Below are 144,179 nucleotides of genomic sequence, written 5' to 3'. Positions count from 1 at the left end.
TCCCCTCTTGTGATGCACACTCGACACATCTGGATGAGTTCATGTGACACTGAGGGGGCGTGAGCGTACTCCGGGTCCCATGGATTTCAAGACAATACCGATCTATGTGTGCTTGCCAGCAGAGCCACTCGGAGCCCATGGTGAGACACAGAGCCGCCTTTGTGGCCTCCACCCTCACATCCATATTGTCCTGAACTGAGCCCACTAAGTGAAGTGCTTGTTTCCATCACCTCCCTTAGAGCATCTCCGCCTTCAAGATCGAAAAGGAAAGAAGCACCGTTTCGTGCTGCCTTGCATAACCGAAATGCAGGAATTGGTCAACATGTTGTTAAAGTTGCAATAAAAACTAAACTACAATTATCAGCAGGAAGTAAATAACAGTTCTGACATCATAGATATATACTGTTAGCTAAATACTGTTAGCTAATGCTAATCAGATAGCCCTGACCCTTCCCGGTTAAAAACTTCTGTGCTAGTGTTGTAAACGCCAACACTCCCCCAGTTTTGTCTGAACACCCAGTATGGACCGCTAGCTTCATGGTTAACTGAGCTAATTAACAGCAGCTACAGTTAGCAGCTGTTAGCCGTTACACTTACAATACACTGCCCCCTATTTGTTTAAAGTATGAATTTAAAAAGTGGTCAGTTCTTAAAGCGAAACTCTCGCCAAAAAGCAACCAAGGCTTTATTTGGGATTGAATATGAGTCAAACCTTCATGTAAAAGCATAATTACGACGAAAGAGGCACTTTTAAGATTTACCGTAGTTTCGGTTTTGGGCACGTTAATTTTGAACGGGAGAGCTAGGGGCAAGACACGCTAGCATCAAAATCGCTATTTTTAGAACAGTAAGAAGGCTCGACACAACATGAAACTTTGCTTGTAGCATCACCACGGTCTCTACTCATGAACACAAGCATTGAGAACATTGTTTGTGTACACAGAGTTTATGAAAAAGAAGGTTTTTGAACTACTCACGTTAGCTGCTGCATCTCCTACGCATCCCGTCATGGCAGACAAAAAGTATTGATCCCTGAGTGCGACCTGACAGGCAGGAGAGTAATGGTGAACCGCTCCTCAAGCGTGCCTCTCCTGCCTGTCAGGAGTGCGACCTGACAGGCAGGAGAGTAATGGTGAACCGCTCCTCAAGCGTGCCTGTCAGGTCGCACTCTGGGATCGACACTTTTTGTCTGCCATGGCGGCGACGCGCAGGAGATGCAGCAGCTAACGTGAGTAGTTCAAAAACCTTCTTTTTCATAAACTCTGTGTACACAAACAATGTTCTCAATGCTTGTGTTCATGAGTAGAGACCTTAGTGATGCTACGAGCAAAGTTTCATGTTGTGTCGAGCCTTCTTTCTTTTCTAATGCTAGCGTGTCATGCCCCTAGCTCTCCCGTTCAAAATTAACGTGCCCAAAACCGAAACTACGGTAAATCTTAAAAGTGCCTCTTTCGTCGTAATTATGCTTTTACATGAAGGTTTGACTCATATTCAATCCCAAATAAAGCCTCAGTTGCTTTTTGGCGAGAGTTTCGCTTTAAATGTTGCACCTCTAAGGTATCAAACTTTAATGCCATCAAAATAGCATTGTTAGATGTGAAACTTAAAAATAGCCAAGTTCAAAGTTAAAGACACAAATCCAGTTAGCGCCAGTTAGCTGCTAGCTAATACTAACCCTAGCTGAGATAGATTTGGTAAGCATGAGAAATGGGCTCTTTGTGGAAACCGGACACATTTCTTAAATCATTAGAAAAATGTTGATGTTGTTACAAAGCTAGACAATGTGTTCTTACAATTGTCCTACATTCATTTTCTACAGATGAAGGTCTAACCACCAAATATGTGACTAATAATTAAGATTACACAATGTTGTTCTACCACACAGATATGTGAGGGCGGCTGTTGCTCAGGGGTAGAAGCAGCATCTTGTTACCAGAAGGTTGCTGGTATGACTCCCCTGGTCGGCATGTCGAAGTGTCCTTTGGCAAGATACTGAACCCCAAACTGCTCCTGATGCGCTGGTCGGCATCCTACATGGCAGCCACCGCCATCAGTGAATTAATTACTTAAAGTTGTTTTGGAGAAAAGCGTCCACTAAATGTAAATATGTGACGATATCAGATAATAACAAGCCATTTCCAAATGCTCAACATTAAAGGAGCAATATGTAAAATTCTGGCCCTCTATATGGTTGCTTAAAACATTAAAAAAAAAATGAACCAACATTTTTAATAGAGTGTGAAGAAAAAACAGTGTTGTCATTTTGTCAAAGACGTCCCCAAATAGTAATTATAAGATGTCTCCTGAAGTTAGCATGCTAACCAGCTAACCCTGTTCTCTCTTCAAGTCCCCTGAAGTGTTTCCGCAGGTAAATGATTTTGTGCTGTAATGCCGTGAAATTAAGGCATTACATCCTCTGCATTGGTTACAGGTTAGGGGTTAGCATGAAACTCGAAAAGTTTTAGCGGCATGAAAAGTTTGTTTTGTGTCACACCGTCTGCCTTCATGCCTGATATCTGATCGCCCTTGTCCTAGTGGCTCAGGGAAAAAAAACAAATAATAATGTCAGAAGTAGCTTCAAGTTGAGCGTGGCATTTTGAATGAGTCCCTCTCTGTAGGGCACCAGCGGCACAAGGCTTGTTTTCAGTCTTGTCTCCTCTCATTTCCGTCGCTCCTTTCTGATGCACAGATCCCCAATTTGTACTTACTGGAATACAGTGAGGCGGAGAAAAGAAAACACTCCAGTATTTCAGGAATTCGCCAGCCACCTACAAGTGACATCTGAAATTAATTGTGCATGGAGGAGCAGAGGGAGGAAAATGTTTTCCGTAGAAGCGAAACGCGTGGAGGTCGCAGACTACGCTGCATGAGCAATACAGCTGAGGGAAAACAATCTTTTATACTGAGGGGGAATGAAATACTGCGGCTTTGATTGGAAAAATAATAGAAAAAAAAAAGAGGAGCCCCCGGTTGCTGATTATAAAAACAGTCTCTGAATTGTATCTTTATGATTTTCCTGGAATGAATGCCATTATGTCTAAATGGATGGGAGCAAAGGAAACCCAAACACAGAAGAGAGTCTGGACGGGAAAAAAATGTTAAAGGGGTATGCTGCCAATTTTAACATATGCACATGCATTATTACTCTGCTAGTTCAGCGTTCTTGAATTTGCACTGAAATGTGTTCAAACGAGGAGTGAATCATTTAATGACCATCAGCAGGATATATCACTCCGACAGAATTGTTGCAGTCATAAGATGTTCAGATGAGGTGTCACACCATTTCACATTATTGTCTAGTTTTACTACTACACCCGTCTTTCAGTGCCAAGTCGTGCAAAAATCATCAATACCCACCGAGCTACAGAGAAAACACAGTGGAGACAGTCCTGTGACACACAGCGCCTGTTGTCCAGGCCGAGCGCTGCGTTGGCGAATCAGCGGCAGAAAAAGGAGAAACGGTGGGAAAAGTTAGAAGAGCAGGCAAAAGACAGAAGTCGAGTCATTTTTTTCATCGATCACGCAATATATGAATAGTTTCCAGTGATGTGGCCGCCTGGAACTTAACAAGTGTCGACCAGCAGATCAGTATGGTCCAGGAGAGAGCAGCCAGCTGTGTGTGGCAAACCGGCTGGCTAACCTACTAATCATGACATGACACAGACAACCAACAGTAAACAGGTTAGTATAATGTAAAATACAAAGTTTTGTTTTGGGATTTCACACAACAGCCATTAACAGTGGACAGTAAAGGCATACACATTAATCTGGACATACCATTTCATTCCATTTTTCATTAATTCCTGAAAGCTGCCCAGTGTTGCATGAAGCCCAAAACTCTCAACTTTACCTTGGAATTATCTAGATCTTGTCTGTTGGTGGCCCATAGAGCCTGCCTTTAGAGACTTCTGCTGGCTAACTTAATTTAACTTAATAATTATATTGGATTGAATTAACCGAATTCTGACCAAAGCCTGGTGCTCTCGCTGGAGCTTGGTGTGGGCTCTGGGACTGTACCCTTTTTTTTCATTTTTTTTTTAAAGCTAAATGCTAACATGCTCACAGAGAACATGCTTACATGTTACCATGTTCACCATCATAGTCTGGCAAGTTAGCAAGCTAACAGTGGTAGCCTAACAGTGAGCAATCCCTGGGCCCACAGGATAAACCTGGGTGAGGAAAAAGCAGCGTTGCCCTTCCCTCATTACCACCGCCGAGGTGCCCTTGAGCAAGGTCATCACCTCGACCGTTCCAGTGGAGCTTCCAGGTGTGGATGTGTGTAACTGGAGGGGATGTGATGTGAATTTTTTTTTTCTTATTAACATAAAACACAAAGCACAGCTGGGGCAGATGAGAATGCGATTAGTTCTGCAGATATTTGGTCACAAACCAGAGTACTGCACAAAGTGACATTATGATTATGAATGTCTGCACCGCATTTCATGGCAATCCATCCCACAAGTTGCTGAGATATTTGCGAAGCAGCAGACTAACAGAGCGGCGCTGTAAACTACTCAGTAACCTGATGCTGCTTTATATTCTGCAGCCTGAGCACCTATTCCCCCTCAAACACCGCCGCTGTCCTCTCGCAGCCGAGTGTGAACTTCAGCTGGCCTTGTGGCTGTGCACACGTGAGTCCGTACGAGTGAGTGTGTATCTCCTCGGTTCAGAGAGGGGAGCCAAGGCTGGAGCTGACGTGCCGGCTCTCACACAGCTGATAAGGCCCTCTCTGGCTGCAGTGCAGGCTGTAGATTAAGCTCTTATAGAAAAGGGAGGAGAAATCTGGCTCATGAGGAGGGAGAGGGGGATGTCAGTGATCAACCCCCCCCCGGCAACATTATTATCTCTGCAGCCCAACACTGTCCCTGGAATAGCCCGGTCTATACCCTCCTTTAGGGGACGCCAACAGACGGCCAAATGTCCTGGACACAGGCCTGCTGATCAGTTCAGGGTCCACAGCCTTCACACTGGGCCGCGCTGACAGAGGCTTATCGTACCAGTTCATTTTCATGAATACGGCTTTCAAATGTTTCGCAAAGAAAAGTGTGTGGATGAAAATCAAATGAGTAAAAATTCTGTAAGAATTCACAAGAGCCGTCTTCACGGAGCAATCCTAACTCAGAGTTGTGATGACACTAGACTCTCTACGACAGGCTGCGAATACAGCATAGTAGTGTTGCCACTCTTGGGATGAAAACGAGGAATACAATCGTAATTGAGTTCAAAGTTATGATACTGAGAGATTTTTTTTTTTTTTGTCCAAGGAGAGCTGGGACAGTCTTAAGCCCCCTCAACCCTGAATGACCCGTGGGTAGAGATGAAGGACGTCTTTGTCATGAGGAGCTTTATTCTGAAAATGTTTCTTTCTAACCCTATCCTTATGTGTGTTCTTCCACTGGCTCTGCTGCCGTGCACATGTCTGTTGCAGCTCCGGCAGTCTAGGACTCTTCCGTAGAAGATACGCAAGGCTTCTATTTCTGCCAGATGCCGGAGCACGACGCACCAAATCAGCCGAATTCAGCACAGAGCAGACAGGAAGTCACGCGCACACACCGAAACAACGGAATAAAACATTCCGCCAGTGCAAAAATCTCAAAAAATTGACAAATCCAAGCACTTCTTCTAATCCCTCGGTTGGAAGCCCATCCTCGCTGCTTGATGCTTGCACGAAAAGTTGTCGAACAATGTTGACCTGACGCCAGACTTTTTTGAAGATGCCGACCACTTTATTATCACCGTCTTGTTGCTTCTGTTCACATTCATCCGGACTCAATGCACATCGGTTATATTCACGTAAATAACTGCATATCCTCTCTTTGTGTAGCATGAAGTGAGTTTGCAGACCATTATTCCATGATGCAGCTCCGCGTTGTTTAACGATGAATAAATCACCTTGATCTTCGAAACCATCAAACTGCGAACCTGGAAAAATACATTCTCAGCCTGATTATGTTTAGATCAAGCAAGAACCGAACTGAACTCCCGCGCGAAGACAGTGCGCATCAAAGGGGTGTCAGCCTCTCCGTGGCGGCTCTGACACGACAACAAAGCGCATGTGATGGTATAAACGCAGCAGCCGGAGCTCTGGGACTGTGTCACATGTATATACGTGGCACCGCACATGCATCCTCCAAAGGCACCCGGGAGGGCTCGGAGGAGGGCTGCGGATGAGCGGGGTGCGTTTCCATGGATACAAACCCATGTCCCGATGGTCATGTGTGCTTATGTGTGGCGTATCCATGTGACAGCTCATACAGGGGGGGCTGATCTGGCCCGCGCTGAATGGGAGGTAGCCCCTCTACTGTCCAGCGCGAGGAAGAATGTGCAAGGCGCTGCGCCTGTTGACACTGGGACGCCTTGGTTGCCTTTAACGCGGTGCCAGGTTCCAATTAGGCAGCCATGCGTCCTCCACTGAAACAATGGCACTGTTGGTGGGTACAGTAAGTCCCAGGCATTCCCATAGCATAAACCCGCTGGCTCAACTCATCTAGTCGGTCGCCAATGGTTTACCTCATGCTTTCACTGTAGAAAGACATGGAGACACGTTGCGCAGTCTGCTGTTCACTGGGGTCTCTTTAATGACACCTCCGCAGTAGGTCTGCGACCAGAGATACACAAAGTGATAAGGTCAGGGGCCTCCAGCGCTCCCTGCTCCGCCCAAGCGAACCCCGGTGTTGGTGGGTGGGAAGCCTGGGAGAAAAGGGATGTTTGGGTTCCCCAGGGGACGCCAGGACGCTCGTCCCTCGACTATGGAAACCAGCGTAACTGCCTCTCACAGTGTTCTGGGGACAATTCATGGAACTGTGGGGGGGAAGTGCTTTGAGATTACGTTCTCCACACTGCTCTCAGGTCTTTGTGGAGGTAAGTAGAAGGAGTGGCGGGGCGATCGGATGGCTTGATAAAATAACTTCTGAAAGTGCTCCAACTGATAAGCACTTTCATCAAACACCACGTGCCCCAGAAGCTCTCGAGCCTTTTCCTGGAGCTCTAACAGCAGTCCCCTGCTCCAGACTTTTAACATTTTTCAGGGGCATTCAACCTAACACGCATGCCGAGGCCTTTTTCATTTCTTGTTGTTTTTTCCTACCTTTCCTCCCTCAACGCGTTTCCTCAAATCCCCCTCGTGTTTGTCAAACCCTCCGGCCACCTTTTTTACATTCTTTCAGGCTCTGAAGGCGCGTTAGGAGCCAGAAAAAAAAAGGCAGCAACATAAACTCTGGCCATCGGCCCGCTAAAACCTCTGGACTTCCTGAGAGAGGGCCAATCCATCTTGGACTTTTCAACAGTTTTCCTAATAAATCAGAGCCCACAGTGTGCCGCCTGCAAACACCCTGCAGAAAGGTCACCGTTGCGCAAGTTAACCAAACACAACCTCGGTGCCTTTGGAACTTTACTTGGAGATGGTCACATAAAATCCTAACACTGCAAAGGTTGGCATGAGCTGAAAAAAAAAAAAAATTGGATTAACCTTGACATTGACGTGTGGCACCTTTTGGCAAGTGGCCACAGTTTCTATCTATGCCTGTAATTACCCCCATAAAGTGCTCAATAAATGGAGAGTGCCATCAAACAGGGGGTCCATAAATTTTCGAAAAACAGCACAGCACATTCTAAACCACCAAATACAAATCAGAGGATCCACAGCGCTGACGTCGAGCTCCTTCAAAATGAACCCTTACAACGCTCAGCAGTCCTATTTCATGCAATTCTCCTGAGGTGTTGATTTCCCCACCCAGTGCTTCTCTAACCACCGCGTTTCATAACCACTCTGTGGCTCCACCAGAGCACATCCAGTCAGAAACTCACTCATGGAAATAAACAAACTCCGCAAACCTCAAAGAACGCTGCCACTCTGAGGGGAGAGGGAAGAGATGCCGGAGATAGAGAGGGAGAGAGAGAGAGAGAGAGAGGCAAGATGAATTTGAAAGAGAAATGGAAGCGAGAGGAGAGGAGGAAGGGACACTGAGTGAAGTTCAAAAGCAAGGGGGTCTGAGCCCCTCCTGCCTCAGTGCTGTCCTCCCATAGGTGCCGTGCCCTGTGGTAGAGGGTGGGATGGGGTGGGATGGGAGGGGGAGGTAGTTAAAAGTCGATCCTCTCACCCTTCTGACCTCCCACAGCAATAAGGGGAAAACCAGCTGTGGGCTGCACACTCCCTGCTCCTCAAACACTGTCCCATGGGCCCGAGACCAACACTCAGCCGCACTCAGAGGACGTGAACCTGCGCATGCACTCTTAACACATGCACCCTCAGGTCTCCTTCCTCTGCCTCATAGACGCCTACATACGCTCGGGGTATGCAACTATGGAGGAAAAAATGGATGGGAGTGATTTAGCATTTTGGCATTTTGACTCGTCACCGGCCCTCGTCCTGACCCGCATCTCATACAGTGTGATTAGTGGACATGATGAGGCACCGTGAGCTGGAAACCGAATGAGGAGGAGTTGAAGTGACATTTTCCTTTTTCCACGTATTTAGCGTGACATATCAACCAGTGGGTTTCCAGAGAGGTCAATCCATTCGACAGACCTCACCACAGCGCCTGGCTCACTTTGACTCCGACAGACTGGTGACCAAACTGATGGGCTGTCTGCTTCTGGATCAATTTAACACATGCTACCACCATTATGTCATTGTTTAGTATCATTTGAGTCTCCAAACTTTAATCCAGATGTGGGCTTAACGTTCTACCATCATTTGTTTAAAAAAAAAAAAAAGAAAGAAAACAACAAAAGGCAGTTAAAGGTTAACAGACAAGTCATGAGTCAATACATCAACAATAGACTATTTTTAGTTAAATAGCTAAAATGTAATGTGAATTTTATAATTTTCCTTTCACATCAATACACTGAGCAAATAAATTCAAAATGTATCTCTGATTAGCTCATTTTTAAGCTAATGTTACTCAAGTTTCTGAAGTTTTTCATCTTACCGCAATTTCTCTACTTTCCCCCAAATTTGACTAATGTTTAGACCGGCATCAGATCAAAACAGGAAGTGACCATTGAGCTAGCTAGCTGACATGAAAGCACAGACAGTTTATCAACTAGCTAGGCAACTGTACTTAGCTTAGAGCTAAAACCTTAGCTAAACTTAACTGGTCATGTTACCCATCCATACTCTATCCTAGCCTATAGTAGCATTACTTCACAGAAACATTTTAGCCCGCAAGCTAACACTGACAACATCAGCTAGCTTTGAAAAATGTTTTTTTCTAATGTTAATGTATAACACAGATTGATAACGTTATGAATACAGAGGTTTAGCCTCTATTAGTGTGAGGCGTGACACCCAAAACACTATAGCCGCTGTTAACTGTTGATACAGCGTCACAACACTAATATGTAGCATGGACAGTTAGCTTTACTTGCTCTAGTGTAGATTTATTGTGTTTAACAGTGAAAAGGCTGATGCTGTTTGCTGAGCCACCAGTTTTCAGATAAGTTCCAGTCCTCTAAGTCAGTTGTTTTCAAACTTTTAGTGCCCGAGACTTCACACCGTAATTCATATCTGTGCAAAATGGCCTCTATAACTATAACTATCTAACCTCTCCGTCCTACAATCCCACAGCACACCTGGACATGCCTCAGTTTGATGTCACACATCTGAGGACTGAGGAATAAATATAAAATGAAATAAATACATTAAATGAAAGCTTTCTACACTCGTCAATTTTAACTGATGGTATTGAGCGCTTCTTGACGTGTCTGATAGCCCTTTTATTGACTTTTGTCAGTTCTGAGGTGCCATAATAACAAAACACTGTTTTCAACAAAATCTTGATTATTACATTTGTATTATACCATTAATACAAAAGATATATACACAGAAATGTTGTTTGGGGTGTAAACACATGATGAGTGTAAATGATAAAATCCATGTGCAACAGATTCTGAATCAGATGAACTGATAGATCTTCACTCTCAGCTCCTGCGTGAGCATCTGGCAGTTTCCACAGTACTGACTTTATTCACAACAGGGTAGGGACGAACACAGTAATCAATCCCTTATTTTAGGTCCCAGACATATGCACATACAGGCCTCAGTAACACCCTCCAGTGTCCGTGTTTGGAACTAAAGTCCAGTGCAGAAGCTGCTCCTCGCCTCCTCAGTGAGACGTCGGACAATAACACCACACCTGTCCTCCAGTGAAACATTAAAGTGATAGTACGAGGATGGAGCTGAATTCTGAGATTTCCCGAGAGTCCTAGCTTTTATTTGGTTGTTTGTTATTCTTCAAAGACTCCAGCAGGGTCCTGATCCTCTCGCTGGCTGGCTCCCGTCTCCTTTTCTTGCGACTTTTGATCTCTGCGACCTGGGAGGGCTGGAGGAGGGCAGCGAGCCCCCAAGGTCTGGGAGTGTTACCTGCGGCGCCACCTGTGGGCGTGGCGGTTTCAACCTGCTGGAGCAGCCAGGAGCTCTCCTGACACAGAGCCACGAAGCGGCCCAGCTGCGTGGCGTTGACGTTCTTGCTGACGTTCAGGGAGATTTCGAAGGGGTTCTGGATGTGCAGCGGGGCGACCTCCGGCTTGTTCTGCTCTTTGCCCTGGAGAGAAGGAGAGGGACAAAGCTGGCAGATGAAAACACATTCTGGAGCAGCGGCAGCTATAAGAGCAGTCCCGTATGTACAGTGTGTTCTGGTCCATCTCTCTCATTGGTCACGGGTTTAACTCTTTTCTGCTGTATCTGGGGCACCTAAAGCCGGCTGAACACCTCTCCACAGGCTAGCAGATGGGAGAGGGGGAGACGTGCACGTGGCTCTGGAAGCGTTTCGACTCGAGTCATGAAAAGGGGAAATAATTCAGCAAGTGGAACAAAAAGAAATGAGAGGAATGTGCTTGACTGATATGAAAACCTGCTGCGCACACCGAACGTGTTAGAAACAGAAGCGTATATGGCGCGTACCGCGTCCGTCGGGCAAGTCACGGGCATCGCGCGAACCATCTGTGCGTGTGTGGGTCAGAGAGGAGTCAAGAACCTTTTACCGTACTGTGCATACCGTGTACTGCCTACAGCCTGACAGTAAAGTGGCAGGAGGGGACAGAACATGGCGACATAAAGCCGTCAGTCAGAGAGGAGCGCAGCAGAGAACTGTAGCACGGTAAAGCAGATTTATGGCTGTTGCTCGGCTGGTGAACGCCTGTTGGCATGGGTCATGGCCACAGTCTACCTGCAGGCTTCCTCTGCTGTGTATATTATATAACTATCAATTAGTTAAACCCCACTGCATCTCATATTATGTTCCACCAAAGACTCCTACTTTCATCAATTCAATTATCAGCTTCATCTCTAGCGGCAAACGTAACGGCTGATAGATAGGATGTCGTTTAATGTTGCACACTTTTAGAGATGGCGTGGATGCTCTTTCAGCGCCTATTAAAAGGTATTACACAGGCACAAACACCCGACGACAGGCTGAATATGGTTCTAAATAGAATAAATATGTGTTTGTTTACACTGAGCCTGATGGAGCTCCTAATTGGAGCCCCAGCTTAAGGGCGCCGGGCCCCGTGGGGCCGGCATCAATCACACATGACAAGGACAGATGTCATCTCTGTGTGTGGTGTGTGGGAAGACGCCATCCACCAAACATCGCCTTTATTACCAACAGATTTCTCGGCTGGAGCGCAGAGCCGAGGCTGGGAGGAGACGTTTGAAAGGAGGCTGAAATCACGGAGAGATATTCTTTATGTTCTCGTGAGTTAATGATGCAATGGATAGATTTTGGAGTCAGATTAGAAACCATCCGAGTAAACGGACAAACTGTTTTGTGAGTACAGCCTGACTGGTGCTGAATTCCTTAGGTATTTATGAAGTATTTTTAATCAAAATCCTCCAAAATAGGTTATCTTTAAAACATAAAAGAAGAATTAAGTGCTTTCTGGTGGAAAAACAAACCAAAAAAAAATAGTATTGACATTCCTTATAACAAATCGTCTCTGCATTAAGCTTGTATCAGATGATATTAGCCCAGCTGATTGATTGGTCCAGTGGTCCAGGACAGTTTCAGACAGCAGCAGCAGCAGCAGCAGCAGCTAGTGTCCACAGGACATACACTAAAGCCCTGAGTGGGTATAAAACACTGCTGCCTTTATCAGTCTCTTAAGTGATGTGGATGAGATGGGAGGACATCAGATTTTATCATGGTTTGGAATAAAAAAAAAAAAATCTCAGGCTTCCATCATTGTGATAATGGTGAATGTGAATATTGAGAATATCCTCACTTAAGTGACTTGGATAAGCTGTCTGGCTCCATAACATGCGGTCCTGTATCGATTTCCTGATTTACTTTGAATTGCCACAAAGGGGAGCCGGCTTCTTTGCAGTCATTCTAAAACCCTCAGCCTGTCACCATGGCTGTGTGTGTCCACCACAGAAAAAAGTTATGACAGACACGTGCAGATACGATGGATTCAGAGCTAAAGGAGGGCAGGGAGAGGAGGAGTGCACCATTTATTTGTTCATTACTTATGCAAAAAACGTGTCTTTAATGTCTACTTTAAGAGATAGAATGCCGACATGATATCTGGCACCTGATTTATAGAAGAGAGTTGTGTTGTGAGTGAAGTTACGGTACGTAGGAAGACGGGTGTGTCTGTCCTCTCATAAGTTGCATCTGTGATGGATGTTTCAGTCCGCATGAAAGGCAGCAGAGCAGATACACAGACACATTGCCGTTCGTTTGGATATCATGCATCTGCGCTCCAGATAAATGTAAGGGCTCCACAAACCCTGCAGGAAGTATGTGACTCCGGCTTGTTCACCAGCTGGTCTCTAACTGTGTCTGTTTGCCGTTTGCTGCTGGATGAAATGATGCTGCGACCATCAAAGCTCCGTAAAGCTGAGAGGAGCTGCAGACTCAGCTGTCGACTCCCTGGAGGTCTGTCACTACGACTACCACGTTCACAGTCACATTTTAAACTGGATGTAAACTGCATTTATTCATACAGTGAAATGTTCATTCAGTTTGTTCTGTTATCAGCTGGGACTGTCAGAAACTGGACATCTTGTCTATGTGTACATTGCTTTTAGCTTACTATTTCAATGAAGCAATACTTCTAACTGTTTAAGCTGTTTATCAATGACTGGGATAAAAATGTCAACCATTTACCATTCAAGCAGTACTATTAGAAACAACTGATAAATAGAGGAGATACAGTAAGTATCATTCAGTCATTACTTTCAGCCTACTTTTTGACTGTTTTTCACTCACTCATCTATACACACACACACATCTTTCCCCTTACTTTCTATGCAATGTTACTTTGACAACGACGTCCGGGACGCCATGAAGAGCCTGTGCTGTTCTCAGCTGCTCCATCGACAGTGCCAAACTTCGACTGTGGTAACAAGTACATGAGCCTCAACTTCATGATGAGTGGCCTGTCTGTAAGTGGAGTTAGTGGCTAACAGAAACTGCGGTATCAGTCAAAGTGAGTTGTAGCCCTGCAGCTCCATAGATTCACTGAGCATGCAGAGGACCAAGATGTCGGCCAGAAGTGGATCAATGTTATAATTACTTTAATTCATTTATCATTATTTTAATTTTGACCCTGGTTGTCTTTCTGTTGCCAGGCTATTAATGAAATAATCTTGAATACACGTATGTTTTTAAAACAAGGACACATTTGTATTTTTAAATGTTTTACTGATGCATCTGCTCTGTAATGATTAAACGAAGCACTAGATTATGCTAGCCAGCTAGTACAGTAACGTTAACGTATATTACACAGTTCTTCATCATTTAAAACGTGTTCCTCCATTTATTCTGGCCATTGTCATTATCATTGTCTACTATGAAAAATATGAATGACATCAAGGTCTCCATTCATATGACAAACGTTATCATTAACTGGCCACCACTGTCTTTAATTCAACTACCCATGCTGTTGCAGGCGGAGGTTCCATCGCAGTAATGGCGGCGACGTTTAGACGGGTGGAACCACAAATCGCTCTGCAGATTCATCCATCGCTGCTTGCTCGTAAGCTAGGCAGAGTTCAGGTGTAACAACCGACTCAGTGAACGGATGTTTATACGCAAATTCACTTAGCTTCTCTTCAATCAATCAGAAGTGAGTTCTGCGGTTCAAGTACCCCCGCTCAGGAATCACTGAGCTACATAAGCAAAGGATCATGTGAATTGTCATCTTTGGTTCCGCCGACTGTGGTTACATGGGACTCTATGGACATGAATAATCATACATACCTTTCTGATATTTATGGACATCTTGCCGAAAGCAAAGGTGGCGTAGAAGTCAAAGAATTCACACAGCAGTTGCTCTGAGGGAAAAGTTAGAAAGTGGAGTTAGTGGCCAACAGAAACTGCGGTATCAGTCAAAGTGAGTTGTAGCCCTGCGGCTCCGAACTCCACGCTCTCGTGCTCACCCAGTGTTTCTGTGTTGCTCCGGAGCTGGATCCTGCTGAAGTCGCTGACAAACGTGCAGTCGTTCCCCTCAATCACGCTCTTGTCCGCGGGACCTTGTGGGACAAGAGCAGGGATACAAGGTAAATGACTGCCTTAACAGGCCTGTGATGGCCGTAAATAAGACACGGACGGATGGTGTCGGTGCATTCGTGGAGAGGAAACAGAACGACGCAGGGGGGGGGAGAGACAGCGAGCTGCATGAACATGTATGAATATGAAAGTGGTCAGAGAACAGAGAGTATGGATCATCTCTTTGCTCGGCTGGTTTTCTTCTCCAGCGGTGCCCTTGTAACCAGTCTCCTTCACCACCACGAGGCGGCTGATGCTGATGCTGATGCTGGTGTGTGTGTGTGTGTGTGTGTGACACCGCTGTTTAAATAGCTGCCTGTATGCTGCCGTGTGTGTCCGGAGGAGGCGGGGTCATTGACCTTCCCGGAGTGATGGGCCTTTTATTGTCCTGTAAGCACTCTGTGTGATAGAGTCTGTGCTAAACGGGGCAGAGGAAGAGGAGGTGGAGGAAGTGGAGACGGTGGAGGGAGGTGGAGGAGGGAGGGGGGGGGGGGTAGATTGCTTTTGGAAGGCAATTATCAGGCGGCCAAGGTGACAGAGAGAGAGAGGGAGAGAGAGAGTAGACAGAGATGGAGGAGCTGCGGTGGCGGGCAGCGTGGCGTGCCGGCGGTTCATATTATCATAGAACACATTCATACGCGTGGTAACGAGGAGGGAAGGTGTGCTCTAATGTCTGCTGCAGAGCCAACACTGAAACCTCTGTCTTAGCACTTACCAACTGTTCCATTTCAATTGTTGCGATTGGCAGTATTTATATTTATTTTCTTCTGGATCTTATTTCCTTTGATTAGACATTTTTATTGTGAAGCATTATGTAACTTGTAAGGGTGCTATATAAATACAGCTGCCATTATTATCACAGTTATCATCATTGTCATGTTCATCATTATTATTAGTAGTAGTAGTGTTGTTATAGTTATTATCATTATCACTATTATAATTGCATGTCATCATGTCGCATTAATCCCAGCTCTATTCTTGGGTACAGGGGAATAGGCTGGGGTCAGTCAGGTGGTGCTGGGTGCTACCTGCTAGGCCCTTTAGGTGGTCCAGGGTGGGGATGATGGGAGGGCTCCTCCTCTGCAGGAAGAAGAGCACCATGACGGTGAGGGAGAAGTTGGAGATCCAGGCTCCGGGGATGCTGCTGGTGATGCCGTGAGCTCGGGCCCAGCAGCGCACGGTGAACACCAGGAAACGCACGCGAGGGTCCAGCTGTCCGTAGAGGTAGAGCAGCTCTGTGCTCTTGACCGCCACCCTGTGGGGAACACACAGAATTGCTACTGGGGCTTCTTTGTGGCTGTTTATATCATAAATGTTATATCATATCATTTTCATTTTCATAAGAAAAGAAAATACAAATAAGAATATCAAATAGGAAACAAGGCAGTTATTCTTGGTGGTAAGATTAAAGCTTCTGCATCTTTCTGCTGATGGAAAATAAAAGGAAATATACTTCAGCAGCAGCTGTGCTGCAGTGTTCTCCTAGATATTTAGCTGAAGCGATGTCCCAGCATACATGGGCTGAATGAAATTATTGTCTCAATTATCCTTCTAGTTATTTGTTCTTAAATGTCTGAGAAAGTTTAAATATATCAATCAAGTGTTTCCCAAAGCTCAAGGTGACTCCCTCGAGTGTTTTTGTGCACAACCCCGAATATATTTAGATATCTGTTGTAGAGGAAAGAAACAAGAAAATATTCACATTTAACAAGCTGACATCACAGAATTTTACTTGCATGTAAAAAAAATCTCTGTCAGCCTGTTAAAATGTGAATATTATTTTCTAACGTGTCCCATTTTCATTTAAATTAGCTCTTTAAAATACAGGGAGCGCTGTGCGATAGCCGTGTGTCGGAGGAGCACTGAGTCACTCAAGTGGCAGCTACTGATCATTTAGGAGGAAACCAACAGTTGGCCATTCATTTTAAAGCTGATAACTAGGGTTGCAATGGTATGACATTTTTATGGTACGATAAACCTCTCTTATCATGATATACGGTATTACACAATTTTCATTATCATCATTCGCATCAGTAGTAGTATTATACGTATTATCATTATAACAGAACGTTTTATAGTTAAACAGACGCTTTGTTATAATTTCACAAGATATTATGTCCTGACAGACATGAAACTGAAAACTATTTTGATGAAATGATCATTGTTGTGGCTTTAATATAAAGGGTTATAACTAAACCAGTAGGGAATCCGTCTCCACAGTGTGAGAGGGGAATGTACTCTAAGAAAGGACTGTTCGCTCTTTTGATCCGTCCATTGCGGCTCTGTTCTAAAACGTGTGCATTAAACACTGTGCCTACAGATCTGTGATTTAGCATCATCAAATGATGAACATGCACTTGATCCTCACACTTCACACACTCCTGACTGCAGAAAGCGAAATCCTTGATTATGAAGAAGGTGAAGGGTCAGTGAAACCAGAACGTCAGCAAAACCACCACTAGAGAGCAGTCTTCAGCCGGTCACACTCAGCTGCTGCTAGTTTTCGGTTTCTGTGACACACACACACACACACACACACACTGACACACACAAACGTTCCGCGGCAGGAAGGTGTTGCGCTTCAGAGATCTCGGAGCGCGATGTAGAAAAAAGTCCCCCTCACATCCACTCACCCACCCATTTCCTTAGAAAGTGCGCTGTGGTTTTCTGTACGTTAGCAGGTGTGGTATACAATCAACAGAGACCAATGTGGCTGAAAGGGAAGAAGTGAAACGCAAACAAGTCCCCCCCCATGGCCCCTCTGTTCAGTTTTACTGTGGCAGCATGCAACTGAGCCCTCGCAGCACTTCCTGCCATAGGCTAGTATCTGTTTTGGGCTTTTGCAACGCCAGTGTGGCCAGATGATATTCAGGACAAAAGAAAACTAGCCAGCAGTTTCTGTGATGCAACGGGCCTGTGACCCGCTCCGATTGACATTTCGAGTTATGACCCCGAAACTGACCCGTTCTTTGAGAAACCACTGCGACACCAGAGCCGTGACATGTAACTGCTCGGTTTATATCCAGTCTTAAAGCCATGGTCCTGCGATACATGTAGCCGGGGCGATTACCTGTTGTTGGCTGTGAGGTCACACTGAAAACTGGAGGGCTGGTGGGCAAAACGGAGCAGGGGACATCGCGCGTTGAGAATCTTCTGCACCCCAACGCACCCCGGGCCAAACTGGTCCACGCACTCCCCGATGACGGACAGGATGCTCTGGGTGACGGCCCGCTCTGTGCTGGCCCTCTTCAGCTGGTACTCGAGGGATGAAGCTGATTTTGGCTGCGCACAGAGAATGGAATTAATGATCCCAAATCACGCTCTGTTTGTAACTTACAGCACTATATTTACTGTACACCATTTACAAATTCTCAGTGCACTATTCCTGCAGCATACTGTGTACTCTGAAGCTTCAATAATGGAAGAAAATGAAAGCGGGGTCCATTATAGTAAAACAGCGGCTAACGGTGATTCATCTCTGACATTTCACTGCAGAGTCAACTATTGATTATGGAAGGAAGCAGCGGCAGATTCACTACGCTGCTCACACACACATCAGCAGGGTCCTCTACATCAGCTGCTCCACTTTGGTAATCCAAAATGACCAAACACATGCTGAGGGGTTGCAACCATCTGTTATTATCTCATTAAATGTATCCACAGATTATGGGAAAATGCTATTAAATAATGGAAGATACGGTCAAAGTGTCTCAAATATCTTGTTTGTGTCTCAGTCAACACTGACCGACTATTGATGGAGCATTTCAGCTCTGCACTATGAAGAACTATAAAGAATAAAAAAAACACATCTTATAACATTTAGATGTCATGTATTGCTGCCAGACTTCACTTTAACGGCCTGATTTCCATTTATAAGCAGCATACAGACATTTATTAAATGATTTTGAACACTAAAATGCAAATTAATTAAGAGCATCAAGTCTGGCAATGACTTTATGTCTTTTAGCAAGTTCAACATAAAATACGACATTTTACTCACATTACTCCAAATGACGATACTTTCAAAACACATACAGTAACTCCGACTTGGACATACTGAAGTGATCCCAGACAACAGAAGCGTAATCAACGTAAATCCCTCACCAAGATAATGTTTGTTAGACTCGAAGGAAAAGACAAAACAGCAAAGCGTGTCTGTACTATTTTTCAAACCCTTTTTGTTCTCGACAGCTGTCTTCACTTTCACTCTGCAGAACTCACAAAACTCAAAAGGCAGCTGGTATCTGTTTTACTTTGTCTCTCTGCCAAGGAGGATATGTTTCACCTGCGGTCTGTTGGTTGGTTTTCCATGAAACTTGGATGGAGGATGGGTCTCAGCCCAGAATACTCCCTACTAACTTTTGTGATGATATAGATAAATGGACGGATCCAGGAATTTTTCCTCACTTTCTGCAACGCGCGTTTGTTTTCTGTTTTTTTTTTTTACATTCTCAGTTAATTGGATTTTGATGAGAACCATCAGGTGTCTTTAGATGGGAGGCATCTTTGACTGTGTACAATTTATGCAGATCCTAGACCAGTGGCCTCATTTATAAAACCGTCCATGCCCAAAGTTGATGACAGTTCTCAGTCGTCCGGGTCATGATCATTCTAAGTGCTGCATCGTAGGCAACTGGACTTGTTTCAGTTCTGACTAACTGGAGGGGAGCTGCAGGCTTTTAAAACTCTGCGTGGGATTGTCCTTACAGTGTCGTTAAGGACACATCATGTGGGCTGTTAGGGCGAGATGAGGTGTGAATGGTTGTTTAGCTGTCTGGTTAACTTAGTACTGCATTGTAGGTGGGTGAAAAGTAATGTCGCGGGTCACATCCTGTGTTCAAAGACAGCCGTTCAAGTTTGACATAGGTGGATTCTTTTAAACCATCTGTCTTCTCTGGCCAAGATGTTTACACTATTCTCAAAGTTCTCCGTCAGATGTCAGTGGACAGCAGAGTCCTGACCTGAGGAGCTGGCCCTCCTCTCCTGTGTTGTGCCATTCCTTTATGGAGAGGTTGTTTTGTCTCCCCAATGTACAAATCTGTGCAGTCCGTGCTGCATAGAACAGCATAAACTACATTACTCTGCTTATGCCTGGCTGTTTTGTCTTTAGGATGGACAAGTTTCTGCCTCAGCGTGTTGGTAGGTTTGAAGTGAACAGGGATATAATGTTCAGTGAAGATCATCCTGAGTTTCTCAGATGTTCCCACGACATGGGCAATGACGATGCTGTTACGCTCTCTCGTTACGTTCTCTCTTCTCCCCCTCTCTGTCTGCTCTGGATCTTTTAGAGGTTTTGACAAAGGTCCAGTTTAGGTAGCCACAGGTTTTAAGTGCTCCCTGATGTGCTTCTGTTCCTTCTCCTCCCCCTCTTTCTTGTGGGCACAGTCTCAGCCTGATGGTTCAGGGTTCTGATGACCCCCAGCTTGTGCTCCAGTCGGTGATGAAAGTCAAACAGCAAGGACTGATCTGTGTGTGTTGGTTTTCTGTGCACCTTAATGTTGAGGATTGTGTCCTCTTCAGTCTGCACTGCACAGTCCAAGAATGGCACACTGTCTCCTCTGACATCTTCCTGTATGAACTTGATGTTAATGCAGTACTGAGTTCAGGAAGTAAACATTAATAAAGCTTAAAAGATGTACACTTGTGATGGCCGGGAATTGAACCCTGGGTCAACTACTTGGAAGGCAGCTATGCTCACCACTATACCACCATTGCATGGAAGCTGAACGAATGTCTGCCACATCTGGAGCATATGTCAGTGTTAGGACAGAAGGAGGGGAAAGCATATGCATGGACTTAATGTCATTGTGTTATCCAATTCCCTTGTTCTGATTTTGACCCAGGTGTCGTCCAGATACCTCAACCAGTGGCTAAGAGCAGATCCTGTGAAGGTAACAAAGGCTCTGCTCTCAACTTCTACATGGAAGCCCCTGATTAATATCCAAATTTCCACGCAGTGTTAAATCGAAATTCTTGCTTTGGAGGCTGAGACAAGAAGAAAGACGTTGCTTGGTGGACGCAGTGTGGAAATCATCAGTACAAAAATGTGTCCGATGCTGCCGGCTCAAAAAATTTTAAGAAGTGGTCCGACATTAAAATGAAAACTAAAAAGCTCACAGGCTAGGTGCAGCGGAGTGAAGACACTGCAGGTGAGAAGCCTCCCTGAGTGGGGTCAGGGTGGAGCAGGACACAGATGTGAAAGTTGCACCATGGCTCAGGGAGCTTCATTTGTGTGCCCCGCACCTCCAACACACCACAGCAGGATAGAGTTAAAGGACATAAGACTTCTTTATGTGACTTAAACTGTACTGAAAGATAATGTGAAAATACCCTGACTGAACCTGTAAATTGATCATGACCTCACCGACTGTCAGCGCAACAAACAGGTGGTAAAAATATCTGAAAAAATGAACTCGTATCTGCCCGACTGAGGCAACATCGACTAAAACAACATTTGTCATATTCTGCTCATTCAAAATATGTCTGAGATTGTATGTATTATCCTAAATCATGTTTCTTTTTTTTTTTATAGCGTCCTGGACTTTTTGCGAATCAGGCTTGTAATCTGAAAACTGACCAACTCTCTCTCCCCAACCTGCAATTATTACCGTCTTTGCCTTTCTCCCACTGATGCTATCCAGGTCCAGGATCATGTCCAGGTCACAACCCAGCTTTCCAAAACCATTCACTGATGAGCCGAAAGGCTTGATGGCGCATTCTGGGAAATAAGCAGCAACCATGTCCTGGAGCAGAGAGCAGACGAGGAAACGCAGTCGGCTGTTCTCCTCTGTTAGCTGATAGGATTCTGTCAGGGAGATCACCTGCCGGTCTATCTGCGGGGGAAAGAGAAGACAGACCATGTTAGTGCATTTACGCTCACATATGGTTTTGTATTTAATGTTGAATCCAACCCTCAGGATTGTTTAATCGAGACTGTAACTCTGTGTGTGACAACCAGTCCACTTACGCTTTCCTCTCTGGACAGCCTCTGTATAAGCTGGTTGATGGGAGCAGTGGTCTGTGGCTGATACTGCTGGTTCGTTGAGCCCACTGAGTCGATGTTCTTCAGCGACAGCAGTCTTGTTTTAAAAGGCACCAAGGCTTCATGGCTGACAGTGGGGATGGCTGCCTCTTCAAGTAAGGATGCAACACTTTCCCGTTTGGTGAATTCCACTAAGGCATAAATGCCCTGAAAAATAACACAAATACACACAATGACATCTTCCAACTGAATCCAGTCAAGCTGGTCTTATATGCAAATCATAACATGTTAAAAAATAATGCTGTGTCATTCACGCACATAGCTTTCATAAAAGAAGTATTTGCTGACGTCTCCATGTCTTGATAAAAACTTGAGGAACTTTTTCTCATTGGTTCTGGGGTTGCAGCTGATGAGGACAGATCTCTCCGCCTGTCCTTGTCTCTCCGCCTGGACAGCAGACAAGGACCTGCGTCCATGCTTTTCATCTGATAACAGAGAAGCAGAACAACAGTCACTTCTGTAGTTTCACTTTAAGGATGGCTTGGATTATTTTGTCATTGTTCATCCCAGTGCATTTAGCATGATGTTGTTATCAGACAAACTTTGCACCGTTAGCTGTAAGAAGAATAGCACCTATTCATTAACTCTTGGTTAACATACAGTTTCATGCTGCATACAAATCACCCACAAAGCAACATCTATTAACTTCAGCTCTTCTTTGAAATGACAGCTGCAATGACTTCAGGAGAAGATATCATTGAAACAGGACTCCTTGGTAGAGAAAAAACAACGCCGAATTGCACCGAGGCCCTTTACCCTTACATATTCTGTTCAACGGGTCACGCATTTTGGATGATAGCCAAGCAAACCCGGAACATACAGATTTCTGAATGAAGTTTGGAATGAGGCTTATTCCAGGTGAGTGAGCTAGCATTATGGCTAGTAAGCAGGCTAACTTGGTCTGTTTGTCGCGTCATAAACTGACCGGTTGCCTCTTTTCGAAGCGGGTCGCCATCCGCAGCAGCGACGACTGTTCCGGTATTCCTGTGGACAAATGTTTGGACCCTCCGTAGGCTCTTCACCAAGCCGCCCCTGCCCCTCATATGTAACCTGCACACCCCTAAGGAGGACGCCATTGCTATTGAGAGAGAAACGGAACGGCGCATGCGCGTGTCTCTCGGTACGGCAACTGAAAGGCCCAATTCGTGCGCACGGCGACAAAAGCACGAGTGATATTTACATGTAGGTTCTGGATGATGAGTTTACTTCTACTTTGTCGTCGGAAGCTTCCACAGCTGCAGTCCAATTGTAATTTTCTGCGACCAATGAGCGTCAAGGACGTAAACTAATATGATATACTTCTGTTATGACTTTTTGGTTTTTTAGAGAGTTGCTTTGACACGAATCAGCACTTTTTTTCCCACAGGAAAACACCCGAGGGTTCTGTGGAAGGTCACGTCCTGTGTCTCAGCGGCGCTACGTGAGATTTTGTTTTTCAGTCCGAGAGAAGAGAAGAAAAGGGAAAACGAAACCTACGGAGAGCAAAGCGCTTGGCACCTGACGTTACAGCCCCCACCGCCCACACACTGCTCGGTGGCACTTCCTCTGTTTACTTCCTTCTAAACACAGTCCGATCCTCTCAGTCAGTCAGACAGGCAGACACATAGTCGGGTGCGGACACACGATGGAGAGACGACAGTCCCTTTGAGCGCCTGACTCGAAGATCACGGCAAGTACGGGATCTTTTTATTCACTATACCTCATCCGACCTGCGGAATAATAAACTATCAACTACTGAAAAACAGCAGCTACGTAGATTGTCACTTCTTTACAACATCCCGAATTATTACTGCAGTTGCCTGCCGAAGAGGCATGTAATCAGAATATGCATATTTTTAAAATAGTGATTAAGAAGTCTAAGTCAGTAGCTTATTTGGTCCATTTTAACATGGAGGTTGGCAGGCAAGAAAATCTGTTTCTATATAATAAAAAAAAGAAAAAGAGCGACTGTGCATAATGTGTATGAATGTGTTTGATCTGGGGGTCTATTCACAGCCCAGTGACTATTAATGAGCTTTCATGATTTTTTTTAGTTGATCAGCAGCAGAGGTTAAAAAAAATAAAATAAAAATAAGGTCCAGGCTTTCCAAGGGGCTTCCCGGCTTTATTGTGAAACTCCCTTCATTTGCTTGGAAAACAGTGCTGTAAGCCCCTCCCGGCTGTGTGTCCAGCCAGCTGAGTCAAAGCCTCACTGCCTCGCAGTGTAGTGTCTCTGCACATCTGTCGCTCCACGTGTACTTTGAAGTCGCTGATAGGAATCTGTTGCAAGTCTGAACTGAGCTGAACAATGTCCACGGACTCAACTTCTGATGCTTTTTTTAAATTTATTTTATTTTAGAGCGAGCGAAACCAGTCGAGGATCAACATGGATTACAAATATGATAGTGGAATAGAACTGCTGTTGGCTCACATGAACATAGAGGACATCATCAACGCCGCGGAGACTCTGTATCAGCTGGAAGAGGAGGAAGGAGGCTCGTCATTCGAAGAGGAGGGTCTCTCTCAGGAGGAGATGGACGAGAACGAGGAGGCGGGGGACTCGGCGGGCCCGGGGACTCAGCAGAAGGACTACGTTGATGGTGGCGTTCGGTACGGGACGGTGACAGACCTCCTGTCCTTTGTCAACCTGCTCTCCAGCATGCAGGCAGCAGCCCTGCAGCAACTGCCCGAGGAGATGGGGGTCCTGCTGAACAAGGTGAGAACCGTCTCCAAAACTTGACTTGCTGTCTGTGCATGAAAGTCAGTATGTCAAATCTTTTATTAACTGACCTCTGTTTGCAGAAATACATGTGTGTTAAGAACGGCCGGTACCAGATCAACATGGACGTGCTCCTGTTTCCGTGGAAATTGACCTACAAGAATCACGGCTGTGGCCTCGTGCCCAAGGGCTCATTTGGGAAAGTCCACTTGGCTCAGGACACCACCACCAGGAAAAGAATGGCCTGCAAACTGGTGAGTCCTGCCGAGCACTGACTGGAATTCCTAGGTGGAAAAGTGCTTCACCTGCCAAGGGCTTGTTTGTTCACACAGCAGCTCCTCTTGTTTTTATGCAAATAGCTTGCATGTCAACACGCCATTTACTGTCCTACCTCCGACTTACCGAGAACAGGAACAGCGCTCTTAAAAGTGGAAGCAGGGTCAGACTTACAACACAGGCCCTGATCATGTGCAAGAATGGAATTTTGTCTCCAACTCCCTTTTATAGACATGTTGTGATTTACCTCTGGCAGCTCCCAGCAGTGTTTTTTTCTTTTACAACACAGTCTGTTCTTATCTCTCTCATACTGCACTCTTCACCTGCAGGAAAATATTGACAAGAGATGCAACAGTTTCCTCCCCGTCAGGTGCTATCATCAGAACGGGATGTTGACACAGTGTAGAGCACACACTGTTACTGATACACAGAGAGCGCTTACCGTCAGGGGCCAATGTGCTCTGTATCTGGGTTACAATAGATCCCCTGCACTGTCAGCTCACGGCCTCAAACAGCATCGTTATCAGACGATCATCATTCGCAAACGTGTCCATCGTGTATCAGAGATGGTTTTTTTTAAGAAATACTTCAACATTTTGGGAAAAGACTCTTTTTTTTTGGCGAACGTTAAACGACAACATAGCACTCTCTCTCTCTGGCTAGCTTAGTTTAGCATTAAGCCGGGTAGCAGACTTGGCACGCCAACCTAAAACCACAAATTATTCTTTGTACGTTTCTGTGAGTTTCCAGATGAAACACACCAGATATAAGCTGCTGGTTAGCGAGCTTTGGAGGGGCGGATTGGCAGATTTGGACAGAGCCAGGCTAGCTGTTTTTCGTCTGCTCACGGTCATTCTGCACAGCTAAGCTAAGCCTAGCACCTCTTGGCCGTAGCTTTATCAATACCACTCATTGTGTTTTAATGGCAAATATGAAGATGCAGCCAGCAGCCGCTTGTTTCAGCTTTACACAAAGGCTGGAAACACTGGAAAACTGATAGCCTGTCCAAAGCTAACAAAATCCACCTACCAATACCCCTAAAAGCACCGATTTTAAAGTGTTAAAATGGGAGTATCTAATGGTTGCCAGGCAATCTCACAATGACGCCAATACCCTGGGAATTTGCCGTGCGCTATTAAAAACAAGTCGGCCATCATGGTACGCCCCATGAACCACAAACTGTTGCTTTAGACCAAACAAACGAGATATAGCATGTGACTCAGCTTGCTTTAGAGTTGGTAGGTGTTTTTGATACCCTCAGACACAGCCAGGCTAATGCTATGCTAGCTCAACTAACTAGCAGCTGGCTCTGGCTTTATGTTTATCAAACAAGTTAAAGAGTGGTATCAATCCTCTCAAGTAACTCTCAGCAGACAACTAAAGAAGCATGTTTCCCAAAATGTCTTTGTCTTGCTTTAAATTAAACAATGGTATCGGCTTGCGGTAGCTCAGTTTATTTACATCTCATCATCGTAATCCTCGCAGATCCCCATGGAGAACTTCAAAGCAGCGGACGTGGAATTCCAGGCACGGTTCCGTCATGAGAACATCGCTGAGCTGTACGGCGCTCTGCTCTTCGACCAGAGCGTCCACCTGTTCATGGAGGCCGGGGAGGGCGGCTCGGTCCTGGAGAAGCTGGACAGCTGTGGGCCCATGAGGGAGTTCGAGATCATCTGGGTGACCAAGCAAGTCCTGCGAGGGCTGGAGTACCTGCACTCACACAATGTCATCCACCACGACATCAAACGTAAGTTGTAGTAAGCTCGTAAAAAAAAAAAAAAAGGGGTCAGGGAATTATGTCTTATGTCCCTCTCTACGTCAGATTTAAGCCACATACTGATACGGTTCATGTGAAGAAGTCTAGAGTCACAAGTCCGAGCAGGAAATAGGTGAATCAGTCCCCACAAGCCACAAATCACACAGATCACAGAAGCCTGACAGTCAGATCGTTTGGTGTGATGAACGTGTCTCGAGGAAGTGTTCCTGGTAGCCAGGATACACTGACAGAAAATGTGGCAGTCAGTGACTTTGATTACAAGAAGACGTGCTCATTACAGTGGGTGGGGTTCTGCTGAGGCTTGAAGTGGAGTAATTTAATGTAAGTCGGACCACAGTGGCGCTGCCGGGATCAAAGCATTCTCAGCAAGTGTCTGTCAGCCTCGTGGCCTGGAGGCTGTTGGGTGCCTTCCTCTCATGCTCCCTCAAGGTTAAATGTAGGGTCTACGGAGGCAAGTGACTAACGACAATGGCTGACCTGGCCCCCTGACATGTTGCCGTGGTTCTCTGCGTTTCCTGCCTGCGATCAAAATATGTAATTAAAGCCTGGTGTGGTTTTTAAGTGCAAGGATGAGACTTTTCACGAAAGGGCTTGCCCTCAAATTATCTGTTGAATTCCTTCGCTAAAAACACAAGACACACTTGACTTCTTCTTCTTCTGTAGTTCCTGGTACTTTCCAGTTAAACATTCAATCAAAGCCATTTAAGTTTATTTGATTGGACTTTAAATGTAACCTGCACGGCAAGGCATATTTATTGCCTCTGTTTTTTCTTTTTAGCCAGCAACATTGTGCTGATGTCAGACAAAGCAGTCCTGGTGGATTTTGGCCTGACGGTGCAGATGACAGAGGACGTGTACACTCCTAGAGACCTGAGAGGAACGGAGGTAAGAAAACAAAGCAAGGATCTGACACAAACTGTATGTACTGAATGCATTAACCCAACTGTTTTTAGTCAAATACTTGTTTACTGTCTCTGATCTCGAGTGTGCTTTTAATAGAAAAAGTCAGCACTCTTGTTGACGTATGACTCAGGCTCAGACTTCCCCAGGGATTGAAAGAAAGGAGTCTCGAGACTTGTCAGCACTCGTCTCCGTTGTTTCCAAAATCATTAGAGAAAGTCAGTGATTGGCAAGCATCAGTGCAGAGCCGACGCTGCACTCATTGACCCCGTTGATGCTAATAATAGTTGGCTTTTTCCCAGGGTTCTCAGTGCAGATGTAATCAGTAATCACTTGGGAAATTTTAAGGATTAATCCAAGAGATTTCTCACGAGCCGCTTCTCCCATCATGTATTTGCCTAGCTTTTGTTTGTGTCTCGGTCTTTATGGGTCTTAGTGCATGCACACTGGGGCCTCTCGTGGCTTTGCCTGTGGAAAGTCCCAGGGCAGACACCCAGCAGTAATAAGAGTGACAGAGCTAGCAGGCTGAGCAGGCCCACATTAACATGGGAGAGCAGCCTGGAATTTCCAGCAGAGAAAAGAGATGAACTCTTGTAGTGTTTACTTTCACACTGCAAAGGCCAACACGGTTGTGTACTGCTCTTAGTTGGACACACACGGCGTGGGTCTAAAGGTTATCTTGCTTGTTGAGACCAAAAAAAAAACCTATTACTGTAAGATGATGCTTCCTGTTTGCTTTGAAGCGCTGATAAGAACACACGGCCACACCTTGTCCTGCCATTGTCCTCTGCAGCCCGATTATATCTAATTCTTGTTATGTTACATGTCATTTATTCAGATGTATATGAGCCCGGAGCTGGTTCTGTGTCGAGGACATGACACCAAGACGGACATCTACAGTCTGGGGACCACCATCATTCACATGCAGACTGGGAGCCCTCCATGGGTCCGCAGATACCCACGCACCGCCTACCCATCTTACCTCTACATTGTAAGTATTGTCTACCTGTTGGTGCACCACTTTGTCAAGAGACTGAAATGGCTAATTATCTCTAATAATCAGCAGTCCATCTAGCTAGCGCCACCATTTTTGATGATTCGTCGCATGAGTTTATGACAAAATACCCTGAGAGAATTAATGGCACTCGCATTAGCGTTAGCTGCGGTGCTGTGTTAAGGCACCAATAATCAATATTGTCATATTAAAAATGTGTCACATGACAACTGAGTGAATACAATAACTATTTGCTAACATAACATGCCAACGTGTTTGCCAACAAGTGTCGTGTTGTTGTGTGATAAGGCTAGTGTCCATTGCAACATGCTAAATAGCTAAACTGAAGCGCGAAACTTAATGATAACACACGAACAAAAGAAACGTTTTAATTTATCATCTAATAACTAGATATATAAAACAATGCACTTTTTACACATCTAATTGTATTTTGAGGTAAATGAGTCAAAATCCGGTCCGTCTTAAAGTTTGTTATTTATTTTGCATTTGGCTGTGGTATGACACAGGCTGTGAGGTAGATGGTATCTGTCTGTGCGCGACACACTTTTCCATGACCTAAAAAAACGTTAACGTGACTGGTGGCAGGCCGTGCCCTTCAGTGTTTTAGTCAGTCTCTACTTCTCTTTTTTTTCCTTCCATGACATGGGTTCTGTTTTCTGTTTTTGCAAATGCTTATCAGCTCTTTTGAGTTAGACAACTACTGTACTCACTTCCTCGTGAAACTGCTGTCATGGAGAAGTAATGCCGCGTGGTCTCTTCTACGGGCCGAGCTTTGACAGTCTTCCTTGTTCCTTATTACCATAAGCAAATGTGTTTTTACATGCTCCCTGTTGTTTGTGGCAATTTGGATGCCTTGACTCTTTATGTAAATATATTTTTGTTTACTCTCAAGCTGCACTTCACTAACAGCCACTCTCTCTCCTGACAGATCCACAAGCAAGCCCCCCCTCTGGAGGACATCGCGGAGGACTGCAGCCTGGTCATGCGTTCCTTTCTGGAACGAGCCCTGGAGAGGAACCCTGCTCTGCGGAGCTCGGCGTCCGAGCTGCTGAAGGACGAGGCCATCAACCCGTCAAGGGATGATCAGCCGCGCTGCTGGAGCCTCGACTCGGCCCTGGAGGAGGTCACCAACACCATGCTGCGGCAGCAGAGCCAGCACCACGACACCATACAGGGTAAGGAGCGAGGTGTTGAGGTCAGTTTGCTTTTAGCAGTTGATGATGAGATACTTTCCCTATCTAACATGCCCTCTCTTCTCTGCAGAATCTTCTCTGTACTCTGAGGACTCTGGACACACGAGGAGGAAGGGCTCCTTGTACATTGACCTGGGAGCGTTGTCAGGCTACTCTAAACTGGTTACAGGCCCCCCTGCATCAGAATATGGCTAGCACTGGACAACTGGCTAGCTCAACTTTTTTGTGGCTGAGCTGAAGTTGAAGCCACCTCATACTTTTTAAGCTTCAGAGTATGGCTTCAGAGTATGTTCACTGTTGGAGGACTGTTGAAGAGATCCGACAGCTGGACAGCTGAGGCTCATTTGTTTACACGTTTGTAATGAATGGAATTAGCTCAACCTTTAAATGGACTAATGGGACTCAACTCTGCAGGACAGTGGTGGGATGAGCTGCATTAATTATCAGCTATTGGTATAATTTCCCAGAGCTCCCTGTGGGGCTCTTATTCATGCTATATTTCAGTATGGTAGTTAACACATTAATCAAATGTATGCTGTTTTTTTTTTTTTCCTCATGAAATTGTGTCTGACAGACTTTTAAAAATAAGTTCTTTCGTCACTAAAATATGTAAGCTATCTGTTATGGGTGTGTGCACAGTGCAAACGTGTGCGATATGTAGTTCTTTGTGGACGTCCTCCTGTTAATTCCTGTGGAATATTAATGGCATCATGACCATGACTTCTGTGGGATGCATGTGATATCTGACTTGTGTTTCGTACATCCTGTGAGATGAGGCCTGGTGTGCTTTTGTACAAAATCGAACTATCGTGGTATAATTGTGTTTTCTTTGGTGTTGAGCAGAGCAAAAGCCCAAAGTTTCAAAGTGTGTCATCATGCAATAAATTACACGTGAAATACTGTTCCCGTCTGTGATATTACAGTGCTAATAAAGGTGATTGATAAGTGGCCAAAGGTAGAAGGAGTCAATTTCATTAAAACTAGCAGATTTATGACCCGGGGGTGCTGGTGCGTCACTGCCGCAACACTGACAGTGAATATTGTTACTGGCAACCGCGGAGCTGCTTCCTCATCAAGGAGGTGTTAGTCTGAGGGGTGCCAGGTCAGGTGAAGAGGGCAGGTGTTCAAATCCACATTCCTGGATGACAGCCATCGCCATTGTTGAGAAGTGGGCGGGAGTGCTGTTGTCTCAGACAGAGCTGACCGTAACACAAGTTATTAACTTTTTTGTTTTCCTCAGTCAAAGAGTTGAGCTGCATCTGCGTGGAAGGAGAGGCCGTCGAGAGGCCGTGATCTTATCAAACACCCCTTGTAGTTCCAGGAGTTAGTTATTGTATCAGATTATTCATGTTGGTTTTCCCGTTTCACAACTGAGAGAGATTCCAGTGAAATTAAAACAGGATGTTTCACATTCAGTCCGCTGGTTACTTTCTTTTTCCAACTCAACGTCCTGATAAGCAACAGGAGGCTTTTGATCAAATCCTCTCATAATTTCCAGCTGTCAAACTGTCCGCAAAGATTTGGTATTTGATACAGAAATGACAGCCGTGATCACTGATAAGGCTCGGTGGAAAGGACAGAGTGAGTTAGATTTGGTTAGTTCAGTGGGCGGGCGACAGTTCAGTTCCCCTCTCTGTCTGAATATCTGTGAATAGCGACATCAGCCTCGGCCCACTGGAAAGTGCAAGACTCTGCATTTGCTCCTCCCACGTAGACTCTTTTTATGGATTCATGTTAGCGTCATGATGTGAGACGATTTATTTCAGAGCCTACAGCCATGCTCTCTGCTCTGTGAGGCTGCACTGTCAGCACACTTTCAGCATCTGTTAGCTAACGTTGCTAACTTTTAGTAGCTCTAAACAAAGTGCAGCTGAGCCTGATGGTAATGTCATTTTTGACAACACCGGGTATTTAAACCCCAACCATGATCTTCTAACCAGACCATAAGCACAATGTTAACATAAAGACATTCAACGTTTTGACGTATGCACAGTATGGAACATCTGGTTTTGCAGGAACGTATTTCATTGCCAACATTTATTCTGGAAATGAGGTTCCTGAAATACTTCTTGCTCTGGTGGATAAAAAGGCACCACAAACTGTTTAATAAATCAGTTTTGGTTCTCTTTAAATGTTTCACATTCACTTTTGAATACTCAAGACTTCACCAGTGGTTAAAAGTAACTATGTACATTTACTGAAGCACTGTACTGCAGTAGTTATGAAGTACTTGTAGCTGTACCTGAGTGTTTCTTTTTTATTCATACTTCTTACTACTTTATATCATTATGTTAAACTAAGTATAAAGTATACAGCTGTAGTATGGAAATGTCAACCTGTTCATTGCAAATCATCGTTATTTTTTTCTGAGGTCAACTTTACCGTCATTGGAGTGCAACAGCCAACCTTCTTTTTTCAAGTTTCGAGTCATCGGCTTTTCCATCACACTTTTAATGATGGATTACTTTAAACACAGCACACAAGTATTTTTTCAATGTGCAAAGGTTTTAGGGAAGAACTGAGGTTTGGAGTTGAAATGAAGTTAAAATGCAGAACATTTTCTGAGTTAGCTTCAACTAACATCATCATTTACACACTTCACTGAGATTTTTACATTCAGCATCTTGAATGTTGTTCGTATGTTCAGTTGCTACAGGACGTCTGAAGGCCAAAATGCTGAACACTGGTGAAGAGGAATGAAAACATGAAGCAAAGCGGTGTGACTGATAATGTTCCTGCTACACATTCTACAGTATGTCAGCAGGAAAAAGCAATAAAATAATGAAAAAAACCCAAAGTAGCATTTCACTTGAAGCTGCTTGTTGTGGATTTCCCAGCTAGCAGGCAGATCACACTGCTGAGGCATGAGTCAAGTTTTTTTTTTTTTAATTAAGGCCCTGTGTTACATCGCCTTTGATGGTTCATGTTTAATCATAGGCGGTATCTTCTACAGAATTTGCATCAGGGAAACCCAACTGATTGAAATGTGTGAAGTGTTTTCCTTCCATCCGTGGCGCAGGCGGGTTCTTCCTCTTTTTAAAAGTGTCGCATGTGAGTGGGCGTCATCTGTGGAGGGCCTTGCCACATATTCTGACGTGACGGTGACAGCGTGTACAGTGAGTCAGTGGTTTCCCTGTGAAGATGCAGACGGACACTACCATCTGCTGGTGATACTAGGTAGCAGATTTCTTATGTTGAGTCAATGAACACGCTTATCCACTGTGTTGCTGCTGAACAGAAACACGGCATAAGAATAGCAATAGAACCACTCTTCTTGATTCTGTCAAGAGTGGTTAAACACTCAGACCGAGGATGACCAGCAGCTTTGTGGATGGCTATCAAAAGCAGTTAAGTAAGGTGAAAAAGACCAAGAGACATTTAACCAAATATTAGAATGACTGTATGTATATTTATGATCCAGCAGATTTGGTTTTCATTTTCAGGAGACCTATAATGAAGTCATTATTGAACCAAACTTAATGAATGTTCTTGTGACAAAGTAGTTTGTGTTCCACTCATTCCATCACAGAAACATGAGAGTTGTAGAAATCATTGGAACTAACGAGTGTCATGATATCAATGTTCTTTATGAGTGTATGGAAACTTTTGACCACGACTGTATACTCAATCTGTTTTCAGGTGTTTTATTCTGCTACTTTAACATTAACTGGAACTGGAGGTGAAACGTACTTTACGTCATGAACAACATCACAAAGGGGAGAGGAGAAAAGAATAGAGAATGAGAGTCTGTGCTGAGTAGGTGAGTGAATGTAACACACAGAAACTAACACCCTCGCTCTCTAATGTTAGCTAACGGCTGGTGTACAGTAAAGTAAACTAACCAGAGCACATAAACACTCCATAAGTAACTCCAGCACTGATGTTCCTGCTGTACACACGGTTTAACAATCACCACTACTGATGAAATCTATCTGATGTGACTCAGTGAGACGGTGATGGTGTAAAGTTTTATTCACCTTAAATTCACTCTTGTTCAATGACTGCATTACCAAGGATGCAGCAGCAACCTAATGAAGTAGACATGAATAAAGCTTAAAAGCTTTGTGTTTGCGATGGCCGGGAATCGAACCCGGGTCAACTGCTTGGAAGGCAGCTATGCTCACCACTATACCACCATCGCATGGAAGGAAAAGGAATGTCTGCCACATCAGCACTCTACGTCATTGTTAGGAGAGGGGGAGGAGAATGTGTCACATAAGGAGGGGCAAAAAGAGGAAGTGGGTGGAGGAACAAGTGAAAAGAGGCAGTTCAACATATAACTAAATGCGACATTGATGTTGAATATAGAAGTGAGACTGCAAGACACTTGATTGAACACGTAGCAGATGATGACAAGAATAAATCAGAAAGTTATAGATACAATAAAAACGTTCTTTTGAAAAATCTTCATTTTAGACTAATCCTCAGTTTTAGTGGCGTAAAATGCAAAGGACAACGTTTGTTATAACAGTGATGTGTGTATAGGCAAGGCCATGATCTGCCTGTCATCATACAAATACGTCTACATGGATTTCAGTCGTACTGAACTTCTCTAGCCAAGATGTTTACATTGTTCTCAAAGGAAGGATTTTTTTTTTTCCTTCAGATGTCAGAGGACAGCAGAGTCCTGACCTGAGGAGTTAGTCAGTTTAGGTTTAGTTTATGGAGAGGTTGTTTTGTCTCCCCAATGTACAAATCTGTGCAGTCCGTGCTGCATAGAACAGCATAAGCTACATTACTCTGCTTATGCCTGGCTGTTTTGTCTTTAGGATAGACAAGTTTCTGCATCAGCGTGTTGGTAGGTTTGAAGTGAAGAGGGATATTATGTTCATTGAAGATCATCCTGAGTTTCTCAGATGTTCCCACGACATAGGGAATGACGATGCTGTTACGTTCTCTCGTTACGTTCTCTCTTCTCCCCCTCTCTGTCTGCTCTGGATCTTTTAGAGGTTTTGACAAAGGTCCAGTTTGGGTAGCCACAGGTTTTAAGTGCTCCCCTGATGTGCTTCTGTTCCTTCTCCTCCCCCTCTTTCTTGTGGGCACAGTCTTAGCCCGACGGTTCAGGGTTCTGATGACCCCCAGCTTGTGCTCCAGTGGGTGATGAATGCCAAACAGCAAGTATTTCGCTGTGTATGTTGTTTTTCTGTACACCTCAATGTTGAGGATTCTGACTACTTCAGTGTGTATTGCACAGTCCAAGCAGGGCAGACTGTCTCCTCTGAAATCTTCCTGCATGAACTTGTTGTTAATGCAAAACTGAGTTCAGAAAGTAGACATGAATAAAAACTTAGCAAAAGCCATATTCTGCGATGGCCGGGAATCGAACCCGGGTCAACTGCTTGGAAGGCAGCTATGCTCACCACTATACCACCATCGCATGAAAGCTAATAGAATGTCTGCCACATCTGGAGGATACGTCAGCGTTAGGAGAGCGGGAGGAGAATGTGTAACATAAGGAGCGGCAAACAGAGGAGAAGGAAGAAAAAACAAGCGACACTTGATTGAACACCTAGCAGATGACGACAAGATTAAATCAGAAAGTTATAGATACACAGAAAGCAGGCTTTTGAAAATCTTTAGACGATGTTTTAAATGTTATTATGTTGTTACGTTTTCTTGTCTCCTCTCTGTCTGCTCTGGATCTTTCAGAGATCCAGTTTGGGTAGCCACAGGTTTTGAGTGCTCCCCTGATGTGCTTCGGTTCCTTCTCCTCCCCCTCTTTCTTGTGGGCACAGTCTCAGCCCGATGGGTCAGGGTTGTGATGACGACCCACCTGTGCTCCAGTGGGTAATGAAAGTCAAACAGCAAAGACTGATATGTGTATGTTGGTTTTCTCTACACCTCAATGTTGAGGCATCTGTCTTCTTCAGTCTGCACTGCACAGTCCAAGAAGGGCACACTGTCTCCTCTGACATTTTCCTGCATGAACTTTTTGTTTATGCAGTACTGAGTTCAGGAAGTAGACATTAATAAAGCTTAAAAAAGGTCATGCTCTGCGATGGCCGGGAATCGAACCCGGGTCAACTGCTTGGAAGGCAGCTATGCTCACCACTATACCACCATCGCATGAAAACAGCTGGAATGTCTGCCACATGTGGAGCCCAGGTCAGCGTTAGGAGATGGGGAAGAGGGGCAAAGAGGGGAAGAGGGGCAAAGAGAGGAAGAGGGAGGAAGAACCAGAGAAAAGAGGCAGTTCTACATATATATTAGGGCTGTAAACTATACACCAAACTCCCGATTCGGTTTGTATCACGATTTTTGACCCACGGTTCGATACAAACCACCTTTTTTTTAATTAAACATTCTATTTCTGTAACATTTCAATAACTTCTGTATATGATACTGGTCTGATAGTATCAGAGGTGCAGTATTGGTAAACTGAACGAGTGAGCCGGCAGTGCGTATGTCGTAACGTAGTAACTGTAACTGTCTTTGGCAACAAGGAAAAAAATACCGCAGCTGATGGCGATATGTAATTTCGTAAAATAGAGCAAAAAACTTAACTTCATCACTTTCCAGGATGTTTGATGGGTCAGGATCTCAATCACGACACATTAAAACAGCATCCAAATGATTATAAACTACCCGCGGGTTTAGATTGACAGGGGGGACACCGGGGAAACACCTTGAAAACGCACAGACGTCACCATCATGACGTGTACCGTCACGTCTCTTAAGGAGCTGCAGTGCCAGCTTTCTGTGTGAATTACACAGCAGTTCGTCTTTACTCCAGCAGTGCTTCGCTCTGTTGTTACTATTATGTTGTTACGTTTTCTGGTCTTTTCTAGCCACAGGTTTTAAGTATTCCCCTGATGTGCTTCTGTTCTTTCTCCTTCGGCTCTGTCTTTGTGGGCACAGTGTCAGCCCAATTGTTCAGGGTTCTGATAACCCCCGGCTTGTGCTTGATGCTGTGGTTGATGAAAGTCAAACAGAAAAGACTGTTCTGTTCTGTGTAGGTTTTCTGTACACCTTAAAATTGAGGCTTCTGTCTTCTTCAAAGTGTACTATATAATCCAAGAAGGCACACTGTCTCCTCCAAGTTCAGGAAGTAGACAAAAATAAAGCTTAAAAAAAAGTCATGCTCTGCGATGGCCGGGAATCGAACCCGGGTCAACTGCTTGGAAGGCAGCTATGCTCACCACTATACCACCATCGCATGAGAACAGCTGGAATGTCTGCCACATCAGCACTCTACCTTAGTGTTAGTACAGGGGGAGGAAAGGGTGCAATATGAGGAGAAAAGAGAGTAAGAGGGACGAAGAAGAGGAGAAAAGCGTCAGTTCAACATATCTATAACTAAATGTGGCATTAATGTTAAATATAGAACTGAGGCTGCAAAACATAAAACACCTAATAGATGATGACACGGATAAATCATAAAGTTATAGATACACAGAAACCAGGCTTTTGAAAAATGTCCACTTCAGACAATGTTTTAGTGGCTTAATATGCGAATGACAACGTCTGTTATTACAGTCAGGTACGTATGGGCTAGGCCAGGGGTCGGCAACCCAAAATGTTCAACGAGCCATATTGGACCAAAAAAACAAAAAACAAATCTGTCTGGAGCCGCAAAAAATTAAAAGCCTTATATAAGCCTTATATGAAGGCAACACAGGCTGTAAGTGTATATTAGCTATATTAGCCTACTATCAAAATGACTAAGTAGGCTACAAATACATAATAAGCATTCATGATTAAATGTTTATTTTCCCTGCAGCGCATCCTGGAGAGAATGACACACCACGTGACTGCTCTGCTGTACGATATTTGGTGCTTTAAGTTTAACTTCCATTACAATATTAATGTATTATGTTTTGTTGCATTGATGAAATTATAGAAATACAGTAAAGAAATCCCTGTTTGGCCTTTCAGTGGTATTAATTTGATCATTTCTTCTTGCGGCCCATCAGAGTTCACATACCTGCACAACAGCGCTGTCTGTTCGATATCGATCACATCACACAACTCATCACAGGCAATTAAGTACGCTGGAGCTGGATTAATGTCCTTAATTTGCCGATTGGTGATATCGCCTGCCATTTTAATGGCCCTTTCTTTCACCGTCTTTGCGGAGAGAGGCATGTCTTTAATTTTCTGGATTATCTCGGTTTTGTTTTTGAAAGTCTGAAAATAGGTGCTCTGATATTTTGATGAATGAATCCTTCATGTAATCACCATCCGTGAACGGTTTTCCACGCTTTATTATCTCTCGGGTTGCAACAAAACTTGCAGCAGTAGTGGAGTTTGGAGATGCAATCCACTTCTTAAATCTACCTTTGCGCTCCTCTAATTTCTCCAGAAGTAACTGCAATCGCACTTTTTCTCTCACTCCCAACTGGGTAGTCGGCTGCAATTTAGCATGCCTTCCCTGGAAATGTCTTTCCAAATTACTCTTTTTGTTGTTCGACAACTTCTCATTACAAAGCAAACATGCAGGCAATCCTTCCGCATTGGCAATGAAAGCAAATGATTCGGTCCATTCTTTCTTGAATCCTCTGTTCTCATCAGCTATCTTTCTCTTTTTCCCTTTGGGATCCATGGCCCTTGACACACCCGCCAGTTTGTTTACAACAGCCATCTGCCTGGCACGGCACCGCGCTGAAACGTGTGTCGCAGGCTATGACGCAAATCTTCGTTGACAGAAATGTTGAAATTTAATATTTATTATGCGCATTTTTACAGCATTGGAAAACGTTAAGAATGTTTGTCCTCCTACAGAAACCATATTAAAACCAAAAATATATCCCCCCATCCATTTTCATACATTTTTGAAGAGGCTCCAGGGAGCCACTGGGGGGCGCTAAAGAGGCGCATGCGGCTCTAGAGCCGCGGGTTGCCGACCCCTGGGCTAGGCCATGATCTGCCTCTGTCATCATACAAATACGTCCACATGGATTTCAGTCAAACGGAACATGAAATACCATCACAGCAAATCCAACCATTATCTGATCCAATACTCAGCTTTTTTCTGATTATTGGAATCAGTGGGTTTAATAAATCTATTAATTCAAAAATGTGCTACTGGTTGGGCTCTGATGCAGCATGCAATTTGCAAAGTAACTAGCCACTGAAGTTATCAAATTAATGAAGTGGAGTAAAAAGAACAATATTTGTCTCCATAATGTTGTCCACTGAAAGTATAAAATATCAGAGAATATAAATACATGACTTAAGTACAAGTACCTCAAAATTGTACTTAAATACACTTCTTGAGTAAATGTACTTAGTTACATTCCATCAATGTCTCTAACTTTTCAGTCCCAAGCCAAAAGTTTTGTTTTTCTATCCATTCACCTCTCACAGTCTCTCAGTTATTACACATGCGGATTCATTGTACATTTTGTCCTTCAGAATAACAAGAAATGTGTTAAGAAACCTCTTGTGTCAAGCTTGTGCTCCAGTGGGTGAAAACAGACTGGTCCGTGTGTGTAGGTTTTCCGTACACCTTAAAGTCAAGGATTATGTCTTCTTCAATGTGTACTGCACAGTCCAAGCAGGACAGCCTGTCTCCTTGCATGAACTTGTTGTTAATGCAGTACTGAGTTTAGGAAGTAAAAATGAATAAAGCTTAAAAAAAAAAAGTTATGTTTTGCGATGGCCGGGAATCGAACCCGGGTCAACTGCTTGGAAGGCAGCTATGCTCACCACTATACCACCATCGCACGAAAACAGCTGGAATGTCTGCCAAGTCAGCAGTCTACGTCAGTGTTAGGAGAGGGGGAGGAGCATGTGTAACATGAGGGGGAGAGAAAAAGAAAGAGGGAGGAAGAACTAAATGTGACAATAATGTTGAATATAGAACTGAGGCTACAAGACAGACACTTAACAGATGATAACAAGAATAAATCAGAAAGTTATAGTTACAAGACAATGTTTTTTAAAAATCCTCAGTTTTAGTGACGTAAAATGGACAACCTTTGCCGTCACAGGGATACCCCAATGTATTTGTAGTCCATTATTGTGAGAAAGTGAATATAAGGTGAGTGAGCCTCCTGTTTGAGATATATATATATATACACACACACACACACACACACACACACACACACACTGATACTGATATATACACAGACTGATCTGTTGTCACTGCTGTTTATGATGTCTGGTCACAGGTGATACTGCAACTCCATCTGCGTCTCACATGAGGTTGTATTCTAAGTAGGGCTGTCAAAGTTACAACATGAAAAAATACATTAAGGCACATTTAGAACAGAAAGAAATGTGCCAAAAAAAAACTGCGATTAATCCCAAGTTAACTATGGACAAAATACAATTAATCGCAATTTTAAAAATTCATCGTTTGACAGCCCTCATTCTAAGCCAGGTTATCATGTGCAAAATTTGAACATATAAAAGATTTCCTTATAGCAGCTTATCTTCAGATCACCACAGCAGACCCACGTCAGTAACATCCACGTTACATCCCTTAAACCATAGCCTAGCGTAAGTGCAGTCAGATTCTCTCAGCGCAGCATTTGTCTTTTCTTAAGTCCTTGTATATTCTCCTTTCTCCATTGCTTAACCTCATGAATTATGCCTTCTGAGTTGAGGGAAAGTGGTAAGGAAAAGACTGTTAGAACTGCTGGAGGTGACTGTTTGAACCTGTGCAGGGAGACCCTTATGGATTTCCAAAGCATCACCTTAACCACTCATACACAACAACCAACACAACCATTAGTTGTTTTTGGGGTCACACAGACATACATTTATTTTCTCTTCTTCATCAAAGAGTCTCCTGTTTGGAACAGTAGTGTTACACCCGTCCCATGTAGCTATATAAGTTTATCCTAATCTGGTCTGTGTAGTACTGTGAGCAGTGCCCTGGGTACGTTTTATTTTTTTTTAATGCATGTTGCATTAACCTGTACTAACAAATTATTTTATTTTTTATATTATCCATTCTGTTAATCTGAAATGAATTATAAATGCCGGTGCCTCCAATAAGATAAATAAAATAAACTTAAGTATACCTGTTGTTTGCTATGTTTTGTCTTGTGTCTTCTTGCAGATACTCATTCACACTCTGATTAGCAAAATATGCTTTATATAGGAGGAATAATGACACGACAAGTATACTTTAAACACAATAAACCAAAATTAGTATTTCTTTCATTGGATACCTTCAAATGTCTTTAAGTCAGTACCACTTCTCAAGCTTTAATAACAGTACATGACATCTTTCATATGGCAAGACAGCAAGAAAATAAAAAGGAACGTGCAAGGTCAATATTAGTACTCACTGAATCCAGCTTTGGCCCAGGTAGGTATGGGAACGGGATAATGGAGGTCCGGTAGAGCCCGCTCAGCAGAAACTTCCTCAGAAGAAAACAGCAGGAACAGTCCACACCAGCAGGAGGGAAACTGTTCTCCACAGTGGTCCAGAGGAGCTTTCCAGGTCCTCCCACAGTCACAACTGGCCGTGTCCTGAATCACATTAATTATCTAAGCAACAAGTCCAAAAATGCTATTTATTGGCGTTTTAACAGTAGCTTGTTTTCACCAATTTCTTCAAATGCTAAGCTAGTAGTTTGGAAGCAAAGCTATTGACAGTTATGCTAGGCTAACGGCTACTCGCGATTAGCTACACACATCGTTTTTGCGATACAGCATAAAGTCAAAGTATAAAAAAACATACAGAAACTCATATTTACCTCTTGCAGATCATGCACATCAAAACCCAAAGGACAACTGGTCGCCAATCCCTGAATTTACAGTCCTTATTGCTCTCTTAACTTTCCTGTCACCTGACAGTGATAGCGGCTACGACTAAGCCCCGCCACTATACTTGATGGAATTGGATTGGCTGCTTGTTTTAAGAAAGTCCAATTAAAATAAAGAAAACACATGATTGACATATTCGGTTGTAAGCTTGTTAGGCTTTAAGGCTGAATACATGCGCAAGGCTTAGTGGCTCAGGTGCATATCAACCAAACTATGCTTCTTTGCATAAATTACGAACTTTGACTTATGAACTACAAAAACAGTTATATCTCTAGATATTTTCAAACCTTTCGAATTACATTTACAAATTGTATTCATATTGAAGTTTTAATCATATTAAAACATTCAGAAAATATTTTGAAAGATTATTTACAGGCTCGTGTGTCTACATTAAATATTTATCTCCAGATTTCTAAATGTATTTCATTCAGGCCTACAGTTGTATAACACTGTAACAAATTGCAATAATTTATGTGCAACAAAAACCTGTAAGAGATATCCGGTAATATACTGTAATTATTTTTTTTTACAGTTATTAACAGCAAGTAGACAGCAACAGCAATTTTACAAGAGTTTATTGGCAACTGTTTTCAGGTATTTACTGTAAATTCTACAGTCAGTTTGTTACAGTGCACACTTTAGTTTCTGTGCATGATGTCCAAATCTACACAAACATAAGGGAAATTCTCCTGGTTGAGGTAGAGAGATGCTAATTCCCCAAAGAATTTTAGACTCAGCGCGATGAATCAGCACTCTTTAACACATGCAGCATGGAGACAAGTATTCTCTGCAGTCTTTCAATTGTTTCTGACATAAAGACAGTGGTTACAAACTTAAGGACAGTTGCTAATCACTCCCTCTCAAAACAATGACCCCCTGATGTGTGTTCCGATACTGCCTTTCCCAGGGCAGTGGCCATTTGCTGTTTTATTTGAATGTAAATGTCATCTTATCTACCTTCCTGTAAATACCTAAACTGCCCCTCATATGACTTTCTGACCTGTGTCTAATACTAACAAACCCCCACACCTCAGGTGACGGGGAAATCTCCTCTCCTCTCACATCCTGATATGTTCTCTACCACACACTGATTAGTGAATTCAAAACATGAATCATTAATTTCCCACACCATGTAATGAGGTACAAGCAAACACGTGTCAGAGATGGTAGAGAAATCACAAGGACAACATCCAGTCACAGCGACAGTGACGTCACGATGTCTCAACACACTCGGCTGTGATAAGCAGACGTTTCTGACATGAGGGGTGGAATATGCGGCCGCCGGATTGGAGGTTGACATGTCGTAAGACAATATTTCTGGAACATTGGCAAGTAAACACGTAAACAACAAAGCTAATGATCCTTCTTAGAAAAAAAAAACCTTGTGACTAACATTTTCTTTGCCACAAACAACCCTAACCCTACGCCTTCCAAACACAGAGCGCTGCTAAATTAACCAAATCCAGTAAAAACAACAATAGAAGAAGGTCAGGCAGAACAGAGGAAACGGATTCCTTCAAAGACACATGTATTTACAGTATGCTGTTGACATGAATTCCCTTCCTGTCATTGATGTCCTGGAGTAGTCTGGAATCGACATCTGACTTATAACTTCGCCCCGCTTACTTTATTCTCTTATTGTATAACCGGCATTCTCCAAAACAGACTTTACATGTGTTAAACTGCCAAAAGCATCGCCGTATTTGAATTGTGAAATCAGTTTATGGAAGATGCGTGATGACGTCCTCCACATGATGGCCCTCCATATGAATACCGTTGGTGCCATCTGGTGGTCAGTGGATGTAGTGCTGCAGTTTTGCAACATGTCAGCGGAGTTGCATGTGTGAAGGCATGTCCTTACATGTGAGCAGAATGACATCACACAACAACAACACACAGAAAAGAGCACAACAATATCTTATGGTTGAACTGGTTACCATGATAATAGAACTGGATAAAGTTCAGGACTTTTCAGTCGTGTCTCGTGGTCTATTTCAGCAGATGCAGTTGCCTGTTTGGCGGTTGTGTATGGGTGGAAATGGTAACCTGTCTCTGCTTCAGGTGTCAGGTAGTCCACTGGTCGATGACCTCTGACCTTTTTCCAGTGGATGCAGTAATTGGTGTTGGTCCGGTGTTCACAGAATTTGAGTTCATTTTCTTACCTCTCAGCCCGTCTCCTGCTGCTGTACCTTTTTTCTTATAGGTACAAATATGTACCTATAAGAAGTGTTATAGAAGTGTTCTGGATGGAAAAAACATGTCTTTTAAATGACAGTCTGAAAATGTGCGTCCAGTTTAAAGCAGCGGTAGGAACATTCTTCTCTTTGCGTTGATGAGCACCGCAGCCTGTGTCTGCAGCGGCTGGTGGGTGCATTTGTTTTAAAAACACATTTCAACTTGGTGAAGTCTGTCTCTCGGACCAGACGAATGATTAAACCAGACAGATCCATCATGGACAATATCATGGGGTAGGGTTGACCATGGTTTTCTTCATTCCTCTTTATTTTGGTTTTTTGGGGGAGGTTTTGAGTCACTGCTGGGATTCTTGTATAAGGAAGCTGTGTGTTTGTTTGTCTCCGATCACAAATGATGAGTCTTCTCCACTCACTTTTGAAATATTTATTTACAGCATAAGACATTCATGTACAAATCTGTTCCCACAGTTAACAGCTTATTGTTTCATAAAACACACATTTACAGTACGGACCCCGCGGGAGTGTGGTTCAGTGGAGAGAGGTTCAGTCAGCGATGTCAGAGGAGGATGTCACACAGAACTGTTGAATATACCTCTCGAAAACAACACAGATCTTTTGCGTTATTTACACAGAATCAGAAACTCCGCCGAGTTGTCGGCAATAATAAACAGAAGTGAAAATGTTTTAAAAAATGGCAAGAGCTATGATTATCAAATATTTCTCTCCAAGCATGGCACCAAATACAAAAGAGGACGATGTACAAACAGGGAGCTGGTTGTGTTCGCAGGAGAGCGGCACGGACGAGGAAATGGACTCAAAGAAAAAGAACAAAGATTTGGCTTCGGAATTCCAAAAAAGTCACCAAGGAAGTAAGGGAGGTGAGTTACTGTGCGACAAAGCAGTCCCAGCCGCAAAATCAACCCCTCAGTCATCAGAACACATGCACATGTATGATGACTGGAACTGTGTCACTACGCGTTATATATACACTAACTTTACATCCCGCAGAGAGCTGTGCACTTTCAGTCACCGGTGCGCGGATCAGCTGGTGCCTGTGGCTGGACACTTGTGATGATCATGCTGCATCCCAATCCTTTATTCTGATTGGCTGACAGGGCTTAATTATGTAACAGGCCCTCTCAGTTTGTCTCTGGTGGAAACTTGATGTCACAGAGTCCCTTAATAATAATAGTAATAATAATGATAATAATTCATGTGTCAAACAATAAGACACAAATTAGATTTTTGGGGGGTCCATTTTGGGAGCTTTTGGAGGTTTTTTCGACGTGCTAAACTACAGGCCAGCTGACATGGAACCGCAGTTCAAATTTAACAAACCTTTTTGGAGGACGTCCCCCTGGACATTTTGTTTCCACCATGAGAACTGAGGGAGCTTGTGTGAGGTGATCGAAAGCTGTGGTGAGATTCAGCCAAGTGCTGCTTTCGAGGTCAAAAGTAAAATCTGGATCAATGTTTTGAACTTTTTATGTTCAGTTTATTTATATATTTACATCGCACACAATGTGTCAATTCACGAAATGTAGATTTCATTCAGAAAAATACTTGCGTTTAGCTTCGGAACTCTCCTGGATGGTCAGGAGAGATGGCAGTGTCTACGTTTGGCGGAGGGTCGAGAAAAATACACCAGCAAACCAAATGAAATACAAGAGACATGAACCTGCTGTAACTGCTAAAGGAGCTGGGCTGGGTGGGTGTCAACCAAAGTGGTGCATTATGGGAGAAAATGTAAGTGGGTACCTGAAAAAAAAACAAAGCACTTAAAACCCAACTGCTTAAATAATATCAGATTGACTGTGAAACAGCGTCTGATTATACACATACAGGATAATCAGAAGGTCTATGTTTGTTACCATGACAACACTAACTGGTCCAGGTGGGCGTGGTCAGTAGATGAACTCTCCTGGGACCTCCTGCAGGGCGCTGAAAGGCTCCTCAAACTTGAAGCGCTTGGAGATGGCCTTCTGCTCGGCAGCCAGCGCCTCCTTCTCCGAGGTGGAGGACTGGCGGCACTGCCCCAGGGTGTAGGCGGCCATGACTATCAGCTCCTCCGTCACCGGGCCTTCCCCCTCCTCCTCTTCCTCCTCCTCAGCCGCGGTCGTGCTGCCGGGAGGCTCGGGGCTGCTGGTGGAGCTGCTGCTGGAGCTGGATGCCTCCTGGTCCTCCACCGGGAGGATTTCCTCCGCCGTCTGGGTTTCCTGAGGCTCTGAGGCCTGAAGCCAGGGGTGTTGGAGACACTGCTCCGCTGTGGCCCGATCCCTGCACACACACACACACACGCACACACCAAATACAGCTGACGTTAACATCATGCGCTGACCACTTGTCATTAAATGTCACTTCCTGCTCTGTCTGCAAATAAACCCGTCTATTACTGGGACAAACCGACACAATGTTTTTGACACAAAGACAGAAGTCCACATAGAACATTTGCTGAATTTACTAGAAGGCCCAAATAATTAAGAATTTGTCAGAGACAGCGTTTCACAGAGTTTATAACGTTTCTCCTAAAACAACAATTGACTTAATTGAGCATTTTTCTAAGGGAGTCTGGGGACAGTCTCCCACACATAGCCTATATTGGTTACCATTTAGTGTATATATCAAATGTGACATCAATAAAATGTCGCCTTTTTTCATAGATTGAGTGTAAATTCTGAAATCAGTGTAAACAGTGATTTAGAATTTGTCATAGCCGTTTCACAAACTTTATAAAGTTTCTCTGAACTCTCTCTGAAAAATTACAATATTTGCCAGGAAAGAAATTGGAGCTCTCAGTCTAACTTGACATTGAGGTAATCCAATGTGAGCACACACTAAGGCATGCAGGATGACCTCGGCATCTGTGAAATTCAACACTGATATAATCCTCCCAACATCAGTGCCCACTAGGCGTCACCCACATACCACAGAGGGTCGTGGCCCTCTTATTAGGTGAGGATTTAAGGAGTGCAAGGAAAAGAAAAACTCTTGAAAAATGTCTCACTATTTAACTTATTTCTGTAAAAGCAAAAGAGGCAAATTTCAAAGTAAACACGAGGCAGATTTTTGATTTTATTAGACAGACTTAATAGAGGCTTCTGTCATGAGGGATACAGGGAAAGTGTAGACTCTTGGCTCCGGTTCAGTCACGGCTCTGTGGTGGTTTCAGCGTCCACTGGAAACATTTCAGAAGCTTCCACTCTTATACAGCAGTTCATTTGGTCTGTTTGACCGGTATAAAAACAGCTGCTCTCTTTAAGCTGGTATATATTTGTTTATCTGTCTGATGATTTCATGATCCTAAAGTCACGATTCTATCTGCAGCTCTGACGACCTCTGGTTTGTCAGATGTCTAATCGACCGCCCAGGTAGCTGCGAATGTGTAAAACTATACCACCATTCAACAACAAAGTGAAATGACACAATGCAAGAGAAACAGAGAATGTTGTTACTCATTTATATTAATATGATAGAAAAAATGGCATTCCAACCAAGATGTGTTTTTAAATTTGATCGAAACAATTTGTGTTGGCAAGATGAAAAATGGTCGGTGTGTGCCTGCTGCTTCTCTGAACAGTGGAACAGAGTAGCAGGTAGGTGTGTGTGTGTGTGTGTGTGTGTCCTGTGGGACTGACTGTGGCTGTTTGCGGAGCAGCGTCTGGATGAAGCACAGGGCGGCCGGGTCCAGCTGCTGCAGCTCCTCCTCGCTGTAGCTCACGTTGAGCTGGGAGATGTTGAGAAACGTCTCCTGCTTGTCCTCGCCCAGGAACGGAGAGATCCCTGTCAGCATCACGTAGGCCAAGACGCCGATGCTCCTGGAACACACACAAATGCTGAAGGTCACACAAAGGTTTGTGTGATCACTGCATCGCTCTCATTCTCTAATGGTGCAGCCATGCTCGTCACACGGCTCTGTGGTTGGGGGGTCATTCAGTTGGTCCAGACCTACATATCTAAACTAAATGATGGATTGCAGGATGGATGCTACACACTACGGTTTCGATTCGTAGTTTGAAATATTTTAATAACTACAGAATGAGCGGCCATAAAGAGAGACGAAAATGGTCCCTGAAGAATGAATCGTAATGACGTCATCAAACTACGATAGAGCACATAGCAAACACTATACCTGCGTAGCATTACCACGTGAGCATGAAGAGTTAGCATGCTCATATTAGCATTTAGCTCAAAGTACTGCTGTCTGCCTCACAGGGCTGCAGCATGGCTGTAGGCTCTCAGACCTGACAAATCAAAGCCAGAGACCTCCAATATGTGCCTGTGAAGAGAGAGGTGAAGAATCCGGTCTAACACAATGACGCAATCAGAGGAGTGCTCTTACCACATGTCTGTCGCCGTGCTGATGGGCTCATAGTTTAAAATCTCCGGAGCTGAAAAATGAACACAGTGTTGTTACTTTTTATTCAGAATAAATATGAATAAAAAATCTGAGCGTCAGGTGGTGAAAAGCACCGACTCACCGACGTATTCTGGAGTTCCCATAATCTCTCTGAGCTCCCGGTGGCTGCTGACCATCCTGGACAGACCAAAGTCCACGATCTTGATGTCCCCCAGAGGAGAGCAGCTGGTCAGCAGGATGTTCTGAGGCTGACGGGACATCGCAGCAAATGTTAGTGTCCTCTCCACTGAGAGGAGATGGATGGGCTACACAGTAAAGGCAAGATAAAGTAACAGAGGGTGTGTGTGTGTGTGTGTGTGTGTGTGTGTCCACTGACCTTCAGGTCAAGGTGGACCACGTTGTTCTGGTGCAGGAAGGAGACTCCCTCCAGGATCTGCCTCATCAGCCTCTTTACATCCCCCTCGCTGAAGGCCTCGTCCTCCCGATCGGACACACACTGGTTGAAGATCTCACCTCCAGCCGCACTGCACGCGCACACACACACACACACACACAGAAAGAGACGGAGGACATCAGTCTACAATGCGAACATCGTTGTGTAAAAACATTGTAGATCAGTCGCTCTGCAGATGTGTGTTCATTTCCTCCGATTTGTTCACCCCCAAAAATGACAATTCGGTCAGCTGCCGCCTTTCCCAGCATGCACCGAGAAGGGCCACGTGCTGCGGGTCGCCTGTCTCGCGCAGACACAGATGAACACATAAATCTGCCACTCGCAGTGTGTGTTTGGACTGTGGGAGGAAACAGTAGCACAGCGGGAAACCCAAACTACAGTCTGCGTTCCCGCTCCATCCACAGGCTCACCAAAATCATCATGAGACTCGTCCTACGTCAGGCTTTTTATGGACAATCCCACGAGCCCCAAACTATAAATGTGTTTGAGTGTTTGAGTGTGTGTGCGAGTGTTAAGACTTGCTGGAGGAGGCAGCAAAAAATAGTGGAACACCTCCAGATATAGCAAACTAATTATGAGCTGGAGTTGAACGAGGCCGCTGGCACTGTTGATCACTTCCTCTCCGGCTCTCCTGTCACAAACAGTCTTGTGCTTATAGAACAAACTAAATATATTAAAACAAAATACATCTGAACCGACAGAGAGACTCACACTACTGCCCTCCTTTTTAAAGCGCCTTTTCATTTCCCCTGCCCGGACATAAACTCCGATGGATAAACTCAATTAGACCGGGCGCATGATTGGAGAGAAAAAGCGAGGGCAGTCAGGAATAGACAAGGCGTCCCCTCAGGGTGCTGCTGAAGTAGGCTTTATCTCAGAGGAAGGTGGAGAGACGGAGGAAGCGGAGGGGGCGGGCGGGTGTGTTTTGGTTTTTGAAGGTGAAAGAAGAAGGCCTTTAACCTGCCAAAAGAGAATAAAAACAGTGGAAAACAGTGCGGAGCTTTGACCTGATGCAGCACAGGAGGTGCTCAGTTCGGTGGAGTCTAACTTTCCCTGAAGGATAACTCACTCTGAGTTGTTGTGTAAAGCAGCACGTAGCAGTGATGATGTGTGTGTCTCTGCCAGCTGCAGCGGTCTGACATCACGAGTGTCTGTCCTTGTTGTTCTTTTTTTTTGGTTAGATATCTGAAATGAGCTCCGTGGCGGACACAAGCGCCAGAGATGTTCACGTTCTGAAGTGGCTGGATGAGACTACAGAGGTTGCTGTTAAATGCTGTGAAAGTTTTTAGCCTGACATTAGCTTTTTACTTCTGCTGATTTCATTCGCCCTTCAAATATCATTGAGTGGCGTTCACCTGGGAAGATTACCTCGCTGAACAAAACGTGTACCGATCATAAACGGGTGCTTGCGACAGATTACTTGCTTCAATAATCAAAATTCAGTTAATAACATCACATAGGGTTTTTGTGGAGGGAACCAGGGCGATGCTAACTGGGAAGGAGAATGGAAGACTAGATCACGTATCATACAACATACAACATGGTGAAACTGGTACTCATTTTGCCAGGCAGTGGGCGGCGTGTGTGCGCCCGGGGACCAACTGCCTTGGTCAAGGGCACTGACCGGAAAATTTAGCTAGTGTGCATGTTCTGATGGTGGGGGAGACCCGGGTACCCAGAGGAGACCCACTCAACAGTATGAACAGTATGAACATGCTGCTCTCGATTGGTGGACTGTAAACCACCCTTAAATGTGCACACTGCCTCCTACTGTACGGGACTGTGTATGCAATTTGGCTTTGTATAACTGGCTATCATTTCATTCTAAGCCAGTAGGTGATAATATAAATGTCTCAGTATTGTGTTGCATCCCTCAAATGTGCTCTATGCTCTGTGATCAACACCATCTCAGCCTGGAACACACTGTTCAGTGTTCCCAGGTGTTCAATGACACTTAAGTGAGAGTGTTTATGACTGATTGAAACAATTTCCCAAAAAACAAACCCAAGTTGTAATTTTTCTTTATTCTCTTTGTGTGAATGCGTCTTTTGTATCTGATCCGTCCACAGTCAGACAGAGGCGGCAGTCACACTGGCAGCTACACTGCTCCCGGGTGAACGGGAGTTAAATGTGATCACGTGAAGAAGGAGACATCAATCAGTGCAGATCGTTAAATCAGGTTATTTCAAAGATTTAAAAACAGCATCACTGTTGAACCTTTCATTGAGTTTAGCTGAAGATTGAGTCAGCCGTTAAGTAAGTCAGAGCTGTTGTTGCGTAGACCCTGCTGCTGTAACCAGAAAGTGCCTGAAACCAGAGAGCACAAGAAGAGAACTATGATATATAATTAGGTCAGCTGAGGGCCTGTTTGTGAGCAGTGATTGGTTTCTGACCCGTGACACCATTACACACACACACACACACACACACACACCTGCAGTCATGGCTCCGTCCTACACGTGCATTAAACCGTTGGTATGAACATTCATTCTTCAGAGGATCAGACAGAAAATAATCCAGTCTGACAAACGGGAAAACAATTAAAACACTCCGACTGCACTCGCTCGCCTTTCGATGCTTCGATACACAACAACACACTCACGTGTTGACCAATCTAGATCGTCCCGCCCTGGGCTCCTCTGGTTCACTGCTCTCCTCTGTTTTTACCATCTCCTCATATCTGTATTTCTGTCAAATGTGACGCCTCTTCACTTCGATAGTTTTCTGATTTACTGCCATTTATCTCGTGTGGCCTGCCCTCTTCCAGGTCACCCTGGTGGAGAGGAGGTCGGGTGGCTCGGGCACCGCTTGGAGAATATGTGAAGTTTTTCCTCACTCGAGTCGAGGGTCTAAGGACGGAGGATGTCACTCAACTGTACAGATTGTAAAGACCAATGAGGCAATGTGACTACCATCTAAATAACAACATTTTTTTATTTTAAACTTTTAATTAAGTGTGATTTCAGTGATCAAATTCTCCCAGCCACAGATCCTCCAGCAGGAGCTCCAGCACACGTTTTTGAACAGAAGTTCTAGGAGAAACGTTTTTTTACACCGCGAGATTTAATGCACTGATGCTCATGTGACGACATGACATTTAAAGCAGAGGAGGAGAGCTAAAGAAACAGAGCTTTCGTAGTAACAACAGGCTGCCAGGAATAAACAGAATCCACGTTCCAGTTGAATCTGTTGAGTTTACGCGTAGAACGAAGTGACTAAAAGGCCTCACTACGTCATCCATACTTCAGCAGTGGAAAACGTTTTCCATTGATACCGTCCATAACAGAAGCAGCCCGGCAGTCTGTAGGTGGTCCACGAGGCCAGAGAGCAGTCAAGAGTTTGATTGGCGAGTTGCTAATGTCAATAACGAAATCAGCGCTGTGGGAACGGATCAATTCAGCTTTGATCAGCCGCCTGTCACAATGGGGGGAAAAAAAAAAAAAAAATAAACTAAACAGATCAAAACATGAAAGTCAGCTGACCTAAATAACCAGCTTCATATCTGACCTGCTCCAGTTTACACTCCATTAACACCCACACATACGACACACACCGAGGGGGCCCAGTGTGCGAGAACTGAGGCTTCTTCCATCGTGGCGAAGGCTGAAGAGACGCAGCGGCGGAGACAGGCGAGAGGAGGAGAGCCTCTCCGCGGGGGCAGCAGAGACAAAGAGACGCATGTGCGTGACAGAGAGAGGGGGACGGTAAAGTCAGAGCGAGGTCAGCCCTCCATCCTGCCCTCATCATGTATTCATGTCCAGCAAACTGGACTTTCCCACACGCTGGGGGGCTCCGTTTGCTGCAGAGACACAGAACCGTACAGTTTGGTAATGAACCCCGCTTTCTCCCAAAATGCCTGAAATCTGACATCACCATTTAATACGTTTAGGGTCAAATGAACCTGCTATGGGGCTCCGGGGCAAAAATGAGCCGTGTGCCCCGAATGACAAAAAACCCCCACACACATGATCTCTGAGACTCATGTCGCCCAGAGACACAGGAACGAACCAGGGTTCAATACTGAAGACCTTTTCTCAACTTTATTCATTTAGAAATATGCAATGTGCGCATTTTATTAAACATCCTATATTTACATTTTAGTCTGTATTGTACTTTATGGTTATTACAAAAAGACTGAACTGACTTTAATCAATAATGAAGTTCTCGGCCCCTCACATTTAAACAGAAGCCCCTTCCATCATGAAGTGCAGCTCAGAGTGTGTCAAATACACTGGGAAAAAAACTGATGACAAGATCATTAACATTAGCTGTCTGATCGCCTATCTTACAGGTTAATGCACCCACCTAAACCCAAGCAAAGATCTGACGGCCCGAAAAAACTTAAAGGAACAGTTCAACCAACAAGTTAAACTCAGTCATCATCTCCTCCCCCTATGCTGATGGAAAGTCAGGAGAAGTTTCATAGTCCACAAAACGTTTCTGGAGCTTCACAGTAAAACAGCGTTGCAGCGTTCTCCTAAACAACTGAAGGAACTGGGGACTTGTTTTAAAAACCGAAGAACAAGCAAAGAAACGCCAGACGTCTTCATACAGCTCGTCTGCTGTAATCCAAGGCTGCAGAAGCCCTGAGATCCCAAACTGATCTGTCGTTTTTAAAGTTGATATCTTCACCGTAGCTGTTGAGCTAGCAGCGTTAGCAGTCACCTCGTCTGAAGTGGGTGCTAGCCCTTGACGGCACGTTGAGGGTTTAAAATAACACCTTTAAAAGTCTGTTTGTGATCTCAGGGCTTCCAGAGACACCGGTGAGATGTATGGAGCCATTTTATTTTATCTATTCATTATCATCATTATCATCATCATCATTATTACTATTATTATTATATTTTAATTTTTTATCATTATTATCATTTTTACAAATCCAGCTACTTCAGTTGTTAAGGAGAACACTACAACGCTGTTTTACTGTGAAGCTCCAGATATTCTTTCATCAGCATGGAGGGAGGAGATGATGACTGGATTTTACTTTTTGGGCGAACTGTTCCTTTAAACCCGCGCACAGAATAAATGAGGACGGGAGTCAATAACAGAATCTGTGCGGCTACAGTCAGTCAGCCTGGATGTAACACGTCCATATAGAGCATCCAGTCAATCCCGTGTTTGTTTTGCTGTATGACTCTCTCTCTCTCCGGGCGAGCGGCCATGCTTTTGGCTGGTCACGTGCGCTCGTGCGGCTCAACTGACATAATGAACTCTGGGCTGGAGCTCAGCCAGCAATGAGGCCATGGAGCTGTGTGTGTCGCTCTCATTCATTCTGTGTGGACGGCCTCCTCTCTCTCTCTCTCTCTCTTTAACAGTTCTCTCCATCACCCTCTCATTTACACGGTTCTCGCCTCCTCCCTCCCTCCTTATCTGTTTCTCTCTCTTTCTCTCCCCTCCAGCATCAAATAAAACTTTGGCCCCTTTGCCTCCCTTCCACTCCAATACCCCCCACCCCCCCCCCCCCCCCACCCCCACCCCCCCCCCCCACCCCCCCCCCACCCCCCCCACCCCATCAGCGCATGAATAGCTTTCTATGTGAGGCTGACCCTCATTCGTAGAATATCTGCCCCCCCCCCCCCCTTCCATTTATCCCACAATCCTCCGTCATCGCCACTTGCCCCACTGCCCGAAATATCTGTCAGCTGTCGGCTGAATAAAAGATGGAGAGGGGTGAACAAAAAAGGAGAGTGTTGTCAACATCCACTCCCCAAGAAGAATGGAAGCATTCTGCTCTATTTCCCTCCGCTATGAAAAAAAATAAAGAGGGGGTTAGAAAGGACTGATCGCTGCAGCCACCAGCTCTTACACTCACACAGGAGGCGCCTACATGTGACACTCTCGGCCGTATAAGTCATGTCATCATCGTCGTATCACAGACCCGAACTGACTATATCTTCCATCTCAAACAACGCACACACACACTAACACAGACTGATGACTGTACACACTGTCATTTACAGTATGTGAGCGTGTTTGATGACATTCAGGGCAACTTAAGAGTGAATTCAGCTGCACGATTAAATCATTTTATCCCCGTTCGAGTTAACGCATTAAACACTAAGTGAGTCAGTTGGTCTGGCAGAAGTGTGAAGGCAATGAAAGACACTATTTCTGCAAGATCAGGTGAGAAATGACAGGACGTTCTTATTCTTCTTATGTTTTTATTTGGCCTTTATTCAACCAGGTTAGTCCCTGAGACCGCATATCTCTGTAACGGGTCTGTAACAGGTGCTGAAAACCTGAAGGCTTTCTTTACCAATGAGCAGAGGCCTTCATATACCCATCTCCATAATCAATTACAGGCAAAAAGGCAGACTCTGCAATTTCTGTTTCACACAAAAAGAAAAGCAAGACTTGCTTCTTTAGTAAAATCCTAACTGTAGTTTAATAAAGACGTGTGACTTAAAAAAGGCAGATGGACATCGATTAACATCCCAAGGTATTTGAACGTGCTGATCTTGTTGTTTTTGAAGCGCTACAGAACATGCGTTTTGTTTAATCTGCATTTAGAATGAGCCGCATTCGACAAAGTTGTTCTTGTACTCTTATCAAATGCATGCTTAAGGTATGCAAAAGCTTTTATAGGAGTAGGTGAAAAGCATAAAATGATTGTATCATCAGCGTAAAAATGAAATATTAAGTTAGGAATTAGGAATGTTCTGTCTAAGGCAATTCATTTACAAGGTAATTAATAAAGGGCCCAGGACTGAGCCTTGTGGAACTCCATTGTGGACCTGCAGTACCTCAAAGGCAGTACCCTCCAACTGCCTGTTCACGAAAACCCAATGGCTTTAAGACGTCCAATCAAGGTACAGTGGTCAACAGTATCAGTGGGCGGCAGAGTGAGACGACCTAGTGACTACAGGCAAAGAGAGGCAGCTGTGTCACATTTTAAATTTGTATCTATCTGATCAGAAATTGAAAGAAGGAGAACATGATGAGAGAAATAAATTCTCGGTGGAGCCCTCTGCCACACCTCCTCTGTGAATTTGGAAACAAATGTACTGTTTGTTGTTTTACTGCCTGATAACAGTGACCATCACTTTAAGTCACTTCTGGAACTTTTTCAAACTTCCAGGAATTTTCAAATGGATTTTTCACACCAGCAAAACTTTGTCATCTTCCTGTGTTACTATGGCTTGTTCTGTGCACATGTGTGTATGTGTGCACGAGAGTAAGAGCCTGTCGATTGTGTGTGTCCCTGACAAGGAGCACTTCCCTGGTTCAGGGCAGCAGTTAATTCAGGGATTAGCCCTTCTATGAACAATGGCTGGGATTGGGATTATGGACCGAGGTGGGGGAGGATTGGGCTGACTGGAGCATTTAAAAGGAGCATTTATGGGATCTCCTTAACAGGACAGATTGCATTGTATGGCATGTGCTCCTGACAGCACATAATCCTGTAAAACTCTACAATCCTACAACACCGCAGCCTCTGCTATCCCCTCAAGTCTCACTGCAAGCAGACACCGTGAGGACTCACACAGCTGACCGTTGAAGGTTGATGTTACTTGGAAAAGTTAATAGTGCTGTGACGGGGGAGGAGCTATTTAGACCGACAACCTAAAGTGACTGTGGTCATCAGTTCAAAGTTTACATCCCGCTACAAACACAAACTGTGGAGAACGGCTTCTGATTCTGGGTCAGTGGATGAAATTTCCTACTCAGCTGCAACACCAAGTGTCTGGGAATTTGCTGCAACTCTGATTTTCCACCTTTTGCACATGGCTTCTTCTCCAGTATAAATAATACAATAACAGTAATAAGGTGTCCACTTAGCCAAATTTGTTTACGTTGTTCATACTTTGTTTATATGTGGCAGACAAAGTTGTTCTTGTACTCGTATCAATTGCCAGCTGAAGGTACGCCCAAGAAGCAGTAAATGACTGTGTGACCAGCATAAAAAAAAATTAATTAGGAATTTGCAATGTGCTGTCCAAGGCAAATGTATTTACAAGGTCATCAATAAAGGGCCCAGGAATGAGCCTTGTGGAACCCCCTTGTGGACCTGCAGTACCTCAAAGGCAGTAAAGTACCCTTCAACTGAACAGCCTAGGCACTTTCTCACTTCAAACAGTCTTCTGGGAACTTATTTTCCTTTGAGAACATCTTGTTTATTCACTCATGGAAAAAATTCTAATAATCATTTCAAATAAATACATTTCTGACTGTCATTACCTTATACATATTGTAAATATTACTTTCCAGAGGTTGAATTTCTTTTCCAAAACTACATCGTGTCCCTTCAAATCTGATAATCATAATGATTGTGAATTAATAATTCAAAATATTTGTCTGGTCCAAAATTTATCTTTTGAGTTCCGAGAGTTGGTTCCAGCTTCTAACAATGTTTGTCAGCCAATACAATAACTCCGCTGGTGTCAGGTGGTGTCTGTGGCTCTCCAGCATCAACAGTCTTACTAGTTGTCAGTTTGTGTGAAAAAAAGGTAAAAAAAGATTCAGTTCTACAGTATGTGCCTAGCAGTAACATCCTAATGTTAGTTAGCTAGTGTTGCATTAACTTCAGCTAACTTGTGTTGGCAACATAAGCTACGACAAACTGGCAACCACTTGAGGGGGCGGATGATTCGAACAACAGCGGTGTGGTGGTGTGAATGCAGTGGAAGGGTGGAGATGGATCTGAATGTGATCAATAACACATTTAAACACAGAGCGCGGTTACAGTCGAAAATGATTTTTAAATCAATCTGGTAATCATTTTTTTCAATACACGGATGAGTTTCTTTTCTTTATAAAATGTCAGAAAATAGAGAAAAGTTGTTTGTTCCATCCAACCGACAGAGCAGAAGTGAAGGGTGTCCAGCACAAGGAGGCAATGTTAACAACCTTGTAGGACACAGTAACCACAGACGACAGCTGACTCAGAACGTGTCAATATCAACTCATCTGTGTGTGTGTGTGTGTGTGTCTGTCTGTCACTATGGTGAGGGATGCAGGCAAAATCCGATATGGCATGTGAAGGCAGAGAGGAAGTGAAAGAGACAGTCTCTCAGCCGGGCGTACCATAGACTGATGCACACACACACACACACACACACACACACACACACACACACACACACACACACACACACACACACACACACACACACTATGGGAATCAGGTCAAGCATGGTCCAGGCATGACCAGAGAGATGAGATCATCGACAACTGGTGCAGCTACTGTAGTCAACACCATACGTGTGTGTGTGTGTGTGTGTGTGTGTGTTTGTGACACTGGGTCACATTGAGCTGTGCCCCACTTGGTCATTATTCACTATAGCTGATGGATTTAACTGCTGTCAAACTGCTGTCAGTCTGACATCCCTCTTGTCAGAATCACAGGAAACCCCTGTCCACACATTCTACAACACTGTGTGTGTATATATATGTGTGTGTGTGTGTGTGTGTGTTTGTGCTTGTGTATGTGTGTACAAAAGGACACAAGTGAGGCACATTGTGGGAATAGCTGGTGTTTGCTGGAGCATTAAAGTGTGGCCTGGAGCTCTGCAGGACTTAAAACATCCCCGCTCACACTTCTCCTCTGAGAACATCACTGTGCTCATGTCCTGTGGGTTTTCTATGTTTAGTCAAGGGCAAACCAAATCTAAAAGTAGTCAAACAAACACTTAAGGCCCATGTTCTAAAGAACCGCCCTGGACAATATAAAAATATAACACTTAACTGCAACTCGGCAACAAAACGGACAGCTGCGAACCAAACGGAAAAACCCATCGTCTCCTCTGTAGTCGGTACTCCACTCACTGTTCTCTTGATATGCTTGTTATTAAAGACTGTTCATGTGAATACCTCAATAGCTGTATAGGAGCGTACAATTACAGTTTACCAGACAAAGTTTAAATGTTGGCAGGTGTTCATATTTAGGGCTTGTGTGAGTGTTTTGGTGTGCTGTGCAGGTTGGACACTCACAACTCCAGGACCAGCACCATCTCAGAGGCCATCTCGTAGACCTGGTGGAGGTTGACCACCCGCCGGCTGGCTGTAGCCAACTCGAGGACTGCGATTTCATGGATGATCTCCGTCCGGCAGTCTTGGCCTTTCCGTCTCTTCCTCATGAACTTTGCAGCGTACTCTTGGCCCGAGCATTTCTCTACACACTTCCTGACCACAGCAAACTTCCCCCTGCAAGACGAGAAACACATGAGTACTGTACACACAGAGGCCATGTCTGGGTAAGGATGTAGCATGCAAACATGTACCACAGCGAACAGCATCGATCAATTTAATCGCACCTAATGTCGACAAAATAACATGCCGTTTCTTCTCATAGAGACACCCGAGATCTGTCATCACTGGTTCATCTACAGAGCATCAGTGACATTGGCGAAGTGCGATGTCTGAACAGAGAAAAAGAGATACTAAAAGACAACACCCACCCAGCCACAGTCTGTTCAGCCTGCTGCCGTCTGACAACAGATACAGAAGTATCTGCTGCTGTGCCACCAGACTACACAGCAGCTTCACTCCTCAACTCATCCTCTCCACCATAAAAAACAGTTTTTCTTGTGAAGCTCAAACTGACTACAACACCGTGTTGTAGAATGACAAATTGACAAATGAACCTTGACTTTAATCATTAGGAATCGACAAACTGATCCAGACTGAAATTACAGAAAATCATTAATCAAATCCGGGCTTAACTGTTTACATTTGTTGCACTGGTGCACCAGCTGATAATGATTGTAATGAAACAGCATGCACAAAAAGAAATTGTGACGACCTCTAAAATAAAAGGCCACATTATATTAAAAAAGGAAAAAAAAGGCTACATTTCCTGCAAGTGACGAAAAAGTTCATTTGCACATGACAGGTTTTTGGATGCATGTAGCACCCTGGAGCCCTGGTGAACAAATCACAGAGTAACGCGTCAAGTGCTGAGGATTGCAATGGAAGATGGAAGTTGAACCATTAGGGTTTTCTGTAAGCTGTAATAAATGTTTACAACAGAGACGCTTTTTACATTTCTTCTTGGTTATGAGCTGAAGAAGCTTCGTTAACCTGCTGTTGGTCTACACCCTGTCTGATCATCTGATCATTGTGTTTTGTGCCCCCTCAGTTGGCCGTCCAGGTCAGTTTGGCTCTGGATCAGTGTGAGACACAGTACGGTACTGGCGTTAGTGCCGGGTTTTGGAGCAGTCAAACATTTGGTGGCCGCGGCTTTGGATGTTTGTTGGCAGTGTTGCCCTCTCCCTCTATCGCAGGCGTTTGGCCTGACCCAGTTCTATTCCAGGCTGGAAGGCGCTCCCATGTGAGGACCGCAGCGCCGTTCTGCACACATGTGCGTGCTGCCCAGGGGAAATCCTCTGACATGCAGCTGGTGATGGAGATGACAAGCCCACATCGCGCCCTCCCTCTGGCTACTGTTGGCAGTCCATGCTCCAATAATCAGCAGCAGCACCCTGGCTGAACCTGACCGGTCCATAGCCAAGACTCACTCACAGCGACGCGCCAAAGCTGCTCGGCCTGCTTCTTTTCAATACGCTGAGTCTCATTGGGTGACTTGATATAAAGGTAGATGGGATATAAAGACTAAAAATGTCTTCTTTACAGTTTCAAAAGTTTGAAGAGCAGAGATGTACTATGTCCGGTCTAACCTCCTTACAACAGACGTAAATAGAGCAGGTTTAAGAGAGAAGAATCTTGATCAGTCAATTATGGATGTTTTCTCGGCTATGAGCCACCAAAGACATGTAGAGTTAAGTGCCAACAAATGTTGAACAGTCAGACTTTAATGTGCATTAGCCGACAGTTGGCCAGCTGGAGGTCTGCGGGGCACAAAGCCATTGTTCCATTAAGACTGGACTGTTTGCTGTCCATTCAGGCTCGCTGCTGCATACGGTCTAAACTAGGGCTGCAGTGGTTTCACTGGTTTCAAGGTAAACTGTGTGTGAACTTATCGTACAGTATCAGTTCTATTAAAAATAGGCATATTTCTACCATTTTTTAAAAGTTAATGTCTGTCGGACAGAATATCTTGTGAAATGAATCTAAAACATTTGTTCAGCCCCTTCTCTTCTCATTCCTTTGAGGCTCATTGTAACTTAAAATAACACAAATAACTGTGTAATGTCTCAACACCTCTCAAAAGAAAATAATGATATATGATAAAACACTGGTTGTAAGCTTTACAGAGTTTATTCACCACTTAGGAGAGGAAAGAGCTCGAGTCTCACATTCTAAAAGATTGCTGAATTTGTTCATCGCGATGCTGTGAAAAATGATCCAAAAGAACACCAGGAAGGACAGAGATGACACATCCTCATGTGATAAACACGTCACTGACGACAACGGCAGACTTCTTCCTGAGGAGCTCAGAGAACAGTGGCAGGCTGCGTGCGGATAACCAGCAGGAGACAAACTGCTGCAGCACATCAAACAGCAGCAACCATCCCTGCTAATGTCACCTGGGTCTGTTTCAGCGCTGGTGTCGGTCCAACACTGACTGGCATGACACGTGGGCCACAAGAGTGTGTTTGCTGTGTCTCTGTGTGACATCGGCGCTCTGATCTGTCAATCACACAAACACACACAACGACACACCCCTCCAGACAGCTGAGACCTGAAAGAGCAATTTAACTTTTTTTATGCTCACTGATCTATTTCCTTCTTCTTTTTAAGAACAAAAATCAAATTTTTGAGGAGAGAAAGGGGCGGCTGGATGTGATTTCAGTTGGATTACAACATCTCACATGCAAAAAATTAATGTTTTAAGATGAAAGTTCAGTGTTTGCCTGCAAAGTTCTGCAAAAGTTCTCACAACCCCTAAATCAGAATGAAATAACATTTTCAAGGTAGTGATGCTCTCGTGGTGATACAGAGCAAGTGTATGAGCCCGATGGAACTGACATGTTTCAAACACATTAGCTGGCTACACGACTTCAGGATCCAGCATGGTGAATGTGGCCTCTTTAAGTTTAAAATCCGTTGTTATCCGGAGTTGATTTGACATATCGACCAGCAGGGTGTCCAATCACGTTATATATCTGGAAAGGGTCAGACTTATGGATCAGTATCATGATCCATATGATCCATGATCCATTTCCTCTAGCAGTGTTTCCCACACATTTAATTTATCTGTGGTGGTCATCCACAGCATCAACATTGGCTGCCGCATATTTTTTTCTATTTTTGGAGCTGCGCGTCCCGTTCTCACTCACGCATGATGTTGTACACTCCAATACAGTGGATGGCAGTGTTGTTTTTAGTCCGCCAGTAAAACCAACGAAGAAGAGGAGGAGCACTATTTGCAAAATAGTGCAAAGAACACGGCTGGCCTCATTGTCGCGATTAAGCCCCCACAAAGAGCGCCAGGCCTCGAAGCCACTTTAGGCAATTCGGTCCAATAAAATGGAGAGTCTAGAGGAGCTGCCAGATTACACTTTATACCCATCCAAGTTTTTCGGCGCTAAATCGGAAGTTAGCTGACTCGGTCGGCGGAAGTCTCGAGTGCGCATGCTCTATGGCACGCCAGTTGGACAGCCACCACCACAATCAAAGTCTGATTCTGAGGGAAACATTGTCTAGCATCAGTAGTATAAGGAGCGGACAGAGCATGGTCTTGCCATCTTTTTCTTATCTTGGAGATAAATCAAATTTGAGGTATTAATGACGTGCTAGCAGCATAAATTAAAAGTTACAACTTCCTAGCTACTCGCCACAACAGACGTGAAGAGTGCAGCTTTAAGAGAAAATCTGCTAAAATTTCCTTTACTATTGCCCACTGACTGATTTAGGTTTGGCGTTATTGAGAGAACACAGGAAGCCATGAAACACAGCGGGACACATTAAGAGTTCAGAGTGACTGGATTAAAAACACACACCAACAAAAAGTTCAAGGTTTCTCAGACTTTCACAAAGAGCAGTATTATATTCCCTGTCCGCTGCTACAGGGGCGGTTAAAACACGATCCAAACTTAGACGAGCCGGCCTTGCACAACAAGGGCAAAGCAGATTTCTGGGATGAGTAATTCATTCCTTTTCTAAATGAGATTATAGCTGAGAGCAAGAGCAGAAGCTGTGAGATAAAAAACACAATGAAGAAGATTGTGTGGCAGCAATAAAGAACCTGTATCAGGGTACAGAGCGCGAGGAGCAGCTCCGGGCCTGAATGCACCACGCTGGGCTGCCTCATCCACAGCTGGCCTCATGTGAGAGTCATGGGGCTGATCCAGCCCTGAGCAACGCGGTCCTGCATTAAAGGATAAGTTCATCTAGAAATGAAAATCCAGTCATCATCTCCTCCCCCCCCATGCTGATTGAAAGTCAGGTGATGTTTCGTAGACCACAAAACATGTCCGGAGCTGCACAGCAAAACTACCGAAGTAGCCGGGGATTTTAAAACAACCAAACCTTGGATGGTTCCATACAGCTCGTCTGCTGTAATCCAGTGTTAGCGGGCACCTCGTCTGAAGCGGGTGCATTAGCTTAATGTTCCTTCACATACATTTTTCATGTCAGAGCTTCAGAGTTGTATTACACCAGACGAGCTGTGTCGAGCCATTTTATTTCAGCTCGTTTGTTGTTTACATTTTAAAACGGGTCTCCGTGGACTGTTGTGCTGTGAAGCTCCAGAAACGTTTTGTGGACGACAACTATCGCTCGACTTTCCATCGACATTTTTTGTGAAACTGTTCCTTAAATAAATGTTTTTCTGATGAGATGGGATACCCTGGCAGAGGCTTGTTATTCGTCAATTTACTGGCGAAACTCCATCTTTATCACTCAATAATTGAGAAAATTTAAATAAAATATGTTATCCATAAAAATCATGAAAAATTGCAACTTGTTGAATATTTACGGTGTGGCTGTGGCTCAGGAGGTAGAGCGGGTCACCCTCGCAATTTTGAAGCGCAGTCTCGAACTGTGGTCACTGGCTTGGCCTCTCACCTGTAACTCCATCACCACCCCCACCCCCACCCTCCCAGCATGAAAGCACATACACATTGGAATGCAACAGTGGTTTGTAGAAACTTTAACGGCCAACATTTCATTCTGCCGACGGGGCAGACATTAGTATCATTGACTCGGTTTTTTTTTTTTTAACAAACTCTAAACTTTGGAGAATTCATGAAGGCCCACTGCAGCTTCAGATCTCCTTTCACTGGATGCTTTGAAGGAGGCCGTTTATGTTACAATGACGCCTTCCTCGCATCCGACTCTCACAGAGGCCTCTCTGTCTACTGAGTGGCTGTGGCATTTCCTTTTCATTCTGTCAATCCTTCATTCATTCAAACTTGGATGGTAAACGGATGTTGGGGCAGACCCGACGATGCTGACCAGTTTAAAAATAAACTTCCGCCTGTAAAGTTGCCAAAGACACGACCGGTTACCCCGTTACTTGTAACGTTGCTTTGTGGGTTGAAGCGTGGGACATTTTTCTTTTATTTGAGGAGTGAAGGATCTGTTTAGCTGTCAGACTGTGAACACCAGCAGACCGACACACTCCTGTTCCACGGTGCCTGCTTTTCCGTCTGGCCTCTGCTGCGGCTCTGATACTACCTCCACTGGAGGATCAGAGCTGGAGCGGAGCTGTCCCCCCCCATTCACATCTGTAACTTTCACACAGACGGCGATGTGGAGAATCGGCGCATGATTCCCGCACTGAACGGGCGGTGTGAATGGGGCTATTGTGGCTTACTGCTGCTCTAAACTCAGGGATTGTGGTGCGCTACCGATTCGATAATACAGTGCATGTTGTCGTGTGAAGTCTTTCCAAACGTCACTAATTTCAAACCAGATTTGGAACTACTAAACTTCAGGAATGTCTTAGCTTGTAAAGACTGAGTAATAGAAGCATTAGAGTGTAGAAGTATACCAATAAACTGCAGCATCCCATCGTTAACAGGACACATTAACATTAAGGACGCACTCTCCCGCTGGAGGCGGTGAAGCAGTGTGTTTCGGCGTGGGTGTGGTCCTGCCTGGGAGCAGCAGAGAGATGGTCCGGGCCCGCTCTTTGGAAACCATACTGGGCCACCACAGCCTTTTCTAAAGCAGCGTCAGCGCATTTCCAAAGCCAGCAGCCTCATTCACAGACTACACCCTGACAGAGTTGGCTTTTGTGCGCGTGTGTTTACATGTGTGTGTGTGTGTGCGCAAAAACACAAACTGAGCCAGAGGTGATGGCATGGTTACAACTGCTGTAAAGAAGTAGTCTAATGGAGCTAGAGTTGCTGCAGCAGAGAGCCTCGCAGTGTTCGGTGTGCTTTAATGCACTGAAGAGGTGCGAACACAATGCATCTGATGGGCAGCTGCAGCAGGTTGCACCAGCTGTCCAGAGGTTCAATATGGCCCGGACAAAGTGCAGGTGATTACCAAGAGAAGAGCTGTGCATTGAAAGGAGTCGCAACGCACAAACTATTCTTTTATTTAGCGAGATTAAAAGAGTAAAATATCTGACCTGCAGAGATATTTCCCCAAAAATTGAAATGAATTCATCACTGATGGACAATCTAACCCTGTGCCTTGGCTGCTGAGACGACACTGAAATGTCTGTCTACCAGTTCCATCGCCTCCTTGCATATTAAAGAGTCGAGCAGCTGAACTTTCTGTGCACCGTGCAGATTCCTTTGATATTTGCCTCCACAGGAACCGACCACTTCTGCCTGAAGACAGCCATCATCCTTCCTGTTCCTGTAAAGTCTGCTGTGTCCTGTCTTAATGACCACCGCCCTGTGGCTCTAACCCAAACTGATCAAGTGCTTTGGGAAACTGACAACCGACAGATAACACCCCTGCCAGCCTGGACCCTCACCAGTATGCTTTCAACACCAGTAGATCAACAGAGGATGCCCGTCCACTGCTCTTCGCTCAGTTTTCACACACCCGGAGAATAAGAACAGCTACGTCAGGATGCTGTTTATTGACCTCAGCTCAGCATTCAACACAATCTGACTGTGAAGCTGATTGGAAACTTAACACTCCGAGCTTCAGTTCAACACTCTGAATGACAATCAAATGAACCTTGGACTGTGAGTATTCCTGACTGACTGACACTTAAGGCATTTTTTCAAGCTGAATGTAAAAAAAAACGTCTCCATCGAACAAAAGAGGGGTGTAGATTATGTCTGTTATGGCTATGATCAAATAGGCAGATAAAAGCACAAACCAGAGCACAGTGTGGAGAGATAAAACAAAAAAAAAGTATCCCATGCACTAGAAATGTGTTTCCACCAGTTAAAACGCATCATCTTTCTGTATTTCAGTGCATCAGCTTTATAAAACCGGGTCTGGATCGCTGGCTCTGCTCGTGCAGGCTGCGGAGGCTGTTTACAGTTTCATGGCTGTCCTCTGTGACAAGCTGCCAGGCAGCCCTGGATGCATTTAATGAAATAGAGATTTTCACTGGCCCTGGGCCAAACACTCCCACTGACATCAACAAATTCCCCATGTGCACAACAAGATTGGCTTGAAGCCACAAACACACGGGCGGGATGACTGAGACGCAGTTCTGTAGGGACAAAAACCCATCAGCTGGTGACACCGAGTCCCTCCCCCAGGGACGGTCACACCTCAGGGACTGTAGGTTGAACTAGAGTTAGTGTGGATACATCACTGCAGACAGTACTTAACAGACACACTACGCGGTTCAAGCCCATGATCACCTACGTGAAAAGAGCTAATCTCAACGTACCGGTTACTATTTTCATCTAAAGCGGAATTCATCAAAACCCAAAATAATGACTGTCAGCAATCAGCGATTTCAGCCTCCACTTCACTGTAACACAGCCGTGATGGGCTCAGTGAGACACCCCCTGCAGTCACTTAAGAGCTCTGCCCAGGACCATATGGGCTAATAAGAGAGTGGCCATTTCTGTCACTAAGACCCCTCGTGGAAAAAGCTTTGGGTCTTAACCATATGGAATTCAATGACAGCTTCCCCATTGTCGTAGCCGCTAAAGGAGCTTGGCCGCCGGCCATCTGGGACTCCCACCGCAGAGGACCTAACAGAGGGTATTACCTTAACTCCCCCATCCTCATCCTCCCTCAGCCCCCAAATGTGGACAGCAGCCAGTTGACAGCGGTCCTTTTAACGCTCCAACGCAGTTTTATAGAGTTTACAACAATACACACTGTAACTTGTGTAACTTTTGACCCCCCTGCGTTTTACCGAAATATGTGCTCAACTTAACTCAACCTACCCGAGTCACCTCTATCCCCTGATTTAAGTGTGGTATGCTAGCAATGTCTGCTACATGTCACCGAGTCAAGTAGAAGGCCACAAGAATATGGGTCAAATCATTTTCTACGAACATGCTCTACCAAGAAGGTTTTGACATGAGCTAGTGTCATTTAACAACAGGAATAAAGTCTGATCATCAATTGTTTTTAGTGTCTCATATAAAATGATATGTCTGTCAAGCTGTTCTGTCAATTAAACGAACAATTTGCGAAGACGTACAACCAACTTCTGGTCTTTCACGTCCTCACAGACCCGGTCCCGCCACTCAGTCTGTCTCTCTTTCTCTCGATGGCTTCTTTTACAGTAAGAATGAAGGGTGAAAATGTCTTCACCGATGGTAGGAGGTGTGTCGTGTATGTACAATACCGAGGGCTTGTTGGGACCGTGAACATGCTCCTGTCCTGTCAGAAGCCGTTCAGTCTGCATACAGGAGGGTTCTCCACCGAGCAGCACTGATGGGAGGGCGGCCGGGCAGAGAGACGTGAGCTGGGCAGCATCTGTCCACATAAACTGCTCACCGTGCACATCACACTTTATCAACACACACAGTGCCAGATCATTGTGCTATAGACAGAATGTTCTGCAGGCTTGTTTCACGGTCCTGCTTCAGTTTCAGGCCCGTCTACACGGCTGTTAATACCACAATCCGAGACACCGCAACGAAGAAAAACAACAATTTCACTTACGGCTGAGTCGTACATGAGGAAATAAGTGATGTTTTCGTTCCAGCAGGGACTAAATCTCTTTTGGTGCGTTTGATGATGTTTGTCCAGGTAAAACCTGACAACACCCTGAGCAGACTGAGCCAAGTTTAAGGCCGAGGCTTTAATCTGAAAAAAAAAAAAAAAAAGCCTCATGAATGGAATTCCTCAACAGCTGAGTTCAGAGGGATCAACTGGGCGCAGTGGCCAAGAGTCACCGGGGAATAAACACAAGTTGTACGGCCAGAGAATGTCGTCCCCTTCATCTGTTATTACTCCGATTAACGGCCAGGACAATGTCCCTGCTGAGGACCGCAGCCAGCGGCACACTGACTGAAGCGGACCAGATCCTAAACTGGTCTGGTTTTGACTTGGGTCCAGACTGTTTTGAAGGCTCCAGCAGCTGGAGCCAGCAATCTGCCAGCTTTGAGTCTGCAGTTGAGCGCATCACCAAAGCCTGAGCTCATATGAAAGCAAGGCAGACCCACATTTATTAAGAAAAACAAATTTCAGCGCTCGTGCTCACACGGTCTGGAGTCTGGGGTGCCTGCCAACCCCCAAACTGTGAAATAGGACATCCAGTCAGGTTTGTGTGGGCCAGTCACTGGACCATCCACACCAGCTGTCTGCGGCACTGACGTCAAACTGGGGAGCTGCAAGTTCTGCCAGGTTGGTTTACTGTGCATTACACGCACACCTGTTGAATCAGGCGTTAGCATCGTGTAACTCTGACTAGCACCCAGCAGTTAGCTGGCTAACAGCGTACAGGGCTGTAGCCTCGGTGTCCTGCAGGGAAGTGACGCATCCTGTTCCTTCTCTGACACGAGCAGTGATGAAGGTTTTTGTATCAGAAGCTGTTCCTGTGGTGGTTCCTCTGCTAACCGGAGGCTAAAAACAGACGCGGAACTGACCAGAGACACAGCGACCCAGATTTACAACGGACCCAGATACTAAAGGCAAAGATGGCGTCTGTTCGGTCGCATGATAATTGCTCGCCCTGGCACACACACAAAGGCGGTTTCTAGCCTCTGGCTTGACTTCCTGTTTCTGCAGCACTCTGAACATGTGCCACAGCAGCTCTTTATGAATATGAAAGATTCGTAACCGAGCTTGTTTGCAGTTCTTGTTCGGTTCTATCCCGTCAACACTTCTACAGGTCGTCTTTTAAAACGGAGCTCTACGGTGGAAACGCTTTTTGGGTCACGCGGGAATTTTTTTAGCCGCAACGTGGCGAGTGTCCACTGGGAGAAGCTGGAAGCGAGGCTGAGCGGTATCCAACGTATCCAGGTCTATAAAGTAGATGCACGCATGGGGAGTGGTGCTGGCTCAGGCCTGTGTGGGCTGACCAATCAGAGCAGAGTGGACGTGTCAGGAGGGGGCTTTAAAGAGACAGGAGGGTGAACACACAGTATTATAATTCTTAAATATGATTACTGATTTAACTCATGGAAGCAAAAACATTTTCGAGCTCAGCGCGCGATGTCACTTCTCCAACAGGCACCCACACCACCAACACAGCTGAGAGGTCACGTCAGGGCCGGCCTTCATTACACGCAGCTTTAAAACTTCAAACAAGTGAGTTATATAACCACATGTACAGCCGTAAGCATGCTTTCATTCAAACAATACGTTAAGACAAGACGCCGGAGCCTGAAGTACAGTTCGGTGTCAGCTGATCTGCGGAACACAATGCTGTAGATTAATGTGGCCTTTCATGTAGCTCTGTGGCGACTAATCTCAGTCACAATGTCAGGTCATGCGACGCAAAGCCACACACACACACACACACACACACACACACACACACACACACACACACACACACACACAGCTGTATAGCAGGGGTGTGTTTGGCTGTGGTCCGGAGGGTTGTAGTGGCTCACACACAGATCTGTCAGAGCTCACGGTGTGGCCGCGGTCGCCGAGGCTGATCAGTCACGGTAACAGCATACTGTAATCAAAAAGGGATTGGCCTTGTGACTTTCTGCGAGAGGCTCCGTCCCAGATCAGTTCAGCCAACGGGGGGAACGTTCTGAGGGCCTTCCCTCCAAATAATTAACCTCGCAAGAAATCCTGTGGAGCATTAGCGGCTCACAGTCCGATCCCCGGCATCAAAGAATGGATTTACCTCAGATAAATCCACTAATGTGTTTTTTGGATCTGATGACGGCGGGCTGACTTTGTTCACATTCTGTTATGGAGTCCAAGTTGTATTTAGTCACACTGACACTTTTAGAAAAAAATACCAATCCCATAATGAGCTGATAGAAGAGGTGCAGGTAATACAGTCTGACGGTGTGTTTGGATCAGTACAGTCACCTCTGACAGGCAGGAGCTGTTTTTAAGTATCCTGACGACTTCAGAGGAGAAACTTGTAACAGACAAGAGGTCTGCCAGCATCAGCTGTTCATTTAAAGACATTACAGAGGACATGTTGTCCTCTTGTAGTGAACAACCGCAGTAAACATAGTGATGACGAGTGGACAGACAGACAGAAAGACCGACTCACAGACACACAAACACAAACAGACCTACTCACAGACAGACACAGACACACACACACACAGATTATGGCACACATGTAATCCCATACTTTATAACATGTAACTTTATAACATGTAACTTTATTACGGCACACACTCTGTAACATGGACAAAACTGTTGAAAAGAGAAGTAAACAGTCAGAACATTTCACGGACCGACCCGGCCCCTCTTACCTCCCGAGCTCTCTCCCGGGGATGATGGTGTAGTGGTCGGTGAACGGCTCCCGGCTCACGGCGGTCTTGATCTCGGACAACAAGCCGCTGACGGCGCTGGGGCGCCCCTGTCCGGGGCGCGGGCTCGGGCTCGGCTCGGCGGCCGCCGGGCTGTGCTGGAGGCGGGCGCGGCTCCTCGCCTCCCCGGCGCGTGGACATTCGGGGATCATGGCGCGGTTTCAGGTGAAGGTTTGTTCAGCAGGCGAAAGTTTGACACACAGGTACGACACTACACAGCCCGCTGACAGAAGGCACACAGCCACAGAACAGCCGAGAAGTATCAGTGCTGGTCTGAGGCGGAGCTGGAACGACCCGTGCGGCTGAACGTTGTGACAGGTATCGCAGCTGACGGGCTCATCTTGAAGGTAGTACGTGTTCTCCGGTTCGGTCCGCTCCTCACTGCTGCTCCGCTCAGTCTGTCACCTCCTCACTCACCGCACCGCTGCTGCTCCGTCACCGCGGCAACTGTGCTGAGTGACGGGCCGGCCGGCCAATCACAGGAAGGCATACAGGAGGGCGGGGCTCTGCTGCGAGAGAGCGTTTTGTCGTGACTTCACAACTTTAAGAGTTCCAAAATACTCAGTATCTATCTATCTATCTATCTATCTATCAAGCAACAAACAAATCAACACAAAAATAAAACAAACAAACATAAACAATCAGTCAGACAGACAAACAAACAAACAGAGAAACACAAATAAACAAACAAACAAATGCATAAACAAACAAACAAACAGACAAATACCACATTGAAGGAACACTGTGTAGTTTTGAGGAATAAATTCAAACTCTGAAGTTTAGTATTTACACGAATAATGAGGTAAACTGTAAACAAGCTGGAAAAGTGGCAGGGTCCGCCACATATGAACTAAGTGGAACAGTATAAATTGTGTTGTCTTTTAAGGTCAGTTTGTTTATTCAGTTTATTCAGTCATGAAAACAAAGAGTTTCTTCATTTCTTCAACAGAACTACACAGTGCTGCTTTAATAAATCGTATAAAACTGCAAAGAAATACTATAACCTGCTGATTCATTTGACAAATTCTTTGATTTGAGTTCCTTCTTTTATTACAGGTTTTCTTTCATAAGTAAAAGTCTGTAAAGCCTTTAGAGACACTTTTTATGTCATGTCACCTTTTATTTATGATTCTTTTTTTTTGATGATACTAATGTCATCAGTCAGTCTCTCAAGAACAACTGCAGCTGAACGTGGGCAGTCAGCTCCCGATAACTGGAGCAACAATAATGCCAAAACAATCCTGAACAACCCACCAGCTGCTGCTGCTGCTGCTGCTGCTGCTGCGAGCAAGAAACAGCAACGAATCCTAACCGACCTTTCTTTTATTCAACTTTACAGGACTGCACGTTGATAGAAATGTCTGGTTTTTAATTGATTTTCAAATTCTTTTAAATTGCTTTTATGCTGTGCTGATCAGAGCACTCATATCCTTTATCCTTTCTCTTGATTTTATTTGCTGTTTCTTTTTTTTCTGTTGTTTTTAATCTCTGTGAGGCACTTTGCGCTACTTTTTGTATAAAAAGCGCCATACAAATAAAGTTTGATTTGATTTGATTTGATGATTTGGTGAAGGCTGCAGCAGCTGGACTGTTTCCACAGCTGCATCTCACACAGAATGGAGCTGCAGACGTAGCTGCGTGTTGAGGAAGAGATGTTTTGCTTCAGGCTGCTTATTAGAAAGAACACGGAACAGAAATTCAAACATCTGCAAACATAAGTGACAGTCCATATCATATAGGGTTAGGGCTACTTTTCTCTCATGTTTACATTAGAGATAGATGGAAGAAAACACGTGACAGGAAACGACTAGAAGTAGACGACAAAGGCGGCAGGGTAAAAAGTGAGCTTTTTTTTTTTATTGAGATTCATAAACAGTTGTGTTGTGTGGTGGAGCGGTAGCACAGCCTGAGTATTTAGCAACCCGTTCTCAGACAAATCAGAACTGTACCCGTCAACATTATGGACACATGTGTATATCTACAGACACGCACACACACACACACAAACACACACACGCTCACTCACACACACACACACAACTAGAAACCAGACGGAGAGTTTGCATGCTTCAGTGTCACCTCCCAGCACCGTCCACCCGGCCAATCACATGTTCCATTTAAAAAGAAAAGAAAAGAAAGAAAAATAAATAGATAAATAAATAAAGACACAGATACAAACAGCTGCTACAATTGGCCCCCCACCGTATCTCTCTGAAGACATCCCATCATTCTTCATTACCCCCAAAAGCTTATTTAAATATTTCTATAATAGCTTCTATGGATGCGCTTACACATCGGTGTGATGGGAGTGGTCTCATCCGTTCCTTTTTCCACAATAAATATCAGATCTACAGTGTGTGGAGTCAACAATAAAAACCTGCCCTCTGTACAATTTCAGCAAATTACACACAAAAAAATCTTCTTTCGTTTGCACGTCAGTCGTTGCCATAAACTGTCCAAACCACACATGGCTCGCTGCAGACATGCAGCTCTGAAATATATGACATAGTTAGACGTTTGTGACATGAAAAAAAAACAAAACACCAGAGTAAAAAGAGGAAAACTTCGAGCTGAATGGAAAAAAAAACGGAAACAGACTCTGCGGTAGCACATCCCCCAACCAGCCGGCTTAATAGATAATAGAAAAAAGATATCGATACATATCAAAACACAAAAGGCTTCAAAAGTGAAGGCAAACTCTTTGAATGATGCTTCTTGTCACGACGTCGAAAAAACTGCAAACAAACAAAACATTCAAGGGCGAGCTCCGGGGGCCCCCCTGCACTTATAAATACGGTACAGTATAAATAACAGTAGAAAAGATTGTAGAAAAAAAGAGAGGGGGAGATGCAACATAATCACAGCCGTTTCCTCGCGCTCGCACAGGTGAGTGGATAAGGCCTCGCCACTGCCGCCCCGGGAGCGCAGCACAACCGGACCGCTGAGTGTCAGCGGGAGAGAAGAGGACTGTGTCGGTAACAGAAACAGCCTGTGTTCACGTCCCGGTGATCATCTCTGCAGCTAACACGCACACACACACACACACACACACACACACACACACTCAAACACACACACACACACACAGCACTGTTCAGCTGTCACCGCGCATCGTTTGAGATGTTTGTCTTGATTATTCTTTTAAAATGAAAATGATACAAAACAGAAAAAGTGAACCTGTCGATGCGACCGCTGTTCAACAGTATCAGACCATGAAACCTGACAGGCTGCTGATGGGTAATGATGGTCAAATCAGGCCCCATTTACACTTAGCATTTCACTTAACCCCACAGCCAGCTGAGAGCTTCCATACTGAGTGTTATGTGTAGCTCGAGATAACATTATACATATATATATATATATTTTAAATGTATTTTGTATTACACCCAATGGCAAGTTTTAACAATTGCACAGCGTCTTCACCTGGAAACTACAGCGTGCTCAGAGTGGGGGACAGATTGTCGTCATGGCGATTAAACAGTGGTTAAGGCCTGCCAGGCGACCATTCACCACGTCACAGTTGTTTGGTATTAATTAAAAAGTTAATTTCACATCTGTGTGGAGACAAGTTTGACAGACAAATGCATCCACCCACCACCTGGACCTCCACCCCCTTGCTAAAGGGCGCTGAGTGTCGCTGCTGGGTGGTCTGATAAGGGCGTTGATCTTACAGCTGCAGAGGTCTGATGAGCTCACCTCTGTCCAACTCCACACCGACATGTTTTTCACTGTCAAACAGGGTCTGATGTGTAAGATTAGTGGAGTTTTCCCTTTAACTATACGGCTCATTCAACAGATAAACGGTGTAGGAGTACAGATAAAGTATAATGGCTTTTTTTACCTTTTCAACAATCGGATTATTCAATTTACTCTTTGTTGCGCTTTTTGAAATCCCGCAGCTAGCTGCCCTGACGCAGGAGGTGGCTAAGTGTAAATGGGGCATCAGTCTGCAATAGACCATAGTCACACTGTGGCTATTTTCCTCTGATGTCGTGCTCAGGATGCTGACATAATGTCACGCTGCTGTGTTACAGGTTGCACAAAGTGAAAACAATGGAAACAAATGATCATTAAACTGTCTGACATCAGGCCATATTTCAAAGTAAAACAATAATATGATAATCCATTAGCTAACGTTAGCATTCTACCACTTCCTGGTTAACATTATTAATCACATCCAAATGCTAATGTTAGCTGTTGTCCACCAGGAGCTAATAGGTTATCGAATATGTTGTTTTATTATGAAATGTGGCTGATGTACCCTGCAGATTTTTCATTTCCAGGGTCTTTCCAGTTGCCGATCAGTCAGGAAAGCAGTGACGTGATAACGATTTGTCAGATTCCCTCATTTTTCTGTGACTTGCAACCCTGGAACACAGCAGGACGACATTTGAGCGTCCTATCCTGAGTGTGATGTCAGAAGCGAATGGCCGGCCGTCCTGAGAGTATGGTCTATGAATGTAACCTGTGAATGGAGTTTGAGAGAAACCCACCCAAATTTTGGGAAAACATGCAAACTGTTTTTTTTTTTTTTTTTTAGAAAGGACCATCTCATATCGATGAACTCTGGACTTTGCTCATGTCAGGCTCAAGTTGTACCCACTAAGCTCCACGACCCCACAGGCCACACACGAGGCAGTAAGTAACTGAGGCACAGTTTCATTACTGGATAGGAAATGTAGACAAGGGGCTGGGGATGCTGAGGGGTACACTGCAGTCGGTCGTTGTCTGGAAGATCGTGGTAGACTGTGGACAGATCGGAGTAAAGGTCTTAACTATTGCATATATTACACTGGTTTGTCCAAGGGCCCTCGAACACAGAGGGGCCCCCGATCAGGCCCCTTGGAGACCTACATGCTGCTTTGCACCAGTCACACTGTTTGAGACGGTAAAGGTTCGGATGTTGGAGTGCCTGCTCCATGAAGGGAGCAACGCCACGGTGATGGTGCACAGTCAGAGAGTCAGCTCAGCAGCAGGACCACAGATGCTGAGAGGTGAAGCACCGCTCCCGCCAACAGGATCGCAGGAAGTCCTTTAGCCGGCTGGAGATTCGCCGTTTCTTTTGCTGTAAAAGAATTGCAAGCTTCCTGTTCGCTCGGTCGACACTGGTCGCGCTCCCAGAAGCCCTTGTGTTGGCAATGATGGCTACTATGATAGAGTGACATCACTGTGTCTGCTTTTGAGAAGCACGGCAGAAGAGGAGAGCTCCGACAGACCGCTGGAGTTTTGTCGGTAACATTTTCGCCCACCGAGATGAGAACGTGGTGTCCGGCCGCTGTCCTCACTGTGGACTGAGACGGAGCTGTCCCGATGTATGCATACCACATCTATACCTGTTGAGTATCAGACATGCACAAAGTCTTGTAGTGGTTGTTGAGTCTGTATCGGCTCATTAGGGCCTCCTATTATGGAGGTACATCGCACTCTTTGCGTGGACTTGCTGTTAAGAGTTCATTTTTTCATTTTTTTAAAAATTGTATTTCATCCCTATTTCCAACCAAACCCTCTGATTCCTCAGTGACTCTAGCACTTCTCTTGTGTCTCTGCTCACTGCTGAGGAGCTTGCTGAAGAGTTTCAAATTATTTGACATTGCTTGATAAAGAATTGCTATAGTTAACTGAGAGCAGAGCAAGAGAGTGTGCATGGATGGCTTAGCTCTCACTGACACTGACGTATCCCCTCAGTGGTTCGAGCTCCCGTTCTCCCACCAGGGTTAGTGTACCGTTTGTCTCCTGATAACTCAGCCTTTTATTCTGAATCACCTGGCAAACCGCAGGACTCCTTAACTGCCTGTTTTCTTGAACTTAAACCAGGACGCTGAGTGGTTTTGAAACCGAATCTATCCCGTTGCTCCTGCAGCTCTGCGTGCTTCTGTCTGTCGTTCCAAACGTCCTCTTGACTCTACAGACAGATGCAACATAATTCTATACATGGGGTATTACGTTAGATCTGATTGTAAGGTTCAGCTGTTCAGCCCCGCAGCCTTGAGATGGCGAGGCGTCTGGCACCGAACGACGCCGCGCCGCTTTAAATCTTTACTTCCAGTCTCACATCCTCCCGGATTAAAAAAAAACAGATACTGATCTTTGAGGGCTGCTTACAGATTAGACATGATTGTTCCTTTGGCATCAGGGCTCTGTAGCTTTGCATTCGTCTGACGAGCTCCTTTTAAATCTTTGAGCGACTTCTTTTAAAGCCGCGTAGATTACAGCTTCCTCTGAATTTACGAGAGCAGCGAACCACCTGAGAATCTTTTGTGCTGCGGTTGTGCACGCGTCGCGCGCGTTCAAGCTTGGATTCACAGAAAAGACGCACGGATGCGCACGTCACAACTCTGCCGTAACATATTCAAATTAGATTTCTTATGTTTCTAGATAAACAACATCTTAATAGGGGTAACTGTAATATATCATCTGTAGTTCTGATTGGGTGCAGACCTGGAGCATTGTTCTGTCCGCAGTATTGGCTCTGTAGTACTTTCTGTTTATATTAAATACTTCTAGTATTTCTTTTATTATCTCTCTGATTTATTCTATTTGTTTCTCTCTGTTTTTTTTTAATAATATATGTTTTGTTATTTACTACTCTGTCACTTAAATCTTTTCTGTTAATTCAACATTTCAGCCCAGTATTCATCCAAAGTATTCAGATGTCATAATAATGTCTCAGATTTGATATAAAGTCCTTGTTGTCAGTGCTGCTGTGTAACTTGGTTTACTCATTTTTGCCAGTAGTTTGTATCACTGCAAGTGTTTTTCATTTTTCATTGTCGGACGGACGGACGATGCGTTTTGCTACATGCAACTTTAAACGATCTTGATTCCATTTCCGGACCCTTTTGTATGCATATAAATAGAAATCTTTTTTTTTTTAAAAACGCTGCTGCAGTGTTTCATACGCTCCAGTCTTCATCCAGCGATGAATAGAAAAATAATGGCAGTCCTGTCTGTCATGAGACCCTCAAAGCTAAAAGTGAGAGACTCCGACACATAGGACAGCGACAGTGACGTAGACATATCCACATAAACTTCGTCCGGTACAATCCAGGTAATCTATACGACATATTAAGCGACGCGACTCCAGCTTGTTTTTGTTTTTTTTCCTCCCCGTCACAGCCCAGCCGGTGTTACACGCCGTCTCACTCCAGGCCGAACGTGCTGGTCTCCTCCACCGCGATCAGCAGCTTCTCGTACAGCATGGTGTACGACGGGTACGGAGGCAGGTCCAGGCGGTTAAAACACGTGTGAGCCCTGACAGAGACAGAAAGACAAAGACACGCAGATTGTTAGACGGAGCGGAGAGTTATGGTTCTGATCACAACTGATACTTTCCTTCTTTTTAAAATTCACGTTGAGAACACTGAGGAGGATCAGGGACACCAAGCACCTCAACTAATACTTTGACATTTTGGGTGATATGCTCATTCTACTTCTTGCCCAGAGGTCGATCAGATTTATACCGCTGCCATGTCTACAATTCAACGCAGCAATGTGTAGACACGTGACCTCCTACACATTTAAACTTACAGGTAGTCTTGTTGAAAAAGAAGAGGAATGATGGAAAGTCTCTTAAAGTTCCCCTGCTTTTGACCTCTGGAATAATGATTTTCTTTGTCCATTCATCTTTTGTCCATTAATCGGTGTGATGAAAAATGACGACCAGTGTTTCCAAAGCAAAAATGTCTTCGACCTAAATATTCAGCTCACCACCATAGAGGAGGAAAGAAACCAGAAAATACTCACATTTAACAGGCTGACATCTTTTTCTGACTCAAACCAATTAATCGATTTTCAAAACTCCTGTTGGCCTCTGATTTTTTTGATTGATTTTAACAGGGGGGCGTATGGCTTTTCCAGGGCCGATACCGATTATTAGAAATCAAGGAGACTGAAAACTGATATTCACTTGCAGTAAAAATTAAACTTTTAAATAAAATTTTTAACAACCGGTGATGTAATAAACCTGAAACAAAAGTAAAATTTACTCAAGCACTGTTTTTTTAAGTGCAATTTTGAGGTACTTTACTGGAGTATTTCCATTTTCTGCTACTTTATCCTTCCTCTCCACCATGTTTAGTTTAATTACTTTGCATATTCAGATTATGTTATTGTTTATAGGTTACTAATAGTGACATGTTACCAATCGGATGCAGAACATGTTTTATATAGTTTATCTTCTTTAGCAATCTGACAGAAAAATCACAGATACAGATAATCAGGAAAAAGCTGAATATCGACCTGATAATCAACCAGGGCAGATTGTCAGTCTGCCCCTGATTGTAAGATACTGCTGATGAAAGCTCGTCTGTATCTTGCCCTAACGTACACAAGGCTTGACTATTGAGAACTTATTTTGCTATATGTCTTTTTGAGTTTCCAGCTTTTGCTTTGTCTACCAAAGTACTTAGTAAACGGTTTAATGAGGCTTTATTAAAAGATCAAACAAATCACTGTCAGTGAATGCACAGTTATAAACCACTTTGTCAGAGCTCAAACATAAAACTCCACCGTGAGCTGCTCTAACTCAGCTCAACAGCGCCCACTCTGGCCTCAACTGACAACTACAGGGTGCTGGTAAATGATAGAAAACAGATATAAAGAGACTCTGTAAAGTTCACTGCACAGTAATATCTAACTACAGCTAGTTAACAAGCATTAGCCACCATTAGCGGAAACCCCCCTGAATGTACAGAAGATGACGTTTTTTTTCACTTTATACGACCTCAGTGGTATCAACACACACATCTCCAAACCTCGTATCATAGCACACACACAGTAAACAGTGACTGCTGATGCTCACACTGTCCACAAAGTCAAACTGTGACACTGCTCCTGCTGTGCACTGACACCTGAGTCCTGCCCTCTGTTTCCTGCTGAGCACGCTCACATTCTACTGCTGTTTGCTGAATTGGTGTCCTACTGTAAGGTCAGAGGAACACACCTCGCACATTATCAGATACACCGGCACCACAGAGGAGGGGAGATACCAGAATAGCTCTTGTATTGAGCAGGTGCTTGTAGTATCAGAGCTTACAGGGCCGGTGATGAATGAATACTTAAAACAATATGTTGCTACATTATTTCTTGATTCATGTCCACACACTAAACAGTGCTGAGCGCTCCGTAGTGTCCAGGGGGAGGAGCATGACTTTCATCAGGCACGTAGAATTTAACTTTAAAACAACACAGTGTGAGCAGGACAGTGTGAACACGGCTTTATATAAAACTGGGTTACGTACCTGGGTAGTGATGTGACTTTGCCCCACTTCTCGATGCAGAAGCGCCGGAGGCCGTTGGACCCCCGCAGCGCGGCGAAGCCCTCGTAGGGCACGCTGGATGTCCCGGTGACGAACTGCAGCAGGCGGAGACGCTGCTCGTTGTTGAAGTGCTCCACGGCGGCCCAGAACCAACGCATCACGATGTGACCATCATGGTAGCCTGGGAGTTAACACGGGACATCAGAGTGAGCTCAGACTGAGGGCTGACCGGTTCCATTATAAATACTGTGTGTAATAAGAAACCGAATGTGATTATGTGTAACTAGAAAGGTGCTGCAGGGGAAATAATGGAAACGATCCTGAACACACACACACACACACACACACACACACACACACACACACACACACACCTCCTCTGTACTCGGTGTTGCTCCTCCAGTCACCCAGGTCGATCTCTACCGTCCCAGCGATGACCAGCTCCAGCTCCCGGGCGTCGAACACAGACACCAGCCTGGAGTCGACCACCTGACGGAGAACAACGACACACGAGTGTCTCAGTTATCTTTACGTGTGTGAGGTTGCTTTGTTTGTTGTACGTGTTTATGCATGTGTGTATTGTGATGAATTCATACAGTCCGTATGGACACTGGTCTTAGCAGTTACTTGGAGGTGTTTACACTGTGTTTGGACGTACGAGTTAATAAAATAAAAATGGGTTCTGATGACGTTGTTGAAATGATGGGATGGTGTGATCTGAGAGGGTGAAACAGCATCGTTTACCTCGTAGAAGCCTCTGACCAGCGCCTCCGTCTGCTGCACCACTCCTCTCTCCACCCTCCACTTGGCCATCCGCTCTATGTAATCCTTCTTGTTCTTCTCCGTCACCTGGATGTGGGAGCCACCCGACTTCAGCTCCCGCTCCGTCACCTGGCAACACGGGAAGCAACGGTCTGAGTCATCAGAGCAGCAAGTGGAGCTCGTCATTGTGGAAGCACATACACGTGAAACGTAAAGGACCGATGAGATTTAACACACACAACAGAGCACACGCACGTGGTAATAAGGCAGACACACACACACACACATACACACACACACACTGACCTGTCCAAAGACCTCCTCGTTAACAGTGAAGGTGAGGTCCAAGATGTCAGTGATGTCGTTGTCCTTCATCCACTGCAGCGACTGGTGGAACTCCTCGTCCAGATACTCCAGATCAGACAGGTCGGTGGCCCTGAGCGACACACACGCATCACGTGCTCAGTACACAGTGTGCAGCAATTAGCTAACACAGTTTCATGTCAACCTCAGAAAATAGGACAAGGACGATAATGTAACAGCTGTTGTGAAGGAAGCTACTGTAAGTGTTTCTAATTAAAAGGACAGTTATTCCTTGTGTATTCTATAACACGGCCAATCTCCGTCTTCGTGTTGCCTTTCAGAGCAGACGCAAATGAGCCATGAGAAGAATTGTGAAATGGAGGGAGCATCTGGGTCTGGAGGTATTCACCGCTCTCTCCATTCTTAAAATAATCACACAGGGTGTTCGCATGTGAACAGGAAGCAGACTGTTTTCTCTACGGTTGGTTGCTTGGTTACACAAAAAATAATATGAGACATTTTTACTATTACTCGCTCTTCACTCACTTGACTTATTACTTCTACTTTTACAATACAGGTACTTGGGTGAATTCCACTTTGACTTCCAGAACCTGAGATTCCCCAAATCACTCCTCCCACTTCACAGCTCCATAGTACTGCTCTATAATACTCTATACAGTGTATTTTCAGAGGAGTTATCACACACGCGCTGCATACATGCACCTCTTAATGCACGCGTAAGAGCAAGTATGTAAGACTACAGAAAAACATGCACATGGCCACACATTAGTACTTGTGTTGTTTGTTGTTGGCGGTAAAGGACACGTGATGAATATTATGGTATGCGTGGGTACTGACAGTCGAAGCAGAGCCTTGTAGAAGGGTCTGGTGAAGAAGGCATCCAGCAGGTACTGATGGATCAGAGCCAGGCCCAGGATACGACCACTGAAGCGGAACCTGGACACGAAACACACACGCACACACACATTATGAAAAACTATAATCAACAATAAGACTATCAAGATTGATTACAGCAACACATTTGTTTAAAAAGCTTTCATCCTTCACTGTCTGTCTTTCAGTTACTGCACATCTTACCATTCCAGATGGTTCTCAACGAATGCCGACATGGGGCTGATCTGAACGGTGTAGGTGTCGTTGGCCGAGTACTCAAACAGGCCGTAGTATGGATTGAACAGCTCCTGAGACAGGAGGAAGAAGAACTCTCTGGACGGGCCGCTGTAGTCTAATCTGGAGACACAGGAGGACAGAGTGAGGACGCACTTTTGGTTCAAAGCATATTTGTTGGGTGCTTGGTTTAAAGTACCGGTTAATCACACGTGGTTAAAAGCCGTTTTCACTGATGTTTTTTTTTTGCCACCTGGGGGCAGCAGACAAGCTACTGTAGAAACAAGCAAGTTGGCGATTTCATTTTGGGCTGCAAAAGCTCATCAGAATAGCAGAATACACTGCAGTGTGACACATTTAGCCGTGTTACATCAGTGTTCAGGCGTGCACACGTGTGCGTGTGTGTTTGTGTCTTACCCCTCCTCTCCCAGGAAAGTGACGTAGAGTTTGTTCCTCTGCAGCTCTTTGCGGGAGTACGCCATCACCTGGTTGAAGGTTCCCTCCAGCAGGTGTTCTCTCCGGATCAGCAACCTGCACCAACCAGCACAGCTCACACATCACACACTGAAAACTGTCCCCATGAAGCAGGGCACAACTAGAAAGGACTCTCCCCCGGAGTCCCTTCATTCAGTCTGAATTCAGTTTCAAAACATTCCATTTCAAATTTAAACACATTTCATGCTGAAACACAACTTTCAGAGGACGTCTCCTCACTGTCTCTGTGGCACGCTGTCTCCACGGATATTACTGTGTAGAATACTACTACAATAAAAAAATATATATATTTACACAATAAATAGAATACGGGGCAGTTTCTAATACTCTAGACATATTCAGAGGGGAGGATGTGTACTGTGTCAGGATCAGGATAATGACAGTATTAGTGTTGTTTCATGTCTTACTTGATCTTGCCTGGTCCCTGGCCGTATCCTTTGGCTTCTAGCTTCCTGTAGAAATTTCTTAGTTTGGCCTCAAAGTCTCTGCGGTAAGGAGCTGGAGCTCGGGCCCTCTGCAGGCCTTCACACACAGACACACACACACATTCACAGATACACACACACACACACACACAAAACAGAAACAAACACCATGAGTTTATATAAAACACATTGAAGAACAGAGGCATTATCAAAAGCGTGTGATAAAATAATTGCTAGTAAAAGTGTTAAAGTTTACATTTACATGACATATCAGCTGGAAACAGGAAACAGTTCCCTGACTGAACAGCAGTGAAGGTGTAAACTGACCACAGAGTGACATGACACTAGTGCACTCAGTCACCTGACAACCACAACAGCTGACCCATAACTGACATTTCTAACGGCAGACATCTCGACATGTCAACAGAGGTGCAATTAACAGAAGTAACAATGGCTGCATTCCATTTCACTTCACCAGTTTCAGGCCCTGCTGTTGTTTATACTGGCACTCTGACATGGTTAACTGGGTCACTGAGACGGACCACAGCCCTCATTAGGTTAGCTGCTGCGTGTTTACCTTTAGCCCAGAAAAGACCCCGAGATGTGACTGTTACTGCTGGGGATGCGCCGATCTGATATTCAGTATAGGTTTGGGTCCAATATTGGCCAAAATCCTTGGATCAGATATCCGATAGAGGAAAATGTATAATCCGTCTCCGTCTCGTGACTGCAGCCAACCAGTAACAAGCCCGTAAAAAGTCAGTGTGTTCAGCTCTCAGTACTTTTGTAGCTTCTTACTGAACCTCTTTAGTTTCTCTCTTCCTGCTTGTTCTGTCAAACATCTGCTGTGTTATGCTGTTTCACCGTGTTCACTTTCAGCTGTTTCATGAGTCATGTTTAGTTACGGCTACTGTTACGTTTCCTGTAATGCTGCTTCATAATAAACGCGTTAAATGACTTAATAGCTGGGGCTTTTATTGTGAAGAAGTCACAGTAAATAAATGGTGTTTGTAACTGAATGAGCGGAGCCAAAAGTTCTGTTAGCAAAGTAGAAAAGAAAAAGAAAAAAACTGACTCATGATGTTGTGTTTGTATTTTTTCCTTTAGGGAAGTAGAATATCAGTTCAACACTTCGGGCATGTTTTTAATTGGCTAGGTTAAGCAAGCGCTTCCATTAAGATCTATCATTATAGCTCTGTTGTGTAAGACAGGGGGAAAGGCTGTATCGGATCCATAACAGTATCGGCAGATACTCAATGTTGTCTTATCGTAATCAGACTTCACAGCGTTATCGAGCCGTGTATACTGACTACCTGCACTGCCAGTCAGCAGACTGAACGGGTCAGCTGTAGCACAGTGAGCACTGATGGACAAACACCTCACACTAAGTCTGCCTCGGGCAAGTCGAGCATTCATCATCTTCCTTATACTGCCAGTGTTTAAGACAAAACAGATATTCAATCGCATGTCGAGAATCGGTAAGCATGAGCCGAGCTCTGAAGGCTCTGTCTGACAGTGACACTGATGATGTGGAGCAGTTCAGCTCAGTTCACAACATTTATAACTCTGTTCTTTCTTCCACTTCAGGTTCTCACAGACAACAACACACGGCTAATGAATGAAGCACAATTACAAGCCAGGCTCCCCTGCTGTGACCCACTTCCTCTTTATAGAACCTCTCATAACACACACACGCACGCGCACACGCACGCACACACACACACACACACACACACACACACACACACACACACGCACATACACACACACACACGCACACACACACACAGTAGCTCATTAAGATAACATTAGTGCACCCTAACATAGCACAGCAGGCTCTGTCAAACAGCAGTGATTACTGTTACAGGCTTTCTCTGTGTTTGTGTGTGTGTGTGTGTGTGTGTGTGTGTGTGTGTGTGTGTGTGTGTGCTTCAGATAGAGATTGGATCTTCACTGTCAACAGGACTCCACAGTATACAGAGAACTGATTTCTGTGATTAGAACATGGATAACTGGCTGACCCGGGCCGGGTCAAGAAGAAAATGTTAAAGTGATGTCCAGGTTTGGGTCGACTGCAGTCACATCAATTAACACGTGATACAAAGTATGTTCTATTAATTTCTCATAGTCTTCTACACTGTGCACAGGGTTGGGGGCCTTTCACAATTTTCGATAGACATATATATAAAAGCTCACTCAGGTATGTAAATGCTATCCAAGTCTTAATTCCATTTTCTGTGTTGTAATTAGATGTTGATGGTGTGTTGATGTGTATTTCCAGTTAAAATGAAGACAGAGAAACAGTGAGCTCCGACTGCTTGTGACTGCCTGGAGTCTGGAGGACCTACCGGGAGAGTTCTGCGGCGAGGAGCCGGGGGAGCAGCGAGGAGAGAAGCTGAAGCCAGGGTGGATGGGGACAGGCGGGACGTAAGACATGATCTCCTCTTCATATAAACTACGGGAACGGGACACAGAGAGGCAAAGAAGACGTTATCAAAGCATTACCGTGCTATTATTTTAGCAATAGCTGTGCGTGTGAGCTCAGTTATTTAAGCGAGCAGTACTGGAAACCAAAAAGAGTTGTTTTTACACTGCATCAGTATCATGGCTGCCCGCTACATGTCGAAGGCCCTGGGTAGACTCGCAGTCTGTCAGGTGAACTGAGACACTGTTGTTGTTTAGTTGCATCAGTGTACACGGAGCAACAGCATGGCAGCGAGTCGGCTCTACAAAGTGAGCCTTTAAATGACAACGAACTACAAAAGTCAGCGTGCTGGAGGCGGAGAGGGGTGATGTAAACAGAAGGCAGCCAGCATGACTTCGGTCTGTTAGCTGCTCAGGCGCTGTGATGACTGTCAGTGAAGACAGCCTAAGCGCTTCGGAAGCAGACGGTGGTAAAACCTCCTCCGCCGCCGTCCGCAGTGACCGACTCTTCACCCGACAGCTCATGTCAGCCAGCCCGGCAGGAGGGAGCCGGGATCTTAGGACTGAACTCTGAGCGGCACGAACACACCGTGGCTTTATCTGACCGTGTGTGAAATGTTTTCACGTCACAGAGATTGTCAGATTCATCTGTTTGAAAAAAAAAAGGAAGGAACAAACGCCTTCCAATCGAACAGCGAAATGTGAGAGTCTTCAGAGTCGGGTACAGCCTTAATGTGTATACAGGGCTCGGCGTGCTCTTTTACCTCAGCAGGATGACGAGGTCTGCATCACACGACAGCTTCTCCACCCCCTGAGTCCCTTCTGTCCGAATGTAGTGGATTTTCTCCCTGAACGGTCAGCAAGACAAAGTCCTGATCAGTTCTTCCATTAATGTACTGATTTTACTTCGAATAATAAACACAGCTAAATATCTCTGTTTGGTACTTAGACGCATTCTCCTTTGCTTCCTGAGCTCTCCGGTCGTGAAGGAGAAGAGGAGGAAGAAAAAAAAAAAAACTCACCTCAGCGCGTGGTTCCGGCTCAGGCTGGGCTGTCTCTCCTGCAACATGTCAAATATGTTGGGCTGTCGAAGGAACGCCACTATCTTGTCGTTGTAAGCTGGTGAGAGAGAGAGAGAGGGAGACAGACGCTGTCAGACATCAACGCAGCCAGAGTGTGAGAGAGAATCAGTCAGAGTTCAAACAATGTATGGTATCGGGTTGGTTTGTGGCTCCACACGAACGATGAGAGGTTGTGACAGTGCCTACATGGAGCGCTCAGTTGTTGCGGGTCAGGGTGATGCTGGCTTCGGATGGCGGCCACCAGGCTGTTGCCAGGTCTGGCCATCAGAGACGCCCCGCGACTCCTGGACACATCAGATGCCTGGGGACAAACACGACCAGGACACCGGTGTTACTGAGAAAGCCAGACTCTCCTCACAAAATGCTTTGAAGGATGGAAAAAGACAGTGTAACTTTTTTTTTTTTTGCAGTTCCTGACTGATGGGTGATTCTCAGACAAGCGTGTTTTTTCTTTGATTTCTGAGGATATTTATGGACAAAGTCACACTGACTCCAAGAATAGTCATGAGTTAGCTTCAGAAATAAAGCAGCTTAAGCTCTTTATTGCCAGGTCATTGTTTTCTTATTCCTCTGACAGACTGTCTTCTGCTCATCACATTTCCTCTGATGAATCTCGCGCATCTACATGATGTTAGCATATTAGCAGGGCGTTAGCATATTAGCAGGACGCAGTCATGTAACCATCAGTGTCTACTTGTTAATGCATCTGACTGTTGTGTCGCTGCACATTAACATTCGGGCTGTAATCCTGTGAATCCTTGTGTGACGCTGTGCCACATCAGCGCTTGGAGAGCCTCTCCACTCTACAGAAGCCGTAACTTTTTACAATTCTCCCCGGGACATAAGAAGTCATCCTAGAGTTGTCTTTCAGGAGACGTCGACAAGTGTGTAACTGTGGATGAGTTGTACAGGTGTGTGTGTGTGGGTACCTCCCCGGCGCTGTAGCTGCGTAGTCTCTGCAGATGTTGTCTGTGGGCGAGGTGGCCGGGCAGCCGGCCGTTCTGCAGGGGGATGCGAGGGTCGATGAAGGTCGTGGCTCGACTGTTGTGGTCCACAAAGAACGACTGGAAGACGGGAAAGAAAGAATAGATACTGCAGAGCATGTACGCGACACGGGATCTCTCATGTTAGTCATCATCCTCTTAAAGAGGCGAACTGTTTGGAAAGTTTGACGACTTTGAATGAGAGCAGAACTTAAACTATCTTTTTGTGAAGTGTTTGTGTTGCTTTTAGATCAGAAAGGAAGACAAAAAACAGTGTTTGTGCATTTACTGGTTTCATATTGCGTTCTGTATGTGTGCTCTATGTACAGTATGTTTTCTGGGGTTTATACCGCCTCAACACAACATTAACAGCTGAACATGGTGTCAGTCTGGGTCACTCCACACATGTGACCCACCTTGCCCTGGGGGTCAGTCTTGATCTCCCAGCCCCGCGGCAGCTCCAGCTGAGTGTCTGCGAACTTGTTGAGGAAAACAACCAGGTCTCTGTTGTGTTGGTAGCGCTCAAAGTTCCTGGCATCGCGCCGCACCTTCAGGATCATGTGTTTGACACAGCTGCTGCTGGTGAACATCCGGTAGGCTGCCTGGAGACACGACAGCCACAAAGGAGTGAATACAGTACTGCCGTGTTTTGGTTATGGATCTGTGAGCATGTGTCACAGTGTGTGTGAGCGAACACGGGTGAGTGTCTCTGTGTGAACTGACAGTGTTACTCAGTGTTGCACTGAATCTGTAATGACCAGTTTTTATCCATGTCTTTGTGTTGAATAAATCAGTGTTAATGTTGTAGTGACACCACTCCCACAGTGAATACGCTTGATGTGCCTGCGTCTCTTAATAATGAACGGGTTCGGCACAGTATTAATCACTACCGCATTTTTACCATTTAACTGCACAGAAACCGCAACATACAGGAAACTGAAAGCCTTCAATGTCATTTACATAAACTTAATTTCATCAATTCCTGATGAGAGACTACCAGTTGTTGTCTGTCTTGTGTTGACTGATGCAGGCAATCCCACCAAAATGGACTTCATCAGTCAATATTTTGTCATTTTGATTTTTGTCAAGATATCTTATCTCATGACGTTGTGTTGTAAAACATTTTTAAAAGTTTTAAAAGTTTTCATTGCATTCATTTTGACACATATGGTATCTTTTTAATAGAGAATGTGCTTTTCTATTAAAAGAAAATAAAAAAGAAATAAAAAAGAAATATATTATACTTCTCTACTAGGGGTGTGCCAAAATATCGATACTACGATATATCGCGATATTTCGTCTTGAGGTACGTTATCGATACACTGGTGCCAAATATCGATATTTAAAAATGTTAAAAAACAAAAAAAACAAAACAAAAAAAAAACAACAATTTTTTTTTTTTTGGCCCACCACCACCACCCCTCTTCAGAGGACAGCTTTATCTTTATTCAAACATAGGTATACAACCAAATAAAATTTAAAAAAATGGTTTAAGTAGCTCTGAAACCCACACATATAGATATTTAATGATAGTTGTAGTCAGTGTGTGTGTTAAGAAGAGACACTGTGCAATATACTCTTTGTTTACTTGGCTGTCATTCATGTGAAATTGATTGACAATGTTTTGTAATTGCTGTGAAATGGGTTCAGTGCAGTCAATAAATTCTGAATTTCTTCAGTGACACAGACATCGTGATGTATCGTGGATGAAATTCCTTGCAATATATCGATTATCGCAGAATCGCTGTATCGTGCTATTATCGTTATCGTGGGCAAAATATCGTGATAGTATCGTATTGCGAGGTACCTGGTGATACCCAGCCCTATTCTCTACCGGCAGTTTAACGCTCAAACAATTTCTCCTGAGACCTTGATCTTCAAAAACAAGTCAAAGGGCTCAGTAATTCATTAAGCTTGTGGACACTGTGGTTTTATCAAACACTAACAGGAGACCATGGCGTGTTTGCTTGGGACTATATTCAGTAGCATTAAACCAGATGCTGAATGAGGGGACATGTCTCCCAGTGTAACAGCATGTAGCACTCACATAGTTACTGTGCAACACAGTGAAGAACTCAGGGTGTGTGATGAACTTGACGGCAGGCGATTGGAGGAGATGGTTGATCTTCTGGTGATTGACAGGAGAGGAGGGGCCTGCACACAGACAGCAGGTGTGTCACTCTCTCTGTTCAGTATTTAAACAGTTAACTGAGGGAGATTAAGAGTATCATAATATATTATAAATTACATTAGAGTGAGAAAAGCCTACAGTGAGAGTCGGTTCGTTAATTATCAGAGATGTTTTTATCATCACCTGTCTGAGGAGCATCCGAGTCGGTCTCTGTGCTGCTGCTCCGCTCTAACCTTGGACCCCCGCCATCCTCCTCCGTGGCCATGGTCCTCTGGATGTTCTGGTACCTGCACACACAGCGAGGAGACGATGGAACAGGTTTTATTTGTCTGAAGTATCGCCGGGTATCTGCAGCTTTCACCAGCTCAAAGCCAACTCTTGAGTTTCAAATCCAGTCAGCAGATGTCAGCCTAACACCACTACATTGCATGCATGCAGCTCGGCGTTACTGACCGACTTGTGCTGTGCATCTGCTCCATCCTGTTTCAGCTCTTTCACTTCAGAATGATTGTTAATAATCAGATGTACACTAAATTATATATTTTGGGCCTTATGTTATTTGGTAGTTGTAATTCAACACAATCTCTCTCTGTCTCTCTCTCTGTCTGTCTGTCTCTGCGTATTTCATAGTCTGACCTCCTGTTGAGTTGTTCCATCTGCTGGGTGGATCCCGAGCGGGGGATGCCGTGGTGACACTTGCCGCTGTGGCTCGGTCTCTGCCAGGTTGTGGTGCGGTTGACGTGGTCGACGTAGAAAACTCTGCCGTGGCTGTCGATACGAGCTTCCCAGTCTGCGGACGACAGAGAGTTACACAAAGATATGAGCGACGTTTAAAAGTCCGCGGTGAGGAATGTGACTGTCCATCACATCGCAGTTAGTGGGACGATTTGAAGGCCGTTTTGTTGTTCTCTCTTTATGTCAACTGAAATGTATACTGCCTATCAATTGATTTAAAAGATCTTAAACACGAGATCTAATGCTCTCTTTAATTGTGCATGACACGGCATTATTTTGTATCTTCATAAAGCATGGAATTCAAGGAGGCGTGCTGTTGCTTTACTGAAAACATTTGTTTCATCTTAGTTCACAGACAGATTTCTCATACGGCTGAGTTGAGAAAATAGCGCATACAGAGACAGTATTTTGTCTCAGATCTGCTTTGCTTCGACCACCATCCTCCCACAAAGACTGAGTTTCTACTTTAAAGAGCGATGTGGAGGCAGGGCGTATTCCCCGCCTCTTTGATGCCGTACATCATAAAACCAAAACTGAGTGCAGGACTAATCCCTTCAGGCATGCTCTGATGCCTGCCTTGAAGATCGCCGGGACTCTCGGGTCTGCTCTGACAAGCTGATTGGTGGTGGGATCCAAGCCTACGGAGCAAATGATTGGATAATGTATGCTTATCTCTGCATTTTGTGAAAGCAGTATAAATCTTAAAAACCTGCTGTGTGAGTACAGAAACAGCAAATGTTAGAGTGAAGCACCATCCGTGTCCACAACTGATGAAACCTGCACACTGAGACACATCATCATCAAGAACAGAAAACATCTCTTTTTATCAATTCATGTCATTGATTGAATACTTGATTCTGATTGGCTGCAGGGTCTCTATTAACTCCTGATGTGTGGACACCTACGGAACTAATCGAGTGGCTCCAGTGAAACTGTCCTTTCTAAATGAATGTGTTGCAGCCTGTATATGAATTTAACTTACGTATGTATGAAGCTGAGTGTCATCCTTCAGTGTATCGTACTCTGATCGCTGCAGGATGGTGCCTCAACACTCAAGCTACAGGAAGTAGCCCTGCTGGAAAACCCAGCATAGACCAGCACCGAAACGCAACATATGCTGCTCTTGCTGGTGTCTGGTCACTGGTGACCGGTCACCAGTGACCAGACACCAGCAAGAGCAGCATATGTTGCGTTTCGGTGCTGGTTTTGGTGCTGGTCTATGCTGTTTTTTTCCAGCAGGGAGCCGACACCGTCCCCCTGAACATAAGCCTCATTTCCACCAAGCACACTGGTTCCGTTGGTCACACATTAGAAAGGTTATTTCAGTGTTTCCATCATCAAAAGTAGTGGATGGTACTGAAAGAACCGCTCCGTGCAGACCTGTTTTCCTCACCCTTCTGACACTAAAAGGTGGAGTTAAAAACACCCCAGACTACTGACTGGTCAGTCGGAACAATGTCGTCGTCTCATCGTCTGCGCTCTGATGTAGAAGTGGTCTTTTGTGCCTCTGTCTGAAGCCGTGTGGTAGGGCAGTAACGTGCGGTACAGGTCACAGCGTATCAGCAGCTTCTGGTGACGGCCGGTAACAACCCGCCTACATTTATAGAAACTGTCTGCGGTGGAAACACAAAGCAGATCTCATGTTTAGGTTCACTTACGTACAGGTTCAGAGGCTATAGTACAAAAAGGAGGTGGGTGAAAAACGCAGCTTTGCTTGCATCAAGTGATCATCTCACATCCCATTCACTAATCAACTCACTTCTTCAGGCTGTGGCAGACAGCACACATGGTCATCTAGTCTGTACAACTGATACACATACTGTCACATAATATTTTGTTTGTCGACCGTACACAGTGTCATTGGCTTTGCATCATTCTAGCATAACTTTAGCTTTCAATCTAACAGCTAAGCCGAAGGGTTCAGTGAACTGAGCGGACTAGTTTATCTCCTAAAGCTAAGTCAAATTTAAGGTCTGTCCTATTTACTGGAGTAGTGGGTAAAATTCATTGTGTAAGGAGGAAGAGTTAATTATTGTTTCAGGTAATAGCCAAATCCTCAGGTGTTGCCAGGGGGTTTTCTGCTGTAAAAAAACTTCTATATGTATATATATATTTTGATTGCAAAACACATGGAAATATAAAGGAATGGTCTTAGTGTTTTAGGTCACCATGGTAACAGCAGGACAACACCCACCCTGAGGTGTTCATAATCAGGAATTAATGGACGACAGAGAGATTAAGAACCCCCCGCGCTGGGCTCTGTCATAACATAAAGTTGTTGTGGCGGTATCGTTTGCAGCTGTTTCCGATTTGCAAAGTTGTGTTTCTGTCACCACCTGATGAATGTGAGTCCAGTACTCACTCTCTAAGGTCCCTTTCGGTCTCCACCATTGACTGAGGGAAACATCTGTCCCACTTTGTGGACCAGCTCGTCTCTGACTGTGTCCGTCTACTGTTACTGTGTGACTTGTGACAGTAGATGTGTGAGCTGTAGTCAGTTCATCACTGAGAGCTGCTTGTTGCTTACACATCAGACTCATTGTTATCATAAAATAAAAAACATGATCACATATTCTATCATGACACAAAGGATACTTTGATTTTAGAAACTAATTACCTTTTGTTCAGGACAGTAGGAAGATTGTTGGGCAGCACATTATGTTTTACTGTCTTTAAAGTCAGGCCCTCCCTCCCCCTGCATTATTAATATTTCCCATAGACCTTAGTATGAGTCCTCATACTACTACAACAACTATCACAGCTTATAGCATTAGTGCAATAACAAATATTGATACTGTTTGCATCTCTGTGTCTGATCAACAAAGGGACTGACTGACTGACTCTTCTGCTCAGTGCTGCGTGTTACTTCTGTCATCTGTGTTCGTTTCTGTTGCAGAGACAGAGGCAAGTTGGAAGTGAAATCAGGGCGCTGTTGTTGTTATGGCTAACGGATGTGCCACAGTTACACTTTCAGTTGGCTCGGAAACACACGCAGTGTGAATGTGTGAAGCAGCCACCGTAGCAGCTTTCGCCACCAATGACTAACTGCTGAAGGAGGAGGAAGACAGAAAAACCCTCTGTTTGTTGTCACGACTCCCCTGCCCGCCCACACACACACACAAACACGCACGCACGCACGGGGAGTTAGTATTCTGAGGTGGTGTGAGTGGATCCCCTCCATGGTGTCAGATGAGCACACTGCTTCTCTGATGGAAAGTATATGCCTCAATTGTGCTTCTACCGACCTCCACATTCTTTAAGTCCAGCAGGAATGAACTTGAAAGAATGTTAAAAATATATTCTATCTGAAAACATTAAAAAAGTGTCACAAGTAAGGCAAACAGCATGAAAATGTAACAGCTAAGGGCCTGCGTCCTTGTTTTTTTTTTTTTTTTTTTTATGAAAGCCAATTGTTGTCAATGAAGCAGGTGACCGCTGAGGAAAAAGGTGCAGCGTCCAGCCTCTTTTTTCCTTTTTTTTATTTTTGTGCGGCCACTCAAAGTGTTTCGAGTTGAGTTTTCAGAAAAGCGCTGGTGATGTCACTGTGGCTCTTTCTCTTCTTCCTGGCCTAAGCGATAATATTCACTGTGTTTTTGCCTCCCATGGATCATGTCATCACCCACATCCTCCTTCGTCTGATGTCGGATAAAAAACAATTAGATAGGAAAACACACAGGATCAGTGTTGATCATACAGCGGCGGTTGTCAAGATATTGTTGTCATGGAGACGAGATGCACCTGCAGTGTTTTTTTCTCTCAGTGCACAATAATTCATGTCAGCGCTCCTAAGAGCACAGCCAGCACATTTCTGTATGAAAAAAACTCTATGTGGATACGGACCCTAAGTTGAGTTCGGGCATTCCCTCAGCTGACCATCTCGATCTGAATCAGCGAAGACCTGCAGTGAACCTTTAATACTGAGTGCAGATCCAACCATGAACCACGGAGCACGGAGCAGTGTAGAGCTGTACATCTAAACCTAAAGAGGTGTGCAGGAGCGAGGATGAGATGATGAGGGGGAACACAGAGGAGATGGAATATGTTTGCAAAGCAAACATACATGGCAGCATGCACACGGATGAAGCAAACACACAAACAAACTGAGGTGCATGGATGCGACTCCAGAGTAAGACTGGGAGGTGGAGGTTCTTACTTGGAGGTAAGGCTGGGTCAGTGGCAGCAGGAAAATGGTTTAGGTCATGGCTGGGTCGCAGGACTGGAAGATGGCCAACAGGAGGGGAGAGGTCTGAGCCTACAGGACATCAGAGAGACAGGATGGTGTCAATCACTACAAGGCTGGGGAGACACTACAACAGCTGACAGGTGAGGAGAGGACTGCTCATCACACACTTTGGATGTGGAAACACTTGACCGTGTAGTACCAGCCTAGTATCCCTGGCAGTTGTAGACATACTGGGAGGTTTTTGTCCAGCAGACAACACTGACTGCCAAAGCAGGATGGATTTCCCTTCATGTTCTCAAGGTGAAAGCAAGGCTTAATCGCATTTACATTGTTGGCCATTATGGCCTTCAGAACGGAGTTACAAGGGGTAAGTTGTTCAAATCTCCCCTTATGATATACTGTAGGATAACCCATCGAGACCCTCATATGTCATCAGTAGTTGTGGATGGCGTTTATGTAAACAGATACGACAGGACGTTTCCAATATGCCGTCTTCAGCTGTGGTGAGTTCTCTTGTGTTGCCTTGGTAATCCTGAGACTGATTATTTATCTGATGGAGATAGAAGAGCATGGATGCACATAATCAACACTTCAGTCAAGCCATCAAAGAGAACAAACACTATTCCAGTAGCTGGCCACTGGTGGTGCGTTAGAAGAGGAGTGGAACATGTAGCGTTAAGTTGACGTCACAGCCGAGCTGAGCTGGAGGTCATATTTTCAGTTAGGGGCAGGGTTTGTATTGGGACAGGGCCCAGACCCAGAGGAAAATGTTACTGCTCAAAGCTGAGAGTTCTCATTTCAGTCTTGTTGTAGTCTTTTTTGGTCTCAAACATTTCTCATTTGTTTCTCCTAAAATTCCTTAGGAGCAACAGGTGAGACTTGAGACTTTACTGCTTAAACCTTGCTCCTTTCCAGCACTGGGGAGACATTCTGAAACTTCACTGAGAGCTCGATGAGATCTCCTTTGAAACTCACAGGGAGCCCAAGTTGAGATTTTCCGCACCTGTTTTTTCAGGAGAAACAATTGAGAAACAGGAGAAATCAGCCACAGCCTCACTCTGGTCTCACAGAGATCTCATAGTTATCTAGGAGAAATGAATGAGACACTACCGAGATCTCTTTTCCAATTTTCGTTTCCTCTGGGAGAGTGTTGAGGTTGGGGTGGTGGATGTGCCTGTGGTGCATTGGCTGTATCACAAATTAGAATTAGTACAGTTATCAGTTAACTTTTACCTTTTTAAAACCACTGAAGTAATCGCTCCCTAACTTCTCCCTGAAGTGTTTGAGTCGCCTCACCTTAACCATGGCGCACTGACCTGACGGTGAAGCAGCTGGGACTGACTGGAGCCACCTGGGGGCAGCAGAGCGAGGGGCAAACACACTGACAGATCATCACCTCATACAGTTGATTTTACTTTGTAGTGAACTGTTGTCTACAGACACGTCCAGCAGACACAGCATTCATTAGGAGTGGTGTTCATGCTCAAATAATGAATATTGGTCCGATAATCACTCTCATTCTAACTCATTCTAGCTCTAGCTCTCAGAAAACTATCTGGCTCTTCAGCTGCTAAACGCGCCACTGTGTTCACCGGCTGGTCTCTGAAACAAAATACGTTAAATATAAACATGAACGGAAAGAGGATAAGACATGTTCTAAAGCTGAGGTGAACTGCCGAGTTAGTGATAACTGGGAATCCTCTGCCTTCATCACCAGTATCATCGCTCACATCACAAAAGTCATAAGAGCCACTGTAAATGAGAACAGTGATCACTGCAGATGTCAGAAACATCAAGTGTCTCCCGTCGCGTCACCGACTGAAGAACCAGTGATCTCAACATGAAACAACACTCTACATCGCCTCCCTGTAAGACGCACTCTCATTGGCTCCTCAGAGTCCCATCCGCTAACACAGCGCTAACGACGCCAGATGAGGGGAAATGTGCGTTAATGCTCAATGAAAGAACGCAGCGTGTTTCGAGCGGGGGACTGTGGTGAGATCAGCTGGAGCCAGTCTGGTGGAGATATAATCCAAACAGCTGCTATCACATTAATGAGGATGAATTCGCTTTCCCCAGTAGAAACATTATCGCCAAAGACACTGTTGAAAGGTGAGCAGACGTGAGTCTACTCATGAGCAGACGCATCATTGAAAAAGGCACAAACATCATTGTGACCACAGCGGGGAAGAGAAAGCACCATTAGGAACACTTTAACGCGGGCTTCGCCCACTGCAACATAGCACAGTCATGACTCAAACCAAACAGCTGAAGTAATGTTTGACAGCAGAGGAAGGTTCATATCAGCTACAGCCTGGCATCACCAATTAAATACAGAAATAAATAAACGCGGGTTGAGAGAAACGTCACCAGCGTCGTCCGCAAGGAGTTTAAGAGCAGGTAGAAACGAGAACAGATGTCAGGTGTGATATGATCACCGTTGGTGTGAGTCACCTCAGGGTTGTACATATTGACCAGTATCAGCCAAGGTCAACCTCCACAAAGCACTCAACCTGAGCCTGGACTATCTGCCACTGTCTCTTTGACACTACAACATACTCATAATAATACAAATATATTTAAAAATCAAAGGAAGTCATTTGCCAGTAACAGACTCCACACGTATACTATCTTCAGCACAGAGCTTTAAATCACTCGGATGTTTTCCAGCAAAGCCGCAGTCCTGCACGCACCCACCGGGCCGTCACACTCTCCAACAGTTTGGACCAAAAATAACTCTTACACAATGACACTCGCTCTGCAGATGTCTTTAAATAGCCACAACTCAGAACTCAGCACAGCGCTTACTCACACGCTTCCCTGTCTACTCTGCTGCATTTGGGGCTTCTACCGTTTTTTACGTCACGCCGACGGAGGTGGAAGACCCGAATCTGATCTTCCTCACACCTCTCGTTCAAAATCGTTTGCGTTTGCAATATAACAAGGGCTCTTAAACTCAGCGCGGCAGCTACAGTGTTCCCAATCATCTGAGTGAGCGATAACACATCATATCTGTATTACAGCGAGAGAGGTCTAGAGAAACTCAAGGGTTTATTCAAGCTTTCAAATGATGACATTTGGAGTTGAAGTCTTGTATCTCACTATAAATTTGGCTTAAGAGACCATATATGCAAGGCCTCCCTACGAACATGCACTTGAGTGATCTAAAATATATAATCAAACAGAATCTTATAAACAATATCAGATTATCCTTTTCTGAACCAGATCCGATTCTCAGTGAAAAGCAGTAATGTGTGGACAGTCTGAGAAATAGCATTGTTCTAAATAAGAAACACCTTGAGCTAGATTATGTTGTGGTGTGTGTTGACGTGGACAGAAGGGGGAAAAAAGGGAAGAAACCCATGTGAAAGAACAAGACCTGGCAGGGAGTCTGGCAGTGTGCTGATTGCATTTCACAGGAGGGAAATTTCATTTTGTTTCTGCAAGAGTGTGTGTGTGTGTGTGTGTGTGTGTGTGTGTGCGTGCGCGTGTGTGACCTACTTTTCCATCACACCCTGTAACATTCGTCATGTTCAGTGTACAAACATGAAGCCGTATTCAGTGGAAGGCCAGGCAAACAGTCAGACTGCAAACATTTTTTCCTTTCTGACTTACTCGTACATTTCCAGCATTTTTTAATGAGGTTATTTCATTTATTTTGCATATCTAATTTTTCACTTGAATCTAACAAAGAACACCTGTATCAATGCAACTGATATTCCATACTTCATTAATAAACCAAGATCAAATGCTTCAACATTTCACACAGCCGTGTGTGTGTCAGTTTAACCTCCTTTTAACCCCCTTTCACACCTGGAACATGGAACATTTCTGGCTCCATCTATCTTGTAAATGTTAATGGCTTCAGGGCTTACACGCAGAGGTCTCCTTTAATTAACGTCGCCCTACTCTTCTCGCAGTGATAACAGTGATACATTTTTCATCACTGTCATTATTTATTAAACCCGGTAAAGAAGGGTTAGGGTTAGCACTAACTCATGGCGATGGTGAAGTTATTAAGACGACTAGTTTGCACTGAACCAGAGATTTAGGAATTAGAAGCTCTCTCTGATATAGGCCTTTTTAAAGTACTCTCTGTCATTTCATTAAATAAAAAGGTTGCTATTTGAGAAATTGCAGTTTTCCCATTTGATGCCAGATCTGGAGCCAAGGCCAACATATTTATTGGGGATTGGGATGTTTTTGAAACTCCGGAACCACACTGTAAATGTCAGCTGATATGGTAACATGTATAAAAGAATTATGACCTTTAATAAACTCTTTCAGAACTTGAACTTAAACAGGAGCTCTTCAGTATCAGTCTGTAAAGTACTTCACTGGATTAAATGAGTTTGTCTTAGTTTTTACTAGATCGACTTTCTTTGATGAAAGGCAGTTTGTGAACGCACTGAAAATGGTATTTGTGAAAGGCTCAACACCAACAAATATAATCAAAGAAGACTATTTTGTTGTACTGAAACGTGCAGTGAACATTTGATATGATTACATCTTTTTTATTACGATTCATTTTGACTTGCGGACGCTCTGGAGTTACTGGAAACGTTTGGATCACTTGGAAACCGTTCAGCCTTGATGTCAGATACTTCATTCATCAGCTGTGCAGGGGGAGCAGGGCGCGTCACGCTACTAGCTTAAGATAAATGTGAAGATTGTGGATGTAGTAGCTGAATCTGACTTTGGAAAATTAACTTTTTTCAGCAGATATCTCAGTTATAACAATAGCTAGCTACGATTTGTACACTGGGGAGACAAAAAAACCCTCTCCATAAACCAATGGCACAACACAGGAGGGCCAACTCCTCAGGTCAGGACTCTGCTGTCCTTTTACGTCTGAAGAAGAAAAATCATTCCTTTGAGGACAACGATGTAAACATCGTGGCCAGAGAAGACAGATGGTTTGAAAGAGGAGTAATATAATCCATCTATGTTACCAGTTGCCTACGATGCAGCACTTAGATTTACCATGACCTGGATGATTGAGAACTTTTATCAACGAGAGCTAGCTAAGTGTTTTTTTGTGTTTGTATGTACTTTGGAAAATCCCACCATCTCTAGAGAGCATTAATATCAGCTCGGGGCTGACTAAACAGGGACTAGAGACCGTCTCTGTTGCTTCATGGTAACTAAGGGTCTGTCTACTTGCTGGAGTAGTAAAATAGATCATTATTATAAATTAGTTATATAGATTCCAGGCAGTAGTTAGAGCCCATGTATTTCCAGGAAAATTTCCAGTAACAAAGTTGATGTATTTGAGAGCTAATTTCCCCACAACATGAAATATATTTCATTCATGCTTTTTACTTTGTTTGTAAAAGTTGTATAATTACAATATTAAACTTAAGTCATTATGGCACTTGATTGATGCTAATGGTTTCCTGTTATTAATGCAGTTTTTTAAGTCAGTCCTTACATTGTGAACTATCGATTTACTTATAAACTGACAAAAGAATTTATTATTTTTTGACAGTTGCACTGCAGAGACATGAGACAGGAAACAGTGTGATGAGGAGGAGGTGCTACATTTAACAAAGACCCCTGGCTGGAATGGAACACATCAGGCTACGAGGAGGGCCTTCAGAAGACATTCAGATTCGTGTCATCATAATATGTCAGCCTAACACACTCCATCGCACAATACATTGAAAGTGTGAAGCAGAGACTCTAGCAGACGGCCAGTAACAGGATCATGGTTTATCTCACCGAAGCTGCTCCTGTCGCTGGGCCCCGCCACAGCCGGGTCTCCCTGCTCTCCCCTCCTGGCCTCCTTCCACCTGCCCGTCCTCCTCTCTCCTCCCGACCCGCCCGCCTCCTGGCCCTCCGCCGTTTGGCCGACGTCAGGTACCGACTCGAAGGCGCTCTCCTCGTCTTCGTCTTCATCCTGGGAGGAGAACACGGTGCTGCCGGAGAGTCTGTTGCTGTCCACTGAGGAGAGGCGGGTGTGGCTGCAGAAGCGGTTCCTCCCCTCGTAGCCCGAGTTGCTGTAGCACGACGTGCTGTAGCAGGAAGTGCTGTAGCAGGAGGTGCTGTAGCAGGAGGTGTCGCAAAACTCACACTCGTTCTCCCCTGGAGGTCTGAGGGCGCTGCCGCCGACTCTCCTCCCGCCTCCGTGACTCGAATCCCCCTCCTCGCTCTCCAGGCAGGAAGGAGAGATCCTCCTGAGTACATGTCCGACTCCCCCGCCGTCCAGGAGCTGGGTGAGCTCAGAGAGACGTTCAATTGAGAGGCTGCGGGGTAGAGAGCGGCGGCAGCAGGGGCCTGGACACTCTGGGACCTGCAGGGACACAAAGACAACAATAAAGCAATAAGTTTCACATCTTTTTTGTTTTTTGTCTTCTGATCTGAAAAACCACATTTCATTGTGGTATTCATGAGTTCAAACTTACCTACTTGCCATTTTTTGTATCGCAATATTTGAATACTTCTTCACAGGTCATTCACAGCCAGATTTACACAACATTCTATTGTTAAAAACAAGGCTTTTTATGGCTGTTGACAGTATTCTCTGATTCATGGAGTGATAAAAATACACTTCAAGGGATCCCACTGTACAAATCTTTGACTCTGGTGTGTCAACGAAACACTTTGAACCTTCATTCAGATTTCTGTCTTATGTAACTGTAGGCAAATTAGCTCATTTTCAATAAGATAAGGGCCCCATTCGGATATTTAAACATAACATTTCAGAAAACTGCTAAAAATAAGTGAATGGAGGTAATCAGCGTCACTTGATGCAACTTCAGTGAGAGGGGAGGATCACAGCGTTACATACATGTTTACTTCAACACGTCACATTGTGATGATGTCGTGAGTTCTGTTTGTAGTTAGCACCAACGTTACACCCGACAAACTGTTACACACCTGGGATTTGTATTTACCACAGTGGTGTTGCACTCAGAAACTGTGGGGGGCGCCAAATCACACAAAATGGCAATTTCTACATAATGTTGCTTCAACTTGTTCTTCCGTAATATACGTTTAATTGGCTACTGTGGCTGTGTCTGCAGGCTGTACCTGAGAGGGAGACAGTGTGGTGTCCTCCTCTTCCTCCTCCTCCTGCCCCTCCTCGTCCTTGGAGGTTTTCAGTGTTGGTGATGTGGAGGTGGTGTCTCCCTCCCCGGTCTCCTCCTCCTCCTGGCTGGGGGCTCTCTGCTGGGCCGAGGGGAGACTGTGGAGGAGGTGGTGGATCCTGATGTAGTGTGACCGGGGAGTCTCCGGCTCGCCGCAGGCGGACGCGATCACCGTCTCCAGTTCCGACACCGGGAGGGAACAGGGGCGGTTTTTGCGGCGTGAGGGACCTTGGGAGTTGTAGTTTGAGAAGAGGGACTGGCAGTTGCAGGGGACGCAGTTTCTCTCTCCTCCCTCTGTGACCCCCTGCGTGGCTCCTTCTGCTGGTTGTACAGGAGCCTCCTGGGCCGTGGTGTTCTCCTCTGCGGGGGCCTCCACAGCAGCAGACTCATTGTTTGTAGTAACTGCTGCAGGACTGTCAGAGTCTGGCTCCGGCTGTGTTTCCTCCCTGACCTCCTGCTCTTCTCCGGTCACCTCCCCCTCAGCTGGGGTCGCAGACTCTTCTACCTGCTCCTCCTCCACTTCGTCTACCAGCTGCCCCTCCTCCCTTTCTCCCTCCTCTCCCGTCCCTTCACAGTTCTCCTGTTGCTGTTCAGCGGAGGCCACCTCCTCCCGCCCCACCTGCGGCTCTGCAGAGGGGGGCTCCTCCCTCACCGTGCTCTCCTCCTCCGCCGTCCCTTGCTCCACCTCGGTTGTCTCCTCGGCCTCCTCCTTCTCAGCAGGTTGAGCCTCCTGGGGCGCGGAGCCTTCCGCCGTGGAGGCCTGCGGCGGGGAGGTCTGAGGGTCCGGGGGAGCATCCAGGGGGAGGTCGGGCATGTCAGGTCCCACGCTCAGCGTGTCGTCGTCAGGTGCTTCGAGAACATGGTTGTGATTGGCTGCGTTTTCCCTCTCGGGACAGGCTGCCTCTATCACCAGAGAGATCTCCTCATCATCTGAAGACAAGAACACACGGAGACGTTACAAATCCCCCTGAACTCACCGACGGACGGTGCCTTCACGTTGTTGACGATGATGTTTCTTACACATTTAGCATTTCACTCGTTTCACTCTAGTAACATTTTCAGACTTCTTCCTCGTTGCGAACCAGCAGCCGGATTAATAACATCTATTATTCATTCATCATGATGCCTAATGTACCTGGGTGAATAGACGAGGACAGCTCAAAGCGGAACTGCAGCTGGCCGCAGACATGATCCGTGGGCAACCTGCGACCCAGTGTGTAACTCACCACCCGATCCCTGTGGACAGACGGCAGGGGCAGACAGAGAGCGGGAGAAACGAGTGTGTGAAGCAGAGGAGCTTTTAGTGACAGGAAGAAAATGGGAAAGCTGGGAAATGCAGAAGTTGCTGTGATATCTGTTTTTGACATGCAAGAACCTGGACTAAGATTGAGGTTAATGACATCACATCAGATGGTCACATGAGACATAAACACCCCACGCACACCCACATCCTTCATCTCGTCATCTCATTCACTGTCTGCGTGGGCTCATGGACATGTGCAGGAATCCTCCTGCAGCTCCACGGACTTGAATCACCGAGCACTTACAGTAACATCTGCTCTGAAGACACACACGCTCAGACAAAAACAAACACGAATGTGCAACGTTTGTGTCTGCGCGTTTTACCCGATGGCGTGTTTTTCCAGCAGCCTCTGCACTGGGACGGACAGCTTCCCCAGGAAGCGCTTGATGATTGGCCGACTCTTGGCAAACTTATCCTTCACCTCGATCTCCAGGACGTCAGTGGGCAGGGACACAAAGTTAAACCTCTGAGGAGGAAGACAGACACAGAGGAAAGAACACCGTTAAGACGATCCACCCACAGTGGAACCACAGTGTCAGCGGATGAGGACGATCAAAGACAAAATAATCCAAATTCAAACTCTGAGGAGAAGAGAGAAGTTCCTGTAGGACATCTGCTGAATTTCCAATTTCACACAGTTTATAAAGTTTCTCCTAAATCAACAGCTCACTATGCTGTTGTCTTCTTTCATAAAATGAGCGAGAGCCCAAATACCCCCCATCGTTTGCATTACAGTTGGGGATTTCAAACTGTGATCCAGGGACTTCTACACACTTGGATTACAGCAGAATAGCTGTGTGGAGCCATTTGATGTTTTTCTGGTTGTTTTTTCCGTCTTAAAACAAGTCCCCAGCTACTTCAGTTGTTTAGGAGAACGCTGCAATTTAGCTGCGAAACTCCAGAAATGTTTTTGCGGTCTACGAAAACCTCCCCTGACTTTCCATCAGCTTTGGGGGGGAGATAACGAGTGATAATGCCTCTCCTCTCCTTTGTAAAATGTACTCTCATATCTCTCTTCTCACAGCTGGCTGATGGTGTCTTTTATTAAAGCTACAGGGTGGATAAAAATCATTTATCTCGCTCTCCTGCTCGCCGCCCCTCCGTCTCTCTCTGCGGGGGTCTGATCGCTGTCCAAGCCTCTTAATCGTCGCTTCAGAGCGCGGAGCCTCAACTGTCCAAATCCTCCGCAGCGTTTCCCCAGTCCGACCCAAATATAATTCACACAGAAACACTGAGCGCAGCTTAAAGCCCTTTGAGACGTGCTTCCGTTAACGCTTAAATGAATATTGGCTCTAATTATAAACTATTAGCGGCTTTAATCCACAAATATCCACAGTGATACAACACTTAGTGCAAATGTACTGTACATTAGTGAATGCGCTTCCACACACAGATCTCTCTTCCTCGTCTCGTTATCCTCACGTCTCCTTCATGACTCCTCCAAAGCGTGGCTCTGTCTGATAGCCACCGGCTCTGGTGAGTGACTGCTGGATGTTTAGTTTGCTTCGTCCATAATATTCATAGGCCCATGATTTAGGTTGAGTATGGGGACAACACTGGGGTTAATGGTCATATTCTCTATCCTCCTAAAGCCAGATTACAGTATGTGACTGTTGCTGAGCAGTGGCCACTGCGGTCACAATGGCAGTTGTTACATGTTGATTGCATCATGAAACAGCTTTTAGTTTATTTAACCTGCTATGCACCTATAGTAACGTATAAGAGAACTTTTAAATGGCACAGATGGTGCCAAAATGACACGTTTGGAGATTCGGCCCGAGCGCTCTGCGCGACAACCGCTCTCATTTTTGCTCTGATTCACTTTATTAGCATAAAAGTTGACAGAGGTCATGTTCAGATGTTTTGCTGCGGTTTGCTAAATTTGGAGCTGCAGCTGCATCATTCCTCAGGGATATTCATTCTAAAATTGTAATAAAAAAAAAAGAAACTCTTTCATTTATGCTGTGTGCCAACTTCATTTACTCTGACCCTCTGACATACAAGTACTGTATATACTTGCACACCCCTGAACAAATATTTCGAGTGTTCCCTTTATTATGTTACCTTGATTTCTCAAGTAGACCTTGAGACCTAGCTGTGTTGAGAAGGATAGCAGTTGTCACACTGACTCAGTCGTGCCCGTCATACAGAAAACATAGACTCTCCTGCTCTAATGTCAGCCGCTCTGAGCTACTGATCAGACCAGTCCAAGTAGGAGCGTAGCATCCAATCCTCTAAGTGCAGTGAACTGAGCAGGGGTGTACTGTGCTGTGTTGAATTCAATTACTCATTCATGAGAAGAAGATTGTGTTCCATAGTTTCACTCTGATATCAGCAAATGCATGAAAAGACCAAAACCTACCAAGTTTGAGTCTGTGTCTGAGTCTTAACCATGACTGGTAAGTGTCAATAACAACCAGGGTAAGCAGGTTAGGTGATAGATAGCTCAGTATGATGAAGTCATGTATCATAGCTGACTTGGACCATTTCATATGTTGTTTACTGTGATTTAAAGGACATCCCAGTTCCTATATGTATTGTTACAGAACCCTTTATGAAAGGTATTTTTTATAGCATCATAAATGTGTAAACATGTGAGCGCGGTGTTTAGGGAACCATGCTGAAGCTTTACAGCTGAGACAGCTCTGCTGAGGTACACAACTAGCCTGGAGGGGAAGCAGCGTTCTCTCAGGTGTCTATGAACTGAAAAACATAACTCGCTTTCCGGGTATATAATTGTAATCTGGTTCTGCTCTTGGGCTGGCTGCATTACGTTATTTTTCTTGTAAATTGTATTGGTTCTGCTTGGCCAAACAAATCTTTGCTTTAAAGAGACAAAGAGAATAATCATCAATGCGTGGCTTGCACAAAGTAGTTTAAAGGGATATTCTGGTGTAAGTTTAATCCATGGTCTAAATCACCGTGAAACTGTGTTAGACTCCCTCTCGAGAGATCAAGTTAGCAGACCGCTAATTTACAGAGTTTTATCAACCTCAGAAACGACCGCACGACAACAATACACTGCATTAAATGGATCCAAATATAAACCGCCACCAAAAAGCCACAAATAATGCTCAGAACAGCACCAAACTTCAGCAACAGTACAAATAGGGTCTCAGCACATAGTCCGGGGCATCTAACCTCCGCTAGCTTAGCTGGATTTCTATTGTGAAGCTAAAAACATATTTCAACTCTCCTCCATCAGCTTCCGGGTCGGGGAAGTCCCGACGCGACGATTACCGAGTGCGGTTAGAAATGCTCAATTCAGTTCTTTTCCCTGTCCGCTCTCGATAATAACTGTCATAAACTGGCAGGTAAGACACATATGAACTTTGATTGCTTTTCCATGGAGTCATAATCATACATTTTCATCCATGAGCCGCGGAACTCTACTGCACTCGGTTATCGACTCGTCTGGACTTCCCGTCAACAGGAAGCTGCTGCAGAAGAGTGGTAAATTTAGTCAGCTTTTCAGTAGAAATCCAGCTAAGCTAGCGGAGGTTAGATGCCCCGGACTATGTGCTGAGACCCTATTTGTACTGTTGCTGAAGTTTGGTGCTGTTCTGAGCATTATTTGTGGCTTTTTGGTGGCGGTTTATATTTGGATCCATTTACTGCAGTATATTGTTGTTGGTCGTTTCTGAGGTTGATAAAACTCCGTAAATTAGCGGTCTGCTAACTTGATATCTTGAGAGGGAGTCTAACACAGTTTTACAGTGTGTTAGACCATGGATTAAATTGACACCGGAATATCCCTTTAAGTTGTTGTGAGCGATTCAGAGATCATCACAGTCAGGGACTCTGTGTGTTTCATACTGGCAGTGTTTAGTTGTAATCCTAGACGACAGACGAAGAGAAAAACAGAGAGACGAACTGGGGAGGAACAGGGCAAGTAATAAGGAAAGGAGGCCACCGAAATGTTAAAAAACAATCTGTGTGGGATGAAATGGAATGACATTGTGGTACGAGGAGGACGAGAAGAGGAGGTGGAGAAAGGCTGGGCTGGAAAAATCAGCGTGCGGGATGAAAAGGAGTCGGAGTGAATAATTTACAAGATGAGCCAGAAGGGAGCAGACGGAGCAAAAAGTGCGTGTTTGTGAGTGGAGGATGCACAGCAAACTCAATAAAGAGGGTGAGATGTACAGGAGAAAAAGAGAGAAAGAGAGAGAGAGAGAGAGAGAGAGAGAGAGAGAGAGAGAAAGAGAGAGAAAGAGGAGATACGGGGGGGAGGAGGGAGTGTGCAGCAGAACACAATGTGAATCTGTGGGAAGAGGAGTGTAATGAAGCTGTAGAGGAGGACCAGAGGACAGGACGGACGGGAGGAGGAGGGGTGGGAGGAGACAAAGGGATAGGACGAGAAGAAGAGAATCAAGCGGGATAAAGGAAACTGAGCCTGTTTGTCGTATAAAAGCCGTGAGATTTCATTTCAAGAATTCAAGAGTAAAAAAGCTCCTCGCTAATACAGAGCAAGACAAATGCATCAAGTGACTGACAGCAAAGTGAAGCTGTAACGTTTTAAAAAGCAGCTCCAGGGATCACGTGATTAGTCACATGTATGCTCAGAGGAGAAATAGCCAATCAGACACAAGGTTAAAAGGGAACCTCCACTGCCACAAATTTGGGGCAGTTGTGCAAGGCAAGATTATAAATGATTGGTCCAAATCTGTGCAGCAGAGGCTGACACAGTGTATCCTCACCGTCAGTCCTTAATATCCGTCAAACTCTAGAAACACAAGAGCCTGCATTTCCCATAATGCAACCGGACAAAAAGACTCGGCAGAGCTGTCTCTTTATTGGACCCTCACTGCCAAATAAATCCCCACAAACGTTTTTATTTATTTACAGTTTTATTGTACTTTTTTGAAAGCGCCATCATAATGTCAACCTGACCCAAACCCACACATGCTCTCTTTAAAAAAAACATCTTTTGATGATGTTTATACTGTATAATATGCTTGTACGGGTACAGAGCACCATGTCATCAGCGTGACAACATGTGCATGTGAAGCCGACACAAGTCACCGTTCGATCACAGTGACACACAGTATCGGTATCATGTACATTCATATATTCATAGGAACATTACATTTACAAAAGGTGAAAAGGTGATCTGGTCTGGTAGTCTGATAGCTTTGGCTGCAGTTTTCCTCATTTATATTTCAATGTTTAGTTGTTATAAAATGTATATGTGCTGTATGTGTCTTGCATGTTAAAATCATAATCCCATTTTCCATTTTGTATACTTTGGCCACTGAATATTTGTACTGTGTGTTTGTCTAAAACGTTGATTGAACTGGTCTTCAACATGAGCAGTACCTCTGCACTCTGTATATTTAACCCACCACAAAAACCTTATGTCCTGTAAACCAGCTGTATGTATTTTCTAGGTGTGTTTGTATGTTTCTATGATACTGCATACTATTTAAAAGTATCTACAGCTGTTTTCCTATGCTTTTTCTTATATCTTTTTAAGTATTTCTTTGGCCTTTTTGGCTTTATTGCTAGGACAGCCGAAGACTCAGACAGGAAACAGGATTAGAGAAGGGGATTGACACGCAGCAAAGGGACCTGGGCCAGGAGTCGCACCCGGGTCTGCTGCAGCGAGGACAAAGCCTCTGTATACGGGACGCCCGTTCTACCCACTGAGCTAAACGGCGCCCCAAGCTTTTTCTCATATCTATGTTTATTCTTTTTTATTGCTATCTTATTTCTTCATTTTGCTTTTCTGAAAGCATGCTGAAAAAAAGTCACACAGAACAGTTATGTGATGCTCGCGTTAATCGAGTCTAATCTAATGACGCTGGGACAACTGGGAGAGGGTCACTGCCACCCAACCAGCACAGCTTCTCTGATACAGACTACGTGATACCGATAGAAGCTCTATTCTGTCTATCTAAGACGGCAGCTTATTTCATTTGGACACAAGAGACAATCGTGAGTGGGCCCAGTGGGGCATGTCCACAACTCCTGGACCATAACATATTATTACAGACTGTTAGCCATGTTAACATTAACACCTTTTAGACTCCAGAGGATTCTAACTCTGCTGATTCTTATCATCAACAGTCAATCACGCCATATCAGATCCTGCAAACTTGAAGGACGGTAAAATGCACTAATCATGCTCAACATTGATCTAACATGATGGCAAATACAACCCTGCATTTATTATTCAAAGCGCTTTTCAGCCTCACTATTTATAGAACAAATCTGCAGAAAGAATTCCGTTCCATGGGAAGCACTGTGCTGTATTACAGCCGTCTCCAGGGATCCATTCTTATCACAGCTCATTTTTTTTATCGTCCTAATGATATTTCATCAATTTATTTCATCATGAGATGGTGCAGGCTCGTCTCCTAAATCTGCCCAGTACTGGACTGCAGCATGGGACGGAGGCTGACCGAGCCAGCATGCTAAGGAGACCCATTAGAGTTATACAGTACATTACTGCCAAGCTAGCCGAGCTCCACTCAACATGGGAGCCGTTTGGAAGAGGAAAGTGGCTTTGAGCTGAGTGGATGCTGCCAAGAGGGACTCTGCATTAAATCAGTGTACGGAGTCTCCTGAGGGACATAATGAACGGTAGAGACTGGGCTGAAAAGCATCATGAGAGAGAGAGAGAGAGAGAGTTAGAGATAGAGAGAGAGAGTCGCCAGTCAGACACAAAACAACTCCGCGTCGTTTTAAACACAAAACATGGAGTCTCTCCTGGTTCTGTTTCATCAGTCCCTCCAATGTCACACTCTCACTCGGCATCTGATTAAACACGATAAAGAAGGAGAAGAAGAACGGGCCACCAGCAAACACTGTCCAATTTTACCTTTAATGCCTTAAAATAAACATAATAGTGACTCGTGGACCAGTAAAATGGCAGCACAGCTGACAACCTGCATCAACATCAGCCAGAATAAAGGTGCTTTATTTGATCCAGTGGCTGTGTTTGGATCTGGGTCATCAGCGGCAGTAACCAAACCTTCTTTCTTAAAATTAACTATTTTTCTGCAGCTGCTAAAAGCGACTGAATCCCGACTGTAGCATCGCAAAATGCTTCAATCACGACGGTATGTTGTGACAGTTTTATCATCATTGTATATTTAAACTATTACATAAGCCTGTGTGCTCATCCCACTAATACGCTGCATCCACCACATGACTGATTACTACATGACAACTTACTAAAAACAACTGGTTTCTCAGGAAAAAGTCTAAATGAGAAAATCAATTGGCTGATCGTGTTCTCCGCACAGCAAACATGATTTTCATGGATTACATTGATCCTCTTACTCTGCTGCAGAAACCAAAGAAGAACCAATCACCCCCTTTGTGTGCTGTGCACTCTGCTGTACAGGGTTTACAATGGACAGAATGTTACCGCCTTCTGTTTCTTTCAAAAATGCTTTAAATCCAATACTGAGAGGATTTACGTCGGGCAAAACTGAATAGAACCATTGTTTGCGTTCCATCCATGAACAGAAAACATCTATTCCAGGTTTCGGGTTTTTATCTCGCATGACACACATCGACGCATCAGCACCAGGGGAAACTAGGTCACAATTTTGAAAAAGAAGAACAACCAAATAAAAGGCAAGCATTGAAAGAAAAAACCTTGACAAAACATTATGAATCATGTACAGTATTTTAGTGATGTTACTATACCAAACAAAATCACCTCTTGGTAGGAAAACAGATTTTTAGACTAAATTGGACCAAAAAAATAAGAAAACTGTAACTAATGTTATCCAACATAAGGACAGAAACTAAAACAACCAATAAAACAATGTGTAAGTTCCCCTTTCAAAGTCAGAGACAATCCTTATCTACAGAGAACACGCGCACATGCATGTACACGCGTGCGCACACACACACTATATATACATATATATATATATATATATATATATATATATATATATATATATATATATATATATATATATATATATATATCAGGGTTCGTACACATTTTTCAAGGTCAAATTCAAGCACTTTTCAAGCACTTTTAAGGGCCATTTTAAAGATTTTCCAGCACCTTTTTGCTGGGGTAAAATACGTATCTACAGGAATATATATACTCATGATTTTTTCTTATCACAATTATGTACATTGTATTATGCTGTAAACATCTAAAATTATGTTTCATAATAGCAAAAACTTCAGAAATTAATTATCCAGTCTGATCACAATTTTGTGGAAGACAGAGTTATAATGTCAAGCACTTTCAAGCACTTAAACTAAAATCCAAGTACTTTTCAGACCTTGAAAACACAACATTGAAATTCAAGCACTTTCAAGGATTTCAAGCACCCGTACGAACCCTGATATATATATATATATATATATATATATATATATATATATATATATATATATATATATATATACACATATACATTTCTACCTTCCATCTTCCAGTCCTGACCTTTACTTTTAATCCGAGGAAATTGTTCTTTGTGATGTGAAACTTTCCTCCACCTCATGCTCAGTGACAGCGGATCACTTTCAGCAAAGGTCTGTGAGGCTTTCAGTCGGCATTTTGACACAGCCTTGACACAAGCCACCGAGCAAAACATATCCAGAGACATCAATTCAGCCTCTTTGTCCAACAGTCAGAAGACATCCACTGAGAAGCCGGAAAGGAATGAATCTGTGACGTCATTACAACTTAATTCATAGGCATTCAAAAGACAGCTACTCGTTTTCATGACGTCTTTCCTGTCCTCGCTTCACATGTCGACCCATTGTACCCCAATTTTGCTGCACACAGCAACAGTATAGATACAGAAAATGTAGCCTGAAACATTTATATGTCTAGATGTAGCATGGAAATCTATCAATATGTGTGTGTGTGTGTGTGTGTGTGTGTGTGTGGGCACGCACCTCTGTGCTCCACTGTGGGTTGACTGTGTTGCAGACCACCCCGGAGCGTTTCTCCTGGCCGTGGTGAGGCAGCGAGGGGAAGATGCTGTGTTTTCCAGGCTGGATGGAGAGCTTCAGGTACGGGTCGGGGTTGAAGAACATCCCCTTCTTCAAACCGACGGCCTGGAGGTCTGACAGAGGGGGACATGGAAGCAATGAAGGAGCAGGGGAGGACACAGACATGTTTGTCAAAACTCTTCGAGCCGGCGGTGTGTCTGCAGCTGCAGGAGGGCTAAACTCCAGAGAGCAGACAGAAGACACATGTTGAGTGTGAACCATCAAGTGTCAAGAGGGTCGGTCATAGCTGCATGCAGTTCAATAATCACATCATTATGGGGTATGTGGTGGTTAGCATTACTCCATCCACACAGTAAGAGAAAGGCTGCATCTACCTAAATGAATCACTGATTTGATGCACCACCCAGCGAGCACACTAAGTGACGCAAATCCAACACACCCACGTTGTTGTGGTGCACGCCGAGTCTGGCTAACTGCTAACATCCTCCAGCTGTGACAGTGGTTACAGTGGGACAGAGGGACTCAAAGTGTAAAGATTTATATACTTTTAAGGGGGACAGCAGTAAAAGGACAGACACTGATGGAGAGGGCTGTAAGACTAGAGACAGGTCAGGTGAGGACAGTGTGTTTGAACAGTGTGAGCGTAGCAGCAAAAAAAACAGGGGAATGGATGGGAAAAAGAAGACGGATGCTCCTACCTGACAGGGAAAAGTTAATGAGTCTCCTGTTGCCCAGTCCATGGTTGACTTCAGGACTAACCACGGGCTTTAAGACCTGCAGACGCAGACAGACACGAGGAGTTAAGAACTGTCCTCAAATGAAACGAACATGAAAACACGCTCGGTCCTTCCTCCTCTTCTACACCGGCGTCTTCCTTCCCTCGCTGTAAGATGAAACTTTAATGATGCCCAGGAGGAAAGTAGGTCACTGCAGCCAAATAATGGTATAAAAGCAACACAGAGCAAACTTCTAGTCGAGAGAGAATAAAGAAAAAAAGCGGATACTCGATAGCAAAAACAAACATCAGTTAAATCAGGGTTCGTACACATTTTTCAAGGTCAAATTCAAGCACTTTTCAAGCACTTTTAAGGGTCATTTTAAAGATTTTCCAGCACCTCACTGCTGGGGTAAAATACTTTTCTACAGGAATATATAAACTCATTATTTTTCTTCACTTTTTATCACAATAATGTACATTGTATGATGCTGTAAACATCTAAAATTATGTTTCATAATAGCAAAAACTTCAGAAATTCATTATCCAGTCTGATCCCAATTTTGTGAAAGACACAGAGTCATAATGTCAAGCACTTTCAAGCACTTAAACTAAAATCCAAGCACTTTTCAGACCTTGAAAACACAACATTGAAATTCAAGCACTTTCAAGGATTTCAAGCACCCGTACGAACCCTGTTAAATACACCGTGACAACATTTATGATTGCTTAAAGGGTAAAACGCCGACAGGCGACGGATCTTACAGATACTGAGACATGATTTCAGATGCATGCATGTTTTTAGTCAGGGACAAAACATCCAATCTCATTTCAACGGCCTTTTTAAAGCTCCACTTTCAGTCAGCCTGACAGCATCCTGCGATCAATACGATGTCTTCATTATCCTGACATTGATTCTGCAGCCCGGAAGAGGGGGAGCGTGTGGGGTGGAGGAAGAGAGAGAGAGAGAGAGGAGAGAGAGAGGGGGGAGAGGTGGAGGGAGATGGAAATACTGCTGTCATGTGTCAGCTCCACCACGCAGCGGAAATGTTCAGCTTGACGTCCCGTACATACTGAACCCAGTCACATATGACCAGGCAGAAAAAACAGACAGGGTGGCATATCACTAAGGGATAAACACTGAATTATTACAGCCATAATCCTGAGTCTCACACATTATGGATTCTCCCCTCGGGACTTCTTTTCACCTCTGTGATAAGTAAACACCTTATCAACGCAAAACAAGACCTCATGTTTACTAGGAGCTTTAGCAGCCTTAAGGCAATGAATATTCATCCATGTTCTCAGGATGGTGTTAAAGATAGTGGCTTCTGATAACTCGTTTAATTCCTTCCTGAATTATCTCCAGTCATGCTAGCAGCTCCGTGACGCTCTGTAACCACGGCTGTCGTCGAGTGAGATGTCAGTGTGCTAACATGCTAACAGGGACAACGCTAACGTGCTGGTGCTAAGCAGGTCTGATGTTCTCCATGTTCATAACCACCTGTGTTCAGAATACTTACGTTTGCTAATTTGCATTGAACACAAAGTACAGCAGAGGCTGATGGGAATTGTATCAATTATGCAGGTGATTAGTCATAAATTGGATAAACTGAAATATCCCCGTGAAAAAGTCAAATGAATCTTCGTGGATACCTTGGTTGGTGTGACAGTGGTGCTAGATGTATAGTCAGGGGGTCACTATAATAAGTTATGCTTTGTGGAAAGTAATATTCATACTTAACATCACCAGAGACTAGATGAAATACTCAGTGCTGTTGCAACCAATCACCAGAATAAATGTAGTTATATACGTTTCTGCAAACCACAGATGAAGCGCAAGTTTACATTTCTTTATAATGCAACATTATGTTTCATTAGCTTTTCCCACAAAAACAACTTGGTTTGGGACACAAACATGATGTTGTGGAGTGGGTGGAGATTAGAGACCGACCGGTATTTGCCTGGATTTAACCTAACGCTAACCCTGGGACCTGAGCAAACCCTGATATTTAGAGGCAAAGAATTCACCTATCAACAAATCAACGTGTATTATTTAAATGAAATATATACTGTATATGTAGAGGATATATACAAGGAAACAGTCTTTGCAATCATCCCTAAAATGTGGTTGTCAACCAAGATATCAGTGAACTGATGTCATTTTGACAACCAGATCTGTATGACAGTGGGGGCGGCTGTGGCTCAGTGGGTAGAGCGGGTCGTCTAGTGATCAGAAGGACACCAGTTCGAATCCCGGCTCCCCCTAGTTGCATGTCGAAGTGTCCTTGAACCCCAAATTGCGCCTTGCATGGCAGCCTCCTTCATCAGTGTATGAATGTGTGTGTGAATGGCTGTGTGGCATGTATTGTATGTACTTATTTGCTTTGAGCTGTCGTTAGACTGGAAAAGCGCTATAAAAATGCAGACCATTTACCATAACACATCTACTCAGTACAAGAAGCCTCGATTAAAAATGTATAACCCAAACTCACGTGATAAATGCTACACAAATAATAGGGTGACATTGGCTCTCCCACTTCTTTCTGCTCTATGTAATTTCAGTGAGAGTTAAATATGTTTTCAACACATAACATCGTTATGACGTTATACGTTTTTTGTTATAAGTGAGAGGGTAGGATCAACATATAACATTGTTATGATGTTATAGTTTTGTTTGTGGTTAGCACCAACATCATGTCTGACAAATTGTCACACACCTGGGATCTGTGTTAACCACAGTGGTGTTGTACTTAGAAACTGTGGGGGGCACCGAATCACACAAAATGCCAATTTCTACATAATGTTGCTTTAATGTTGCCTCACTCAGACTTTAATAATCAGAAATGTCCTCTAACATCTTTTTCAGTAAAAAGTCTTTTCATACTGTAGCATATCGGACAACACATACGCCACGACTGGTATATCTGTGATAGGCCAATATCAGCCAATAAAATCTGCCGACCAATATATCGGTCGGGCTCTACTGGGGATGTCCCGACCTTCTGTCAAAATAGCCCTTTTTGTTGCCACAGACAGGTGTGGAAACTGTCCAGAGGTCACCGGCTTGGCAGCATTCTAGCCTGTAACTCCACCACCATCCCCTCCAGCTCCTAACATGACAGTCAGGTCATTAACATGTACTGTTAAAGTGATATGACACATAACTTTACGTACGTAGCCCATTACATGTACAAATGTACATATAGGTACATCCTAACAACTAGACAAAAAATGGCACATGTGACAAAGGCCTTCATTTCTATTGTAAAGAAGATTTAGAGTTAGATATCTTTTTATTATCACACTGAATAGTAATAGAGTCACCTTAGACCCACTGATAATTCTTTTAACTATCCGTGTAAAGCAGTATGACACAGGAAGTGAGGCAGCTTAATGCAGCCAGTTAAAGAACATGTAAACAGGCAGTGTGTCACAGTTTTCAGAAATGCTGCAGTATTTCCTTCCAACGCTCCCCATCAGCTCTGAAAGCTTACGCAACGGGCTGGGAAGAAAAAAAAAAATGAACTGGTGGTGGGAACAACAATAAAGGGATAAAGGAAGTGACAGATGTTTGGACCAATTCATTTTAATGAGATGCTAATCTGCCTTGCTGAGTATCGTCAGAGAGGAAAAGTGCCTGCGTGGGTCTCCTCCACGACTCTAATCTCGCAGATAAAAACCGAATGACAACTTCACGCATCCGCAACACACTTTATATAATCTACCATCCTGCTGCAGGAAGCAGAGACGGACACTTTCGAAATATAGAGGGAACTGTATGTACAATTCATGAGCATCCTCCAAGGGTCGCACGAATCTTAAATGATGTAAGAGGAGAGGGTTTTTTTTCACAATCGAGCACCCCACCCCCCACCAGGACGAGCCTGGAGAGAGACAGCTTACATGTACAGAGTGGATCTACATCTGATTACAGGTCAGATACACCGAGGCTTCCACCTCTGTGTGAGTGGGTATAAGATATTTCAATACATGTCAGTGCCTCTTAAGACGGAGAGGCTGAGTGATCTAACTGAGTTAGAGTGGTGGACAGAGACACGGGGTAGCGTAGAGGAGGTTATGTCACACTCGGCTCAGTGTTCACAGGAGGTCTGGTGGGATGCTTTGTCAAATGTCTTAATTCACTGTCCATCAGTCAGCAGCAGTCATGGACCTGGTGCTGTGTGTCCGTCAGTGGAGATAACCATGACGTACTTGTTGGGATAGTCTGGGGCATGGAGTATTTATCATCTAGAATCTTTATTAAGAGTTAACTTTCTAGTTGTCCTGATAGTTAAATGTCCTTATGTGATAGAGGATGAGGGAACAGCATGAGTTTGTTCATCACCATACCGATGTAGCATCATATTCTATGAATCCTCTGAATCATCAGATCAGGAGTGGAGATGAGAGACATATTGGGCTACTGGTGGGAACTTTTTTTTTTACCATCAACTACAATCATATTATAAATAGAACAGATAATATAAAGCTGAACTGCTTTCACTGAATTAAAAAGCAACACATCCTAATACCTAAATGTCAACAGGGTGATTGCCAGTGACTCCCAAAACAAAACAACATCTGTCACTGCTTCTGAAAAAAAAAACATGAAGGTTGCAGCGTAACGGTGCCAGGCGTGCCGCACCTTCTTTGTATGAACGCAGTTTGTTTGGGTTTCAGAGGAAACTACATGGATAGGGTTAATAAAGAATGCATTATGTATGTACTGGATTACCTTCATTATGGTGCAAAGTTAAAAGAACTCACTGTTGACTTTTGGTTACACACTGGACACCAACAGTGCTCTCCTGAATGAGATCCTGGGTTTGTTTTACCCAACCATCCAACTTCACTTTCTTTCTTTAAAAACGTTGTCGGTCTTCTCCTCACTTCCTCTTTTGCTGCCAAAATAATTATTACAGCCACTAGAGGTCACTGCCTATTACTCAGCGTAACTATGGGTTGTCATGAGCGTCTCGTATAGTCGACATAATTCGTTTTCTGATGAGGACGGGCAGCGAAAAGCACAGCATCTACACAAGAGTTTCAGGAAAGGACAACATGATGGCGATTTTCAACACATGTCCAGCGAGGGTTCAGAGAGGAGAGAGAAAAAGCCTCAGAGTTTTAACACACCAGGTCTTATTAGAGCCATGGAATATCGATCATCCACCTTGGCTCAGTACAAACTACAGGTTAGGAACTTCTTTATAAAATACAAAAATGCAAAATTATCAATAATCTTTTCTATATCGGCTTAAATATTAGTTGTATTTCTCGCTTAAATGAAAACAAAATACCCTGCTCAGCCCCCCAAAAAATGTCACACACTCCAATATTTGGTTTGAACTCCTGTAACTTTGATTACGGCACGCATTCGGCCACTCTTTCACAACTTGGGCCTGATGAATGGTGGCACTGTCGTCTTGAAATATGCCCATGTCATCAATTCAGAAAAAATCCATTGATTAAAAAACTTGGTCATTCAGTGTATTCAGGTAGTCAGCTGACTTCATTTTCTCACATTATGTTGCTGAACCTAGACCTGACCAACTGAATCAACCCCAGTTCATAACATTACCCCGCAGGCTTGCGCGTTAGGCACTACGGATGATGGCTGCATCACTTCACCTGCCTCTCTTCTTACCCTGCAGTTTATCGGTCTCTATTGCCTGATATTTAATGACCACACATTGTCTGTAAAGGCCAAACCTGGGAACCTCATTCATGACAAGTAAAGTCACTGCACCTGCTGTTGTCAAGGGAAAATTCATCAGGCATCTCAAACAGAGCCAGGCTGCTTCCAGCCTGTCTTTGCACAAAACAAATCTACCATGTTCTGACTCCAGCTCTGTATTCAACACACTGTGACTGATGTGGGCATTCTCACCTAAGTCTAGCAGAGAAAGCGAGAAATTTGGCAAAAGGTTTAACTACTCATAGTTAGTGTTTAATCTGGTCTTTTTATCAATTCATCTATGTTTGCGAAGGAAATCTATCAGATCGATCAAGTGAAAGGCTACACTGAAGTAGACACTGCCAAATAATGCACCAGCTTGTCATAAACGTAACATTACATTTTTTGTTGATAAAGCAATTATCAACAATGTGTTTAATCATGTGGCGTACCATCTATCATCTAGACAGTCAACAGATTCACTGCAAACCTGATGTCCTACTCAATCTGTCTTGCCTGCTAGAAAACAACAGAAAACACAGATGACTGAACGAGTTGTCACACGTGCGTGTGAGACGAGAGAAAGGCGATGAGTGAGTATCTACATTTACCCAGGCTATCCAGCTGAGCCTCGTCTTCCTGCCGCTCCTTCTCTCGGGATGACTGGGAGACAACAGTCCAAGCTGGAAACACATGCCGTCCATCACACACAAACAAAACCGCTGTGTCTTCTCTGTCTGCAGCGTCTGACAGACCTACGGCGAACGGCAGGCGAAGCAGACGGATCTCCCTGTGCAGCGTTCCCGTCTGTCCATCGGCCGTTAGTCTCCTCCTCGATCTCTCTTTGTTAGGTCTGCCTCCCGCAGTTTGACCCGGTGCTCTCCAGCCCTCACCTCCATGAACCTGAATGAGTTACCTGGAGTGGGCTCTCTTCTGCTATCTCTACTTCCCCCTCTCTCCCTTCCTAATGCCAGCTATTTTTATTCCTTTGTCCTCAGGAAGCAAGCACAGATCAAGTTCTGGGCCCATCAGCATTTCCAGGGGCCCACAGCAGCAGAATGGCAAGGCAAACACTGAAATACAATCGCTCGGCTGGACACCCTCTTCATAGCTGTCCGTCTGACTGAAAGTGGCTTCAGAAGGGCAATGACAACACTTATACGCTGATTTATATATTTTCAGCTCAAGAGTTTCACATTGTAATTTTTCATGTCAACGCACTGGGAACCCTGCGTACCCTATGGTCAGCATGGGAGAGTTACAGACAAAGGGTTTGGGTTTGATTGGTTTGGACATTAGAGGTATGAAAGTGTCAAATGACACACGACACACAGCCTCAAGGCCAGGCACAGGTCACCACTATACCTCTGACTCATTTACAGATCTAATATGGAACATTTCTGCATTAAAATGTCTTAATTATGAGCAGACCTTAAAAATCCTTAAAATCCCTCAAAGCGTTCTTGAGCTATCACTTTCAAGAGAATGGCCCAGATGGACAGACGGACAACCAAATAAATATACATTTTTAAATAATAAAAAGTATGTATGGCTCCAGAAGAAGCGGAATGTTTCCTTATGTCTGATGTCAGTCACTGTTTAAGTTGCACTGTGGGCAATGCGGGCACCAGGCTTTGAAAAAGCAGTTTGCTGGTCAATGATTGCAAAAAACACAAATGTCACAGCCTTCTTCTTCTCTTTAAAAAAAAAAAAAAAAAAAACTACATTACCCACAATGCAACCTGAGACACTGAGTGGCATCACTGGAGGCGGTTTACCAGATTGCATGCAGCTTCCTCTTGAGCCACTAAAGGATTTACGCTACTTTTTTCACATATGCAGCCATACTCGCCAACACCTGTAAACTCAATTCAATGTGTAAAATTGGTGGGGTTACCCTTTAAGTGCTCCAAACTGTTTCATGCTGCACTCAACATGACGAAAAGCTACATGTACGTTGTTTTCTCTTGAGGTTATTTAAAAAGTTTCAGAGAAACATCAGTGTCAACAGACTGGCGATTCTCCAATTTGATTGTATCTTATTCTTTGGTTATTATGGGTTGTATGTTATATGTCAGATTAGAAGAGGGGCAATCTTTATTGACAGGCACTGCATGAACACTACCACAGTACATCACATTACCTGTGGGAATTCCTGACCTCCGAAACATCAGAAGCCCTGATCGGATACACCGCAATTTTAATTTTCATGTAAAAGGTTCTTAATGTCACTTGTGACGGTGCTTCACACATCAGTTCTAATTATCTAGGTACAGTTCAGCCAAAGCCCTAAAGGTCAATTCAAAATCAACCGACGGCAACCTTCATGTTTCTTGACAAGTGAGAACACATTTACATCCGTGTGATATTCCTCATGCAGTAATTAATACGCTGTTACAAACTTTGTTGAGGTCAAAAGCTACATGTCAGACGGAGCAGCAGCCAGCATGACGGAGTCCGACAGTGACAGACAAGAGACGAACAATAGGTAAGCACTGTAAGAGAATAGAAATAGTACACTGTGGCTAAAATGAGCATTATGCAAAGACATTTACAGAACCACCACAGCTTTCTACTAAAATCTACCACACGTGAGGAAATCAATGCAGGGCCAGACAACGCTGACAAATGCTTGGGAAATGGTAAATGTTGTAATCCCACTTTTAAAATCCCACACAGGGGGCAAACATAACCGAAGTTTTACAAGCAGCTGTCACTGACCGGGAGCTTAAAAGGCCAAACCCTGGCATCGTTATTGTGACTGACAATGCGTGTAACAGCCTACAATATCTTCAGCTGGGCAGTGTCAATGTAGCCAGCTCTCAGCTCTGAGTCACGCTTGAAGGGAAATTTGGTCGGTTTCTGTTTGCACTGTAAGCATTGAGAGAGTTCTACTTTGATTACGTTCTGCACTTAAAAATAACACTTTTGGTGTTTTGTGCTGTTTTTTAGTTTTTCCTTTCAATTTGCGGAGAGGAGGTCAATTAGAGGGTCATGCACAGCTTCAAGTAGAAGTGAGAAGCTCACACAAACTTCATGCACCGTGCTACAGTCTGAAGAGACTCATGAGAAATCACACAGGAGAGAAGCCAGTCAGTTGAGTTTGTGGCGAAACCTTTTTGTTTTTCTTTTACTGCATGTGATGACTCATACTCAGTCAGAAAGCAGAACTAAAGTGGCTTTCATCACAAGAGGATTACTAGCTAAAACATTTCACACATGACCTGCGTTGTTTTGCATTTTGTTAAAAGTCATACCCTAAGCAAACTGAAAGCTGTTTTTGAATTTGCATCAGCACAGTTTTGGGCTTTTGAAAGGTTAAACTCTAACCTCTGGCACTGAGTGTTAGGAGTTTGAACACAGAAATAAAACAGTTTTATTCTTGTCTTTTTTTTATGCAAATATATGACTGCAGATGACCTATTAGCTGAAAAAAACATGACGGGACCAAATTATATAGCGTTACAGGGTCCCATGCTCTAGAGTAACAGAAGCTAAAACACATTGCAGTTCTTTTATTACCTGATTTTCACAAACTTTGTGCATAAACGACAGAGTGAAAGGAGAACTTCGGTCGATTTAAACATGCAGCTTCATTGCTCAAGCTACCCTTGACTTGCCAGTACCGAAGACGTGAACACATTTGGTCCAGCCATTACAGAGCTCCGTGAACGGAGATTTAGCATTGACAGCTAACAGCATGGGGTCAGAACTTTACACTGTGTTTTAAGCATCTTAACATGCTCCACATCTCACACCAAAAGTTATGCAACATCAGCAGACACCTTAGCACACAAAATGAATAAGAAAGTAGTTAAAACAGTGTGTTTGTGCAAGCAGCTACCTACTGGTTTGTTGACATCAGTGTGTTCCGGTAGCTAGACCAAACTAGCGTATCCATCGAGTGTGCACTTAACAGGCTTAACAGGCTATTGTAAGGCTCATGGCTCATGACAGGCTGTAACACGGACATGTACATTATGAACAGAAATGAACGAAAATGCTGGAATATGTTTCCGTCTCCGCCAGTGAGGGAGTAAGTGCACGCTCGACGGATTGACTAGTTTGGTCTAGCTCCTTGCACAAACACACTGTTTTAACTACTTTTTTATTCATTTTAAGTCATACACGCTGCAGTGCTGTGTTGTAAGGTGTCTGCTGATGTTGCATAACTTTTGGTGTGAGATGTGGAGCATGCTAAGATGCTTAAAACACAGTGTAAAGTTCTGACCCCATGCTGTTAGCTGTCAATGCTAAATCTCCGTTCACAGAGCTCTGTAATGGCTGGACCAAATGTGTTCGCGTCGTCAGTACTCGCAATTCAAGGGTAGCTTGAGCAATGAAGCTGCATGTTTAAATCGACCGAAGTTCTCCTTTAAGGCCTTAGACAACCCAATACAATTATATAAATTTGTGTCAATCATCCAGTAACTGGACTGTGAGTGGTTCAGGAGAGAGGGGAGGGAAGAGAGAGGTGCTCTCCTTTCTACTCAGCCAGAAATATGGCTAAATTACAATGAATACACAGTGATAAAGCAAAATACTGGAAGAGTTGGACAGATAACAACACACACGACTGCGATTCTTCAGTTTATGGATGCAACATTGTGTTTTACTGGACTAGATCGAGTGAACCTTTAGGAATGCAACAAGACTGTTTTGTCAGAGGTTTATGGACCAGTGGAAGACCAAGACCCATTTGTGCTGCATCGATGTCACAGCTGATTCTCTGGATTTGGGGTGTGTGGTGTGTGTATAGGACTGAAGCAAGGTAGATCACTAAAGTCATGCTCCCCTCAGCTCATCAGCATCAGCAGTCACAATGTCATTATCTAATTGATCATATATTCAGCTACCAGCTGACCTGCATCATCTAATCACATTCATGTAAGTGTTATAGCCTTTACAACCTGTCAGCTCATTATCACGGTGCTGGTTCTCTAACGCCAACGCCGATTGCTCCCTCTCCTCCCTCCACCATCCCACCTCTTCCTCCTGCGACTGAAGCTGGAGCATTGTTATCTTTCTGAGCTCTGTGTTCATGTGAATTTTTTGTATCTGACACTGTATCCTCAGGGATTAGCTCTCAGCTCAATCCTCCTCGTTGCTCAGATTCTTTGAAAGCTCCCTCGGAGAGCAGAGAGGCTTCTGCTACCAATTCCAAGTGAATAACTATTTGCAACTCTGACTGAGATATACTCTATGCCTTCTGGTGAAGCGTACTCTCATCAGAGGTGTGGCTGCAGCAAACCTACTTGAAGACTAGCTATTACGGATTACAGTATCCTCACCACGGAGGAGTGCACAGTGAAGCCCACAAATGCCAGAGAGGTGCATATGTCAACATAACGCTGTGAGGTGTGGCGACGCTCACCGGTGCAGAGCCCTTCTTGATGGTCACGCTGGGTGTGGTTGCCCTCAGAGCTCCGGTGACACCGTGGTAGTACCTGAAGCAGACCTGTGTCTCAGCTGAGAGAGGGAGAGAGAGAAAATCAAATACTTACTTTACTTTCACCTCCATAATTTTATTTCCCGACGAGAAACGTTTTTGTTACTTCTTTGTCACATTTATTTACTTTCAAAATGGTTTTGCAGCAGTGCCTTCCTGCTTGTTATCCAATGGAACAGACCTTTTTCGCGACAGCCATATTGGTATAAAACAGAAGGTAAAAACAGGATTAATTAATGACAGTTGATGAAGGCTCCGTTCCATTTAGTGTATCGGAGACTTTTGTAGTGAGCCAACGTGCACAATAGCAGCTGCTTTACTCTGTTTGACCTGAATGGGACAGAATCTTAATTAGTATCAATGGTAACCCATGTGTTTACTGTACTGTTTTATGTCAAAATGGCTGCTGTGAAAAAGGTCTATAATGTTCATGTGAATTGCATTGATGAGAGTTGGGAAAAGTTATACAGTGTATTCGTATATACAGCTATGAGCAGGTGTGTAAAAAGAAATAGAAATGTTTCAGGGCGCCCCGTTAGCTCAGTTAGTATGATACGATGTAATGTATGTATTACCTCCATATTTCAGAGCCAGCTCTAAATTTTTAGTTTTTACTCAAAATGTAAACTTTTTATTTCAATTAATACTTTGTATAACAACCTGATAATATTTGACCTTGATTAATTTATTTGAGCACTTTCAAAACAGGTTGTCGGAATGTCTTGTTGTTGCCCACACTGTGATTTAAATGAAGACAAAACGTTTATCGGCATCTTTATTCCTGTAAGAAATTCAATTAAAATGTATCATTGGGCGCATTTAAATTATGCACTGATGCACCTAAATTATCACTTCTGGGACTCCAAAGTCTTTTGGTGAATAGGGAAAGTAGAGATACAAAAGCAGAAGGCTCGGGGGTCACGGGGAGATTAAGGTCATACTAAAGCTCCATGTTTGGCCAGAGGAGGGGGAACGCACGGCAGCACTGCACCTAAGTGGCTGAACGGACACAAGCATGCCTGGAGTCTAAAAGAGAGAGGGGCAAAAACCTTGTCACCTCTGTTTGGACAGCCTTAAACTCATATGTTGAACACAGTTAAAAGTCTTTAGTTTAAGTACCTTTCAATGAGAACAGAGATCCTATTACTGTACATGCTGGTGACAGTAATAGTCAAATAAATGAAATGTACAAAGACTAACAGTGAGAACAGTTTGTGCGAGTCATAACTGCAGCCTGGTACGCTGCTTCGAGTCATTAAAGATGATAATCATCGTAACAACCACAGCACGGGGCAACCCTGTCTCGTCTAAATTACCTTCACTTATTACTTGGACTATGTTGGGAGTGAATAAAGCTCTACTGTACATTTACGTACTGCACTAAAGTGGTCAGGATGTGGTCAGGTGAATGGTGGGCAGTATAGAGTTTGCATCTTAAATTCTGTCTGCGGTTATGTTCACACAACAACAGCACTTTGGTTTGGAAAAGAAGGAAAACCCGTAGGAGATACAAAGCTTTATCATGTGACAGTGACACAGTTGTCCACTGGAAGGCCTTAAACTGAACTGATTTCAATGTTTGTTCTATCTGATCTCATGCACATTAACATGGAGATGCATTTGTATTATATAATATCATATCAATAGTTTTGTTGTTTGAAGGAAGAGTGAATACTTGGAAAAGTTCTAAATGTAACTTGACAGTCAGTGAATGTTCTATATTGAGACCTTCTATATCTGACCTTATATTGTGTATAATTGAGGGTGCTTGCCACCTAACCTGCTGCTGAAACAAACTGTTATGTATCAGCCAGTTTTTTTTCCGCTTTTACTGCTGTGAGGGCTCTCAGTGAAGCTCTTCTTGCTGTGCTCTCTGTGACACCAGAGAACAGACAGAAACACATCAGGTTCAGCTAAAGGTGTCATTTGTAAGAAATATGCTGCTGCTCACTATACTTTTCCAGCTACTCTTTGCTGGAGCTACCTTTGGCTGTAATAACTGGCTGCCGCTGGCAAGTATCTCAGTCGTCCGTGGAACTAAGTGTCCCTACTGACAGAAGTCTGTCATCTGGCTTCCCTCTGAGCACAGCTGGACACCAGACTGGGACTGAACACAGAGGTCAGTTTGAAGACAGGAGATAGTACAGAGGTGATTTACAGCAGCTCTGATCAGAGTCTGGGACGAGGAGACACGGCAGACAGGGACAGGAGAGGGAGAGAGAGAGTCGGACATCAGCAGCGTGTAGGGCCGGAATATTTCTACATGTTGCTCTGTGTACTGAGGATTTATTTCGACCGAACCAGAAGTCATTGTGAAGACAAACTAAAACTGCTCTGGTGACTTTGATTCAGTTTGAATGAAATGTGTTTTACAATGAGTTAACAAGGCGATTACGCTCGTCTTAATTCAGTTAAAGAAAGGAACTTGAATTCGGATGGTGTATGGTTGAATTTTTCTGTTTGGTAAGGACAATATATAAAAAATAATATTTTCTCGACATTTTGTTGAGGGGCTAGCCGGTTAGCATGCTAACTTCTGTATACATCTCTGTAACACAATACAGACGTCTTTAACATCAACACTGTTGTTTCTAAATGTTCAAATTTTGGCCATATTTCCTCTCTTGTTTGTAATATGTGTGTGTGAATATGAAACTGCTTTCTCTTTGGTCCTGACAATAAACCATACTCTACCATATTTTAGTGTTGTTTCTTAAACGCTTGTACTGTTTTTTAGCAGCTCTGTGCCAGCTGCTCCACTGTGAGATCAGAGATGTTTTATTTCATCATTACAACATTTACTGTCCAGCACCTTTAAGCAGAGTGAGTGAATGTCTCCATATTTCTGAAGACAATTCGACTGTAAATTAAGTAGTAGGGCACAGGCAGTTTAGTTTCTAATGGCTTATGAATATGCAGGCACTGATGTGAAAGGCTGTAGATCACTGCTATAACTGGCTGAAAAACTGTAACTGTTTCAGAAACGGGAGTTTGAATTACTTACAGTCACTGAAGTGGGAGCTGCAGTCGACTTTCCAGACGATCTGTCCTTTGTGAGAGCCGTTGATGCCGCGGTTCTTATAGTCCAGAAAGTTCTCAGACAACGCCTCATCTGGGAGGAGAGACTAACCTGATGAAACCACACTAATACTCCAACCCTCCATAATTCTCTCAATATTTCCAATACTGCAAAGTGTTTTAGGTATTTACATTATGACTCTGTGTAGCAGAAATACAATGTGTGAGGGTGAATGTCAAGATGTTGCTGGCTCCATTGTGGAGGAGTTAAGATGATGGAACAAACATCAGACATGTTGGTTAAGGGGAGTAAATATAAGCTGAGATGATTAATATTCAACTTGTTATAATAAAACATTCAACGTCATCATGTCTTATCTCACTTACCAATGAGATACATTCCGATCCAGTCTCCGGCATCCACTTCCTCCTTGATGTCCCACGTGATCACCAGGTCTTCGGACTGGCCGATGGTGTAGTGGGAGGAGCTGATGGTGAGGGTGGAGCGAGCGTCCGGAGACACCAGATCAGTGTCGCTGGTCGACCGCGACAGCCCCAGCATGAAGGCCTCCTGGTTCAGACCATTCACAGCGTAGCTCTCTGGGCCGTAGCTGTGACGAACCGCATCCTTACAGCGCTGGCGGGTCTGGCTGCTGCGGGTCGGGGAGGCCATGGCCGCCAGGCCCAGGAACCGATTCTGGTACAAGTTCTACAACACAATGCACAGCAAAACGCTTTTAGACCAACAAAGAGTTACATTTTGTTCTAAGCAGATTTTTTACGACTCAGTGTCAGGCCATCATAGGTTAAAGAGTAAGTATATTGAGAATTAGTACATCTCATGTCCACACACTCCTGGTTTCATTGTACACCGCAACTGTTTTTTTTTTCCTGAGAAAAAACAGTGGTGATGTATCCTGGGCTGCAAATGGCAGATACCGTCACTGCCTTCACTTCATCGCTTCACAAACTGAAGCTTCGATATGTAAACTCTGCAGGTAGCTTACCTCAATGTTTTGGTTTTTAACTGATGATAGAATTTGGTCTGATGATAGAACTGCTATACAGGTTCACCGTTATGTTTGTTCAGTGCATCCTTTGTAAAGTAAGATCTTGATTTTAACATGCAGTATTTATGGATTATCCTTAATATTTAGTCATAATTATATATTTTTATCACTGATCTGTCTCCTAATCTGGATCTGCACCAAAGTTAATGCGGTCTATTCTGGGCCAAGACCCAAGTTTTGTGGAAATCTGTTCTGTAGGTTTTATGTAATCCTGCTGACATACCAACCGACCAGCAGACGGGTGAAAACATGACGTCCTTGGCGGAGTTTGTTGCTCATCAGATTTGTGTCATCAGCTGGAAGTAGATATTAGTTTGTCTGGTTTGTCTGGAGGCTGATGTATTGCAGGAGAAGGTCTGTCATGATGGTTCATGATATCAGTAGCTGACATGCTGGTAATAGTTGACATCTTTCCGTCCTTCCGGCCTATTCAGGTGTACATACTGTTGTTGGACCTATAAAGTCTGCTTCTTGTCTCTTAAATGTACTGCTCTTATTTACAATATTTGAAACACATGCTAATAAATTAATCTCTCATGCACTGGAAATATGACACCATGAGTTTTTAAGTGATAAATGTTTAAAGGGATATACGTCCATCAAACTGATACCCTGTGCTGATCCACCGGGACATCACTGTCACCGTGTACTTAGAAAGGCCTATCATCCGATTGCAGTATAATTTCCAGACACTCACAGTGACACTGCTGCCTGTATTTGATGCTTTGAGGGTAAAAGGTTTGAAACGCATAATGACAACATCAAATGGAGATGTAGCTATGTGAACTACTCATACCACGGAATGAAAAAACGATGATCATTTCTAAATTAAGAGCCAGAAAAGACAGCATTCACACCCACTGGCAGAGAAATCGTTTGGCAAATCACTCTGACCGTACAAAAACACACGGGGAACAGACATGCGTCAACACATCTTTTGGACCAATGCACACAAAAGATTAAATGGGTAGAGGACCGTCATTAAATCAGATAAGAGACATTGTGGTGATGAGAGATACTGACATGACTCTTCACATTGAGGGAGAAGATGGAGATTTCAGCAACTGTTAGTACATCACACTTTACAACATCCAAAAGTTTGTTTGCTTTAAAGACAACTAGCCCAGGCCTGTTGGTAGGCCCAAGTGGTCACTCAAGTGGAATGGATGTTAAGTATGAGGGAGGAATGAAACGTAAATCCAAATGATCCAGTTGTTTATTATTGTTAATTTGTCAGTTTTGAATGTTTCCCTTTTATTGCAAGGAGAAACATTAATGTTACCTGATGAGGTAAGTGTACCTCTGCTATATTGATCCTTTGACATTACAGTCTGAATAGACATTTTAAATTGTGCAGGATTTTTTAATTGACCTTTCTCGAAAGCTGATTTTCGACTGGTTAACATACTTAATGGTGCATATCCTTTCAATTTATTCAACACAATACTACAAAGTTTTACAGGTAAGCTCAAAGGTAAGAAACCTACAAAATGTCAGTATATTAAACACCATTTGAACTTTTTCAGCAAAAGACATTCAGCGTATTTGTATTAAGGGTGTGCCAAAATATCGATTCTACGATATATCGCGATATTTTGTCTTGAGGTACGTTATCGATACACTGGTGCCAAATATCGATATTTAAAAATGTTTATTTACTTTATTTTTTTTTTTCGGCCCACCACCTCCACCCCTCTTCGGAGGACTGCTTTATCTTTATTCAAACATAGGTATACAACCAAATAAAATTAAAAAAATGGTTTAAGTAGCTCTGAAAACCACACATATAGATATTTAATGATAGATAATGATAGTAGTCAGTATGTGTGTTAAGAACAGTCACTGTGCAGTATGCTCTTTGTTTACTTGGCTGTCATTCATGTGAAATTGACAATGTTTTGTAATTCCTGTGAAATGGATTCAGTGCAGTCAATAAATTCTGAATTTCTTCAGTGACACAATATCGTGATGTATCGTGGATGAAATTTTTTGCAATATATCGATTATCGCAGAATCGCTGTATCGTGATATTATCGTTATCGTGGGCAAAATATCGTGATAGTATCGTATCGCGAGGTACCTGGTGATACCCAGCCCTAATTTGTATTGTAACGTCCTCTCTACAAAGTGGTTTTCATTTTGCCTTTTCCACACAGGGTGGAAACTGATGGGGATCTCCTTAACATCGATTGTCCAGTCATAGCTTAACAACAGCAACCCAGCAGGAAGATCTGTCAAGAGTTTGAATCGCTGCACATACTGCAGCACTGTGCATGGAGCTGTAGATAGACAGATACTCTTAATGACTTGAAGGGTGTTGTTTTATTGAATATCCAAAACCCAAAATAGAAGAGTGAAAGTGTAAGAAATAGATTTAGTTGCATGCTTGTCTGCACTAAGGTTCGCAAGCTGACAAGATATTTACAGGACAACATAAAGACAGAAGACTCTGCCTTGTGTTACTGCAAAAGCCAAAGACCATAATTACTTATATTTAGCTAGCCACATGATATTTAGGGATTAGAGGTTAAATCCTGGTTCAGGACTGGATTACACTTCACAGCCAAATCTGTTAAAGAAAGCATTAAATTTGCCCTCTTGCTTAAATCTACAGAACATGTGCTTCAGCCTTTACTATTACATCGTAGCCTTCATATGCAGATTTGAGAACCTTCATGTAGTTATGTGTTCGAACTAGTCTCCTGTAACATGTTACGATGTAGCACTTAGAAAAGAACCTCATGTAAATATTAAAAGGCCAACTGAAGAGTTTTTAGCAAACTGAGTTAGTGTTAACTGGCTAACTATGGCTAAAACAATCATTTCAGCGGATACAGTAGCCTGCTTTGGTTTATTTCTGTGTGATATAGATCCATTAAAAATCACTGGAACCCTAACACGTAAAATATCAAAATATTTTTGCACCTCATCTCAAAGTTAACGGGTCCTTTTTTGGTTAAATGCCTCAAATATTCCCGTAATTCGAAGCATTTCTGTGTCTTTAAAAAGTCGGCCGCTAACGTGCTAAATGAGACGACAGAAGTTGCTGAGTACATTAATCGTCCCTACAGGCAGACTTTAGTTGATATTATCCCAACTTGCAGATGGATCAATTTATAGTAAAGTGTGTATAGTATAGTGTTCTACGAATCTTAGTTGCGGTGATGTTAAAATCACGTGACTATGATGAATTAGCATTTGCATTAGCTTCTGAATTAGCTTCACTTACACTTCCAAAATCATGAAAGTGGTGCTCATCTATGAAGATTATATATGTAAATTTCAAACACAGAATTCATTTTCTGCGATAATCCAAAATCCAATTGAGAAATCCCACAGGCTTTTGTTGAGTAAACCAGGGTGACGCTAACTTCAGGGTTAGTCTACAAGAACGTTATTTGCCTCTGTAAGCACTCTATTCTTTTAACACAAACACATTAGTGTTTTTGGTGTGGAAAGCTTGCTAGGTGTTGTAATTTTGTCGAGGTTGTGTCAGAGTTATTGTTGGATGATTCTGAAACAACTTGAAATACAAGACCGGACCAGAAACGCGTCAACAGAGACAACTGACAGTACAACAAAAATAATGCATTTCTGTTGTTCTCATTTTCTGAATTTAAGTGGACAGAAAAGCAGAATCATCTTAACACAATAGTATCCACCATAACAGCACAGAACAATAGGGAGATTCAGTTCTTACAGCATGGTGGATGAAAAGGTTCAGTTTCTTGGTCAGTGGTCCTACTTTGAAGAAACTGCGTTGGCCAGGATTCAGTTCATCGAAGGAACATTTCTGAACCTCTCAACGGCTGTAAATGCGGTTTAAAGGTGCGGCATGATCCACTAAGAGTCCGGTGTCTGTTGAGCGTGGGCCCTGTTATGGCCAGCAGGTCCAAATGTGATGGAGAGTTTTCCATCCTGGGATCTCAGATCGGATCAGAGGATGCTCCAGTTAGAAAGGAGCTGCAGGGCACCACTCAGCCAGCCTTGACGCATCGGTCTAAATGCTCAAACACTTTGTGCAGTTAGTGACGAATAAAGGTTTTCCGCACGCACAGTGCGATTTGTACGATAATACGAATGTTAACGTAAGACAGCACCATTACTGAGTAAGCCTACACTGTCCATAAATATATATAGTGTCGCAAGCTTTCTAAATCCCATATTCCTGCAGATAAACTGGGTGATGAGTACTGATAAGCAGGCAAATGGAGAACATGGTGAAGTGATGGTGGTGGCGGGTGGGGGGGGGGGCACTGACCTTGATACTACAGAGCTGCATCAGCATAATGACCAGTCAACCCAAAGCAGACCAAAACCTGAGGGAAGTGGGAGGAGAAGGGCGGTGGGTTACAAACCAGAAACAAAAAGCAGAGGCAGTGAATGCAGCAGGTGAAATCAAGTATGGCATCCGTGTGCACTCATGTTAGACGGGAACACAAAAAAAAACAAAAACAAAACAAAACAGCATCATCATACTTTCATACTTCATCTTTGTCAGATAAAAAGATGAATTATTGAGGAGGAGCAGAGGCAACCGATGGACCGACACAAGACAGACAAAGACGCCGTGACCTCCACACAGACAGATGGGAGAACAGAAGACACACAGCGATGAACACATGTAACATCAGAACAGAGCCAATGATGTTAACACATTTCATCGGGCGTTCATGTGCATCTACGGATGGTCACATGCCTGCAAAGGAAGAACATATTAGCAGGAATATGGCGTCATGTCCTTCAGTGAATGCGTTTCACCTCTGAAGGAAAGACATGACGCTGGCTGCATTCATCAATACTACACTGGCTGTTAGATGTACGTTGTACTTTAATACAAAGCAAACAGCAGCGTTCTGATCTCTGAAATGCATTAATAAAATACCACACTGCTGTACAAGACGGCAGCCTTTTGAGAAAGTGGTCCGTAACACTGTATTTGTTCCATCATAGTGGTAGAATAAATACAGATGGCAGAATAAAGCGTGGCCCTTCATTCATCCAGTTATTGTTTTCCCAACAACAGTCCTGGTGGATAAGCAACGCTGGCTAATATCAGAGATTAAAAAGGGAACACAGCTGCCGTCTGTCATCCCGAAATACACAAGAGGGTTTAAAGCGCTGACATTAAAATAACCGAATCATGTGGCCGACCATTCATACGGAGAGGCATCAAATGTGTTGATCAGGGTTGCGGTAACGGCAGATACCGTCACCGCCTTCAATGCATCGCTGCCACTGTGGTTCACAAATGAAGCTTCGATATGTAAACGCTCAATGTTACCTCAATGTTTTGGTTTTTAGCTGATGATAGAATGTGGTCTAAACTGCTATACAGGTTCACCGTTATGTTTGTCTGGTGGCACAAGTGGGTAAGAAATCTACGGAAGTCCAGGAGCGGGTAAAAACAAGGTAAAACATGAATTATTCTAATTTCTTCACACAAAACACAATACATATAGGTTAAAGTTAATTGTCATGTTCAATCTTTTTTTTAAGTAAATGAGTCAGAACAAGGATAGTGTGTTACAGATATGAAGCAACCACGCCACCCACCAAAACATGTGTTTATAGTAGAACTGAAATGATTCCCTGGGCTTCAGCTCATAAACGCCTTCCCCCGCCGCCATTTTCTCACAAACATCTGATAGGAACAGCACATATACAACTCTCACCAGCGAGGGAAGGGGGATGGCTCCGCTCTGAAAACAAATGATTTGTGGAGTTCTGTTTTTACTTGCCATGGGCAATTGAGCAATCCCCATTATTGAGTCTTAGCACAGACTCTCATTTTGTTTTTCAACCATGTGTTGCATAATGACAAATCACCTTGTTACCCTGCTCTTCACCATTTCAGTCTTATGCCAGTGAGCTGATCGGGTTAACCGTAGAAAACATCCTCAGATCCTATCAAACAACACAGCTAGACTGTCAGATTTTTATGACCTTGCTCTGACTTCTGTCCGCACATAAAATACAACGCACTCTCTTCTTGTCGGTGTGCTCAAGGACGGTCTGACATCTTTGATTTGAGAGTCGGCTGCTGAGTAGCAACGGCTACAATCCTAGACACGATCAAACTCAAGTGATCTTTTCCCTGATGCTCATATTTTCTAATTGTCCCTTCTGTAATAGCTTACTGCGACCGAGTGACCAGCATTAATGTGTCCCATCAGCCAACTTATGACAGACTCCAGCAGTGCTGCTGTTGTAGCTACTACTAAGAGAGGAGGTGGGAATTGTGTAGGCACAGCTGTGTGCACAATTTGGCACTCGTATGCAAATATCTACGAGCACAGGCACAAACAAGAACTGTACAAAGTCATGTTCAGCACTCATGTTCGGTCCCTACAGTCCTCATTAGACGTGTAGCGCCATATTAGCATGGCGCCCTATCTATCTACACTAACAGACACGCATTGTAATCTCCAGGGAAATCTCCCCAGTTGTCCTTCCTACTTGTTCTGACACTCGCATAATTAACCACTGTAATTGCGATCAAGACGACAGGATTCATAGTTCCGGCACACACGTACGGCAGGCAGAACAGTAGAGACATGCAATGATCCAGCACTGTGGCTCACTAATGATCTCCTGACCACTCCTCACGCTTACTGTTAACCTTTCCTCGCTGCTGTATGATCTAATCATTGCTGTCCTCGTGAATCCTTCACCCTCGAACGCTTCACGTGAAAGCTGATATGCACTGTCGGTGTTTCATGAAAAAGATCCCCCCCCCAAAAAACGAAGAAATCATGCTACCAGTGGTGGCTCCTACCCTGAACAGGTTCTGCTGAGATATTTGGATCATTGGTAGCCCATCTATTGTGTAGTTAGTGTTGGGATAGAATCATACCAATTTTCATGATCATATAGAAAAAATGCCCAAATCATTTAACACTGAATAACAGAAGATCCAGAGGGACGTTGGGTCATATTTCGAACTAAAACAACCTACTTGATAAATCCCCTTAACTCCTGTGAGACAACAGCAAACATTAGCATTATTACACTTTTAAGCCAACGTTACTGTTTTGATACTCAATAAGACCGTAAATGTCATCACATCTTGGACACATTTATTGAGCCAGGAAAAATTCAATTAAATGTCCGGGATGTAATCAACCAGTTATGTTGCAGGAGCTTGGAAGTGGCTGAAAGCTAAGCTAGCTTTGCTTTGAAACTGATTTCTTTCCGTCAACATTTCCACAGACGGTGTGTCAGGGGCCTGATACAGTATCAAGACATACAGCCTCCAGCGAGACATGAGACCTCAATGCACAGAAAATTGATTCATTTATCAAAAAAAAAAAAAAAGCAGTTGCATTTAAAGAGCTTTATATGAACCCCTCTCCCCAAACTGTTAACTAATGCAGTGCTCAGCCTGGTAGCAACCAACGCAGCTGAGGAGCCCATCAGCTGCTGGCAGCGAAAAACAGTTTGATTCATACAGAAACAGATCATGTTAATAATAGATTATATTTAATTCAATATCAAATGAACTCCCTTGTAAACTATGGCAGCTGAAACTACAAAAAAAATCCTCAAAAACAAGCCAGCATAAGGGTTGAGTACTGAACTCTTTTAGGGGAACCAGTAGAATTACATGAGAGCTACTGACCAGCAGTTAGTGGTGCTAAATTATAGTAACTGAGAACAAACCCGAGAGAGAGAGAGAGGATACTGACAGAGACAGAGGAAGAGCAGGATCACGTCCCTGTGGACAACACTCACTAAAACATACATCAAGTTCTTGACTCAAGTCATTCAAATGGACAAACTCATCACTGCTATTTCTGTATTGTCTTAAACACAGGCAGCTACAATGTCACATCATGAGGCCCGTTACATTCAGAATAATTCCTAATAGAGAGCTAGCAAGTTTGGTCCCCATGTAGCAGTCACTGCTGCCTACAGAAGGAGATTTGGCATTGGTTTATACCCACCAGTGGATTTGCAGTAATCAGAGTCCTGACTAAAATATTGGACAACAGTAGACAGTTTAGAAATGATGTTGTGGAAAGTTAAGGGATCCTAAAAATGTAGGATGTCAACGGAAATCACTCCAGTCGTCACAGGGATATTTCAGTCTGGTCCAAAGTGGTGGAGAAAGTCATAAATTGACATGTCCAATCCCAGAGACATGTTGCAGGCATGACTAATAAAGACACATAGTTCTGTGCCTCCCCCTGATCTCAGCCTTGGCCACCTCTGCAGAAAGTCAAGTAAAACAGACTCAATACAAATTTTAGTTCAAAACATAAAAAATCAATGCAAACGATCAACACAATAGTAAGAAATAACAGTCTGAACATCATTTTGAAGACATCTATGTATCGTGTCGCAGAGATATCTATTGAAGTTGGCATGCTAACCAGCTAGCCCATAGCCAGTTTGTACCTAAAGATGTGATAGTCTGATAAACAACACCAACCCCTCCCGATGCTCTGAGCTCCCAGCCCGGACAGAGTCAGCTTAAATGTTTACATACTGAACCTGTAATCTAAAATAAATCAAATCGAATCTCAGCGGGTGCTATTTCCAAGTATGAAACAGAGGATATCTTCGGGAAAAAAAGTAGTTGGTGAGTATTTCCTTCTAAGGGGACCAAATTATCCACAATGATTCTAAATTGCTATCGTAACCATAATGATAATCCATCCGAGATGACGTAAATCAAATCTCTGTGACCCTGTTGAAGAACAGTTAATGAATTTAAACATAAAACACTTGGTAACACTTCATCACTCATCCAGCACCCAGCTGGACCGCCGCGCTGCGCTTCAGATGGTCTCCTGTCCGTCTCTGCGCGGGCCGACACACTGTATTGTGGATCAATACAAATTCTATATACAGCACTGTGTGATGACTGCAGCCAGAAGCTTACAGTAGCTAGCCTCCTCTGTAACACGACTCTGTCACGTCTCAACAGCAGCAGAGCAACTTCTCAACAGACTGTTCTGTGGTTCGCTTGCAGTATAGAGGTGGTGCACACTATCACACTACAGTGTGCACGGTGTGGGGCTGCCTGCAGCTATATAAACTGTCATATAAGCATATATATATATAATCATATCAGACAGATGTGGCACATAACGTTATTTCAGAGAATGGAACCACAGAGTGTTTTCTCTTGTTCAGTAAAGGCTGCCGCTTCACTGAAACGTGTCTGTTGAGCTTGTTCACCCATACTACAGCAGATATCCACAGGGCCTCTCGCAAAAAACACTGCCAGAAAGTAGTAGAAAATGTCTGGATTCAGACCAGATTCTAACATTAGTGAAATCCCAACCATTCTAAACTCTCTAAGCTGACTACCACTTCTTTCCCTGAAAAAAAAAAAGCTTTTCTGGAGCAGCTGAGGGTGATGCTGACAGCATCTTACAAAATCCAACTGTTGTCTCTGCAGTGCTTGTTTTCTGGCAACAAATGATTTACCAGTGAGCATTTGCCAGGTGTCACTGAGGCAGACCTGGAAGAAAAGTCCACCCAGTTACACGGGCACACTGAAACCGTTCCTTTGTCAAATATTAAAGAACACTTCTTGCTGGGGGAAAATCTAAGATCTGTACATTTCAACAACGGTGACGACATTAGGAGCTGTGCACTCAGTATATGAAGCCGTGCTGCGTCATCCATCTCAGCCTGTCATCACAACACTACATCACGAAGCAGTTTACTGCTGAAAACAGCTCTGTTCTTCTTTTTCTTTCCTTTCTCAAAGGATTTGTAGAATGGAGCCTAAAGCAATACTGGATTTTTGGGGCCAATGATGTCAATAGTCTTCCATAAATAGTGTATACAGACATCTTTTTTTTTTTACAATGATCCTCCAAATAAGGTTATTATATGCACTGACAAAGACACTGATGTAAGGGATGCAGCTTATTTTACAATTCAACCATTAACTTCACTGTCCGAAATGACATCAAACTGCAAACATACTGGAAACTGAATAATTATGAATTACTCCAAGCATCATTCTGCATTCTGTTCTGTAAAAAAAAATCTCTGATATGCCACTGTGGGCTGACTGTGGGTTTCATATTGGAAAACATTTAGGCCCATAGTGTTAAAACTGTGATTAGATTTGTGTTTTGGTAAATGTCAGAGGAAAAGTCAGATTTGTCCGTGATTAACCGAGAAAAACAGCGCTGTCAGCTCGGTCTACGTCTGTCTGATCAGGGCCAGCGTGGTGGAATTATCACAGCCTCATATCTTCTCTGCAGGAGGCTGAGTCACTCAAAGAAAACAGTGTTTGTCAATGTCAAATTGCTGCTTCTCCTCAAGTTTAACAACGCACGCAGAGAAGGCAGCACCGGCACAAAAATCTCACGCACAGAGAGCTCGGGGCGTCATGATTTAGTTTAAAAGTCCAACAGATTTACGCGTGAAAGGTTCTATTCACATATGATGGCGACGACGTCAAAGGTGAGCCTCTGTTTGGAGTCACCCGGGAGGATAAAGTCCTCACAGGCTACCTGAGCGCACCTCGTGGGACCTTAGCCGACCACTGCAGCGCTCCACACACACAACACGCCACATCCTCAGAAAACCCCCAAAACCACGGCCTCTCTGCACGCGTTGGATGATGTCGTCCTTAACTGGCACCAAATGAACATTAGCATGCATATTCATAAGAGGGTTAAAAATAGAGAGTGGGAATTCATCCGGGGATGGAGTGGAACAGGAAACCACCAAACCCAGTCTACCCTCCCTGTTGTCGGCGGCGCCGAGTCGATGCACACAGCTTTTTAATGCGTTCTGTTGAAATGCAAACAGGACACGGCCTAAAATATTAACAAGATGTGTGATTGTGGCATTTAAAGGAAAACACTGCATATGTGGAGAAACAGTGTCACATGCTGTGTGTTGACAGTGACGTGTGATGCTCACCAGCTGAAGGACGTTATGATTTACTCACCGTCCTGACAACCTGACAACCCCCCCCCCCCCCCCCCAATCACTGGTGATGTGTCACCCAAAGTCACAGATATTAAAAGTGATTTGCTGCCAAGTACGTGAGGGTGATACTCATGACAGCTCCACAGAGACGAGACAAAAGGAAACAAGAGCCGTGCCGTGCCGCTCCAGTGTTTAAGAGGATTTTGAGGATGGGAACCTCCAACACAAAGAGGGAGGGGAGGGGAAGGGGAGAGGGGGGGGGAGCCTCTCCTCATTCTGGGGCTCGTAGTACATCCCAAATCGGGAGGAACTGGGGCGAAGCTGCATGGCCCTGACGTCTCCGGCGCCCATACATCACGCCAAACACCATTCACAAAATTAACTACGTTCACGTCGCGTGTTTTGCTGAGACAGATGAGGATTTTTTACATGAAAGATGACTCGAGATTTTCTCAGATTTGTCCCGACTCTGTGTTTCGGCACACATTTAATAGCCCACAGTGACTCAATTAACCCTTTTTATCCCGGATAATGCCAACTTTTAGAGGTGATGTGGTTTGCTAGCAACGACATAATGATGCTACGGGAGAACCGTGTTGAGACAATTTTACTCCAGTGATGCGCGGGGCTCCATATTGCAGAATGAAACCATGTTCCCCGTCAGTCGTGGGTTAAGTTAACCTTAACCCTGTTACCGACCACCCCCAGTGAGTCAGTCGATGTTCCGGGCAGAACCGAGCGCTGGGCCGCTGCTGAGACTGACCGAAGACGCTTCATCACCTGACGGGTACATAGCAACAATGGAGGGCCACCTACCTGGGATAAAAAAACCTGCCGGTGGATCATTCTCCGATGTAAGGCTGAAGACGTGGAGCTGCGCGCCTGCTAGTTTCCACCGAGCTCCATGTCGACGGTAAAAGGGCAGGAGGGACACAAACAAACCAGCGGAGCGAGCAGAGGGCCGACGAGGCACACGACGGAGGCTGTAGTCACATCGTCTCCTCGGTCTCTGGACCACAGTGAAGCCCGCCACAATGCAACACGCGCTTCCGCCGTCTGCCAAAATAAAACACCACAACGTCGTGACTGGAAGCGTTTCCAACTCTTTCGGGGTCTATATTTTACTGTAAAATACATCTACAATTATTAACACGTGAAAACTACAAGGGTGAGGGCGAGCTTTATCTGAAATGCTGTTTCCTTACCAAACACGCTCGTATTTTGAAGGTGCCACTTCCGGTTACGTCTTCGCTAAATCTGTTCTACTTTACAGAATTGGGTACCAAATGCCTCGCAGCCAATCAGAAACCGCGCTTTTCATCCTCGCGTGCGCTGCCTCCTGGTCTCTGCCTCCCTCCACCTACCACGCGCACGTGCACGCACAGTCGACACACGCGCACGCCGTGTCACGCGCAAGTCATTCTCCTCATCTTTCGTCCCTCTGCTGCCTGTTCTCCTTCAGAGAGCAGGAGGCAGGAGATGAGAGGCAGGAGACGGGATGCAGGAGATAGGAGGCAGGAGACAGGAAGCAGGAGATAGGAGGCAGGAGACAGGAAGCAGGAGACAGAGGACAGGACATAGGAGGCAGGAGACAGGATGCAGGAGACAGGAGGCAGGAGATAGGAGAGAGGAGGAGGCATTTTTTCCAAACGTCTTTTAGTCTATAGACAAACCTCCCCCGCAGTGTCCGTGACTTTATTGCCACTTTTCATCAGGGCTTCATTAGGGAGAATTTATTCATATCAATATTTGAATGACTCACACACACATTGGACACCATCAGTAACACATGGTGTCATTAAGCCAAAATAAGTGTATTAAAACCAAATACACAAGTTAGTCATAGAAAGTTAGGCCTGTTGAAAGACAACTCATAAATCATCAGTTATATTCAGACATGACCAGAGCAATAATGTTACGGAAACAATAAGTAACTGAATGGTTGAATACATTTTTAAATAATGTATTGTGTTACAAACCCCCCAAATAATTCAAATAAAATATATCATCTTAAAATCTGTTTCGCCTCCAAATCAACAATGTAACGGCCAGCATGAAGGCCGGAGAAAAACAGGCAGAGCATCAAGAGCGGTGCTTCTGAGCAAACTGCGGCTCCATCTGTTGCTCCATCTTTAATGGAACGATCATTTACAGAGGAAATGAGCGCAAGCACAAAGCACTTGAATCCACTCAAGTGTCTGCTATTCTTTGTGTTGAGACAGAGGAAACGAGTCAATCTGGTCCAAACTCTTTTTCTTTTTTTCAAAAACCACGTCAGCCACGTTTAATACGTTCGAGGGGAGGGTCCCTTCTTGTGCCTCTGACGGAAGTGAGCAGTCGAGAGGTGTCGATGATGAATCCTCGAAGAACCACCGAGAGGAACCTCCTCTCTGTCAGCACTGTTTAACTCTGACAGCGACGGTCTTATCTCTGCCAGGAGCTGACAGCTGTGTGTCTTTGGACCTGATTGACAACAGGGAGGCTGATGCTAGTTTAAAGAATACCTCAATGACTCACATGCATCTGTCATCTGTCATCCAGTATGTTGCTTTATGTAAGTGTGTACATGATGAAACCGTTAGCCCTCATCCAAATTTGCAGCAACAACTGTCAGGACTAACTGCCACTGACGATATTCCAGTGGGGTCGTACCCCATGATGATGTGGGTGGATACGTGGCGACCTGTAACCAGGGCGTGATGTGGAAGGGTTAGTATAAATAAAAATAATGATGTGAAGAATGTGGGGGATTATTATTTATAAATTAATTTACTGAATGGATTTGGCAACTTTTGGAAGAAACCATGATAGATAGGGACATGACATGATCTGTTACATAATAAGAGTAATATGCCTGACTTATCATCTATCTACATGATCACAACTAAACATAATGAAAAAAGTCCGAAAAATGTGGCGGGGCCCCTGACGTCTGGTCACCCTGATTATTTCTGCTACACACAGATAATATAGTTTACTAGAACTGCACATATAAAACCACAGTTACAATAAAGTTCATAGTTTTTATTTTATGTCATTGTATACAGCAAAAAGTAGAAAAGATGAGAGCAAAAAGACATTGTGAAATGTAATATACATGTATATATACTGTATACACATACATTCAGTGTAATATTATTACAGTTAAACATTTGGTTATTTGGTTAAACAATCTTTCCTAGAGACTCAGAGTACTTTAAACTGTACATGTATGCAACATAATATTTCAGAAGCGCTCCATGAATCTTGTGACAATGAACCATCCTTTAGTTCACATCTTCAGTAACAAAAACAATTCCCCCCCCGGGGATCGATAAAGTATTCTGATTCTGATTCTGATTCAGGCCTGTAAAATATGTTAACATCTCGCCGCTTGCGAGGCATGCAGCCCGTGATCAGACCGTGTTGGGAGCCACGGCCTCAGACGACTGCAGGAGGAGGTCTGACCGCTGTGGTCCTGTCCTGCAGAGGACACTGAGAGAGAGAGAGAGGGCTGTTCCTCTGGTGACATCTGCTGGACAGAAGCTGTTAGTGTCTCTGTATGACGTCACTGAACATCTGTCGAAAACCACCAGGATCGGTTCATGACACTCGCCGTGGCTCTAATGTAGCTGGATTCTTTCAGCGGAGATGCTGTTTCATGATGACCTTTACAGTCACATGGCATCACTGGGTGAAGACATTGTGCCGGTGCCTCGGTGGAGGAGGGGGGGAGGCAGATCGAGAGGTACAGAGCGGTGGAGAGAGCGAGAGAGAGAGAGAGAGAGAGAGTGCTTATGTGAATGCAAATGAGTGAGCGACATCTACATCTTCCTGGTTGGCTGCGCATGTTGTCCCACCCCCCCCCCCCCCCCCCAAATTATCTGCTGCTCCCGCTCCTTCCTCTTCACCTCCTCTCACTCACTCACTCACTCACTGTCTTCTCCCGCTCTTCTCTTCCTCGGGGCTCACACCGTCACCTCCTCCTCCTCCTCCTCCTCCTCCCACTTCCAGCTCTGTGTTTCATTCCCCGGCCCCTCAGTCAGCTCCTCTCCATTACAGCTGATTCATTGAAGTACAAGGAGCAACAGCTGCCTATTCATCTTTTCACTGACGGAGACATGAAGGAGGAGGGTAAGGAGGAGGAGGAGGAGGAGGGGGAGTCAGGATTACTTTTTTCATGATGTCCAATTGCCACACAATCACACCCGATACTGCGACTGCCTGGGTTTGGGGTTCGGGTTCGATTTGAGCGGAGGTGAAGACGGCGTGTTGATCAGGAGGTTGGGAGCTGTGCTTTCACAGAACACACAGTCGACTCCTCTCCGTCACCCCCAACAACACGACAGTGAATACACAAATTGTGCTCAAATGACTCCCTAGGGGTTGGTTAAATGCATAGTGCCAGTTTCACTATGCAGCACACTTTATGATGTAGGTAAAGAACTCTGTCTCTTGGCACATCAGCACCACACACTCCTCAGTATCAGGACTTTGAAAAGGAAGTGCTCTTGCCCATTTTTGGTAGCTGGTAAACATTTTTCTGATTTTATTTTTGTAATAAATTGACTTTTTCCCTGCAAAATGGCTTTTTTCTCTGAATTGTACAACTTTAATGTCATGACTATATATTGTTTTGAAATGTCAGATTTAGTTTTTTCTCGATGTGGCCCTGGCACTCTGGTGTAGATTCAGGATTTCACCCAGTTGAAGTAGAATGTACTAGACACTGGACAGATTGTAGTGTGGAGCTGGAAACACTTGGCTGATTCCAAGACTTTTGTTCTTCAGCTCAGTTCAAAAGACTCAGAGTTGCGAACTTTGGCCTTCACTTTTCTCTCGCTTTGGGTGTCTTGAAAAGCGCCATACAAATTCAATCCATTATTACAACCTTGGTGCCTCAACCGAAAAAACAAATCTGTCTGGAGCCGCACAACACATTTGTGTCTGATAATGAAGGTAACGCCGTCTAGTAAGTCTAAAGTAGCCTATAGGGATTTATAATGGGCCTAAATGAGCATTAATTTATATTTCTACATGATGTGGCAACACTGCAGTGGACTATTTGAGCCTACGGTACTTGAACGTTGCATTTCCAATTCGATGATGCCATGTTTTTGGTACATTTGCCTTTAATAAATTGAAAGAGTAGCAACACAGAACTATACATGCAGACCCACTGAAGTCCTCCCTGTGTTTGTGGAAATGTCCAAAGTAAAAAGAAGCCTCATTTGATGATAAATAAAACACACAGCGGCAGGCTAGATTTAAAAACAGTAAAAGTCAAAAACAAAAGAAAAAACACAGGCCACGGGACAGTTTGTATTTTATTTCAGTCCATTTCAAAATATCATTCATTTCCATGTAAAATGTCAAAGCCACAGGGAGCCGCTGCAGAGGGGCGACAGAGCCGCAGGTTGCAGACCCCCTGGTCTAGTGTGTGCTGACGGCGTGATCTTTTATTTTGAAACCTCGAATGTTTCAGCCGGTCTGCCTTTTCCTTATTAACAACTGTGTGGTGCATTCTGGCTAAATAACGATCGCTAATGCTAATTACTACCGATGGGGCTGCGATTAACATATCGGTGAGCGACCATCGCTTCTACCGGTGAAACTACCGTACCTCCCGTCATAAAACACACTCATGCATATTTATAGGTAATCAGATCAATATGTCTCATAAATGTTCAGAGTCTCCCGCGCGTTAACGGGGAAACTTAGCGCTCACGGCCATGACTCACTAACACACTGTTGGGTTTACATTGTGATGAAGGAGGATAATTACACGGCGAGCCCACTTTTTTCTTCCTCCACCTGCTTCACACATCTACTCCAGGGGGAGTGCTTCCCAGAGAGCCTTTCAACAGCCATTTACCATAATGTTTTATTAATGTAACGCTTCCCGCTGTTAAGCTCCTCTGGAGCTGCAAGTGATGTCACGACACCTCCTTGTCGGTCAGCCAATCCGATAGAGGAAGAAAAAAACTAAACGCATGAAACAGATCCAAATACTTCACATTTCAGTCATTAAGAAGTCGCGAAGGAGCATTTCGCTGCTTTTGTCGACAGCTGAATATCACGTCTGAACTCACCGAAATCACGATTCAGCGGCAGTGAGGTGGGGAGGGCCCTCGATGTGACCGCCGTGGAGGTATTTTTTGGCTTTAATTACAGCGGTGACGGTGATGCGAGCGCAGTTAAAGCAGTTGCAGCTGTTTACCTTTAAAATTGACACCGTCGTCTGTAAATTCTGCTTCGGGCTGGCCATGCAAAGCAAGGCGGAGAGTAATTAAAATGCACTCTTCCCTTCCTTATTAGAGAGTCAGTTCT

At 44.2% G+C, this 144,179-nt stretch overlaps 4 protein-coding genes and 5 non-coding genes across 13 annotated transcripts; 1 reads left to right on the top strand and 8 right to left on the bottom strand.

Annotated features, from left to right (window-relative positions):
• Positions 1-8,621: 8,621 nt before the first annotated feature.
• mtpap (mitochondrial poly(A) polymerase) lies at positions 8,622-22,695 on the bottom strand. The gene is made up of 9 exons (XM_030398765.1): positions 22,460-22,695; positions 21,793-21,959; positions 21,460-21,681; positions 21,101-21,325; positions 17,563-17,774; positions 15,521-15,747; positions 14,384-14,476; positions 14,205-14,278; positions 8,622-10,544 (listed from the first exon to the last, which is right to left on the bottom strand). Exons 1-9 carry the CDS (start codon positions 22,638-22,640, stop codon positions 10,206-10,208), a joined length of 1,740 nt encoding a protein of 579 aa, XP_030254625.1. The 5' UTR covers positions 22,641-22,695; the 3' UTR covers positions 8,622-10,205.
• Positions 22,696-22,736: 41 nt separating this feature from the next.
• map3k8 (mitogen-activated protein kinase kinase kinase 8) lies at positions 22,737-30,347 on the top strand. Of its 2 annotated transcripts, none has more exons than XM_030398768.1 (8): positions 22,737-23,203; positions 23,873-24,229; positions 24,316-24,486; positions 25,994-26,255; positions 27,064-27,170; positions 28,024-28,176; positions 29,129-29,375; positions 29,464-30,347. In XM_030398768.1, the coding sequence occupies exons 2-8, from the start codon at positions 23,900-23,902 to the stop codon at positions 29,586-29,588; spliced, it is 1,395 nt and encodes a 464-aa protein (XP_030254628.1). In that variant the 5' UTR covers positions 22,737-23,203; positions 23,873-23,899; the 3' UTR covers positions 29,589-30,347. The 2 variants fall into 2 exon arrangements, with proteins under 2 accessions (XP_030254628.1, XP_030254626.1); XM_030398766.1 differs by having other exon boundaries at positions 22,742-23,207.
• Positions 30,348-33,462: 3,115 nt separating this feature from the next.
• On the bottom strand, positions 33,463-33,534 carry trnag-ucc (transfer RNA glycine (anticodon UCC)). Its single transcript has one exon. It is a non-coding gene; the product is annotated as a tRNA-Gly (tRNA).
• Positions 33,535-34,698: 1,164 nt separating this feature from the next.
• On the bottom strand, positions 34,699-34,770 carry trnag-ucc (transfer RNA glycine (anticodon UCC)). Its single transcript has one exon. It is a non-coding gene; the product is annotated as a tRNA-Gly (tRNA).
• Positions 34,771-35,387: 617 nt separating this feature from the next.
• trnag-ucc (transfer RNA glycine (anticodon UCC)) lies at positions 35,388-35,459 on the bottom strand. Its single transcript has one exon. It is a non-coding gene; the product is annotated as a tRNA-Gly (tRNA).
• A 1,018-nt stretch (positions 35,460-36,477) lies between these two features.
• Positions 36,478-36,549, bottom strand: trnag-ucc (transfer RNA glycine (anticodon UCC)). Its single transcript has one exon. It is a non-coding gene; the product is annotated as a tRNA-Gly (tRNA).
• Positions 36,550-38,986: 2,437 nt separating this feature from the next.
• Positions 38,987-39,058, bottom strand: trnag-ucc (transfer RNA glycine (anticodon UCC)). The gene has a single exon. It is a non-coding gene; the product is annotated as a tRNA-Gly (tRNA).
• A 4,663-nt stretch (positions 39,059-43,721) lies between these two features.
• On the bottom strand, positions 43,722-70,236 carry stk17a (serine/threonine kinase 17a). Of its 2 annotated transcripts, XM_030399047.1 has the most exons (8): positions 69,744-70,236; positions 58,054-58,266; positions 48,046-48,193; positions 47,791-47,917; positions 47,652-47,700; positions 46,948-47,127; positions 45,184-45,589; positions 43,722-45,070 (listed from the first exon to the last, which is right to left on the bottom strand). In XM_030399047.1, exons 1-7 carry the CDS (start codon positions 69,950-69,952, stop codon positions 45,217-45,219), a joined length of 1,299 nt encoding a protein of 432 aa, XP_030254907.1. In that variant the 5' UTR covers positions 69,953-70,236; the 3' UTR covers positions 43,722-45,070; positions 45,184-45,216. The 2 variants fall into 2 exon arrangements, with proteins under 2 accessions (XP_030254907.1, XP_030254906.1); XM_030399046.1 differs by having other exon boundaries at positions 43,722-45,589.
• A 1,399-nt stretch (positions 70,237-71,635) lies between these two features.
• On the bottom strand, positions 71,636-138,895 carry LOC115570202 (E3 ubiquitin-protein ligase HECW1). Of its 3 annotated transcripts, XM_030398600.1 has the most exons (30): positions 138,687-138,895; positions 131,227-131,284; positions 126,283-126,604; positions 125,882-125,989; positions 122,803-122,897; positions 111,732-111,807; positions 110,977-111,146; positions 102,423-102,565; positions 101,932-102,032; positions 100,741-101,726; positions 99,430-100,000; positions 93,679-93,777; positions 89,427-89,580; positions 88,974-89,077; positions 88,707-88,813; positions 87,076-87,261; positions 86,606-86,740; positions 85,863-85,977; positions 85,617-85,713; positions 85,359-85,442; positions 84,519-84,625; positions 82,153-82,267; positions 81,668-81,781; positions 81,221-81,373; positions 80,981-81,079; positions 80,126-80,255; positions 79,802-79,948; positions 79,432-79,546; positions 79,040-79,238; positions 71,636-77,051 (listed from the first exon to the last, which is right to left on the bottom strand). In XM_030398600.1, exons 2-30 carry the CDS (start codon positions 131,251-131,253, stop codon positions 76,940-76,942), a joined length of 4,971 nt encoding a protein of 1,656 aa, XP_030254460.1. In that variant the 5' UTR covers positions 131,254-131,284; positions 138,687-138,895; the 3' UTR covers positions 71,636-76,939. The 3 variants fall into 3 exon arrangements, with proteins under 3 accessions (XP_030254460.1, XP_030254458.1, XP_030254461.1); XM_030398598.1 differs by lacking the exon at positions 131,227-131,284; XM_030398601.1 differs by lacking the exons at positions 93,679-93,777; positions 131,227-131,284.
• Between the last annotated feature and the right edge of the window lie 5,284 nt (positions 138,896-144,179).

The sequence above is a fragment of the Sparus aurata genome, chromosome 19, assembly GCF_900880675.1.
Source record: "Sparus aurata chromosome 19, fSpaAur1.1, whole genome shotgun sequence".
In the NCBI taxonomy this organism is placed as follows: domain Eukaryota; kingdom Metazoa; phylum Chordata; class Actinopteri; order Spariformes; family Sparidae; genus Sparus; species Sparus aurata.
Note: the sequence above shows the minus strand (reverse complement) of the source record. Positions and strands in the feature narration are given on the sequence as shown.

Excerpts from the sequence above, each read along its gene's own strand:
- LOC115570202 (XM_030398598.1), bottom strand. The coding sequence starts at position 138,716 with ATGATCCACCGGCAGGTTTTTTTATCCCAG. Across the intron at positions 100,001-100,740 it reads CCACACTGTCTCCCTCTCAG|GTCCCAGAGTGTCCAGGCCC; the intron begins GTACAGCCTGCA and ends GTGTCCCTGCAG. Across the intron at positions 86,741-87,075 it reads AGACTGACCCCCAGGGCAAG|TCGTTCTTTGTGGACCACAA; the intron begins GTGGGTCACATG and ends CCCGTCTTCCAG.
- map3k8 (XM_030398768.1), top strand. The coding sequence starts at position 23,900 with ATGGATTACAAATATGATAGTGGAATAGAACTGCTGTTGGCTCACATG. Across the intron at positions 26,256-27,063 it reads CATCCACCACGACATCAAAC|CCAGCAACATTGTGCTGATG; the intron begins GTAAGTTGTAGT and ends TTTTCTTTTTAG. Across the intron at positions 28,177-29,128 it reads ACCCATCTTACCTCTACATT|ATCCACAAGCAAGCCCCCCC; the intron begins GTAAGTATTGTC and ends CTCTCCTGACAG.
- mtpap (XM_030398765.1), bottom strand. The coding sequence starts at position 22,640 with ATGCGCCGTTCCGTTTCTCTCTCAATAGCAATGGCGTCCTCCTTAGGG. Across the intron at positions 21,326-21,459 it reads GGCTGTCCAGAGAGGAAAGC|ATAGACCGGCAGGTGATCTC; the intron begins GTAAGTGGACTG and ends TTTCCCCCGCAG. Across the intron at positions 15,748-17,562 it reads GACCTCACAGCCAACAACAG|GGTGGCGGTCAAGAGCACAG; the intron begins GTAATCGCCCCG and ends TGTTCCCCACAG.
- stk17a (XM_030399046.1), bottom strand. The coding sequence starts at position 69,952 with ATGATCCCCGAATGTCCACGCGCCGGGGAGGCGAGGAGCCGCGCCCGC. Across the intron at positions 47,918-48,045 it reads TGGTCCACCTTGACCTGAAG|CCTCAGAACATCCTGCTGAC; the intron begins GTCAGTGGACAC and ends ATGTCCCGTCAG. Across the intron at positions 47,701-47,790 it reads GGGAACTCCAGAATACGTCG|CTCCGGAGATTTTAAACTAT; the intron begins GTGAGTCGGTGC and ends TTCATTTTTCAG.